This window comes from Salvelinus alpinus, chromosome 4 (assembly GCF_045679555.1).
Source record: "Salvelinus alpinus chromosome 4, SLU_Salpinus.1, whole genome shotgun sequence".
Taxonomy (NCBI): Eukaryota; Metazoa; Chordata; class Actinopteri; order Salmoniformes; family Salmonidae; genus Salvelinus; species Salvelinus alpinus.
The window spans coordinates 62,808,011-62,950,894 of record NC_092089.1 but is presented as its reverse complement, the minus strand read 5'-3'; the positions used below and the strand labels follow the sequence as shown (position 1 = coordinate 62,950,894).

At 44.7% G+C, this 142,884-nt stretch overlaps 6 protein-coding genes and 1 long non-coding RNA gene across 15 annotated transcripts in view; 6 read left to right on the top strand and 1 right to left on the bottom strand.

Annotated features, from left to right (window-relative positions):
* Positions 1 to 8,407, bottom strand: part of phykpl (5-phosphohydroxy-L-lysine phospho-lyase) — a 16,838-nt gene extending 8,431 nt beyond the window's left edge. Inside the window, exons 1-8 of one of the 2 annotated variants that reach the window (XM_071398277.1) lie at positions 8,242 to 8,407; positions 8,012 to 8,130; positions 1,021 to 1,180; positions 840 to 914; positions 652 to 739; positions 445 to 561; positions 188 to 270; positions 1 to 2 (exon numbers count right to left, since the gene is read on the bottom strand). The exon at positions 1 to 2 is cut by the window's left edge and continues 224 nt beyond it. In XM_071398277.1, coding sequence (XP_071254378.1) covers positions 1 to 2; positions 188 to 270; positions 445 to 561; positions 652 to 739; positions 840 to 914; positions 1,021 to 1,180; positions 8,012 to 8,130; positions 8,242 to 8,300 — 703 coding nt within the window. In that variant the 5' untranslated portion in view covers positions 8,301 to 8,407. The remainder of the gene's footprint in view (positions 3 to 187; positions 271 to 444; positions 562 to 651; positions 740 to 839; positions 915 to 1,020; positions 1,181 to 8,011; positions 8,131 to 8,241) is intronic. The other variant, XM_071398276.1, reaches the window with a different exon arrangement.
* LOC139574101 (uncharacterized) lies at positions 3,464 to 7,845 on the top strand. The gene is made up of 5 exons (XR_011674720.1): positions 3,464 to 4,018; positions 4,173 to 4,295; positions 4,822 to 4,860; positions 6,900 to 7,004; positions 7,200 to 7,845. It is a non-coding gene; the product is annotated as an uncharacterized lncRNA (long non-coding RNA).
* A 3,081-nt stretch (positions 8,408 to 11,488) lies between the features above and the next one.
* On the top strand, positions 11,489 to 15,387 carry LOC139574097 (protein FAM53C-like). The gene is made up of 4 exons (XM_071398275.1): positions 11,489 to 11,721; positions 11,821 to 11,881; positions 11,992 to 12,788; positions 13,975 to 15,387. Exons 1-4 carry the CDS (start codon positions 11,641 to 11,643, stop codon positions 14,215 to 14,217), a joined length of 1,182 nt encoding a protein of 393 aa, XP_071254376.1. The 5' UTR covers positions 11,489 to 11,640; the 3' UTR covers positions 14,218 to 15,387.
* An 8,560-nt stretch (positions 15,388 to 23,947) lies between these two features.
* On the top strand, positions 23,948 to 43,997 carry LOC139574095 (C-terminal-binding protein 2). Of its 5 annotated transcripts, none has more exons than XM_071398270.1 (11): positions 23,948 to 24,107; positions 25,524 to 25,564; positions 26,339 to 26,505; positions 31,841 to 31,995; positions 32,844 to 32,988; positions 33,202 to 33,408; positions 33,619 to 33,833; positions 38,010 to 38,140; positions 38,951 to 39,078; positions 39,475 to 39,595; positions 39,807 to 43,997. In XM_071398270.1, exons 3-11 carry the CDS (start codon positions 26,448 to 26,450, stop codon positions 39,973 to 39,975), a joined length of 1,329 nt encoding a protein of 442 aa, XP_071254371.1. In that variant the 5' UTR covers positions 23,948 to 24,107; positions 25,524 to 25,564; positions 26,339 to 26,447; the 3' UTR covers positions 39,976 to 43,997. The 5 variants fall into 5 exon arrangements, with proteins under 5 accessions (XP_071254371.1, XP_071254375.1, XP_071254372.1 ...); XM_071398274.1 differs by having other exon boundaries at positions 39,475 to 39,616; positions 39,807 to 39,945; XM_071398271.1 differs by lacking the exon at positions 23,948 to 24,107 and adding an exon at positions 24,333 to 24,351.
* Positions 43,998 to 52,362: 8,365 nt separating this feature from the next.
* Positions 52,363 to 64,490, top strand: LOC139574093 (spondin-2-like). 2 transcript variants are annotated; one of them, XM_071398268.1, is made up of 6 exons: positions 52,363 to 52,596; positions 57,521 to 57,740; positions 59,766 to 59,986; positions 62,594 to 62,785; positions 63,153 to 63,324; positions 63,466 to 64,490. In XM_071398268.1, the coding sequence occupies exons 2-6, from the start codon at positions 57,521 to 57,523 to the stop codon at positions 63,651 to 63,653; spliced, it is 993 nt and encodes a 330-aa protein (XP_071254369.1). In that variant the 5' UTR covers positions 52,363 to 52,596; the 3' UTR covers positions 63,654 to 64,490. The 2 variants fall into 2 exon arrangements, with proteins under 2 accessions (XP_071254369.1, XP_071254368.1); XM_071398267.1 differs by having other exon boundaries at positions 57,516 to 57,740.
* Positions 64,491 to 65,800: 1,310 nt separating this feature from the next.
* LOC139574092 (lysine-specific demethylase 3B-like) lies at positions 65,801 to 90,592 on the top strand. 3 transcript variants are annotated; one of them, XM_071398263.1, is made up of 24 exons: positions 65,801 to 66,416; positions 73,724 to 73,900; positions 76,659 to 76,772; positions 76,870 to 76,975; positions 77,244 to 77,368; positions 77,485 to 77,553; positions 77,666 to 78,382; positions 78,489 to 79,845; positions 80,137 to 80,344; positions 80,559 to 80,773; positions 80,866 to 81,018; positions 81,558 to 81,665; positions 82,115 to 82,242; positions 82,390 to 82,705; positions 82,850 to 83,115; positions 83,386 to 83,652; positions 83,901 to 84,072; positions 84,162 to 84,383; positions 84,608 to 84,727; positions 87,099 to 87,122; positions 88,518 to 88,657; positions 88,951 to 89,127; positions 89,347 to 89,481; positions 89,714 to 90,592. In XM_071398263.1, exons 1-24 carry the CDS (start codon positions 66,204 to 66,206, stop codon positions 89,792 to 89,794), a joined length of 5,610 nt encoding a protein of 1,869 aa, XP_071254364.1. In that variant the 5' UTR covers positions 65,801 to 66,203; the 3' UTR covers positions 89,795 to 90,592. The 3 variants fall into 3 exon arrangements, with proteins under 3 accessions (XP_071254364.1, XP_071254363.1, XP_071254367.1); XM_071398262.1 differs by having other exon boundaries at positions 82,387 to 82,705; XM_071398266.1 differs by lacking the exon at positions 87,099 to 87,122 and having other exon boundaries at positions 82,387 to 82,705.
* Positions 90,593 to 93,565: 2,973 nt separating this feature from the next.
* LOC139574094 (receptor expression-enhancing protein 2-like) lies at positions 93,566 to 123,787 on the top strand. Its single transcript, XM_071398269.1, has 8 exons — positions 93,566 to 94,015; positions 100,645 to 100,717; positions 111,470 to 111,546; positions 111,870 to 111,990; positions 112,235 to 112,348; positions 112,590 to 112,776; positions 117,973 to 118,145; positions 119,519 to 123,787. The coding sequence occupies exons 1-8, from the start codon at positions 93,984 to 93,986 to the stop codon at positions 119,606 to 119,608; spliced, it is 867 nt and encodes a 288-aa protein (XP_071254370.1). The 5' UTR covers positions 93,566 to 93,983; the 3' UTR covers positions 119,609 to 123,787.
* The last annotated feature ends 19,097 nt before the right edge of the window (positions 123,788 to 142,884 follow it).

Here is a 142,884-nt window from a genome sequence, read left to right as displayed (position 1 = left end):
ATCTGTCGAGACAGAGAGATACCAACACTCACTGTCACGTCAAAGATACAAGCAATAGCTTTTACTATCGTAATGGCCTCAATCCTAACTCAAATGAGGATTTGGCTCTTCGTCCTTTTCTTCACAGATGAGAAAATGGTAAAGTATAATAGTGCAATAATATTTTATGCTCAGAGGCAGTACCTACTCTGCTACTTTAGTTGAGTATCCCTTGGGCAAGAGGATTTGGCCTCCAACACTGGGCAATGACTCAGCAAAAAATGCAGAAACCTGTCGGTCGCAAGTCAGTTTTGAGTTATTAGATCCATAGAATTAGTACAATACTTATGAACATTGTTATTACACTGTTAATACACTAATCAGCATTACACCCTGCTCGGTGTCCAAATTGAGACTATTTTCAAACTTTCCTTCTCCATGCAAAACCTATTGTATTTACCGTACCTTGCGACCTTTTTGGTGCACCTTGTCTATCACATCCTTCACAGTATCTGCATATGCCTGGGCTGGGTTGGGATGGTCCTCTCTGAATATACCTCTATAGGTGTCTGGTATGGGTGCCTGTAAGGAATAAACAGGAAAATTACCATTTTAGCTTTTTGTAGCACACGCCAAAAAATAGAGGCATGCAATATGTATCCTCTTACACACCACGTGAACCCACTCTTTCTGTCCTGTCAGCTTCTGGAACTTGTATGGGCTGATATCGATGAGCGAAGTCAGGTGCCCATGATATGCGCTAGTATGGAGGAAGAGGGGGAAAAGAGGAAGAAGTACATTTAGAGAAGAAATCTACTGAGATTAGTAGTAGTTTTTGGGTGATATGTGAGAAACCTTACTGGTCAAGCACAATGACGTCTTCATGTTTGGTGTACTGGTGGGCCAAGCGTAGTGCCAGATCATTGGCCTCTGAACTGTTGGGAGACATATATATTAAATTATTCTTCCTATATCTTACGCGGAGGTCATTGGAGCTGTGTTTCAGGAGGAAGTTATAGGTTGTAGGACATGGTGTCTTACCCTGAGTTGACAAAATAGAAGACACACAGCTTGTCGGGCAGAGTGGCAGCGAGGCGGTCGGCATACTGAACTATGTTGTCGTGAAGGAAGCGCGAATTGGCATTCAGAAGCTCCATCTGCGTTGTGGCTGCTTGTGTGATGCTGGGATGACAGTGACCCACTGTAGGTGCATAGGTGCAACAACAATCCAACTTTTCGTTACATACAATTAACACTAGGAGGTACTGTCATGTTGATTATGTTGTGGTACTGTTGTAGTACTACTGTAATGTTCAAAGGGCTTTGGACTGTGACCTTTGCTCTCACAAAGTATTATTCACCAAATACAACAGAATATTTATCAATTCAGATGCATTAAAATAATGTCACCAATAGAGAGCAACAGTAATGGCATCTTTTTGTAGACACTAACTCCGCCATGGTTTGTTGAACAAAGCCTATGGGAAAATGTATGGAGTTTTTGGATAAATTCCTGAAAATAAGGTCTGTGGTAAATACAGGCTTAGGAGATCTTAAACGTTTTGTTCTATTAGATCATCTTCATCAGGTCACTTTTGTTGAATTTTGAAGCATTTACCCAGAGGGCATACGACGTGATAAAGACGGCTTTTACTAGTTGAAATCTGGTCGGGACGTCTTATAACCAGATCACAACCAGATTAAGACGCATTTTTGACGTATGGGAAAAAATACATCTTATGTTGGTTGATATCTGGTTTTTGGTTGAAATCTGACTGAAATACTGACCAGTTATCAAAATGCTACTCAATGAAAAGACATCAATCTATATAAACATGGGCATAGTGTTTGTGGGCCATGCACCCATTGAATACAAGACACTAGAAGCATTACAATTATTACAGTTGGAGTAATGTTCTTTTTCAGCAGGGTTTGCATGATTCAGACCGGGGCAGAATAATATTTCTCTGGGCTCCGGATATTGCTACCCGGGCCGAGTCCAATTCAGCTTATCCGGCCCGATTAACTTTTTCAGGAGTAGGGCCATTTAAGGTTTTTATTCGGCAGGTGTTGAAATGGCAATTTTACAAAAAACTAAGAAATGTGATCTATTTCACCCCCAAGTCATGGAATTTGGTAGGTCATTAAAGCAAACATTTGTGACAGTCTCTGCGGTCCTATAGCTATTCGAGATGGTCCCTAATTTAGAGAATCTATAAATGCTTTTGGTTTTACTACAGGCTATGGCAGTGATTTTCGTAGTTACAGTCCACCCAATTGAAAAGTGTATATGCACTTCCATAATATTTGGTCTAGGCAATAAACATGCACAATAATACAAGATACCCATACAAAAATGCACTGCCGTCAAAATGCAGTACAGTGAAATAATGGTTGTTTAATTAATGATATCTGGTAGCTTGTTGTGTGTGTTGGCTTCTAATGGTAATTTTTATTTGTGTTAGCTAATTGTGCTGCACATTTTCTTCTGTTCTCTGAATTCTATTTGGAAGTTCTATTATGACTAACTATTTATTTAAGAAATAAAACATAGGCCTATCTTTTATTTCAAAAGCATACTACAATCCACCAGGATTTATAAAACCCTACTTTTAATCGCAATTATTTCCACAACTAATTAGTCAAAAATTATTGCACCTGAATTTGACCCTGAAAATATGGCTATTATATTTTTCCTTAAAGGCTTTAAGCAATTCACATAATGCGTGCAGTAATTAAATTTTAATTTCAGTAGCTAAATAAGGAGGCAGGCATATCAGTTCTAGTTAAAAGTTGGATGGGAATCTATGCCTCGCGCGCAGTAATAGATCTCTGCGTGCAGGCAGCCTGCTTGCGCGAGCACATCAGTCAACAACAACAGTTTCTAAAAATGTACACAAAAAACTTCTAAAATATTTTACTGCTAAGTGGTAGTCCCTGTTCTCCTGCATTATTGTTTTACTTTTGTAGGTAAAGGGGCATTTTGTTGGGGAGAAGAACATCAAGGAATAATTAGCTAGCTTGCTAACTAACTTACTCAGCTGGCTAATTTTAATTAGCTAACATTAGCTCTCTGGCTAATCCTCCATGGATATGGTAAATTTTCATTTTTACCTGTTGTAGGTGTTGGTTGTAGCTAGCTTGCAAACAGATTGACATTTTAATATCTGTTCAGTTAATAATAGCAAATATGTGTGTGTATTCTCTGCGCATGTGTGTGAGAGAGATGATCACAATAACTTTCGAAAACATTGCCATGTCAAAGTTGTCATGCTAGCAATGTGTGTGTGTTCTGTATGAGAGAGGGGGGGAGAGATGATTGCGATCACAATCACGTATAGAAAAGATTGTCATCATGTCAACATTTTGTCATGCTAGCTGTGTGAGTGTGTGTGAGAGAGAGAGAGAGAGAGAGAGAGAGAGAGAGAGAGAGAGAGAGAGAGAGAGAGAGAGAGAGAGAGAGAGAGAGAGAGAGAGAGAGAGAGAGAGAGAGAGAGAGAGAGAGAGAGAGAGAGAGAGAGAGAGAGAGAGATGGTACATGAATATACATATAGGAAACATTGATTGTGTGTGGGACAGTAAGGTAGCTTAATTCTTGAAATGTGTACCCCCAATATGGATGTGAAGATTTTCTTGATTCATTTTTATTCAACCTTTATTTAACTAGGCAAGTCAGTTAAGAACAAATTCTTATTTTACCTACCCCGGCCAAACCCTCCCATAAACCGGACGACGCTGAGCCAATTGTGCGCCGCCCTAATGGACTCCCGATCACGGCAGGTTATGATACAGCCCAGGCTCGAACCAGGGTCACTCGGGAGCCCATTCATCAGAGATCCTTCTATTTTTGTGTATTTTGTAATTGACAATACAATTGATTTTGCCTATCCCTGCTCCCCCTCAACACTCATTCTAATGTTACACCTCTCAACTGCCTTTTCAATTTTATTTTATTTTTTTCAGGAATCTTCTAGCTTGGATGGAGGAGTGAACAAAGGGAAGGAGTACTGAAAGTTATACAGCCTGCTGACTAAGAAATGTAATTAGCCTATGTTTTGTTGTCTATCACTCTCTCCATCTGCCTCACTGCCAGATTGCTGAGGGGCAACATAGTCAATGTACTTGCTAGGCTAAGTCTAACTTAGTGAAGAGCCTAGGCAATGGCTAATCATGATTCGTCTTTGTCTTTACAGCTCCTGAAACATGTCAATGACCTGATGTATGGGGTCTACAACAGTTACCAGTGACCTATTCTGCCACATCCCAGTGAAAGGAGAGAGCAGAACCACCCCTCCTTAAACCCATAGTCATTGACAGTAAATTGTGTGCTAGATGTTATTTTGTCTTCTGTTTGATATATTTTGTCTTGTTTGATACTTTTTTTCTCTGGATTAGGTCTCACTGAGACTGGATTATCCAAGAGACATGCTATTCAGCTTCCCATGATTGCCTAATCTTACACTTTTGAAAAAATAGGTGGTATCTAGAACCTAAAAGGGTTCATCGTCTGTCCCTATAGGAAAACCTTTTGAAGAACACTTTTTGGTTCCAGGTAGAACCCCTTGTTTCCAGGAAGAACTATGTTGGATTCCATGTAGAACCCTTTCCTCAGAGGGTTCTACATGGAACGCAAAAGGGTTATACCTGAAACGCAAAATGGTTCTACCTGGAACCAAAAAGGGTTCTACCAAAGAACCCTTTAGAAAGCCGAAGAACCCTTTTGGAACCTTTTTTTTCTAAGAGTGTACTGTAAGTAAATCCAATTGAAATAGCACTGCTTCTAATAACATATGTTTGTAAAGCAAATAAAATACAATTTTAACTCCCCCTTCTTTTTTTCAGTTGCAAAACCTGTGTCCTGATCAACAGACACCTCCCATGGTGAGTCATGTATTGTTTCTCACATTTCTCTCTTGCTCATTCTCCTCGCTCACTCAAACATGTGCGCAGTTGCAGAGAAGAGGAAGAGATTTGCCAATTACAGTGCATTCGGAAAGTATTCAGACACCTTGACTTGTTCCACATTTTGTTACAGCCTTATTCTAAAATGGATTAAACCATTTTTCCCTCCCTCAATCTACACACAATAGCCCATAACGACAAAGCAAACACTGGTTTTTAGAATTTTTTGCATTTTATTAAAATTAAGAAAAAAACGGAAATAGCAGATTTACATAAGTATTCAGACCCTTTACTCAGTAAAGGCAGTGATTACAGCCTCAAGTCTTCTTGGGTGTGATGCTACAAGCTTGGCACACCTGTATTTGCGGAGTTTCTCACATTCTTCTCTGCAGATCCTCTCATGCTCTGTCAGGTTAGATGGGGAGATTTGCTGCACAGCTATTTTCAGGTCTCTCCAGAGATGTTCTATTGGGTTCAAGTTCGGGCTCTGATTGGGCCACTCAAGGACATTCAGAGACTTGTTCTGAAGCCACTGCTGCATTGTCTTGGCTGTGTGCTTAGGGTCATTGTCTTGTTGGAAGTTGAACCTTTGCCCCAGTCTGAGGTCCTGAGCACTTTAGAGCAGGTTTTCATCAAGGATCTCTTTGTACTTTGTTCCGTTCATCTTTCCCTCGATTCTGACTAGTCTCCCAGTCCCATAAAGGCTGATTGGTAGAGTGCTGCAGAGATGGTTGTCCTTCTGGAAGGTTCTCCCATCTCCTCAGAGGAACTCTGGAGCTCTGTCAGAGTGACCATCGGGTTCTTGGTCACCTCCCTGACCAAGGCCCTTTTCCCCCGATTGCTCAGGTTGGCCGGGCGGCCAGCTATAGGAAGAGTATTGGTGGTTCCAAACTTCTTCCATTTAAGAATGATGGAGGCCACTGTGTTCTTGGGAACCTTCAATGCTGTAGAATTTTTTTGCCACCCTTCCCCAGATCTGTGCCTCGACACAATTCTGTCTCTGAGTTCTACATACAATTCCTTTGACCCCATGGCTTGGTTTTTGCTCTGACATACACTGTCAACTGTGGGACCTTATATAAACAGGTGTGTGCCTTTCCAAATCATGTCCAATCAATTGAATTTACCACAGGTGGACTCCCAATAAAGTTGTAGAAACATCAAGGATGATCAATGGAAACAGGATGCATCTGAGCTCAATGTTGAGTCTCATAGCAAAGGGTCTGAATACTTATGTAAATAAGGTATTTCTGTTTTTTACTTGCAAAAAATTCTACAAACCTGTTTTCACTTTGTCGTTTTTGGGTATTTGTGTGTAGATTGATGAGGGAAAATTTTTATTTAATCAATTTTAGAATAAGGCTGTAACGTAACAAAATGTGGAAAAAGTCAAGGGGTCTGAATACTTTCTGAATGCACTGTACACCCATTTCTAACAATGTTATAATGGCGATTCTGATCCAACCATAAATTCATACATTGTGCCCCTGGCCTGATAGGATGTAGCTAGATTTGCCAATTACACCCATTTCTAACAATGTTTGTTACAGGAATTATATGACAGACATAACTTTTGAACAAGATAATATTTGATTGTCTCTTTACACATACTTTAATTGTTGCATTTAGCATTCTTTTTTTAAGACTGCCAAACTGTCTTCAATTGGGGGAACCTTTGTCCGAGACAATGTCCTCAGGATTATGGAGCGGTGTGTTTATATAAAGTTGTTTGAATATTAAACATGTATTAGGATTAAGCATAACTTTATCATTTGGAGATGAGTTAAAAATTGTAATTATACAACTACTGTGTCAATCCTCTTAAAATGTTTCGGATTGATGACCAATTAAGTAATGTCCCACTTCAATATGAAGGAACAGAGGAGCAAACATGCCTTTGCTACCACTTTTAGTAGATTCAGACTGTTAAATATATTTTACTGTGTGTTATTGTTGTGTACTGTCCTGCATGCCCACATTATGACAATTATTAATTTATTTTATTTTTATGCTTACAGTAAGTGTCATGAACAGCCAGGAGAATCAGGAGCTTGGTGTGTTGCAAGGCCCTCTGGAAAGGCTTTAAATATGCCCCTGAACGCCATGGTGGAGAAGGACGCAAAGTATGTACGTGAGCAAGTTGCTCTTTTTTGAAGACATCTCTAAGCTATAAATGCCACAAAATCGTTTAACTAGTACCATGGAAATATTTTTAGCCAGCTGAGTCCACAAAGTTACATCAAGAATGTCCTTTTCTAGTTGTCTTTTAAAATCTCAAAATGTATAAAGTTGTAATGCACTGATTCTCTTCACTGCAGATTTGACCCATCGCACGACTCTTGAAGAGGGCCACTACGCTCCAGATCGCGGTCTGTGCTCAGAGGTCCTTGATGACGACCTACCCCATCACACCACTCGTATGAATCACTAATCAAATAAAACAATGGGCCTTTATATAGTCTGTGTCCCAGTCTTTCTATGCATGTAATTAATGTCTGTGGGTGAATTATGAAACAATTACTGTATGCAGATGTGCAAAAAAAAAATGATAATAGATTTGTTTTTGCCATTGCTTGATCTATTTTAAAATGTAAGAATATGTTGCAGATTAACTTTAATTGGTGACTATGGAAACAAATAGAAATGTAATAAACAATGTTTTCAATATCCTACTTTATCCTCTGCAATACTTTTTACAGTAAACTTAGAAACAAAGGTGCTATCTAGAACCTAAAAGGGTTATTCGGCTGTCCCCATAGGATAACCTTTTTGGTTTCAGGTAGAACCCTTTTGAGTTCTAAGTAGGACCCTTTCCACGGTTCTACATGGAACCCAAAAGGGTTATACGTGGAACCAACAAGCCTTCTCCCTAAAACCAAAAAGAGTACAGCCGAAGAACCCTTTAGGAACCTATTTTTCTAAGAGTATAGGTAATAAACTGTAGTCAGGTGGTCATTACCAGGTTATGATGAGGTGTTAACCTCAGACCTTATTTTCGGCGTTTAACTTTATTCCAAAACTATTCATTTCCCATTAATTTTGCACATTGGAATGGCTGAACGATCCTGAGGTATATCATTTCCGATTTGTTGTACTACAAGTTGGCGAGCTCTATAGATGTGTCTCTTACCGTGCTGAACGTTGCTGATACAGTCCAAGTACCGCTGGCCATTTTCGTCATACAAATACTGTCCTCTGGCTCTGACTATCTTCACGGGATCGTCTGAATAGAAGAGTCTGCAAGACTGCCTAGGAGAGACATAATTTAAACCATTTTATATGTCAGTGCATAATTTCATACGAGGGCCAAGCGTTGTTGCTGCCAGCTTAAGTTTCTTCAAGTCATGCACAGTTACATACCCAATCAGTTTATTTCGCATTGCAAGAGTCTCTTTTTTCCTGAACATTTCCAACGCCATTTTCACTGCGTTTCTCTTAGTTTGTATTACTAAATTAAACTCCAGATTCTAGTTGTCTTTTCCGTCATTTCAACTTTCTGAAGAAATCACGTGGATTTTCATAACTGCGCATGCGTCTGTCTGAATGACGTGGACGCATTCTGGATTATAATATTATATATATATTAAAAAAAACGAATGATGTGTCTGTCTTTTTGTGTGAAAACTATCATTTTAGTTTTCTTTCCCATGCAAAAACTTGTACTTAATTCACAGCACCTCATCGTCACGAAAATTTGACAAACTACACTACCCAGAGTTCAAAACATGTTTTTGTAGAGCTCTGGGATCTCGCCGGGCACATTCATTTCCAAAAGGACTAATAAAAACTGTGGTAGTGGCAAAAGACCAACCCAACCGACACAATGCTGACTTATTATCACAGAAAAATGCTGTACAGTACTCAATGCGTTTTTCTTTAGAATACTTTCTGTCTACTGTTTTTTTTCTATTTTCAGAAGAATGGGGGGGGGGGTGATTTTCAAGAATCAAAAAGCAAAACGTTTTCCATGTTTAAGATTTACATTTAATTTTGGAGACGATATATAGTTAATTCCTAGATGGATTGTGATGTAAATAGATTTTGTGTAATAAAGATACAAGCATGTTAGACGTTTCAACCACCCCTTTTTAATGGTTTCTTCCGATGGCTATATATTCAGTGCAAGGCCATCAACTACCCCGTGCTGCTTTCGGTTGCTAAGGAGACAAGGTGGGCAGGTAAATTAATCATCGAGCTAGCTACGAAGCAGTCTTGTGTTGCTGTCAATAATCAACGTCATTTTAAGCTACATTTCTTATACCGATATGTAAATTAATTCAGATACGTTGACAATTAGATGAGTAAGCATGACAACATAGCAAACTAGCTAATTGCTAGCGGAGTGATAAGCTGGACTGTCAGTTCCCACGGGCTGAATGTTCATGCTAGCTAAAGTTAGCTAGACTTGAGTTGGCTTGCTAGCTAACTAGGTGGCTGTCAAGTTAACGTTATCTGACCTAGACAGCTACTGTAGGCCAAATGAATAACCGCTAGCTTAGCTAGACATGCTTGTGGTGATACTGCAATTTGTTAGCCAACACTGACCGGCTAGTTTGTCAGAACTTGCAAACTGTTACGTTTAATTACTAGCCAGCTGCCTGGTTGGCCCACCACACAGACCGTATTGCTGCTGGCTAACGGTAACTACCTAATTGCTTTCGTAGCCATCATTAGCCTCTAAGCTTCGTATTTGGGATGATGACCAAATCTAACGTAAAAAATTTGCAAACTGGCACCATGCCATATTGCTACTAGTTAGCCTATTCATATTAGCAAGCAACAATCCAATTGGTCAGATCACATAATTTGTTGTAGCGTTAGTAGGCTAGCTTGCCTACTACTAGGTAAGTAGTTACTGGCTACTAACTAACTAGCTAGATCAGAAGATGGAGACCTCAGAGCTGACCACAAGTATGTCGGTTTACCAAGCACTCCTATTATTGATTTGAAACTTTCTTTGCTTTGTTAACTTCCAAAAAGAGTTGCCTGCTGCGTTGCAAGCAAGCTTTAACGTCTTTCTAAACATGTTGAAGTTCTGTTAGGTTAACTGTATGGGTTTGTCAGTGAGTGGAACACATGTGCCATTTAAACCAAACTTCTTATGATTAAAATGACCATGCACGTTTTAGTCATTACTATTTGTAACTGTTTGATAGGTTTGACATGTAAAGTGTATTAGTGATGATTCTCCCACAAACTAAGTCCAGTCATGAACTTATTAAGTTAGCTTATCTGTCAAATGGCTTGTCCATGGCACTAGCTTTTGAGTTGTGTTTAGTGTTGCGTTTTTCATGTGCTGTAGAATTAACTTGCCACATGGAAACCAAGTCCCTGTAGGCCACATAGCCCCCTAAGCCTAAGCACTTAAAGCAACAGTGGCTAGTAGGTGGGGGAACTCCCCATAGTTCCCAAAACCAGAAAGAGACCTCTGTCACCCACATTGGGATATCTACATTGGCAGTTGGAAGTGGTTTATCAATTGTTGGTTTTATAACTTTTGGTTTCGTTGTGCACAATAAATATACAGAGGAGTGCAAAGGTTGCAATGACTAGTCAAGTGTTGTATCTGGGCCGGTCTTATTTGGTGTGAGACTTTGTATAGTAGAGAATCCGTGTGTTCCCGTAGGGTGTGTCTAGTTTCAATAACTGTTACGTTTGTTTTAAAGCTGACTGACTCTGGCATTTGCATGGTGGGGGGGGGGGGTGCATGGTGTGGAATGTGTCGGCGAACAACACTAACTGGCACCTTGTTTTGCTTGTCACTGCATGGTGCTTAGTTGTGCTCGGGTCCTTTTATGCATATTTTGTTTTCTCTGTTCCTTGGTCATTTTAAGGTCCTTCTAGTCCCATTTTCCACTTTCTCTTCCCCCTTTTGTCTGTCTCAGAGTGGGCATGGTATGCCTATGGCCCCAATCCCCCTCCATTTCACACATTTCCCCCATCCTCCCCCTCTTTTCCTCTCGCTCTCCCTCCCCCTCCATTCTCCTCACAGCCCTCTACAAGGGCCACACTATTAGCACTCACTTTGAATTGGACCCACTTGACTATAATGTGCCTTGGTATTGCCCAGAACTCTACATCTGTGCAGCTAATAAATTATTTTGTTTGTATTCTCACAAAGAAAATTAATGTTTTCTGCAATGTATCGGATTGGTGTTCTTAACATCATCGCTTTTTGACGTTGCACTTCTGCTGTTACTTTGCATAGCTTTCATCTGAGGCAGGAGCTAGCCTATGTCCTAGTCTGTCTCCTATAACTCTTGTCTGGTAAGGCAGAACACTCATTAGGGCGGTGGTCACTCTTCCTCCTTTTGGTCTGCTCACAAAATGGTGTCAAAATAGCTGCACACGAGTGTTGCATGCTTGTAAGAGGGAGAACAGAGTAAGTAAGTATCCTGACACTTTGTTTTGTGCACAAACACACACATTCCTGGTATTACCCAATGAAAGGTGTGGGATGAACAGGAAATTGACTTGCACACCCAATCATTCTGTATCCATGATGCTCAGATTGATGTGCTAATCCAATCCCTGGTAAAATAAATCGAGTATGGTCTACTACTCGGCATTAAAATGTAGATGCTCTGCTTACTCTTTCCCTGTTCAGGTGAGATGATGAAGCTGTTGATGACATTGTCTCAGTGAGGTTGGAAGGGTCAGTCTGGCCGGTTGAGGTGGGGAGGGGACACCACTAACCTCCCCAGCAGTCTGACGGACTGACAAACGCCATCCTTTCCTCATTGGCATCAGCGTGTCACCATGGTGACGCTCATCACAGAGCAGCTCCGCAGACAGAATCTGGAGGAGCCCCCTTACCGCAGGGCTTTCTCTCTTAATGTGGTGAGCATGCCATGTGATACAGACCGGCTGTTTTGTAGCGTTTCCTGTATGAGGAATTACCATTGCTATAAATCCCGTATCTTCGTTGCTTTGTTTCAGTCGTTGCCTGAAGTGGGTTCTAGCCCCACGGTCTGTTGGCGCGGGTATGGGTTGACTCCAGGTAAGGATCCATTAATTCCTGAAACTTTTTTATAAAGTCTCCCGCTAAATCATTAACTTGGGGGAAGGGTCAACATTGAGTCATGTTTTTGGTTTGTTTCACTTCCACAGAGAGCAGTTGGTCTATGTTCCCATCCTCCAAGACCCATCTGCAGGATTCTGTCCTGTCCTCCCTGGACCCCCTAGGAACCCCTCTCCCCAGCACCTCTGTGACAAACATGTCCCTACAGAGCTCCCCGCCGCTGCCCCCTCCTCCCCCCAAACGCCACTGTCGCTCCCTGTCCGTGCCTGAGGACCTGTCCCGCTGCCGCACCCCCTGGCGCCCCAGCGCCTCCAAGATCTGGACCCCTGTCAAACGCCGCTGCCACAGTGGTGGGGGGGTGGCCGGCATGGGGGTTGGCTCCTTGGTGGGCTCCGTACCCCTCCGAGGCCCCAGCTCCTCCCTCACCTCCTCCCTCCACTCATCCTCCAGTCCCACGTTCTTCAGCCTGGCCCTGTCCCCTGACTCCACTCTCCCTTGGAGTGTTTCCTGGGACCACAATGACCCGCCCAGGGAGAGCTGCACAGGCTTATTCCCCTCTTCCTGCTCCTCCTCCCCGGCCACGCTGGGTTCCTGTCGGCCCCTGCAGCAGCGCCGCTTCTCCCTGTCCCCTGTGCACATCCTGCCCCCCCAGCCCTCTCCAGCTCTAGCCAGTCGCTACATTGGGATGGAGGCCCCGGCTCTCTCCCCCGCTCCCTCCTCGGCCTGTAGTACCCCATCGTCCTCAAGGCGTGTCTTGCCCCTCCGTCTCCCACGCTGCCACTCTCAGCCCTGTGATCTACGTAAGCCCGGCCTGAAGCGACGCCATGACCCAGACACGCTCCCCAACTACACCAGGCCCGGCCTTGACTTCAGCAAGATGACTCAGGTGAGCTGGATGGGATGTACATCAGTTTTAAGGCCTATTAAATAAGATAAATGCTATATATATATATATATATATATATATATAGCATTTATCTTATTTAATAGGCCTTAAAACTGATGTACATCCCATATATATATATATATATATATATATATATATATATATATATATATATATATATATATATATATATATATATATATATATATATATATATATATATATATATATATATATATATATATATATATATAGAGCCAAAAATACACAGCATGCACCATTTTAGTAGAAACTGCTCATAGTTCTCCTTTAGTCAGAGCAAACTTAATTTGCCTGTGAGTGGCAGGAGGCCTAAAGCGGCTCTCCTGCCTCTCCCCACAGACCAGAGTGTTTATGTTGGGATCATTAGCGAGGAGAAATGGGCCTCTGGCTCGCTGGTTCTCTGAATCGCTCTCCCCTCATGAGACAGAACTACTGCTCTCACATTCCTGTCCCAGCCAGACCAGTCTGGATTTGGGTTCAGGGTGTGGTGTTGGGACTGTGCTGCCTGGCTGGCGATGTAGCCTCACTGCCCTGACCCGGTGTGTATGTGTGTTTTTGGGCTGACCCTTGCATTCCTGTGTCCGGTTGTTGATGCATGCCCATGACCAATTGCTTGCCCCTATGGACATCCACCACCACCCAGCCATCTATATTTAACCACTGGATTTTGGCAATGCTACTGACTTCTTGTTCTGAGGAGTGATGTCATCACTTTCTCTTTTGCAGTTTTCTCTCACCCCCAGTTGATTTCTATGGCCTTCTGGGCGTTGGACCTGGGGGTGTGACTGAAGCTGCTGCTGGGTTTTGCAGCTGGCTGTGTGTGTCCTTGTCATGTTTTAAGATGGTGGGTTGTAGTTTATGAAATGGCTGCCTTTCTGGTGTAAAAAGATAAAGGGACTGCACAAAGTTAGCTCTGGCTGGGGTCTTGGTGCAGGATGAGGAAATAGCCAGAACATTTGTCTAGACAGTGATACATTTGCATATGATTTGCGTAGACCGTCCTTAGGTGGACATTGAGTTTCTCACATGGTATTTTGAATAACCACGGAAAATACATATAAAGCTGAGTTTTTTTGGGGGGGGGGGGTTTGTACAATGAAGACGTTGATGTATTTATTGTTTTCTTCTATGTCCTGTGTTTTAGATTCGCAGTGGGGAGCCCCTGGTGTGTGGAGCGGCTGTTTGCATGGGTCTGGAGCCCGTTTTAGGGGACTTCAGAGGAACCTTTTCACCTGCAGACCTCCTGGGAAGAACCAGCATTGGACCGCTGAGTGAAAGTGAGGAGGAGGAAGAGAAAATAAATATGGGTGTGCTGGAGGCTGGACAGCAGAGTGTGTTTGAAAGAGACTGCACAGAACTGGACTTGAACCTCATTGAGGAGAACTGAAAGAGGTCCCTGGTGCTCTCTGTGTGATTGCTATTCATAATCATATCCACAACACACACACTTTATATAAATGTTTTCAATGAAGGTAAAATAAACAAATGCACACACCTGGCTGAGCCCTCGGGAACCTGCTGCCTTCCTAGGGGCCACACCAGGGGCCCTTCATATCACTGGCTGACTGTAGACTAATAAGAATCAATATTACCATTATTGTAATGCTAGAGCAACTTTGACAACCTCATGTTATTCAGCATTTTGGGACAATGTAATTCTGCGTGACCATACTCTATGGGTAAATGTGTATACCCAGAAACCCAATGGAGCTAAAGGCTAAGAAATTATTAATTCTGAAGGTACAAAATAGGCACTTTTTAATAATCTGCGTAGTGTGTGTGTACGACTGATAATACCATATATTTTTTTTAAATGATGCCGTTTGGTTTCTATGGACACGTCGCCCTTGTACACTTCTGAAAGTAGGTTCAGTTGCGTTGCTGATCGAAGGCCTCTGAAAATGTTGCAGAAGCCTGCACACACATCTGTTTTCATGGGTGTATTACTACTACTTTCTGATGTGTTTGATTTGGCCCTGTGGAATACCCACACCAGTAAAGGGAAACATAGAGGGAAAACGTGCTTTCCTCAGCTGGCGAATGGATCTTTACTGCTTCCTTTCCCCATACTTCTTGGACAATAATGCATTCATTCGTTCTCCAAACCAATTATCCACCATTGGAAGAAATCAACATTGTACATGCATCATGCCTTAAGCTCACTATAAAAATAAGCTGTTGCTGTTTTTTGTTCATAACATCCAGATGTTTTCTTCTTGGTCGCCCATAGAAATGGAACCTAGATTCTACGTTCTATTTCTTTGGTCTTCATTCTGTTTCCCACTAATGAACAGATCACACTTGCACTGTAATAGGATTTGAATAATTGACTCGATGCTGCAGTTGGATTCTATAGGGCACAATGTAATAATGTACTGTACAGTGGTCACGTGGAAACCATTTTGTGTGAGTGTATGTGTGTGAGAAGAAACCAGTAGCGATGCAAAGGATTGGTGGCCTTTCGGAGAGAATTTTTATTGTATGTTTTCAGATGGAAGTGTCCTCTTACACAATTTGTGTACAAATAAAGTTTATTAGAGAATCATTTTGCAAGAAACCCCCCTTGTCCTGTGTTTCTTTCAATGGGAGATTTTTTTTTCAATGAATAGTTCACCCAAATTACAAAATTACATATTGGTTTCATTACCCTCTAAGCAGTCTATGGACAAGGTATGATGGGAATCCATGCTTTGGTTTAGCTAGCAAATGATAACGGGCTAATGTGATGCTCCATTAGCCGTTACTGGATAGGTACTGTTAGGCGTAGCAGCATAAAGAATTTTCGACCAGCCTTAATTTGGTGATACTATCTTCATTCTTGATTTGGCCATACATGTACATTCTAAAATGGCTGTCCAGTTGCAGGGGGTTTGTTTGAATTTATTAAAATCATTTGTTTCTCCATTAAGTAATCTAACAGTGTGTATGCTGCCATATTGTCTATTTCAAATCTTATCTCACTGATCAAGACAGGTGAGTGTCTTCATGACATGCGGCACTTGGGAGTGAACCCACCTGTCTTAATCAATGATTGAAGATTTGAAATAGAAATGGTCTACTTATTGACCCCACATAAACTACAATATCTTATTTATCCACCATATTTAGTTTAGCTTCCAAATGATATTATTTTAGAATTTCTGGCACAAATCCCATTCTAGTCATAGGACCGATATTAGCATATTTCACGCATTATGTCCAAATCATCCGAAAGTATCTAAAAATGTATTTTGAAGCTCAAAAAAAGTAACCTATAGATGATTTGAACATAAGCAGTGCTTGACTTGGGATGGAATAAGTGCAGGAGCTGTCTTTTTCCAAGTCGGTCCATTAGACTAGTTCACCAAAATTCACAAATGACATTATGCTATAGCTATAGAGACCTCTGATTATTCCCTGTTAATGGTTAATACACATGTTCCACGACTTCTCCGTGACATTTAACCAAATTGTCATGACTTATAGTCTACATGAACAAGAAAGCATTATTGACACTGGAAAGCTGCTGTGTCTGATCCCATACCATTGTGCCCTTGATCAAGGCATTTAGCCCCCCCCACCACATAGAACTGCACTGTTTGTCACATGTTGTTAACATGTGCTCAACCTTCCGTCTGGAGAGCTTCTGGGTGTGCATGCTTGGCTTTTGATCCAGCCCTGAAACACCCAAGTCTGCTTATCAAGGTCCTGTTGAGGAGCTGATTTTTAGGCTACAATGTGGTTAATACTATTGTCTTCATAAAATTATTCCCTCATTCAATAAATCACGGATGAAATGGATAAGGTAGGCTACTTCAATGCACTGTATCCAACTAGACATGTTTATATATAAGGCTCAAATATGGATGTTTCAGGGGAGATCTATGCACATGCTTCGTTAGCTATAGTTAACTAGCGAGCTAACTGCTACAAGTTATATTTTGAATTGACGATCTAGTTAGTCTGTCTGGCATTATTGTATACCTGCTGCTGAAATGTCGCGCTCTCTCTCCTCGGGCAACGGCCCACTCGCACTGGCACACAAGGCAGTTTCACAGACATGCACTGAAGAGTCATTCCGATAATGGCTGATATGTAGTTATTTTTATTGGTTGATCATATTTAAAATCAATCAATCAATCAAGTTTATTTTATATAGCCCTTCGTACATCAGCTAATATCTCGAAGTGCTGTACAGAAACCCAACCTAAAACCCCAAACAGCAAGCAATGCAGGTGTAGAAGCACGTAAAAGTGTGCTTTCATGAATTACATTAAAAACTAATTCATATGACTTTTCATGACCATACAAACCCAAATTTGACATTTTGGAACAGTGCATATTCAATCTGCGCAATCTCGAACAGCCTACTGTCACGCACAGATTCCCAGACCAACAGAGCAGAATCAAGAAAAGAATGCACACTCCCCACTGCTAACCAAAACATGGATTGCTGTCACACCTTGTCCATAATGCTTACAGGGTAAGGAAACCAATTTGTATACTGGACAAAAATATAAACGCAACATGTAAACATGTTGATCCCATGTTTCACAACACATTGCCACAGATGTCTCAAGTTTTGAGGGAGTGTGCAATTAGCATTCTGACTGCAGGAATATCCACCAAAGCTGTTGCCAGATAATTTTATGTTAATTTGTCTACCATAATAAACCTCCAGAATTTGGCAGTATGTCCAACCGGCCTCACAACCGCAGACCATGTGTAACCACGCTGGTCCCCAGGACCTCCGCATGTGGCTTCTTCGCCTGCTGGATCGTCTGAGAACAGCCACCAAGACAGCTGATGAAACTGAGGAGTATTTCTGTCTGTAATAAAGCCCTTTTGTGGGGGAAAACTTGTTCTTATAATTTGGGTGAACTATCCCTTTAAGATGGGTTGGGTTTGCATATTGATATATGCAAATGGGATGACCAAAAAAGATTGATGTATATGTTATAAGATTTCTTTATGCAACATGTTTGATCGCGAGATTATAATGTCAACATGAAAACATCCAAAATGTTGCCTTAGTCCTGAGAGGATAGGGGACATTATTGACTATATACTGTCACCTGGCGGTCAACACTGAGTTACCTAAACGTTCTAAAGGTTGGACAAATCATTGAGATATAAAGTTATTTAATTCCTGTAAGATATGTAGGAAGGTAAAACACAAACAATATAACAATGCATTGCTCTATATTTTATAACTTTACAGAGATCAGTGACCCAGTAAAAAATATAGAATTAGCTGCAAAGAACATTGCATGATGAATCGTAATAGTTTCTTCAATATATCATCAACTTGAACACATAATATGGAGAAAGTCATTGGGTGCAGTGTTGCTATGTCCGCAGTTTTCCAACAATTAGGCTACTTTGAAAACGATGTCGCGGATGAAAATGTATTGGTCGCGGGTGTCGGTTTTTTGGGCTACTTCTAATATATTTCACTGTGAACTGCTGCTGCTGACTTATCAGGCAGTGTGCAGGCTGTTACTGAGTGAGTGAAAGGTAGAGAAGGTTGAGAGGCGAAGGGGTGTGTGTGCCATTCCGCCGCCATACGCGAGACCAAAAAATGCTGCCCCTCACAAAACGAGAATAGTCCCAGTAAGCAAAATGACATTGAAAAGACGTCTAAAATACGTATTTTCCAGAAGTTGATGTTAGGTTCAATTTAGATTCTGAATGGAAGGTGTAAAGGTATTTTCCGTGTGTTTAAAATACATATTTTCGAGAACATTGAAAAGGCATATTTTCCGTAACTTGAAAAAAAAAAAAATTCTGGATGTTAAAATCAGGTTCATTTTGGGCTCCCGAATGGCGCAGCGGTACAAGGAACTGCATCTCAATGCTAGAGGCATCACTATAGACCCTGGTTCGATTCCAGGTTGTATCACAACTGGCTGTGATTGGGAGTCCCATAGGGTGGTGTACAATTGGCCCAGGGTTGTTAGGGTTTGGCCGGGGTAGGCCGTCATTGTAAATAAGAATCTGTTCTTAACTGACTTGCCTAGTTAAATAAAGGTTAAATCAAAAATATAAATACATTTGGTTCTAAATGTTGAAAATACAGTTAAAGTCAGAAGTTTACATACACCTTAGCCAAATACATTTAAACTCAGTTTTTCACAATTCCTGACATTTAATCCTAGTAAAAATTCCCTGTCTTAGGTCAGTTAGGATCACCACTTTATTTTAAGAATGTGAAATATCGGGATAATAGTAGAAATAATTATTTATTTCAGCTTTAATTTCTTTCATCACATTCCCAGTGGGTCAAAAGTTTACATACACTCAATTAGTATTTGGTAGCGTTGCCTTTAAATTGTTAAACTTGGGTCAAGCTTCCCACGATAAGTTGGGTGAATTTTGGCACATTCCTCCTGACAGAGCTGGTGTAACTTTTTCAGTTCTGCCCACAAATTTTCTATAGGATTTAGGTCAGGGCTTTGGGATGGCCACTCCAATACCTTGACTTTGTTGTCCTTAAGCCATTTTGCCACAACTGTGGAAGTATGCTTGGGGTCATTGTCCATTTGGAAGACCCATTTGCGACCAAGCTTTAACTTCTTGACTGATATCTTGAGATGTTGCTTCAATATATCCACATAATTTTCCATCCTCATGATGCCATCTATTTTGTGAAGTGCACCAGTCCCTCCTGCAGCAAAGCACCTCCACAACATGATGCTGCCACCCCCGTGCTTCACGGTTGGGATGGTGTTCTTCGGCTTGCAAACCTCCCCCCTTTTCCTCCAAACATAACAATGGTCTTTATGGCCAAACAGTTATATTTTTGTTTCATCAGACCAGAGGACATTTCTCCAAAAAGTACGATCTTTCTCCCCATGTGCAGTTGCAAACCGTAGTCTGGCTTTTTTATGGGAGTTTTGGAGCAGTGGCTTCTTCCTTGCTGAGCGGCCTTTCAGGTTATGTCGATATAGGACTCGTTTTACTGTGGATATAGATACTTTTGCACCTGTTTCATCCAGCATCTTCACAAGGTCCTTTGCTGTTGTTCTGGGATTGATTTGCACATTTCGACACAAAGTACGTACATCTCTAGGAGACAGAACGTGTCTTCTTCCTGAGCGGTATGACGGCTGCGTGGTCCCATGGTGTTTATACTTGCGTATTATTGTTTGTACAAATGAACGTGGTACCTACAATTTTTTTTCTGAGGTCTTGGCTGATTTCTTTAGATTTTCCCACGATGTCAAGCAAAAAAGCACTGATTTTGAAGGTAGGCCTTGAAATACATCCACAGGTGCACCTCCAATTGACTCAGATAATGTCAATTAGCCTAACAGAAGCTTTTAAAGCCATGACATTATTTTCTGGAATTTTCCAAGCTGTTTAAAGGCTCAGTCAACTTAGTGTATGTAAACTTCTGACCCACTGGAATTGGGATACAGTGAATTATAAATTAAATAATCTGTCTAAACAATTGTTGGACAAATGACTTGTGTCATGCGCAAAGTAGATGTCCTAACCCACTTGCCCAACTATAGTTTGTTAACAAGAAATTTGTGGAGAGGTTGAAAAACAAGTTTTAATGACTCCAACCAAAATGTATGTAAACTTCCGACTTCAACTGTATTTTACAGAGGTTGGAAATATGTATTTTCCGGATGTTGAAATCAGGCAGATTTTTGTTTCTGAATGAAAGTTGAAAATAAGTAATTTATAGACATCCATCTTTGGGCCAAATCAAGGTTGGTCCAGACCAGACAAAATCTGACCAAAAACCAATGTCTGTGCATGTGGAAATCAAGGCCGGTCCGGAACTGCACCAAAAAAAGAAGTCCAAAAGGCGTCAGAGTTGGTCCGTGCTTACTGAGGTGTAGCCTACAGTGTTGACAGAAATATAATTTTATGAATGCCAATCTATGTGGTAAACCTACCATTTTTAAAACAGGCCATTGCATTGGCTTTACTTGTCCTGATTCCTGTGACTAATCAATTTAGCTATTTAAGCTATGAATATCAGCTACCCAATTTTATCAGGAGTTATCGTGATCAGCTTATGATCAGCTTGTTAAAACATTGACGATACAAACTTGAAATCACTGATCAGGACAACCGTATGAAACTCCTGGACAACAGTTGTGATTTCCCATTGCATATTGTCCATTTTACTTTGCATTTCTTCTCTGCCAAGATAAATCATCTACCTGACAGGTGTGGCATATCAAGAAGATAATTAAACGTCATAATCATTACACAGGTGCACCTTGTGCTGGGTACAATAAAATGCCACTCTAAAATGTACTGTTTTGTCACACAACACAATGCCACAGATGTCTCAAGTTTTGAGGGAGCGTGCAATTGGCATGCTGACTGCAGAAATGTTCACCAGAGCTGTTACCCGATAATTTAATGTGAATTTATCTACCATAATCCGCCTCCGGTCTTTTTAGAAAATTTGGCAGTACGTCCAACCGGCCTCACAACCGCAGACCCCGTGTATGGTGTAGTGTGGGCGAGCGGTATACTGATGTTGGTGGTGGGGTTATGCCCCATGATGGTGGTGGGGTTCTGGTATGGGCAGGCATAAGCTACAGACAACGAACACAATTTAATTTTATCGATCGCAATTTGAATGCACAGAGATACCGTGATGAGATCCTGAGGCCCATTGTGATTTATTTCAATTGACGGATTTCCTTATATGACCTGTAACTCAGTAAAATCTTTGAAATTGTTGCACGTTGCGTTCATATTTTCATTCCTATGGAGTCACCCTTTTTCCATAAAACATATTAATGCGCTAGAACTGATATAATGGCGACATAGCATTGGACAATGACTTTAGGTGCACTGGAGCTCTTTAGATAAATTCGCTCAGAGGTGGTTTAATGTAAACTGCATTCTAATGTCGACTTTTCTTATGGATAACAGTATCAAGCGAAGGGTTATACTCAAGCTCAGTTTTAGGATCTGGAGTGCTGCACAAGTGGAAATTTGAAACGTAAGTTAAGGAACTCCCTCGCGTGCTTGTGTTGTGGGAAAAAGTCCACAATTAAAATTACATTAAATGTGGAGAATGATAGGCTACATTTGCATCTGTTGGCCATCAAGTAGGCTATTAATTTCTATGCCATTGCAGGCTACTGTAACCTACCATTTGATACAATAAATATATATTGAAAGTGTTTCTTGCACAGATCCTCTGTCCAACATTCATCACTCAAACTCTCCTGTAGGATTTATCTATAGTTATGCACATGCGCAAACAGGATTTATTTACAATTATAAACTGGGTGATTTGAGCCTTGAATGCTGATTGGTTGAAAGCCATCATATATCAGACGTGTACCACGGGAATGACAAAAACATACTTTTTACTGTCCTAATTACATTGTTAACCAGTTTATGATAGCAACCCCCCAGGGGGTTGTGGTATATGACCAATATACCGCGGCTAAGGGCTGTTCTTTGTGGTATATGGCCAATATACCATGGCTAAGGGCTATGTCCTGAGAACAGCCCTTAGCCGTGGTATATTGGCCATGTACCACACCTCCTTGGGCCTTATTGCTTAATCATAGCAGTCAAAATGAGCTAAATTGACATCCATTGATGGAAAATGATCTGGAGAGTTTAATAAGGGTGATTTATCTTTTCTCTTGCAACATATTCATAAACTTACAAGAATTATTATTTTGATGGTAAACAGAATTTAGCTTCTTAGCCTAGGTTGTTAAAAATGATATTCCTTCTTAATTTGCTCGCTAACATTATGGAAAAGGGGTTTATTGGATAATTATAAACAGGGTGGTTCGAGCCCTGAATGCTGATTGGCTGACCATGGGTATGACAAAACATTTATTTTTACTGCTCTAATTACGTTGGTAACCAGTTTATAATATCAATAATGCACCTCGGGGTTTTGTGATATATGGCTAATATACCACGGCTAAGGGCTGTGTCCTAGCACTCTGCGTTGCATCGTAAGAACAGACATTACCCGTGGTATATTGGCCATATACCACACCCCCTCAGGCCTTATTGCTTAACTATACAATGGGTGGGTCCAATCCTGAATGCTGATTTTTTTAAACCAAATCCCAGTCGATGTCTATTCCACAAGTTACCACCGGCTAAATATGTGACTTTAAAATGCCCATTTACCCTGTTCCTATCTGACTGTGCAATCCATTGTCTCGTCAGCCCAGCCAGGCACTTTATAAACTTGATCTCCACTATAAATACAACAGCGGTCATTTGTATAAACCTTGCTGTTTGTCTGTCCGACATTTGCAACATTGTTTCAATATTCAACTTTGATCTTCATCTGTCCCATAGAAATTAATGTGTAGGGAGTCGGGATGAGACAAACAGGCAGGCAGCGTTTTTCAGCCAGTCAACATCATGAATCAGTTAGCATCATTTGTATGGATATATACAAATAAATGTCAATTGAAAAAAGTTAATACAAAACAAAGTGCAGCTAGTTTGCAGTCATTCCAGCCTTTGTTTGAAGTGATTGTGTTAGCTGTGTGGTTGGCTAGCTCCTCTGACCAGGCGATATTGCGCCTCTAGCTCATAATTACGGATATCCAAATGTCACTAGAAAACAGTTTAAACAAATGCTAATCCGGCTACTTTGCTGTTATTCTGGCTGCACTTTTTTAATCTGACTAAATTAGCCGTAGTTGGCTAGCTAGCAAGCAAGGGATAAAAACGTTGCCAGCCAGTATGACAATGGAACATTTAGAACGAACGACTGGGTCGCGTCCACAGAACAACTGATCGACTGGGTCGTGTTTCTGGCAACTGAACGACCGACCAGAGGGCTTGGGTAGCAACCTTAAAATTTGTGTCGGGTCAAGATCTTGTGGAAGGATGAAATAGTATGAATAACAAAAAAATATGTAAATCATTATTTGAATATGTTGGTAACCCATTGTATAAAAGTGATAATGCCCTCGAAGCAGGGCCAAATGTGTCAACTCCTCTTGCTGCAAAAAAAAAAATTCGGCTAGTTTTCAGGCCTTGTGTCAGGTTTTCAAAGGTCATTGGATATACATTTTAGCTGGACCTGGCAACCCTGATTTGGGTGCACTGTTTGACCACCGCCGTGGAAATTGAGGGCGCTCTGCCTTCCCCTCCTACCAGTGCCTCTCACTCTGCCTGTCCGTCACACGTTGTGTACACTGGTACGGCGGGAGGCCTGACCCCCCATGAACCGGCGACTTCCTCTTTTTCAGATTTCATGGCGATCGGGAGAGAGGGAAGACCACCGAAGCACGCACACTGTCTCAATCCAACCGAAATACAATTATTTAGGTAAATAATCAGCTGCTCGTGCATTACTCAGTTACCGGGGTAGCGAATGATGCACGCCTAACGTGCACGTTGGGGATATCCACGTTTCCTCCGTGATCTTTCGTTTCTGAATTTCAGATATTCACATTGTAGCGCAATTCGCTAATAACGAATCGGACGAAATGGGCTCCACCAGTACGCATCTCCTACACGTAGTAACGTTAGGCTAGCAAGCAAGCTAACTTGCTATGCTAACTATCCAACGGTAGTTTGAAATGTTTGTTAAAATATAACGTTAAACTAGCCACCATTAGGTCGAACTTTTCGTGTATTTTTGGGATGCTTACAATGCGTTTTCTTTAATTCAAATATGGTTCCGATAATAAGTAACGATGTGTTTTATCTGGCACGGTTAACTGACCAACTAACCTTAGCTAATGTTAGCTTACTGGCTATCTAGCTAGCCAGATGCGATAATAAACGGTCGTTATTAGTAGCCATACAGTTCATTTAATTGCTAATGTTAACTAGCTAGCAAACATGGCGGCTTCTGCAGAGTTTTGAAACTTGTAGCTAACTGTTCGATAGTGAAATGTACTTTATCAGCCATATGTTGTAATGGGTTTGGCTTGCAAACAACGGTATTGGATACTTTGTATCAACCTTGCTCTTGTTAAATTATTAACTGCAATTGTTTCCATAACCCAGTCACTGTTGATTACATTGTGATGGGTTTCAAGTTTGGAATGCATAACGTTAATCATCGCTACTTTTAGCATTTATACGTTTTGGAACGTTATCACAACCTCTCAAATGATGTGATTCTATCTAAGTGTCATAGTTAGAGGTTTGAATGGATATTTTTAATTAGGGAAAGTTAGGCTGGCTAATTCTTCCTCACATTATGCCAGTGTACGTCATCAAATGGTAGCCAACTAGTGTTAACTGTTCTCTCTAAATTGGAGTCCAGTTTGTAAGCATAACTTGTACACATTATAATACGGCAGACACCCCTGTCCAAACTGTTAGACACTAGTCTTCATCTAACAGTGATCAAGGCTTAACTACTGTCCCACAAGCACTTTTTGTTATAAGTCCTTTTGTCATTCTGCCAAAGTACTCCATGTTTAGCACGCACCTTTTTTTATGGGTTAGGCCTAGAAGTGACTGATGTTATTGTTATGAGTGGGCCCTGGGCATGTGAGAGGTGGTTCGGTAGTTATGAGAATACATCGTACATAATCACACACTATTTCTTCTTTATATTGGGTCGTTTGGAGGATGATTTGGGTCACCGGAGGACAGTCAACTTCTAATTTGCGTCTTGAGATGAAGAAGTTTAAGAACCCCTGTCAGTTATCTAATCAAAGTGTTTGTGTGAGAGAGCGAGTGAAGAAGGCCCTCGGATAATAAGACAATTTTGTTTTTGCTTGACAGTGAGATCTAAGCAGACAGACACTGAACGGATTCTCCTGCTGGTAAGTCAGCCACTCCTCCATATGGGCACTAGTCTTTCCGTTTAGAAAAATGGAAAGTGCACCATCTCTTTGTCCCTCCTGTTTAGGTAATTTATCTCACACCATTGGATAGGTGAAAGCAAGGGTTATCAACTACATGGCTTTCACCAATCCAGTCAAGTCAGAGTACGTATAATCTTTAGGGAGAGAAGAATGGATGCATTTTCAAAATACTGAAACAAACCCTAGTCTTAAATTTACCACAGAGAAAGCAGAAGTCAGAATACACACTCACCAATACCACACTACGTGGGAATGTGTTTATTTGGGTGTAAGTTCCGATTTAGTTTGATGCAATATTGTACAATGCAAGTGTAACAACTTGGGTTGCTTATTTTGTACCAATAAAGTTTGAGAGAATTTGGGAGGGAGAGAGAAGACACACTTTTTTTTTCTGTGTAAGAACATAGGATTATAATTTGTTCAGTAGACGCCTAAACCTTAGTGCCCTTTGTTATTGTAACTTCTTAAGGCTGCTAAACTTGAAACCACATTTGCATCAACTAACCTCTGAAGATCCTGCAGCAGTTACTGCACCCTACACTAACTGTGATAGTGTGGTTTTTCCCTCTCTCAAATTGTCAAACTGTATTTGTACGAAATAAGCAATCCATATTGCAGAAGCAGTACAACAGAAATTACTAATAAAACCTTTCAAGTTCTAACCAGTCACAACTCTGTCTCTCTTGTGCTCTCTCCCCCTCTCAATTGCTATATCTCTCTCTCTCTGTGCAGGTGTTGCTCAGTGGGCAGTAGTGGTTTCTAGTGCTGGTGTTCTGTTGAAGGGGCTCCTTAGCGCTCTGTGCTGTTGTCTTGCTGTGTCCTGGATTAGGACTGCCAGCCTATGGCTCTAATGGACAAACACAAAGTAAAGCGACAAAGACTTGACCGCATTTGTGAGGGTAAGGAGCCATGTTTTGCGACACACTCAAACACGCGCACACAGACACTGACCTCATACAGACACGCACGCACTCACACACTGACCATACACACACTGCGCATCTTACATTTTTCTATAATAGCCATTTGAATATTAAGATTTCACAATTCATTTGATCAGGTTATGGTCATATGGTAATGAGTATTCTCACATGATATTCTCACACCTCCATCACAAATTCATAATTCAAAATGGTTTCTACAGGTCTGATTTGGTGTATCAGAACATCCTCCAGAGAGAATGTGCAGTTTTCTTCAAATTTATTGAATGTGTGATTATCACATGCCTATGTCTATAATATTTTGCACTTCCAGTGCATTCGGAATGTACCACCTGACTTTTCACATTTGTTACGTTACACCCTTATTCTAAAATTGATGGGGGGAAAATTCCCCTCATCAATCTACACACAATACCCCATAATGACAAAGCGAAAACAGGGTTTTAGAAAATTGTGCAAATGTATTAAAAATGAAAAACAGAAACCTTATTTAGTTAAGTATTCTGACCCTTTGCTATGAGACTTGAAATTGAGCTCAGGTGCACCCTGTTTCCGATCATCCTTGAGATGTTTCTATAACTTGATTGGAGTTCACCTGTGGTAAATTAAATTGATTGGACATGATTTGGAAAGGCACACACCTGTCTATATAAGGTCCCACAGTTGACAATGCATGTCAGAGCAAAAACCAAGCCATGAGATTGAATGATTGTGTCGAGGCTCAGAACTGTGGAAGGGTACCAAACAATTTCTGCAGTGTTAAAGGTCCCCAAGAACAGTTGCCTCCATCATTCTCAAATGGAACAAGTTTGGAACCACCAAGACTCTTCCTGTAGCTGGCCGCCCGGCCAAACTGCGCAGTCGGAGGAGAAGGGCCCTATGGTCACTCTAACAGAGCTCCAGAGTTCCTCTGTGGAGATGTGACAACCTTCCAGAAGGACAATCATCTCTGCAGCACTCCACCAATCAGGCATTTTTTAAGGGGGTAAAAAGGCACATGACAGCCCGCTTGGAGTTTGCCAAAAGGCACCTAAAGGACTCTCACACCATGAGAAATAAGATTCTCTGGTCTGAAATCAAGATGGAACTATTTGGCCTGAATGCCAAACGTCACAAAGATGAACGGAGCAAAGTACAGAGAGATCCTTGATGAAAACCTTCTCCAGAGCGCTCAGGACGTCGGACTTGGGCGAAGGTTCACCTTCCAACAGGACAACAACCCTAAGCACACAGTCAAGACAACGCAGGAATGGCTTCGGGACAAGTCTCTGAATAAATGTCCTTGAGTGGCCCAGCCAGAGCCTGACTTGAACCCGATCGAACATATCTGGAAAGACCTGAAAATAGCTGTGCAGCGATGCTCCCCATCCAACCTGACAGTTTGAGAGGATCTGCAGAGTAGAATGGGAGTAACTCCCCAAATACAGGTGTGCCAAGCTTATAACGTCCTACCCAAGAAGACTCCAGGCTGTAATCGCTGCCAAAGGTGCTTCAACAAAGTACAGAGTAAAGGGTCTGAATACTTTTGTAAATATATATATATATTTTTTGCATTGCTTTGTCATTATGTGGTATTGTGTGTAGATTGACGAGGGGAAAAAAACTATTAAATCCATTTTAGAATAAGGCTCTAACGTAACAAAATGTGGAAAAAGTCAAGGGGTCTGAATACTTTCCGAATGCCCTGTACATCAGCTGCTGATATGGATTATCTTTTATTAATGATCAGCCTATTGGTTTGTGGAGTGGCAGATGGGATATAGGGCTGGGAATTATTACAATGCTTTGGTGGCGATACGATATGTATTGCTGTTATATATGTTTTGTGATTCAGTGTTCCAAACATATTGTTCACCATATGTCTGCTGCAGAGAGACGAGAGAGCATGAAAATTAGTTTTCATCAGTCATGGAAATAAAAGTGCTGAAAATAAATGTCTCCCCCTATTTCAAAAGAAGATGCAGAACAAGCTATTAAGGAAAAATACTGGACTTTTGGTGCCGGTACAGCCAACTAGCTCAAAAATAATATTGCAATATTGTGAAAATATAGTCCAAAAATAATATCCTGATATGTAACTGTATTGATCCCCCCCATCGCTAGTAGAATAGTGTAGTGATGTGTTGGGGATAGTCATAGAGAGCGCAAAATGCCCTTATCTCACTTCCTGTTACTGTCTGTGGGGATTTCAAGAGGGGTTAGTGGGTGGCCAAGCTGGTGTGCCTGAGCTATGAGCCGTGAGGAAGAATGTCAAGGCAAGGTACAAATGATGAGGATGACTGAGTACATGACAGGCTAGGATAATAGACCAGTTAGATTACAACACGATCAGTGTTATTTTTATTTTTTTTTTACAAATGAAATTAACTGAAAAGGTAGAATGGTGTTGCTTTGGCCTAGATGTAAAACAAATAAATTGGTATTGCAAGTTATGCCAAGCCTCAATTTGTAGTGTATACAAATGTCATAAAAAGGTAATGAAATCATATAAAATATCTTATTCAATTCTGGACATATAAGACAAAATTCTGGTCTGTACTACTCCAGTCCAAACTAAATATATTGGTGCGAAATGCAGCCCTTGGGTGATGTTGAGATAAAATGGAGGGAGTTGTCTGGGAGAGTCAGGTCCCCTGAGATGAGTGAGAGGAGCAGGGTGAGGGGTCGCGGCCGTGGCTACAGGGAAACGGGCCAGCTGTCTCTTTAAAAAACAACAACAGCCAAACCAGACCCTAGCCACTGCCTGGCTATGCTAATTAGGTTAGTGCTGGTTGGCTGGCCCTCAATGGAGCCGCCCGTGATTGGAGCCGGGCCGCGGGGGAGGGGCTGGGTGTGGATGACAGCAGGGACCTAGCCAGCCGAGAACAGTCTGACAGAACGAGAGAGAGAAAAGAAAGAACGATAGAGGGAGAGAGCGAGGCGAGAGAGAGAGAGGAAGACAGGCTGGCAAACTTCATAATGCAAGGTTAGGTGTGTGTGTGTCGTTAAATGTGTTTGTGAAGGAGAGCTTGAAGATGGAAGGGGGTGATATGGGCTTGGGTGTGGTGTTGCCGACGAGTGTGTGTGTCGTTTCCTTTTTGCTCAGCGTGTCCTTGTAGCGAATTGAGCAACTGTGTGTGTGTGTGTGTGTACGGCGCCTGCGTGTATGTGTGTTATTGTGTGTCTGGCTGGAGGTTGGGTGGAGTAGTGCTGCATTATCATCCTACCCTGCCCCTCCCCCTCTCCCTGCTCTCTCTCTCACACACTCCTTAAACCGAGGGAAAGAGAAAGGAGGAGGAGGAAGGGAAAGAAAAGGAGGGAGGGAGAATGAATGAAGCACTGAATGAATTGCATTGTGTGCGCGGCCATGCTTGTGCTCCATAAGCCTTGTACGCAAGCGTCCTTTACTCTAAATATTTGCGTGTTTGCGCTTCTGAGGCTGCCTTTTGTTAACCAGTAATTGTGAATCCATTGTGATCTCTGGCATGTGGAGATTAAGATAAAGGAAAATGCTTTATGTGTTTTTTTAATGAGATGTAGATTCACTTTCTTAAGCCTTCTCGGCTAGGCCCATTTGGGAAATGCTTTGACGTCACAGGAAGCGTCCACAAATATTTGTCTTCCACCGCCTGCCTGCCACCAGTTCCTATCCTACTCCCCCCCCTCTTTCTCCCTCCCCCACACTCCCACTATGACACAGGACATAGTGTTTGTGCATGTGGATGTCTGTCTGTGTTGTGTGTCTGTCCCTGCATGCGTCCTGCCCTCTGTCCAAGTGAATGTTCCAGCGAGACACATGCACCCCTTCCCCCCTTCTTGTCCCTCTCCCCCACCCCAGACCATACACCTGTCACGCAGAGACTGTGTGTGCTTCTGGTCTAGGGGCCAGTGGTGTGGTCTGGTGTGTGTTACGTGTGTGTGTGTGTGTGTGTGAGAAGGGCAGTGCGTTCCGATTCAGAAGGCCAGTTCATGATTAGTTCAGTGTGAAGGAGAGGCAGAGGGCTAAGACACACAGACACACACGAATATGTCCTATGGTGCTGGTATCAGTGGTGGTGTTAGCTTTTGTTGCAGTTGGCCACATTTCTCTAGTGACCTTTGGCACAGATGTTAGCCTTGTGCTTTGTCTCGCATTCTGGCAACTTGGTGCTCAGTGATGATTGAGGATTTCGATGCAGACGCAGGACCACGGTGGACAAGTGTAGCCATGCACCAGTGGCGTGTGTTTACGGATGTGTGTACAGAACGTGCGTGTTTGGGGGGGCTCCAGAGGAGGGAATTTAGGTCATGACTCAGTCTCTCTCTCTCTACCCCCTCCCCCCTTCTTCCCTGCACCCCGCATCTCAACCCCTCGACTGCCCCTCCCCCAACCGTCACACTCGACCTCCCCTGGCACTGCAGCCAGCTAGTGTTTTCATCCTCCACACTGGCTGGAGTCAGGGACGTGGGTGGTGTGTCATTCAATGTGTCTTACACGTGTCGTCATAGCATGTGCGTCTGACTGCCGTGAGGTTGCGTGTATTGACGTTGTAGTTTAGTTATTGTGTTGGACCCCCCCCCTCCTGTCTCTTTGTCATCTCAGATGTGCTCTTTGAGCAGCAGATCCAGTTACATATTACCATTGCGTAACCATCACACGCAGCCACTGATCCCTCAGGGTGCCAGTGTTGACAAGGCCCTGGCTGTTTGTGTGGACGGAGAAGAGAGCATCATGGGACTCACTTTGGGAGAGTTTGCTTTGGTAGTAGTACTCATGTTAGTGGTCACTGGTCAGACTCACTATTCAGGTTGAGCCTGCTCTGACCCCAGCACTGATGATGCCAGTGGCTATTGTCATGCCTGGTCAAGTTCAGAGGGACTTTAATGGTGTGCACGTGTGTGTTGTAATGGTCAAGGCAATGGTGCGTGTAGAAGGTTTAGGGCAGTGACTCATTTTGCCCTGGTCCAGAGACTCCAGAAAGATTGTTGAATCACTAACCTCGGTGAACAGTCCCATCTGGAAAAACATGGTGCGCCGTACGCGGTGTTTTTGACTTTATCACACATTCCCAGAGGAAGCCATTTTGTCTGGGCAAACGATCAACTCAAAATGGACTGTAAACGCCAGGTGAACACTTTTATAGTTTGATGGTTATAATATGGACATAAAAATTAAAAAAAAATCCACAACCATTAGTGTGTCAAGCACCATGCTCCAACCTAGCCAGCCATTGGAACCAAAGCAGCACATACGATTTTAGAATGCAACTAATTTAGTGACCTTTCATAATATGCCAAATCATGTCTTAACTGTCCCCCTCTCCCCTGTGTGCAGGCATCCGCCCACCTATCCTGAACGGACCCATGCACCCTCGGCCCCTGGTGGCCCTGCTGGACGGGCGTGACTGCACCATAGAGATGCCCATCCTCAAGGACGTGGCCACTGTGGCCTTCTGTGATGCCCAGTCCACCCAGGAGATACACGAGAAGGTAGAGTGAGACACACACACTTTAGGAACACCTGCTCTTTCCATGACAGACTGACCAGGTGAATCCAGGTGAAAGCTATGATCCCTTATTGATGTAACCTGTTAAATCCACTTCAGTCAGTGTAGATGAAGGGGAGGAGACAGGTTAAATAATGATTTTTAAGCCTTGAAACATGGATTGTGTATGTGTGCCATTCAGAGAGTGAATGGGCAAGACAAAATATTTTTTTAAAGACTGCCTTTGAATGGGATATGGTAGTAGGTGTCAGGTGCACCGGTTTTAGTCTGTCAAGAACAGCAAACCTGCTGGGTTTTTCACACTCAGTTTCCTGTGTATATCGAGAATGGTCCACCACCCAAAAGACATCCAGCTAACTTGACACAACTGTGGGAAGCATTGGAGTCAACATGGGCCAGCATCCCTGTGGAACACTTTTGACACCTTGTAGAGTCCATGCCCCAATAAATCGAGGCTTTTCTGAGGGCAAAAGAGGGTGCAACTCAATATTAGGGAGATGCTCCTAATATTTTGTACCCTCAGTGTTTAAAAGTCAACATGCACTGTCTGGTTGTAAGCTTCCTGTTAATTTGGCTATAAGCGGCACTTCCTGATTTTCTAAAATATTTTAAAAAGTTATTCAAGACTACCTCCTGACTGCCAGCCATATGTTTATTTGAGTATTTATGCACTGTCCCTTAAGCGCACTGTCGAACCAGCAGTATGATGGTGTGTTAACCCTGTAGGTTGCTGAACGAGGCTGTATTAATTTGTGTGATGGCCTTGTCTGACGGTGTGTGTAAACCCTGTGTTACCAACTGTATAACGGTGTCTGTGTCTTAACCTCGTAGGTGCTGAACGAGGCAGTGGGGGCTCTGCTCTACCACACCATCACTCTCTCCAGAGACGACCTGGATAAGTTCAAAGGCCTCCGAGTCATTGTCAGGATCGGCAGTGGCTTCGACAACGTCGACATCAAAGCTGCAGCTGAGCTGGGTGAGTCATGCCCGAATACACACACGCAGTATGCCGATGAACAGGTATATACACACACACACGCACACACACACACACACACACACACACACACACGGATGCATATTACACATAATCATATACACAGCCTTTCCAAGCTCTGCCCCATCACTCCTCTCTTTCCTTCATCTCACCATCTCCCTCTCTCCCCTCCTCCTCATCTCCCTCCCCCAGGCATCGCAGTGTGTAACGTGCCAGCGTGCTCGGTGGAGGAGACGGCCGACACGTCCATGTGTCTGATCCTGAACCTGTACCGCCGCGTCACCTGGATGCATCAGGCCCTGAGGGAGGGCACCAGGGCCTCCAGCGTGGAGCAGATCAGGGAGGTGGCCGGGGGAGCCGCCCGCATCCGGGGGGAGACGCTGGGCATCATCGGCCTGGGTGAGTGGGGGTAATCTGGGCTAGGTTAGGGAGGTTGATGGAGTTACTGGGTAGTGGCTGATTTTGAATTTAGACTAGTGGCCCCTAGTCTGGCCTGTTTTCAATTGACAATTGGGGCTGCCAGAGGCCCGGGAATTTGCTTTGGGTGCCTATGTGCCCCACCATGGAAATACAAACACTAGTTACCCCTGTGCGTTCCTCTCTCTGCAGGTCGTGTGGGCCAGGCGGTGGCTCTGCGGGCCAAGGCGTTTGGTTTCGGGGTGATCTTCTACGACCCCTACCTGCCTGACGGAGTGGAGCGCTCCCTGGGCCTGCAGAGAATGGCTACGCTCCAGGACCTGCTCATCCACTCTGACTGTGTCTCTCTACACTGCAGCCTCAACGAACACAACCACCACCTCATCAACGACTTCACCATCAAACAGGTACACAATGTCATAGACACACATCGCACACACACGTACACACACATTTGATGTATGTTTTAGGGCCGTCAAACGATTTAAATAATCACAATTCATCTAAATGTTTTAATTTGCTCAAATTTGTCCCTTAAGTAAAAATAACCCTATTAAAAAGCTGTTTGTCGAGTTACAGGCGTACTATGCTTTTATTGTAAGGGACGGAAACACAATCTGTATAAGAAATAAAATACTCAATGTTTAAATTAGCTACATGTAATATTTTTTGCATTGTAATTTCAGAAAATGTCATTATATCTGAAGTAATAGTGGAATGATAGTGTTTCACAATATTTTTTTCCTCCCAAAAAATTATTGGGCCCACACAAAATTGCATTCTAATGGTGCAGCCTTCTTATTGGTCAACAAAAGACGGACTGGCTCTTGTTGTTAAATTGACTGGGCCTGAGCCGCATGCTAACCGAATCCGTTAGTGAGCGATACTTTATACAAATCGTTTAGCCCCAGTCAATTTGACAAGAGATTTGCTGGGCCCCAAAATATTACATGTAGCTCTTTTAAACATACTTATTCCCTCTTATTAATGTTCTTGAAGTTTAACATTTGCGGACACACACACACAAACAAACAGTTAAAGCTTCAGGCATTCTCAATTAGTGTTCTCCCAATTTCTGATTTGGAGGGTTAAGTACAGGAAAACAGAACTGGCTCTATGGACACAAGGAGTATTTACACCTGTTCAACAATTATATAAATTCCACAGAAGACAATAGCTCAGCCAGGTCTGAGTTCATGTAATAACAGCTATTCGATGTAGCCTAGGCTACTTCAACATGAACTAGTCACGTGCTGTTTCTACAAAAATTGAGATTATTTTCTTAAATCTTTTGACCTGGGAAATGCAACAAAAACAGTACCTAAATGGAATGGATGTCCTGTTCTGGTTTAAACTCATTGTGGGTAGATAGTTATGTCAAGAGGCATTCAACCATGACATTGTAAACAATGTTTTGGTTAGCTAGCTAACTTTAGCATAACTAGCTAGCTCCTTTTGTCCAAAATATGTTTTTGCTGTTATCTAAAGAAACACCTGAGAACGTGTACATGGTTGAGCTTTCTGTCTGTTTTCCTTCAACATTGTTGCTCAAAGCTGCGCACAAAGTGGAGATTTTAAGGGTGTTTTCACATATAACTCCCCTTTTTAAAATAAATGATGTCAGTCCTATTTAAAGTGAACCAATTTTTTTTTTAAAGAACTCAGTTCTCTTTGTATTCACACTGCCCTTGCCTTTGAATGAGGACTCAACTCTTTTGCCAGTTCACTTCACCTTTTTTGAGGTCCGAGTCCTCTTTGCATTCGCATTTCTAGAAAGGAACCAAAGATATTTGTCCAACATTCACTCAATGCACTCTAGTAAAAGTACAGGACAAGCCTTTCCATCAGAACGTGCTATCGGACAGCTAGATATTCCTACTTACATTTTGGAAGTTAATAGATTGCATTTTGGTAAAGGATGAGACATAATAATTGTCATCAGAAGATAATATTAACATGTAAATATTATTGGTAACAGATTAACTACCAGTAAATTAATTGCAGATTAAATAATGCTGTAGGCTACTGACCCTTCAACAGCTAGAATGGATTTTGTACCCATGTTGTGATTCTCACCAAATATGTTGCCTTTTTACACTATTCAAACCCCACATTCGGAATAAACAGTTTATGAACCTCTCTTAGCCTGTAGGTCAACATATTGCAAACAGAGAATCTGAACATCGTGTCAGTACAAAACTCACACAAACACACATTTGATCATTTCTCTGCGTCCTTAACAATCGCTAATCGGCACACATTTATTTATGTGAACCGGCACATCTTCTTCTCTCTCCAATGTGAAGGGGTTATTGCAGAGGAAACGGTGTTACAGTAGTCCCGTGTGTGGTGTGGTAAAAATGACAAGCAAACCCGGGGAGCTTTGTGTTTACGTTGTCCCCCCCCCCCCCCCCCAAAAAAAAAGGGAACCGGACTTCCGAATTCAAGCGAACCATACTCAAACCCCCTCTCGAGATGGTCTCAGTTCGGTTCGCTTACGGCGCTCTTTTGAGGGCTCTGAGTTCCTATGGAGTGTTCACACTCCACTGTGTTCCTTTTGGAGTCTTCACACGCCACAAAAAAAATGAGGGGAACCGCGCTGAATTCACCAAAATTGTTCGAAAGGGACCAAGTGTGAAAACACCCTAAGAGACAACCGAGTGCAGGGTCCGTGCGGAATAGTGTCTGTGCGGAAACACGTGCGCTTGAAAGGGGTCCGTGCGGTTAAAAAAATGAAAATGCGATTTAATGGCGTCAAAAAATCGAACACCTTATTAACTCGTTAACAGCCCTAGTATGTTTGTAAATTCACGTTTTTACATGCGTGTACAGGTAACTTCCAAAATAATGGAAACACTTGACTAAATGAGGGATACAAAGTATATTAAAAGCAGGTGCTTCCACATACAGTGGGGAGAACAAGTATTTGATACACTGCCGATTTTGCAGGTTTTCCTACTTACAAAGCATGTAGAGGTCTGTAATTTTTATCATAGGTACACTTCAACTATGAGAGACGGAATCTAAAACAAAAATCCAGAAAATCACATTGTATGATTTTTAAGTAATTAATTTGCATTTTATTGCATGACATAAGTATTTGATACATCAGAAAAGCAGAACTTAATATTTGGTACAGAAACCTTTGTTTGCAATTACAGAGATCATACGTTTCCTGTAGTTCTTGACTAGGTTTGCACACACTGCAGCAGGGATTTTGGCCCACTCCTCCCTACAGATCTTCTCCAGATCCTTCAGGTTTCGGGGCTGTCGCTGGGCAATACGGACTTTCGGCCCCCTCCAATGATTTTCTATTGGGTTCAGGTCTGGAGACTGGCTAGGCCACTCCAGGACCTTGAGATGCTTCTTACGGAGCCACTCCTTAGTTGCCCTGGCTGTGTGTTTCGGGTCGTTGTCATGCTGGAAGACCCAGCCACGACCCATCTTCAATGCTCTTACTGAGGGAAGGAGGTTGTTGGCCAAGATCTCGCGATACATGGCCCCATCCATCCTCCCCTCAATACGGTGCAGTCGTCCTGTCCCCTTTGCAGAAAAGCATCCCCAAAGAATTATGTTTCCACCTCCATGCTTCACGGTTGGGATGGTGTTCTTGGGGTTGTACTCATCCTTCTATTCCTCCAAACACGGCGAGTGGAGTTTAGAGCAAAAAGCTCTATTTTTGTCTCATCAGACCACATGACCTTCTCCCATTCCTCCTCTGGATCATCCAGATGGTCATTGGCAAACTTCAGACGGGCCTGGACATGCGCTGGCTTGAGCAGGGGGACCTTGCGTGCGCTGCAGGATTTTAATCCATGACGGCGTAGTGTGTTACTAATGGTTTTCTTTGAGACTGTGGTCCCAGCTCTCTTCAGGTCATTGACCAGGTCCTGCCGTGTAGTTCTGGGCTGATCTCTCACCTTCCTCATGATCATTGATGCCCCACGAGGTGAAATCTTGCATGGAGCCCCAGACCGAGGGTGATTGACCGTCATCTTGAACTTCTTCCATTTTCTAATAATTGCGCCAACAGTTGTTTCCTTCTCACCAAGCTGCTTGCCTATTGTCCTGTAGCCCATCCCAGCCTTGTGCAGGTCTACAATTTTATCCCTGATGTCCTTACACAGCTCTCTGGTCTTGGCCATTGTGGAGAGGTTGGAATCTGTTTGATTGAGTGTGTGGACAGGTGTCTTTTATACAGGTAACGAGTTCAAACAGGTGCAGTTAATACAGGTAATGAGTGGAGAACAGGAGGGCTTCTTAAAGAAAAACTAACAAGTCTGTGAGAGCCGGAATTCTTACTGGTTGGTAGGTTTTTAAATACTTATGTCATGCAATAAAATGCAAATTAATTATTTAAAAATCATACAATGTGATTTTCTGGATTTTTGTTTTAGATTCCGTCTCTCACAGTTGAAGTGTACCTATGATAAAAATTACAGACCTCTACATGCTTTGTAAGTAGGAAAACCTGCAAAATCGGCAGTGTATCAAATACTTGTTCTCCCCACTGTAGGTGTGGTTCCTGAGTTAATTATGGGAGTGCGTGTGTATATAAAGTTAACCCTGTGTTTTGTGTGTAGATGCGCCAGGGAGCGTTCCTGGTGAACTCTGCGCGGGGAGGCCTGGTGGATGAGAAGGCTCTGGCTCAGGCCCTGAAGGAAGGACGGATACGAGGAGCCGCACTAGACGTCCACGAGACAGAGCCCTTCAGGTACACACACACACACTGGACGTTCAGTCGTCCACGAGACAGAGCCCTTCAGGTACACACACACACACTGGACGTTCAGTCGTCCACGAGACAGAGCCCTTCAGGTACACACACACACACTGGACGTTCAGTCGTCCACGAGACAGAGCCCTTCAGGTACACACACACACACTGGACGTTCAGTCGTCCACGAGACAGCCCTTCAGGTACACACACACACACTGGACGTTCAGTCGTCCACGAGACAGAGCCCTTCAGGTACACACACACACACACACTGGACGTTCAGTCGTCCACGAGACAGAGCCCTTCAGGTACACACACACACACACACACTGGACGTTCAGTCGTCCACGAGACAGAGCCCTTCAGGTACACACACACACACTGGACGTTCAGTCGTCCACGAGACAGAGCCCTTCAGGTACACACACACACACTGGACGTTCAGTCGTCCACGAGACAGAGCCCTTCAGGTACACACACACACACTGGACGTTCAGTCGTCCACGAGACAGAGCTCTTCAGGTACACACACACACACTGGACGTTCAGTCGTCCACGAGACAGAGCCCTTCAGGTACACACACACACACTGGACGTTCAGTCGTCCACGAGACAGAGCCCTTCAGGTACACACACACACACACACTGGGCGTTCAGTCGTCCACGAGACCGAGCCTTACTGACACACAGCCCACTAAAGGATCCTAGCCTGATTTCGAACCCCCACATGTCTGTTTGACTGTGCAACCCCCCCCCCCCCCTCTCTTTCCTCCTCTAACCCTAACCCTCTCTCTGTTGTTGTAGTTTCTCCCAGGGCCCTCTGAAGGATGCTCCCAACCTCATCTGTACCCCCCACACGTCCTGGTACAGTGAGCAGGCCTCCATCGAGGCCAGAGAGGAGGCTGCCAGGGAGGTGCGCCGTGCCATCACTGGTAAGACCCCTAACACTCAGCTTCAGCTAGTTAACACCGCCTGGGCTTCCATCGCCATCCTAACTTTGTATTATTAGTTATTACGTAGTGATGAATTGATTATTTCAGTGGCTTTATGTAGCCTGAGTATGGCTGCATGTTTTGAGGTTCTGGAGTGGTCTGGTGTTATATCTTACCTACACTCTTATAAATTTTTTTGCACACAAGAAAAATGCAAATCATTATGGTGAGAGTTTAAAATGGGCAAAACAAATACAAATAGATGCATATGCAGGAGAGCTAAAACACCCTGAGTGGCTTGTACGGCACCTGTCCCGAAAATGGTATCCTGGTTATTAAAACAGAGATTGGGGGATTTACACGCTAACCCCTTGTCTCCTGTCTGTCCTCTGTTAGGGCGTATCCCAGACAGTCTGAAGAACTGTGTGAATAAGGAATATCTGATGGCAGCGTCCCAGTGGCCCAGTATGGAGGCTGCAACAGTCCACCCTGAACTCAACGGAGGCGGTGCATACAGGTGAGACCCTCAGCGGTTAAGGTGAGCACAGGAGGACAACCAAGTCAGGAAGTGTATCATGATTATTATTATTATACTTCATTTTATGCAAAATACGATATCTGTTCTTGACAGTAGATTTGGTTGTTGATGAATTTGCTGCAATGTTGTTCCCTCCCGAACAAGGCCCTGATATACATTCTTTCTCTCTCTCGCTCTCTCTACACGTCAGGTTTCCTGTGGGTCTGATCAGCGTAGCAGCAGGGGTACTGACGGGGGCGGGAGCAGGGGTAGAGGCCCTGGCTCACGCCATCGCCCCTGTGTCCCATCCCCCCCACACCTCATCGCCAGGGCAACTCAGCAAGGCAGAGGCAGACAGAGACATCCCCTCTGACCAATAGCACCCCAACATTCCTCCGTCACCCCTGGAAACCAACAACCCCACCCTCTCCTCCCACCATCATCATCACCACCAACCCTCCTCTCCGACCTCAGGCAGATTGACACTGGGGTTCCGGTTTGATCCGGTTCGATCTGGATCTGTTCAAGCGCCGGTCCTTCAGAACACAGTACCAGCCCAGGAGTGACCTGCCGTCCACAAAATCCCCCCCCTCCGTAACCCTTCCTCGGACCCACTCAACCCCCCACCATGGACCCCTATCTCCCCCTCTATCCATATTCCCCCCACAACAACAAACCTACAGCAATAACTTTCTTCTGAAGTATTCAATTGGATTGGTATTTTCATTTTTTTTTTTTATTCTTTTGAGGAAAAACAAAACATTTAGTTATTGTTTTGAGTAGCATTTCTCCAGCTAAGCTGGACCGAGAGTCTGGCTGTTATGATCCGTGAGAGAGGCGTGAAGGGTTGGCCCGGCGTACATTAGTGGCTTTCTGATGTTACTGCAATCCTTTCTCTTATGCCTCTCTCTCTTTCTCTCTCTCTCTCTCTCTCTCTCTCTCTCTCTCTCTCTCTCTCTCTCTCTCTCTCATTTTAGAAAATATGGAAAATGTGTACAAAAGTAAGACACACAACACATCGGGCTTCTATTGTCCCGATAATTCCTAGCCTGATCCTAGATCTGTATCTAGCTAGCTTTAGCCAAGTCAACTAAAGCACATACAGATCTGGGACCAGGCTACCTGATTCCCTGTCTGTTGGCTAGTGTAGGGATGAATAATGTCAGTGAAGAGCTGAAACCTTAGCAAAGCGTGTTACGCCGCTACAGGGCTGTGTTAAACCCTGTGAGTCTTGTCTCTTCTCCTCAAGATGGTGAACCCTCTCCTTTGGCAGGCGACAATTCTCTTCCCTGCTTTTATATCCCCTTTTGTTCCAGCGCCAGTCACTTCCTGTTGAAAGGTCAGATGGATGGCGTTCTATGTTGTGCTCTGTGTCGTCACTCATCAGGCCCTTGCCCACGACGTGGTCTTATACTCAGCAACAGTTATGTGAAGTGTTTATTCTGTAAAGGCTGTCCCCTGAACCGGTGTGTAGCTTCAAGATCACGTGAGAACAGTTTCATATCAGTTGGATTGTGGCTTTTAACAACCCCCCCCCCCCCCCCCACAAAAAAGGTTGAACTATTGTTCAAGGGCCTTTTTGTTTCTGAGGCACTTAGCACCAAGTACACACAGACACACACAGCGAGCTTGCAACATTGTTAGCTTGAGCCCAGTGGGCAGCACAGGTCAGCTGTGTAGGACTGAGGTTTGGCCAGCAGGGGGTGCCATTGCCATCTGAATGCTCAGTCTGTGGCTGTGCTCAGAGAGAGGGGCAGTGATTTGGCTGCAGCGTTGCGTATAACCAGCCTAGCAGCTACCCCTGGGTTTTCTTAACACGTCCACACGAAGCAGTCAGCCATAGGGAAGGTGAGGTACAACTCTTTTTGCCGTGACGTCATTAATTACTTGCTGACTTCCAAAGACAACCAGGACGCGTGACAAGGCAAGGACTCGCTGTCTTTCTCTCTCCCAGACCTCAGATCTATATCTCAGTCCATCCACCCAACCTCTCTCTCACCCCATCCAGCCCTTGAAGAACTCTGCTCTCCACTAGTGCTTTTATCAGCAAGTGTGGATCCACCTATCCCTTTAAGATTGGGCAGTGTAGCCGGCGAGTTGGTTCAACCATCCCTTTAAGAAGACAGAGATTCACCGTTCCCGTTAAGACCAAAGGGAGACTGTGTGGAGTCTTTATTCTTACATAATCATAGTGGCTTTTCAAAGGCGACCGTGTTGTCTGCGTGTGGACCCCTCCCATCCCCCATTGGTTGTATTGACAAGTTGTTGTCTTTCTGAAAGAGTAGTCCCTACGAGAAACTCTTAACGCCGTCGTCTCTCGTTGTTTCAAGGGAATACCTTTTTATAGTACCTCAGTAACAGATATTGAATGTACGTTCAAACCCGTTTCTTTTTTGTACAGCTTTTGTAGAGACCCCTTTGCTATTCCTGACCAGAAGGGTTGTAAAAATGGTAACAATGACGATGATAAATAAACACCCCACTCAATAACCGAATTGACCAAACAACTTTTTAGGATTTCTCTGCGTTTTTTTTTTATTTTTTCTTCCCACTGTCAAAAATCTCAGGCACCGAGACCAGTTACTTATCTCTCGTCTTCACCTTAAATGTTATACTTCATTTGTTTCTCTGTGGGGAAAAAATGAGCACAACGCTTTCCCGCGATTCTACATTTCGACATCAGATTCCAGTTGATCTGACAAGCTTCTTCGACCTCCTGTTCTACAGCACAATGAAACTTGGATTCGATTTCAAAGTGTCAGCATGAACCGTTTTTATTTTCTGGAATGTAGAACTATATACGCCTTTCTACTCCCCCTAATGTCATGCTGCTCTAGCTATTGTGCATGTGGGGTATTTTTGGAGGGCAACCGCTATTGGCCTAAAGCTTGTCATCTTGTTGTCCACCCTTTGCTCCCCAGTGCTTAACCCTTAACCCAAGTTGCCATTTTGTGGTGGTCAGTAACCAGTGATGTACAGTTTTTCCCCTTCCTACCAGAGTCTATGAGGACATGGACATGAGGACATTATAGGCTCCTGTGTCATGTGATGAGTATATATTTTTTTAAATATCCCCCATAGTTTGAATTATGAGCTTAAATAGTGACCTTAAATTGCCATTGATGATATTGATGACATTTTTTGGGTTGTTTTCAGTTCATCAATGTGTTCAAATCCATTTTAATTTGTTGACTCTTCATCTGTAATCGCGCTCACTCTCTGTGTTCTACATGTTGTACTGAAACATTTCAGAAACAAACGTTTGAGTTTAAAAAAAAAATTTTTTTTGTCTTAGCCGCCCTGCTGTATTTAGCCTCTCCCTGTATAGTAGCTGTAACTGTTAACTCTCCCTGTATAGTAGCCGTAGAGTTGCCATGGAAACACTCACTGCCTTAAACACAGTTGACCACAGTAGGTGGGGTAGGAGAGACACACAGTCAGACGAAACCCCGCTAACAACTCACACCGTAAGGACGTTATTCAATCAAACACTGGTGACACGGTTTCCCGGATAAGTCAAAAATAACATTCTCTCCACAGAGCTAAAAAGGGTATTTTGATTTGACATGCAGTTGAGTGTCTTAAGTTTCACACTGCAAATGTTTTGTTGAGTACATCAATCAAAATATGCATTCTCTCAGTCCAGAAAGAACATTTCTGGGTTAACCAGGTGAGCCATTTTGATTGAATTTCCCCTACATGTAGGTCACTGTCAGTGCTACAGACTGAAGGAAAGTCCATCTGATATTTCACTCTGAGGTGTGAGAATGTTCCCCCCCCCCCCTGCTCCGGCGCTCTGAAAGTCTTTCATGGCCAGCCCCGAGTCTCAGGGGGCAACAGCGGACACTGATGTTGTCTGTCAGACCAGCTGAAAATGATGAATAGAATTGGTCACTTTTCTCTCTCAGGGTTGAAATGCACACATATCCTCCCGCAGCCTCTTTCTCTCCTCCCTGTCTGTTCTGTGTTCCCGCGCTCCTCAGAATGTTGAGCAGTCTCCTGACTTCCAGAAGGCCCTCACCATTCTCTCCCTTCATTTGTACACCGTGAGTTCTTGTGTTTGGTTTTACCTTCTGTTCTTTGGCACTGACATCTAACCTTCATCTAGCAATGAATGAATAAATGTTTTAAATGAGCTGTGTGTAATGTTGAAATTTGGGAAATGTATTTTTACAACATGTGAACATGAGTTTTTATTTTTGGGGGGGGGGTGTCTTTCACTCATCCGTTGTCGTGAATTCATTGATTTACTTTCACCAGACTCCTGTAACGTCTCCTGTAACTAGGCTCTTAAGCTTTATTTTTTGTTTTGTTTACTTTTTTTATTAGAAACAATCATGTTTGTGATGGTAATTTCCGATGGTAAACTCCACACCGTATTTTAATAAAATCCAAAAATGTACCCTTTGCTTTCTCGCCCTGCTTTCTTCTGTGTTCTCGCTCTGTGTGAAACGCATGTCAAACCTTTAACTCATTTGACTGACCGTTGCTCTCGTGTGTGTGCAATGTTCATGCGTGCATAGTGCAAGGTTTGCTATATAGCCGTGTTGATTCAGGTGTGCTGCCTGCCTTCGTCTTCTCCTGTTTATAAAGTGCAGCCCTTGGGATAGGAGCAAGTTTTACAAACTTCCGGCTCCCTAACCAACTCTGTTTACAATCCCTGCTTGTCTGTCTATACGGGCACAGGGGTGATGCAGTGCCAAGCGATCCAGAGCTCACAGCAGCTTTATGAGTAGGCAGGCAGGTGAGATGGGTACAGTCATTGCACCACAGAGATTGGGAGGGGGGAATGGCAACCGCCAAATTGCCACCACATGTACCATCCCTAGCCCCTGATGAGACTGTTCTTCATAAAAAGCAGTCTAAACCTTTTGGTCCCATTGCTGGAGGAAAGCCCCCGCCCCCATGGAGGTACTCTGCCCATCTAAGCTGAGCTAAGGCACCCTTAAGAGTACGCTATCGTGGGTGCACACTTGCATGGAGGCTACTTTATAGGATGCAATGCCACCTTAGATTAACATGATACACTTTATGACTAGCTGTTTTTAATTTGTACTCCCTACTACCTTTTGAATAATTTTTCCTCAGTCCTCACTTAAGAGTAGAGAGTTTGTTTTCCTACAGTTGTATTGTTTTCCTTCCTCACGAGGAACTGCATTTTCCATAGACCGGTAGACAAAAACAATTTCAGGAACTCAAGTCAGTTACTGTTAGGCACATGTACAGCATATTTAAATATACAGCATATTGCAGATTCTAGAAGGGAAAATACTTTTACTCAACAGAAACCAGCTTTTTACCAGGCTGATTCACTTGTCTCTGTGTTTCACTGTTTCCTACTCGGGGCTGGTTGTTGTGCAACAGGCTGCGCTGCTGTGCTGCATTCCCCTGTCAGACCCCACACTGGCCCTGGATGGAGATATTTATCTGTCCCTCGTTTATGTTAGACGGGGAAGGGGGATCAATACAACCTGGGAATACACAGGTGGACCTGTAAAAATTGAGTTTAGAGGGAAGCTTGTTGGTTACTGTCATGGTGGGTTGAGGTCATACGATGGGAAATGGGGTATTTGTTTTGGGGTCATCGCTGAAGACCGCACTAGATCCTGCTGGCTAAAAACGTCTGTTTTGGTGACTAAGCTTTACTTGTAAAAAGCTTGCAAGCTTAGTTCCTCGCATAACCCATAGGTAGGTCAGAGTAATAGACTTTTTGGGATTCGCGGGTGTAGTGTGGTGACGGGAGTTTTTCCTGGTCAGGAAAACTCCAGGCCCCGTGGATGAGGTAACTAGGGAAGGTTGTATGGTCTCAAGCGGTGTTTCCCCATCTCCGGTCCTGGAGTACCCTCCCAACGGTACACATTTCTGTTGTAGCTCCGGACAAACATACCTGGTTCAACTCATCGAGAGCAAGTTGAATCAGGTTTGCTTGTCCATGGCTATAATAAAACATTCGTACAATGAAGGGATACTCGAGGACTGGAGTTGGGGAAACGCTGGTCTAGGCCCGGACACACCAATAGCGTTTGCCAGCCGAGAGTACTTAGCACCTCTGAACAGAGTTCCGGCTGTAATTTTCCAACCGAGTGCAAACCGATTTTACATGTAGAATCACTTGAAAATGTTGGGAGTCAGACATCCACCAGCGAGGCCGTACCCTGAAACCCAGTGCGCCAAATGATCGGCAGACAAGCGGCAGATCAACATTCAGTGTGGTGTGGTCCTTAAGTGGGATTAAAAGTGTTCCTTGTTGACACGACAGAAGACGAGCTCACGTAATCTCTGTGCATGTCTATGTGGAATTAATTAACCACGACAAGAGACTCCACAGGCCCTCATGCTCAATCAAAGGATTGTGTTAGCAACCCAAAGACAAGCGAACAAATATTTACCCATGCTCTCATTCCCATCTAAATATTAGTCTTTACAATGAATGGATGACTTGGAGATTGCATCATAAGGGGTGATATTGGTAGAGTTCCCTGTTTATTTCCGATAGTCCTGAGTACGGTACGTACTGTATGTTCACTCTGTGCCGTGTGTGTGTAGCCTATTAGATCAATGGATCAACTTGACACATTACAAGTAGATGGTCAATATATTTTGTAAACAGTGTCTGAATAGAGATAGAACAGTATTTATTGGGCCTACTTTTTCCATCCCTGGTGTCCCTTATGAGGGTGTCTCAATAATGGAGTTATAAACCCTAAACTCCAGCTGGGGCTAGTATGGCACAAACCCAGCTGCTGTGGTTATGGTACCCGCCGTTGTTCTTCAATATTATTCTCGCAATTGGCTTCTGCCACTGTTTACTTGGCGAGTGTGAGTGGGTGTTTGACGAGGGGACTGTGTGTGTGTGCTTATCTGTGTGTGGTTGACTCCTACCGACTAGTGTGAGCTGCTCTGCAGATGTGTGCCCTCCGCAGTGACTCAAATTCAGAGGCAGGCCAGTGTGACGTTCCACTCTGCTCGTGGTCTGTATGTCTCAGTATTATGTGTATGTGTCTCAATGTGTAAATCTAAGTGTGTGTGTGTGAGAGAGTGTGAGACGTTCTCCTCTATGCCAATGCGAGCCAGCCAGTGTTGACGCCCAGCTCTCTGTCATTAATCAGCAGGCAGGGGAAGTCTAGGTTCTCCCTGTAACCTCCCAGCAAACAACAAAAGCTCCCACAACTTTAGAGAACGCCCCCCCCCCCCCCCCCTAGAGTTGATGTTCACGGTCAAATCTAATTATCATAATAACACATCCCCATCAAAATCCGTCAGTTTAAACTAGAGATATCTGTTTTTTTTTGCATGGGTTGCGTCTTAATAAATCTCCACAGCTGTGTTTGTCAGACCAGCAGGCATTCCGAAAATCGGTCTCATCACGAAAACATCTGTAGCGTCTGAATGGTTTGGGCTACACAGTAATATGACCCCTATATGGAAAGATGAGAGTCTCACAAACACATTGTGTTCTCCGTTCTCCGATGGTGTTCTCTGTTTTGCTCTACGACCCCCACAAGTGTCACAGGACTCGTCTGAAGGTAATCCGGTACAGGGCCGAAAAATGAATGGAAGTGAATGGGGCATGTCCATGTCAAAGGTATACGGGTCATTCCACTGTAATAAAAAGAGAAAAAAAGAAATCCTGAACTTTCTTATATCTCTCAGATATAGAACAGACACTTCAAAACATACTTCCTTTTGATGTATTTTCATGTATGAATCTTTTATTCAATGTGTTTCTTTGGGCTAATAGCAGTAAGGCTATATATATATACACTGCTCAAAAAAATAAAGGGAACACTAAAATAACACATCCTAGATCTGAATGAATGAAATATTCTTATTAAATAGTTTTTTCTTTACATAGTTGAATGTGTTGACAACAAAATCACACAAAAATGATCAATGGAAATCAAATTTATCAACCCATGGAGGTCTGGATTTGGAGTCACACTCAAAATTAAAGTGGAAAACCACACTACAGGCTGATCCAACTTTGATGTAATGTCCTTAGAACAAGTCAAAATGAGGCTCAGTAGTGTGTGTGGCCTCCACGTGCCTGTATGACCTCCCTACAACGCCTGGGCATGCTCCTGATGAGGTGGCGGATGGTCTCCTGAGGCATCTCCTCCCAGACCTGGACTAAAGCATCCGCCAACTCCTGGACAGTCTGTGGTGCAACGTGGCGTTGGTGGATGGAGCGAGACATGATGTCCCAGATGTGCTCAATTGGATTCAGGTCTGGGGAACGGGCGGGCCAGTCCATAGCATCAATGCCTTCCTCTTGCAGGAACTGCTGACACACTCCAGCCACATGAGGTCTAGCATTGTCTTGCATTAGGAGGAACCCAGGGCCAACCGCGCCAGCATATGGTCTCACAAGGGGTCTGAGGATCTCATCTCGGTACCTAATGGCAGTCAGGCTACCTCTGGCGAGCACATGGAGGGCTGTGCGGCCCCCCAAAGAAATGCCACCCCACACCATGACTGACCCACCACCAAACCGGTCATGCTGGAGGATGTTGCAGGCAACAGAACGTTCTCCACGGCGTCTCCAGACTCTGTCACGTCTGACACGTGCTCAGTGTGAACCTGCTTTCATCTGTGAAGAGCACAGGGCGCCAGTGGCGAATTTGCCAATCTTGGTATTCTCTGGCTAATGCCAAACGTCCTGCACGGTGTTGGGCTGTAAGCACAACCCCCACCTGTGGACGTCGGGCCCTCATACCACCCTCATGGAGTCTGTTTCTGACCATTTGACCAGACACATGCACATTTGTGGCCTGCTGGAGGTCATTTTGCAGGGCACTGGCAGTGCTCATCCTGCTCAAAGGCGGAGGTAGCGGTCCTGCTGCTGGGTTGTTGCCCTCCTACGGCCTCCTCCACGTCTCCTGATGTACTGGCCTGTCTCCTGGTAGCGCCTCCATGCTCTGGACACTACGCTGACAGACACAGCAAACCTTCTTGCCACAGCTCGCATTGATGTGCCATCCTGGATGAGCTGCACTACCTGAGCCACTTGTGTGGGTTGTAGACTCCGTCTCATGCTACCACTAGAGTGAAAGCACCGCCAGCATTCAAAAGTGACCAAAACATCAGCCAGGAAGCATAGGAACTGAGAAGTGGTCTGTGGTCACCACCTGCAGAACCACTCCTTTATTGGGGGTGTCTTGCTAGTTGCCTATAATTTCCACCTGTTGTCTATTCCATTTGCACAACAGCATGTGACATTTATTGTCAATCAGTGTTGCTTCCTAAGTGGACAGTTTGATTTCACAGAAGTGTGATTGACTTGGAGTTACATTGTGTTTAAGTGTTCCCTTTATTTTTTTGAGCAGTGTATATACACAGTATATATATATTTTATACCTACAGGAGTCATACAATTCCAAATCAAATAGCTAAATGATCCTTGCTATGGCCATCTTCAAACAATGCCATATGTTAGCTTAGTAGAAACCCAGCCCCGGCCCCAGCCCCCCGTATTTTCAGCGGGAACCCCATTTTTTCCCGCCACAATTTCTGCGGACCTCATTTTTTCGTGAGAACTTCATCCCACACAAAATCTTATGACACAAAGTTAAAATCGGTACATAAAATATTTTACATCATCAAATAACCTTAAATTCACTACATTTTCATCTCTTATCAAAATGAAAGGAACCAATAAATACATTTACTTCCCCAAGGTTTTTACAAAAAAATATATATTTTTTAAAGCGTTTGTATATTGTACTATACAAAAATCTGTACTCTTAATTTTTTGTTCCTAAAAAATATACTGAACAGAAATATAAATGCAACATGTAAAGTGTTGGTCCCATGTTTCATGAGGTGAAATAAAAGATCCCAGAAATGTTCCATATGCACAAAAATCGTATTTCTCTCAAATCTGTTTAGATCGCTGTTTGTGGGCATTTCTCCTTTGCCAAGATAATCCATCCACTTGACAGGTGTGGCATATCAAGAAGCTGATTAAACAGCATGGTCATTACACAGGTGCACTTTGTCCTGGGGACCACTCTAAAATGTGCAGTTTTGTCACAACACAATGCCACAGATGTCTGAAGTTTTGAGGGCGTGTGCAATTGGCATGCTGACTGCAGGAATGTCCACCAGAGCTGTTGCCAGATAATTGAATGTTAAGTTCTCTACCATAAGCCTCCAACGTCATTTTTAGAGAATTTGGCAGTACCTCCAACCGGTCTCACATCCGCAGTCCATATGTAACCACGCCAGCCCAGGACCTCCTCTTGCAGCTTCTTCATCTGAGGGATCATCTGAGACCAGCCACCCGGACAGCTGATGAAACAGGAGTATTTCTGTCTGTAATAAAGGCCTTTTGTGCGGAAAAACTCATTCTGTTTGGCTGGGCCTGGCTCCCCAGTGGGTGGGCCTATGCCCTCCCAGGCCCACCCATGGCTGCGCCCCTGCCCAGTCATGTGAAATCCATAGATTAGGGCCTAATGAATTTCTTTCAATTGACTGATTTCCTTATATGAACTGTAACTCAGTAAAATCGTTGACATTGTTGCATGTTGCATTTATATTTTTGTTCATTATATATAAAAAAAATATATACATATATATATATTTTTGCGACCGCACTGCAGTGCAACCCCGACTTTGAATACCACTGCTCTAGGGGTTAAGAGTCTCATTAGGTCATTACCTTATGTTTCCATATGAATGTTCCAGTGATGTGCAAGAACTGATTCCAAGAGAACATGTCTTGTCAAACAGAACACGGCAAACAATTCTAGGGAGAGAACGTTTTTGTAATGTTACCCGTAATGTTTCCGGGATGCTTATAATATAATAATATATAATATTCCTTGTATGTTAGCAAAAACCTCTTCATTACTATTTAGCATGTTCTGGCGTTAGTTAGGAGAACATTCCCTTAATGCCAAACAGAACTTGGTTACCGTGTACTCAGAATAACCAATATTAATGTTAGAGACACGTTTCATGGGAACATTGCAAGAACATTCCTGTGTACAGTTCACGATAATATTCCATCACCGTCACACCAAACATACACAGAACATGGTTGCCGTGTTCTCGGAATAGAAGATATTAATGTTCCAGACACATTTCATGGAAACGCTACAAGACCCGAGACCGGGTGAGAGAAGGCTAGATAGTGAATGATGGAAAGAGGGGATAAAGAGAGAGAGAGAGAGAGGGAAGGAGTGAAGGGAGCAGAAATTGAAATAGAGAGGGAGAGAAACAAGGAGGTAAGCAAGATAAGGGGCAAGAAGCTTTTGGAACTAAGTCATTGACCATCTTTCTTCTCCCTTCTCCTTTTTTCCCTTCCAGTTAGTTATTTATTTATGTTCACCTTTATTTAGGCAGGGAGTCCCATTGAGACCAAGGTCTCTTTTCCAAGGGAGCTCTGCATGACAAGACCAGCAGCAAATGACACAATAAAATGCTACAACAGATACTGCAGTCAAGGCAGGAGCACACCCCAAAAAATATATCTGAAAAAACAAGCTCATTCCTCTGTGAAGAGGTCCTCTACCAACAATCTGAATTGCCTGAAAGGTTTCTAGAGGGTTTACGGTGAGGCCATAGTGGCCAGGTAACCCAGGCTGCTTCTCCATGCTACCTCGTTCTTCTTGTCATCCCTTCACAGAACAGCTTAAGGGAAGGAACGTCCTTAGCTTTGGGATAAACCTAGTCTGAGACCCTGGTCTTTGTGGTAGCCTACATGATTGTTCAGAGATGCTTCTGAGTGGGTGAGCTTGTTTGTGTGTGTGTGTGTGTGTGTGTGTGTGTGTGTGTGTGTGTGTGTGTGTGTGTGTGTGTGTGTGTGTGTGTGTGTGTGTGTGTGTGTGTGTGTGTGTGTGTGTGTGTGTGTGTGTGTGTGTGTGTGTGTGTGTGTGTGTGTGTGTGTGTGTGTGTGTGTGTGTGTGTGAACCCTAATTTTAACCCTAAACCTAACCCCTAAGCCTAAAATAGCCTTTTTCCTTGTGGGGACCAGCGAAATGTCCCCACTTCGTTGTTTTACTATCCTTGTGAGGACTTCTGGTCCCAACAAGGATAGTAAAACCAAACACACACACACACTCATTCACACTGCGCCCCAACACGTGGATCAATAGCCAGCTCGGTAATGGAGCCCCTCCTAAATTGCCCATGTGTTTACCAGCTGTGGCTGTGGGGGAATAGTTATGTCAAGACACAGACAGACAGGGCTTTAATACACCCTCCTTCCTTCACTTCACTGACCAGAGGAAGTTTGTCCAGTGGAATCACTAGCTGGATTGACCACTAAGGCTCAGCCCTGTTCTATTCATTATTGGATGGAAGCACTTCCCTTTTCCAGAGCCAGACTGCTGATCTGTCATTATTCAACAACCAGACTTTTGGGATTTCTCCGCCCCAAATGTAATAATTAAAATAGTTCAGAGAAAACGTAAACACTGTACAATCGGAATGCACTGACTGCCAAGTAAGATCTATTAAGTTGTGGGTAACATGGTGTTGATTACCTTGTCAACAATATGAGGTTAGGGGTAACTGAATTTTCAGAGCAACACGGAGACAGTGGGAGAAGTTGTGTGTGTACACACAGAGAGAGAATGAGAAAAAGGGCGGAAGAAAGAGGGAGAGATACTATAGAGGAGAAGGGGGGTGCTGTGCACTGCCTTCCCATACAAGGAGAGGTAAGGGGAGAAAAGAAGGGGAGGGAGAGAGAAAGCTAGAGAGAGGGGGGGGGGGTAGAAGGGGATACAATGAGGGAGGAGGGTGGAAGAAAGGGAGATTTGGAGAGAGATAGAGTGGAGTGAGGAAGGAAGACTGTGATAAGGCACCCTGCCTCCCGCAACCAGACGGACTGTGCCAGTAGAGAGAGAGAGAGAGAGAGAGAGAGAGAGAGAGAGAGAGAGAGGAAGAGAAAAAAAAGGAAAGAGAGCGAGTGACTGGAGCTGAGTATTCCTTGCTGTCGTGCTGTCTTTCTGTCCTGCTGATATATCCTCTGTCATTTACTGAGTCGTCCTTCCCAGGTAAGAAACTCAATCTACAACCCTGAGGGTTCGATTAAGACACTCTGAGTATGTGCATGAGTATTAGTGTGCATGAGTGTGTGGTTCTGTCAGACCCGGGTTCAAAGAAATGTGTATTTGGTATTTCAAATACTTTTTCTTTGACAGTATATTCAAATACTTATTTCAAATACTATTTTCAAGTACCTGGGTTAAATGCCTGGGAGTGTATTTGAGTCAGTGTATTAGAATTTTTCAAAACCTTTCTAAGTGTATTTCCAAATACATGAAAATATTCAACTACTTGTCTTTTCAAAGAATATATATCTAAATATTTACTTTGAATGTATGTGAAAGTAATTGAGATATTTGAAATAGTATTTCAACCCAGGTCTGGGTTTGGTATATGTGTATGTACTGGTCCCTACTGTACATCTCTATTTGTGCATCCCTTAGTGTGTAAGTTTGTTTTTACATGATGTGTGAGTTGGTATGTATTTGTGTGTATGCTCCTGTTACCAAAAAGGCAAAGGTGATAGTGCTGTCTGCCTCTTTCTCTTCTCTCCCTCCTCTCTACTCTTTCTCTTTCTGCTGAGGGTTTAGAATAAAAGAATAAAGCCGGGTATCTGGTGAATGCTTCAGCATATGTCCCTCTCTCAAACCCTGCATTCATCTTCATGTTTCTCTCCTTCTCGTAACTCCCGCCTACACTGGCATCACTGTGGTTTGTCTTCAGCTTGCATTTGGAAGAGAGGAATCATCTGACCTCCTTTCATGGTGTGTGTGTGTGTGTGTGTGTGTGTGTGTGTGTGTGTGTGTGTGTGTGTGTGTGTGTGTGTGTGTGTGTGTGTGTGTGTGTGTGTGTGTGTGTGTGTGTGTGTGTGTGTGTGTGTGTGTGTGTGTGTGTGTGTGTGTGTGTGCGTATGCGTATGCGTATGCGTATGCGTGCGCGTGTGTGAGCCTTGCACTGAATGAGGTTGGTGTAATTACACAGCGTAGGTTCACAGGCAATATGTTTGGCATCACTCCACATCCCCTTGTTTTATTGTGTCTCGTGCACCAGAGAAATCCAGAAAAACTGCTGTGTTTAAGTCTGCTAGTGGGTCGACTGATGAATCCTAACATGTGCATTTAGCTGTATGTCTATGCATGAGGCTGTGTCTGGGCTATGTCTGTGTCGACTGATGAATCCTAACGTGTATTTAGCTGTGTGTCTATGCATGAGGCTGTGTCTGGGCTATGTCTGTGTCAGCTGATGAATCCTAACATGTGTATTTAGCTGTGTGTCTATGCATGAGGCTGTGTCTGGGCTATGTCTGTGTCGACTGATGAATCCTAACGTGTGTATTTAGCTGTGTGTCTATGCATGAGGCTGTGTCTGGGCTATGTCTGTGTCAGCTGATGAATCCTAACATGTGTATTTAGCTGTGTGTCTATGCATGAGGCTGTGTCTGGGCTATGTCTGTGTCAGCTGATGAATCCTAACATGTGTATTTAGCTGTGTGTCTATGCATGAGGCTGTGTCTGGGCTATGTCTGTGTCAGCTGATGAATCCTAACGTGTATTTAGCTGTGTGTCTATGCATGAGGCTGTGTCTGGGCTATGTCTGTGTCAGCTGATGAATCCTAACGTGTGTATTTAGCTGTGTGTCTATGCATGAGGCTGTGTCTGGGCTATGTCTGTGTCGACTGATGAATCCTAACGTGTATTTAGCTGTGTGTCTATGCATGAGGCTGTGTCTGGGCTATGTCTGTGTCAGCTGATGAATCCTAACGTGTGTATTTAGCTGTGTGTCTATGCATGAGGCTGTGTCTGGGCTATGTCTGTGTCAGCTGATGAATCCTAACGTGTGTATTTAGCTGTGTGTCTATGCATGAGGCTGTGTCTGGGCTATGTCTGTGTCAGCTGATGAATCCTAACGTGTATTTAGCTGTGTGTCTATGCATGAGGCTGTGTCTGGGCTATGTCTGTGTCAGCTGATGAATCCTAACGTGTGTATTTAGCTGTGTGTCTATGCATGAGGCTGTGTCTGGGCTATGTCTGTGTCGACTGATGAATCCTAACGTGTATTTAGCTGTGTGTCTATGCATGAGGCTGTGTCTGGGCTATGTCTGTGTCAGCTGATGAATCCTAACGTGTGTATTTAGCTGTGTGTCTATGCATGAGGCTGTGTCTGGGCTATGTCTGTGTCAGCTGATGAATCCTAACGTGTGTATTTAGCTGTGTGTCTATGTATGAGGCTGTGTCCGGGCTATGTCTGTGTCGACTGATGATAATTAACGTGCTGTGTGTTTCCAGCCTGTGCTGTCTCTACGCTGATGAGAATGAACGTGCCTACAATATGCTGTGCCTGTGTTTCTCTCTGTCTATGTGACTGATGGAGATTGACAGTGAGTAGTCAGTGCCATGTTAATCTCGGCGTGTCAGTCAGTGGTGTTGTTCATCCTCTCCGCTGTGTACTGACTGTACCCCACTGCCCTGACGCACTTCCAGCCCTTATATGTCTAACCTTAGTTTAAAAGAGATTCATTATGTTTTTTTTATTTAACCAGGCAAGTTAGTTCAGAATACATTCTTATTTACAATTTTGGCCTACCAGGGAACAGTGGGTTAACTGCCTTGTTCAGGGGCAGAACGACAGATTTCTACCCTGTCAGCTCGGTTACTGGCCCAACGCTCTAACCACTAGGCTACCTGCCGCCCCATACCTTGACATACTGGCTACGTTTACACAGGCAGCCCAATTGTCATGTTTTTTTACACTAATTGGTCTTTTGACCAATCACGTCAGATCTTTCCAAGTCAACTCTTTTTCAGAGCTGATCTGATTGGTCAAAAGACCAATTAGTGAAATAAAAACCAGAATTGGGCAGCCAAAGATTGTCGAGAGATGAGCACCAAACAGCTTTCCATTGACACTGTCTGTCTAGATTCTAGAGGGAAAGGGGCGAGTGATGTTGAGAGGTTGTTGCATGGTATATGATGTTTCTATAGGTTAACATACAGTATCTGTGCCCCTATGCGGCCGGCAGGCACAGACAGGGCCAGTCGAACAGCACACGCACGCACGAACACACGAACACACACATACACACACACACACATATCACACAACACATTGTCCCTGAAGCCTATTTTCAGTTGTGGATACTGTTACCTCTCTAATATAGGCTGCTCCAAAACTCTACTCAAAGTTTTTTCTCATGGCGTACTGTGGTGTAGTGGAGGGTAAACGCAAGTAAACCGAGTTTACTCACTTTTTTTTTGCTTGACAGTTATCCACCTTTTGCGGAGAAATGCATTTAAAGTAAAGGGAGCATTGCTTTTTTTTAACCCCGATCGGCGATCACACCTATTCTTTTTTCTTTACCACTACATCGCTGGTGGCATATCACGAGTAGGCTGCAGCGATAGTTTACTGTCTGCAGCTGTATATGTCAGTGTGCATGTTACCCATTTACTTTCTCCTCTAAACTTATATTTACAACCGCAAAGTTTAACAGGCATGTTAAAAATACCATGAGTATGGAGGCAGAGAGGAGCCAGCTCTGTCATCTGATCATCTCAGCGGCTGCAGCTCTGCTGTACCAATATTGCAGGAAGAAGGGACTGGTCACATTGGCGACACACACACCTACACACACACCCGCACATTCTGAGGGCAGTCTGAGAATGAGCTGCAAAACCACTGTACCCTCTTAGTCCCTTTTTGGTCCAGGACGTTCATTGTTCAGACTATAACAGAGAAAAGGAAGCGCCAATGCAGTCATAGTCTATTCCCTCTTTGTACAGAGCAGAAACCATGTTGTCTGCACACACACACCTTAATGTGGACAGAAGGCATATGCACACACGCACACACACACACACACACACACACACACACACACACACACACACACACACACACACACACACACACACACACACACACACACACACACACACACACACACACACACACACACACACACACACACACACACACACACACACACACACTGAAAATAGCCTTGCCAGGCTGTTGTTCTGTTATTTTAATTCTACCAGCCTCATAAACAGGGCGGTAAATCAGGATAGGGGGCTAGGGGGTGAGGAGGGGTGAGGTAGGGGTGAGGGCAGAGGACTGAGGGGAGTGGGACACAGAACAGGCAGCGTGGCTCTGGCAGTACGGCTGATTTACACTCATCTCCGGGAGCATTGTAAATCCCCCTTAAGCCCTGATGTACAGTGGCAGAGTACAGGGAACTGGGGCTCACGCACGCACACACGCTCACACACACACACGCACGCACACACACACACACACACACACACACACACACACACACACACACACACACACACACACACACACACACACACACACACACACACACACACACACACACACACACACACACACACACACACACACACACACACACACACACACACACACACACACACACACACACACACACCCATGTACACCTGCAGATACACAGATGTCTTTATAGACAATCAACATGTGCATATACGGTATGGATGGTCCACTCTCCCATTAGCACATCCAGTCTGAATCAGCAGTGGTCAGGTCAGGGTCAGGATGTTTTGAGGATGGTCAGTCAGTGAGGTCAGTCAGCACTCAGCAGGCTTTATGTCTATCCTTAGAATGTCGGCCATGTTTATTTTGGACCAGGGTCTTATCCAGACATTACAGTGACATTGATGAATGCTAACAGTTCGATGGCCTCTACCCTCTACCCTGCCCTCTGACTGCCCCTGCCCTGACCGACGTACTGGGATGATACAGTATAAAGAAGAGTACAAGGAAACTAGTTTAACTAACTGTCACACATCCTGACCTGGACACTTAGAGTCAGCGTCTTGATGAAACTCCATCCTACTCTGTTGACAACACTTTTAATTGACATTTCTTCTCTTCCCTCTGTGTCCAGTTTAGATGATGTCATCGAAGCTCCTGTCCTGCGGTTGGCTGCAGCAGCTGGTGGTGGTGCTTCTGAAGCTCACCCTATCCTTTGCCGGACCGACCAATGGGACAGAGTGTACGGCCAGAGGTCCTGCCTCCTACATCCTGGTATTTACGGGTCACTGGAGCCCCCAGACTTTCCCTAAACAGTACCCACTGTTCCGACCTCCTGCACAGTGGTCCAAACTCATAGGTGAGATGAACCACCAGCTCAGTCCAAAATCAGGCCCTAACCACTACCTCTAGACATGATGATGATCAGAACACAGACACAGCGTATACTCCTTATAGTAGTCTCAATGACCTATAATGGCCTCCTCTCTTTGCCTTTTCCCCTCATGACAACTGGTTGGTGAATGGAAAGGACACTCGTCACTTTTCACCCATAAAGCCCTTTCACATCAGGGCTCACAAGGGAAAAAGGGTGAACGAGCGAGGCTATTTTAAACAACAGAGACACAGACATTGATCGATAGAAAGCGCGCGCGCGCGAGAGAGAGAGAGAGAGAGAGAGAGAGAGAGAGAGAGTAGACCACCCACAGTTCTCCATACTCTCTAGAGAAAACCATGTTACAGAGAGAGATGGGGAGAGAGAGATGCTCAAGGAACTCTTGTGGTGAGTTGACAGACCAGGTAAAATACAAAGGCTGCCTTGTACTCAGCAGTCTTAAGAGTGGCATGTCTCTATTTGTGGTCACCTCCCTTCTCCTGCTGGCTTTCTCTCTCATCCTCTCCCCCCTGCGGTCAGGGAGTAGATCAGGGATAGTAGGCCTGACAGGGATACTGGCTCGGCCTCCTTTCTTCACCTGATCATGTGCTGGAGGTTTGAGGGCTCACAGCTGGCCAGTTAACCTGTTCCGGGCCTCCCCTTCCCCCCATGGCCCGGCCCTGCGCTCCCAGTCCATCTCCACACACACAACGGGGAGAGAGAGAGGCTAAACGCTACCAGATGTTACAGGGCGGGTACCCCACAGGTTCTCTCTCTTACTTACTCTCTCTCCTTCACTCTATCTCACTCTCCCTCGCCTCCTCTCAATTTTGTGGCTGCTGGGGTCCTGGAGGCAAATAGGGGCTATGGTGGTTTTTAGAGTGTGGTGTGGTCAGATGTCTTCCCTCACTAAAGGAGGGAGGAAAGAGGCATCAGGCTCTACTTGGCTCTGCCCTGCCTTGCCAGCGTGGATGGATGGCAGAGGTGTGCGTGTGCCAGACCTGATCTCTGCATCACTGTCTGTGGCCGCTGTGGGTTTGTCTGGCTTCCAGAACTTCCAGCCATGCCCTGTCAGCCTGCCAGTGGGCGATGGCCTGTTGCTGCATATAGAGACAGTAACGTTGCACATAGGCCCTGGGGACATGGACACGCCTGTGATGACTTAGACTGTAGGGGGCCAGGAACAATGAGCCCAGGGAAGACAGTTATATAAGTGCGTTATTAGTCACTGAAGAAGAAAAACATGACTCATTTTGGGTCTGGGAGTTGAGGAGGGCGGTCGTTCATTTGCGGGAAGAAATTGAAACGTTACGTGAATCTGAATCTTAATCTGTATTATTGGGTTTCAGGAACTTGACGCTTGTGGGAAACCTGCTAGTATGGAAATTCAATTAAGTGCATAAGTGATGGCGGTTGAGGAGAAACAGGATAGTGTGTGAAGTGTGTTTTTTTTTTGGGTGCGCCGGGAGTGTGCGTGTGTATGCACGTGCCCGTGTGTGTGTGTGTGTGTGCGCATAGATCCTGAGGTTAGCTAAGGCAGAGATGTTATAAAAGAGACTGAGACTGTGTGGTTGTTAGTTTGTCTGACTGACCCTCTGCTAGCCTTATAACCACTGATCCGGGGCCAAGTGTGGCTTATAATGAGAGTGACAGGACAAAGAACAGACATCTGACTCAGAATCAGTTCTTAATCAGGACAAAGCGAGAACAAAGGCAACAATCCCTCGTAAAGAAAACAGCGGGAGGTAAAGGAGGTAAACGGTATGAGGAGTGAAAAAGCAGAGACAAAAAGAGAAAGAAAATGAATTTGTCGTTTTTTAAAATATTTTTTTATATTTAACCTTTATTTAACTAGGCAAGTCATATGTGTGTGTAAAGAGATCATGAATGCAGTGAGATGAACTCATTCTAGATTAGAGTGATGGCATCAAGGCAAGGAGAAAGGAAGAACACATGCATTTTCAGAGCATTGGAAACGTACCTCACTGCCTCCCTGTCTTCTCCCAACAGCTATCACTCACAACGGGCAGCATCGGCTGTTTCAGGAGGGGGCGCTGGCGAGTATAGGGGTGCAGAACTTTGCTGAGGTGGGGGTAACTGTGGAGCTGGTGAAGGGGGCGAAGGATGCCAGGAAGAGACGGGAGGTCGGTGCCATGTACAGAACAGCGGGCATCCCCACTGGCATCGGGCACAGCTCCACAGAACTGCTGCTGCAACCACGGAGCCCACTGGTAGGCATCACACACACCCACGCAGGCATGCAATGGTAGGCATCACACACACACACACACACACACACACACACACACACACACACACACACACACACACACACACACACACACACACACACACACACACACACACACACACACACACACACACACACACACACACACACACACACACACACTTCGTTGCTTTACATAAACCTCTTCACAACCTTTCCACCATCCGTTCTGCTCTCCGCTTACAACCACAAATCCTTACCAACAAACACACTCCTTAACTCAATCCATTGTCAACTCATGACCCGGTCCCACCACAGGCAAACCCCTTGACTCACTCCACCCTCCCTGGCCAAACACATAATCACTCTTTTACAGTGCTCCAATCAGGCTAAGTTTAGCATCCAGCCCTATGGCCACAAACGCCCACATCCGTCCTGCCTGGTCTGGACTATGTCTGCTGTCTTCCCTGCTGAACTCAGTGCCCGGGCGGGGGCTTCATGGGGCTGGGGCTGATGCTGGAGCTGGGAGTGAGGCTGTAACAATAGGCAAGGGCTGGGGCTTTGGCTGTGGATTGGGGTTGGGCTGGGGTTGGGGCAGGAGCTGGATATGGGAGTGAGGCTGGAACGATAGGCTGGGGCTGGAGCTTGTGGCTTAGGCTGGGGCTGGGTTTGGGGCTGAGGCTGGGCAGGAGGCTAGCCAGGCTAGGTGGGTTCTAGGCTGCCTGGGGCCTGTGTCTGTTTGTTTATCTTTGCCCTCGCACTTAGTTGATGACTGAAGTGGAGAGAGGGGGAGAAAGGGTTAGAGAGAGAGAGGGACGGAGGGTAGCTCCTGGGGGTTTGGAAATAGAAGGGCCACAGAGTGGAGCTGGTGATCTACATTTTGTTTATTAGTAATTCCACTGCCTGCCTGCACCTGGAGTGGGTTGTGCAAACAACCCCCATGAAAAGCATCTCTCTCCACTGCTGCCTGCCCCATACTGAAGGCTGGCGTTTGTCTGGCATTCTCTGATCTAAATGTGAGGTATGTGGTGTGTGTGTTTGTGCTGGCCTGGCCAATCTGTTTTTAGATCAGTGGGTAGCAAGGCGGAGAATGGGGGCATGGAGGTGTGTGTGTCTTTGTGTGGAACGTGACAATGATGGCTCAAATTGTCCTTCTCTGGAAATGCACAAAGAGATACACATGTAGGCTTATGCTTATTACGCATGCACGCACACACACACACACACATTCTCTTTTCCACAAAGCAAACACATTTGCAATGCTCCAAACATCCCCACATGATTCTCATCTCCATATTCATAAAACCCCATTCTATTTCTGTCAAGCACATAATTGGAACCAGACAGAAATCAAACAATTCACCAACTACCAGAACCAATCGAGTCTACTCTGCACTAGGAAACCACCGCATTTCGACAGATTAGTGTGACCAGTTATGCATATTTCTTTAAGCTTCTGGTACTGCCAGGTTTGGGCGGGTTGCGGTTGGGGATTTTTCATTCTCTGGGCCTGGGACTCCTCCGTGGGCCCTGGGGAGAGCATGCCTAAATGGAGTGTGAGTGTGATTATGGGACTATAAGTGGGTATCAGTGTGTGTCAGCGAGTGTCTCTGGCCTTCAAGTAAAAACCGCTGCCCCGGTGGACAGATCAAGCCAGAACGTGTTAAGATAGATACGCCGCCTTCCCACTCGCTGCACAGGCCAATGAAATGGATATAGCAGGAGGGATTTCTGGAAAAACCACCGTTTGAGAGAAGGTTTAGAAAGATGAGAGGAAGGATGGAGGGAGGGAGTGAGGGAGGGAGGGAAGGAAGGAGAGATGTGAGCGAAGGAAGGGCTGGGGCTTTGACTGGGGCTTTGGCTGTGGATTGGGGTTTGGCCTGGGGTTGGGGCAGGGGTCAGTGAAGGATAATTCTCGAAGCGGATGGAATAGTAGAGATGCCCCTGGGCTAGTCGGTAGTCTCTCTAGTCTCTCTGTTTAATCCTCATCCCTCACTGTGTGTCACAGGATAGAAACACACCACTGATGTCATCCTCATTTGCTTGATGCTGCTGCTTCCCAGAGGCCAAACTCTCCACGCCACTCCACCCTAATGCACCTAGTGCACGTTGATGTCTGCCCCATCCCACCCCATACAAGCCTGTCCACTCTACCCCATCGTGTCCTGTCCACAAATAGTAGGCGTCCTGTCCCGAGGGAGGCTGTGCTCCCTTCCTGGTCTTTAATGTGCTGTTTTCTGGGCGCCTGCCACCCCGGAGCCGGTTCCCAGGACGCTTCCTGCATGAGGTCACTGCCTTTCAGGAAACATCCATCACAGAGGAGAGAGGGGAGTAGAGGAGCATAGAGTTTAACCCCACACAGGAAACAGCGGGTGTGCTGGAATGGGTGGACGCACACGTCAGGCTATTACACAACCAGGATGTGTAAAGCCAATGACCGATTTTGTCCACGCATGTGTTAGCTTCAGCTACAATCCTGTCTTATTACCACAGCCAATATTACACACACATGATCTGAATACTGTACTGTAACTAAACTCTCTCATTTCCTCTCTCCACCTCATTTCATTCCTCCCCTTTCCTCTCCTCCCCCACTCTATGGACATAGCTCTCTCTGATGGTGAAGGTGATCCCTAGCCCTGATTGGTTTGTGGGGGTGGACAGTCTTAACCTCTGTGAGGGCGGCCAGTGGAAACAGGAAATGACCCTTGACCTCCAACCCTTGGACTCTGGGACGGACAGCGGCTTCACTTTCTCTTCACCCAACTATCCCACCGTCCCTCAGGAAAACATCACACGGGTGAGACAGACGACTTCTCCCCTCGTTTCACTTTCACCTAAGGGGGAAAGAGGGCCACGGAGGTTGCCCCTTGCTCTATAATGACTAGGCTTTAAATAAGCCTATTCTAGCCTATATAGGGGAAACTGGACACCTCTTAAAGCCCCCTATGGTGTAGGCATGCTACTAACATTCCCCTAACATGGAAGACTTGAAAGTGTAATTGAACTTTTTCCACTAACATAAAGTCACAGTTAAAGCACACTGCTTTGAAATGTTAAGAAGTACCGGTAATAATCTGTGATTAGTGTATGTTTTATTGTGTGTGTTTTAGTGTGTCTTAGGGTTTGTTGTTGACCGTTTTCTATATGTTGTTGTCCCCCTCCAGATAACTTCCCAGATGCCCAACCACCCAGCCAACTCCTTCTTCTACCCCCGTCTCACAGAGCTCCCGCCCATAGCCTCCATACGGCTGACCAGACAGAGCCGTTCATCTGCCCGTCAAACTCCCATGTCCAATCACATTCTGCCTCACCCTATCCACCCTCAACGCTTCTCAGGTAGGTTTACATGCACACATCCCCCGTCTCTTTCCCTCACTTTCTCTTTCTTTCTCCCTCTCTCTCTGTCATTATCTCGATTCACTGCATTTCTGTGTTATTCATTCACCACATTTCTTCCCCTCTCCCTCCCTATCTCAGAGACACCATTAGACTGTGAGGTGTCTATGTGGTCGTCCTGGGGTCTGTGTTTGGGGCCCTGCTCCAGGGGAGGGGTCCGCCATCGTACCCGCTACATCCTCCTGCGGCCGGCTAACGCCGGAACCCCCTGTCCCGAGCTGGAAGAACAGACCGAGTGCACACCACACAACTGTCTGAAGCGCCAGTGACCCCCGACAGAATAGGGTGAAGTTGCCCCAAGACACTGATTTAAAGTCAGTTTTAGGTTTAGGCCAGTAAGGTTAGGATTCGGGACGGTAAGCTGATCATAGGTCTGTGCTTAGGGGGAACTTCTAATTGGAGCCACACCCCTGGCGGTCTCCATGGTAACACTGGGACTCAAACATACACAGACCACAATAATGTAAGCAATGGACTCTTTCACTGCAGAACGCACAATCTCTAGACCCAGTTAAGCCTTAAGTGGCGGTGACTTTTTGGTGTGGTCTTTATGGAGTACTCTGGCAATCTAAAGACCAACTAGTCCTGACTTGTATTGAGAAACACTGTTGTTGACTGATTGACAAGTACCCACATGACAAAAGAGCACAATGACATTATCAGTGGACATGAGAGACAGACAACTATGTAGAGTATCTTCACTGGCACACACACACACATGCCCTTGTACACAAATAATACACTCTTACTTTGTGTAAACTGGGGCATTGATTTACATGGGAATCCTATACGATGCTCAGCTCAGTGCACAGCCATCATTCAACATAACCACACAGACAGATTTATAAATACCCCTTTCACAAGACACAACTGATGATGGCTCACTATAGCCCGGTACCCCATGTCAGAAAAACCTAGCCAATATGGAGCGAGGCGGTTTCATAAACGAAAAAAGGGATACAGGTTTAAAAAAACAAGAGCAGTTATATCTGTTTTCTCTCTTTTAATATGTAGGACATATTTTGTATATACTGTATGTTCTGTTGTATCCGTCGTATCTTGTGTAACTCATGAAATAAATATGGAGGTGATTTCTGTAAATAGAACCTTCTGTATTATTTGGCTTCTGCCAAAGGAGCCGAACAGTCTTAACATGCTAGTTATGTAAAAGCCTTGTCCAAATGTGAAACTGCTGTCACACTGAAGAACGCCCTTGAATTACGTCTATTAGGAGTTCCAGTAATCCACAATGACATGAACTTATTTGTGTCTTGTATGCCAGAGTGTAATTTTAACAATAATGAAACCTCTTCATTGGTCTGGCCAAGGCCTTTGGCTACTAAATAAAGACATGGAGTCACTCATAAATATCATTAAACAACATGGACATTGATACCATGAAGGCTATGTCATATCAACAGAAATACAAGAGGGCAAATCACTACACTCTTAATGTTTAATGAAATAAAATGCATTTGTAGCACTATTCAAGTAAGTAGGCCTAAGCCTTGTCCAAGCCAGAATGATGTACAAATACACCCACTGGACAGGATGCTAGTCTGTAGCGCTATTCAAAGCTCAATAATCGACCCTAATAGAGCTGGCTGTAAACGTTTGAAAAAGTTTGAAAAACCTTGTACATAATAAACACTCTTCATAGTCCAATAATTAATTCTCAACCATCTATTCCTGAATTATGCAATAATATCTTGCTTTTATTATTTCCATCCTGCTATGCTGTTGTGTGGTGTTTGGACATACAGTGCGTTTTGAAATGCTGTGGCACCCCCTTGTGGTTAACATAGGGACACGTGAATTTGCGAGTAGACGACAATCTCAATCTTTTTTCAATCAATGTAGTCAAGATCAATCAATGTAATGCAAGAGCCAAAGTGTGCAAAGTAATCACTGTCAAACAGGACATGGAAATAAAATATAAAAGGCGAAGGAAGAAAATGTATGCTTTACCAGAGTGCACACAAGCGGTGCTTCACGGTAGTACTAGAACTAGTTCTATGGTTTGTTCTGGTCTCACAGATTTATGGGGGCCCTAAATTATGACGTCGGCAGATTTGGAGGTCCATTCTGCTCAGTGAATTAATACAGAGTTTCAAAGTCATATAATCTCCAACCGGTATGATTAAAATCTAACACTAAAATGCATGCGGTAGACTGTGAACAGAATTGTTAGATACTGTTTGTGGGCGAAGGAGAGCATATGGGGAAGAATTGGCTACTGCTACTAAATGATGTGTGTATCTGCATTGTGCTGAGTATACAGCATATCTGTGGTGTCCGAGCAAAAGTAGTTTTGCGCAACCCCTCCCAAAAATTGATTTCCATTTAGGCCAACTGTATTTTTTTCAGATATCCAGACACTGTTATATGGCATTCCAGATTGAACGGGTTCTGTGTAGTACACCGGTGATCCAGCATAAGTCGCTGTAGCAATTCACACGCCCGCTAGCTATCTCCGCAGTGGAGCCTTGTAGCTAGTACGAGGAGGAGTGTGTTTGATTTTTGCAATTGCAGCCTCAATGGCGGATAGAGCAGGATAGCGGCTTTGCGGACAATAACATCTCGGTACTTCTCTATTTGTGGCGTGACTTGGTCCGCCGTATTTTCCCGTGCATCCTACGGAAGAGGGGACTCCGGTGCATGCAGCAAAGTTGCGGTAGTTGAGGTTTCAATCTGTTACTTATTTTAGGCCGATTTAACCTGGCTAACTGGCTAGCTAACGTTAGCTAAGTGCATCGGAGTTCCCAACAGAAATATAGGCGAAGGAAGTTGCTCCTGCAATTCACAGTGGCTAGCTAAATATGGGAGACTCTCTTGAACTGATTGGGAAGCGACTTCTACTGCTCCTCAACGATGGCAGGTCCGCAGCCGGATCCGAAGCGGAACAGGCCGCCTGGACTCGTGACTGGCTTCGGGGGACTGTCCGGGCGGTCAGCGTCATAGGGTTGGCCAGCCCAGGGGTAGAGGTGAGCGGAGGAGAGGCGACGACAACAACAGCAGCTGCGGGGCTGACGGTCAGTGTTTTCATGTGAATAAAAACAACTAACGTTAGTTAGCTAACAAGCTAAACGCATGATTTAACTAGCTAGCTACGTATTTAACTCAACTGAAAAGAGAAAACATACAAATAATGAATGGTCCGTTTATGTTTAAATTATATTATCCAACTAACACATTATGAATAGCGAAAGCTAGCCAATCGTGTCGCTGTGTTGCGCTTGCCAGATAGCCATTGTCCCCATAATTTAGCCCGGGGATTTTGGGCCTTCGACAGATTTGAACTTAGTTAGCTTGCTAGCCAACTTTACCGTAGTCTCCAGAATGAAATTCATGTGCAATACGCATAGCCTCATTAAAATGTGAACGTCGGTGTATTAGATTTGCTTGCCTCAAATGACCGAATGTAGATATTGATGGTGATACAGCTAACGTTAGGCCTACATAGTTAGGTGTAATTTGTTGCGTGTATTATCTTCAACGTCATGATACCAAGTGCATTTTTCATTCTTAAGTAATTTTTCGTAATTGCGTGACCCCTTATGTGTTCCTATCATTTCATTGATTAATGGGGAGGATGTAGTTAGAAGATTCTGCAGTTGAGAATATAAATACATCTGAAAAAGCTGTCTGACTTGATGATGCAGCCTGTGATTGATTACAAGGCATGCCAACATCCAGAACTAGAATTACAGAGGATAAATAATGTCAGGTGTCTTTTTTGTTGTTGTACCAAAGCAAATGCCAAATCCAGATTTTTAGAAAGGGAAAGGTGTTGGTTGGAGTAGTTTATTAAGATTATTCAGCTTTCAAGGAAGTCTCCAGGACCATTTTTGGGAAATAGGCTTTTTAACTAGTGCAGATAGTAACTACAGATACCGCTCTCCACTCCTGTTCTTGTTTCTATTGGGAGGAGATATGTTACTGTGTGTAAATATGTCTGTATGTTTTTGCTTTTGCATGGACTATGTGTTGATCATCATAATGTCTTCTGTGCAGGTTATCTGGTCTTGGTAGGAGGGCATTTTTCAAATCACAGCACTTGTTTCACCTCTCACAGAACCATACAGTTCAAATTCACAAGGCTGTCCATGTTGGGCTTGTATGCTGAGTGAGTCAGCAAGTTTCACATTTAAAATGGACTTCTGCTGACATATCTTGCCCCTGTCTTGAGACCTAGAGTAGAGCATTAGCCCATATAAATGCAATCCATTGTTACACTGAGTATGTTTACATGCACACTAATAATTTGATATTAAACTGATTATGGCTGTAGGCCGAGTATGGCATTAGTCATGTTAACACCTTACTCTGCTTATCTTAATCGGTGTACTAAGGTCATAATCGAAGTAAGCATACGCCGATTAAACCACCTGGTGTTCGGCGCAATCTTTAGAATAATTCGGGCATTTAAATGCCTTAATCCAAGTTACCGTGGAGTATTTGCTCAGCACGTGCTAGCACAAGCAGCGCAAGCTTCCTTCTTTTGCACGAGTTCGGATAAACTCAAAGTATTTATCTTAGAAATAGTTTTGACATACAAACTATGTTTTTGAACTCAATCAAATAGACCTCACAAAAATAACATGGTCTGTGTTGGAAAGTTTATTTGGATGGCGATTTTCTGCATTTATCAAAGTCAGATCAAGTAGCCTGATAACCTCTCCCTCAATATCAACAAAACGAAAGAGCTTATTGTGGACTACAGGAGACCGAAGAGGGAGCGTGCCCCCATCCTCATCGACCATGGCTGCAGTGGATAGGGTCAAAAGCTTCAAGTTCCACACCCCTCAGGACCTGAAATGGTCTTGCCACACCGACATTGTGGTGAAGAAGGTGCAACAGAGTTTCTACAACCTTAAATGGCTGAAAAAATTCGCCATGCTTCCCATCCGTAACAGTTCATGGATATATTATGCCAAGGTTTTTGGTCTTAGGCAAGGTTTTTTTGTGGCTGTTCTTGCTCAACATTTTTCTCTCGAGGAAAGCTGAAGTCGGAAGCCGACATATTTTTTACATTTTTATTTCACCTTTATTTAACCAGGTAGGCCAGTTGAGAGCAAGTTCTCATTTACAACTGCGACCTGGGCAAGATAAAGAAAAGCAGTGCGACACAAACAACAACACAGAGTTACACATGGAATAAAACATTTACAGTCAATAACACAATAGACAAAATCTGTATACAGTTTGTGCAAATGAGGTAAGATTAGGGAGGTAAGGCAATAAATAGGCCGTGGTGGCGAAGTAATTACAATTTAGCAATTAAACACTGGAGTGATAGATGTGCTGAAGATGAATGTGCCAGTAGAGATACTGGGGTGCAAAGGAGCAAAAATTGTTTATTTGCAATATGGGGATGAGGTAGTTGGATGGGTTATGTACAGGTGCAATGATCTGTGAGCTGCTCTGATTTAAAGTTAGTGAGGGAGATATGAGTCTCCAGCTTCAGTGATTTTTGCAATTCGTTCCAGTCATTGGCAGCAGAGAACTGGAAGGAAAGGCGGCCAAAGTAGGAATTGGCTTTGGGGGTGACCAGTGAAATATACCTGCTGGAGGGTGGGTGCTGCTATGGTGACCACTGAGCTGAGATAAGGCTTTACCTAGCAAAGACTTATAGATGACCTGGAGCCAGTGGGTTTGGCGACGAATATGAAGCGAGGGCCAGCCAACGAGAGCATACATAGGTGGGTAGTATATGGGGCTACGCCCCTTTCGTCTGGGATTGGTCGACAGTAGGGCTTCTTCAATGAGGTGTTTGTTCTCATTCAATGAGAGACGACTCGTTTTCATGCATATTTTTTTAACTTGAGAAATACTGCACCAAACATCTTAGTTAGATGTAAAATTGCGTGACTAAGTTCTCCCCTGGAAAAACATCAAAATTAATGGCAAATTTCTTGCGTTGTCTTAGATGAATTCTGACTTTTGAAGAAGTGTATTCTGGCTATATCGTCTCAAGTTGGACAAAGTACTATTACTACTATTGCTGCTTGTCTTTTAAGGGAGTATGCGAGCACACTCGTTCGGGTTTGCCTAGCCAAGTTCAGCTTGGCGCCAGCCGAACCAAAGTATGCTGACGCCTTAAGACCCTCGCAGAGTTCAACAGATGCAACATTGAGAGCATTCTGTTGGGCTGCATCACCGCCAGGTATGGCAACTGCTCCGCCCTCAACCACATGGCTCTCCAGAGGGTGTTGTAGACAACCCAGCACATCACCGGGGCCACGCTGCCTGCCCTCAAGGACATTGACTGCACCCGGTGTCTAAGGCCAAGAAGATCATCAAGGACCTCTGTCACCCGAGCCCCCAACTGTTCACTCGGCTGCCGTCCAACAGACGGAGACAGTACGGGTGCATCAAAGCCAAGATCGAGAGACTAAACAGCTTCTATTACCAGGCCATCAGACAGTTGAACAGCCATCACTAGCTGTCTACCAGGCAACGCACACTCACTCACACAACACACACACACCTTATGAACACACACACGCAGCCAACGCTGCTGTTCCATGTTATAGAGACATTGAACCACTGGTCACTTAATGTTTCACATGGTGTATTTTAAATAATGTATCCCTGACAGTTTATTCTAATATTTCTGTTACTGTACATTTGTATTTTAGTTACCGTTTCTACACACCGCTTATTTATTTATACTGGATTCGTGATATAGCTCACTAATATATCTACTGGTGTACATATCATTTTTAGTTTGTCTTGTGTAAATTTGTCCGGTGTACATACACAGTTAATTCGGAAAGTATTCAGACCCCTTGACTTTTTTCACATTTTGTTACTTTACAACGTTATTATAACATTTATTTAATAAAATGATTTGCTCATCAATCTACACACAATACCCCATAATGACAAAGTGAAAACAGGTTTTTAGAAATAAAACAAAAACAGAAATACCTTATTTGCCTAACTATTCAGACACTTTGCTATGAGACTCGAAATTGAGCTCAGGTGCATCCTGTTTCCATTGATCATCCTTGAGATGTTTCTACAACTTCATTGGAGTCTACCTGTGGTAAATTCAATTGATTGGACATGATTTGGAAAGGCACACACCTGTCTATATAAGGTCCCACAGTTGACAGTGCATGTCAGAGCAAAAACCAAGCCATGAGGTTGAAGGAATTGTCCGTAGAGCTCCGAGACAGGATTGTGTCGAGGCACAGATCTGGGGAAGTGTACCAAAACATTCTGCCACATTGAATGTTCCCAAGAACATTGTGGCCTCCATCATTTTAAATGGAAGAAGTTTGGAACCACTAGACTCTTCCAAGAGCTGGCTGCCCAGCCAAACTGGGCAATCGGGGGAGAAGGGCCTTGGTCAGGGAGGTGACCAAGAACCCGATGGGCACTCTGACAGAGTTCCTCTGTGGAGATGGGAGAACCTTCCAGAAGGACAACCATCTCTGCAGCACTCCACCAATCAGGACTTTATGGTAGAGTGGCCATATGGAAGCCACTCCTCAGTAAAAGGCACATGACAGCACATAAAGGACAAGATTCTCTGGTCTGATAAAACCTAGATTGAACTCTCTGGCCTGAATTCCATGTGGCAGCATCATGCTGTGGAGATGTTTTTCGGCTGCAGGGACTGGGAGACTAGTCGGGATAGAGGTTAAGGTGAACGGAGCAAAGTACAGAGATCCTTGATGAAAACATGCTCCAGAGCGCTCAGGACCTCCGACTGGGTTGAAGGTTCACCTTCCAACAGGACAACGACCCTAAGCACATAGCCACTCCTGCGTTGTCTTGGCTTCGGGACAAGTCTCTGAGTGGCCCAGCCAAAGCCCGGACGGGAACCTGATCGAACATCTCTGGAGAGACCTGAAAATAGCTGTGCAGCGACTCTCCCCATCCAACCTGACAGAGCTTGAGAGCATCTGCAGAGATACAGTACCAGTCACAAGTTTGGACACCTACTCATTCCAGGGTTTTTATTTTGACTATTTTCTACATTTGTAGAATACTAGTGTAGACATCAACTATGAAATAACACGTACGGAATCATGTAGTAACCAAGAAAGTGTTAAACAAATCAAAATGTATTTGAGATTCTTCTAAGTAGCCACCCTTTGCCTTGATGACAGCTTTGCACACTCTTGGCGTTCTCTCAACCTGCTTTGAGGTAGTCACCTGAAATCTCAATTAACAGGTGTGCCTTGTTAATTTCTGGAATTTCTTTCCTCAATGCGTTTGATCCAATCAGTTGTTGTGACAAGGTAGGGGTGGTATACAGAATATAGCCCTATTTGGTAAAAGACCAAGTCCATATTATGGCAAGAACAGCTTAAATAAGCAAAGAGAAATGACAGTCCATCATTACTTTACGATATGAAGGTCAGTCAATCTGGAAAATATCAAGAACTTTCAACGTTTCTTCAAGTGCTGTCGCAAAAACCATCAAGGGCTATGATGTACCTGGTTCTCATGAGAACCGCCACAGGAAAGGAAGACCCAGAGTTACCTCTGCTGCAGAGGATAAATTCATTAGTTAACTGTACCTCATATTGCAGCCCAAATAAATGCTTCACAGAGTTCAAGTAACAGATACATCTCAACATCAACTGTTCAGAGGAGACTGCGTGAATCAGGCCTTTATGGTCGAATTGCTGTAAAGAAACCACTACTAAAGGGCAGCAATAAGAAGAGACTTGCTTGGGCCAAGAAACACGAGCAATGGACGTTAGACCAGTGGAAATCTGTCCTTTGGTCTGTGTCCAAATTTGAGATTTTTGATTCCAACCGCTGTGTCTTTGTGAGATGCAGAGTAGGTGAACGGATGATCTCCGCATGTGTGGTTCCCACCGTGAAGCATGGAGGTGTGATGGTGCTTTGCTGGTGACACTGTCAGTAATTTATTTAGAATTCAAGGCACACTTAACCAGCATGGCTACCACAGCATTCTGCAGCGATACACCATCCCATCTGGTTTGGGCTTAGTGGAACTATCATTTGTTTTTTAACAGAACAATGACCCTAAACCAACCACCAGGCTGTGTAAGGCCTATTTGACCAAGAAGGAGAGTGATGGATTGCTATATCAGATGGCCTGGGCTCCACAATCACCTGACCTCAACCCAAGATGGTTTGGGATGAGTTGGACCGCAGAGTGAAGGAAAAGCAGCCAACAAGTGCTCAGCATATGTGGGAACTCCTTCAAGACTGTTGGAAAAGCATTCCTCTTGAAGCTGGTTGAGAGAATGCAAGTTGTGTGCAAAGCTGTCATCGAGGCAAAGGGTGGCTACTTTTGAAGATTCTAAAATGTATTTTAATTTGTTAAGCTTTTTTTGTTGTTGTTTACTACATGATTCCATATGTGTTATTTCATAGTTTTGATGTCTTCACTATTCTGCACTGTAGAAAATATAGAAACTCCTTTGAATGACTTGCTGTGTCAACTTTTGACTGGTACTGTATAAATTAGCAAAAATGTCGAAACCCCTGTTATTGCTTTGTCATTATGGGATATTGTGTGTAGATGAGGCGGGAAAAACAATTGAATCCATTTTAGAATAAGGCTGTAACGTTACAAAATGTGGAAAAAGTCGGTCTGAATACTTTCCAAATGCACTATATATAGATTGCGTTTTGATACTGCTACAGTGCTATTTGGGTTGTTCATTCTTGATTTACTTGCTGTTTTTGTTTAAAAAATATATTTTTCTTTACATTTTAATTGTTTGACTCGACTGCATTGTTAGGAGCTAGTAACATAAGCATTTCGTTGCACTGCTATAACGCCGCTATACGCAACCAATAAACTTTGATTTGATTTCAGATGTGTCCATGTAAACAGGATTATTAGAGAATTGTTCTCGCAAAGCATCTAAATGTTTAAATCAAACTCTTCTATTAGTCTGACTATTCACAATCGCATTGTGTGCATTCAACCGTACTCGCTGTAATCCTCTCATCAATAATGTCGCACTAGGCTACCTATTGACAATGAGGGGTAAGTGAGAAAGTGAGACCGGTTTTGAATTGTCTTGCCTATTTCTAATAATTGACTGCTCTTCCCGAGAGAGATGGCGCCTTGCCCAGACTTTGAGGAGTAGACATGCTGTGTTTGAGTCACTAGTGCTGCCCGGGCTCTGCTGACTGTATGATCCTACCAAGGCCTGTCCTGCTGACTTTGTCTGTAGCCTGTCTGTGGCTGCTCTTCTCCCATCAGTCCAACGTTGTCAGTGTTTTGTCTTACCTCTGTTCTTTTGAAAATATACTCCTAACATGGCACTGAGCCTACGTTAATATAGCTAGTCTTACAGAAATGGCACCACTTCCCCCCCCCCCCCCTGTCCTGTAGGTGTTTGTGGAGTTTGAGGACTGTGCGTGGCGCAGGCGGTCCTGGGTACAGGTGTACGGGGAGGAGGTGAGAGCTGTACTGGTCGAGTCCTCCATCGTCTGGGCTAACCGCAGCAGCGACCCCAACCAGAACCACCCTGCGGCTGGAGGAGCCCCTGGGACAGCCTGGCCTGCCCTGGTGAGTAGCCACCTCCTCTGGCTTAGGGTTTACCAAATCATGTTTGGACTGTAACACTGAGCCACGCCAGTGGTTTTCAATCCTCTCCTCTCTGACCCTGCAGAAGTTTCACAATTTTGTTGTAGCCCTGAACTACCTCACCTGATTCATCAATTGACGGACTTGATGATTTGTTGACAAATGTAATCAGGTGTGCTAGCGCTGGGATAGTTAAAATACATGGAACCACAGCTAATCTGATCTGGACCGGTTGCCAACAGCATGATGGGAGGTCACCTACAAACACATCTATTGGGGGAGACTATTAGGTCATGGGCTGTAAAATGGGGTTAAAGTCCTGGTAGCAGATAATGGACCATAACAGATATGTATGTAGTTGGTGCTGTATATGAACTAATATACAGTATATCACAAAAGTGAGTACACCCCTCACATTTTTGTAAATATTTGAGTATATCTTTTCATGTGACAACACTGAAGAAATGACACTTTGCTACAATGTAAAGAAGTGAGTGTACAGCTTGTATAACAGTATAAATTTGCTGTCCCCTCAAAATAACTCAACACACAGCCATTAATGTATAAACCGCTGGCAACAAAAGTGAGTACACCCCTAAGTGAAAATGTCCAAATTGGGCCCAAAGTGTCAATATTTTGTGTGGCCACCATCATTTTCCAGCACTGCCTTAACACTCTTGGGCATGGAGTTCACCAGAGCTTCACAGGGTGCCACTGGAGTCCTCTTCCACTCCTCCATGACGACATCACGGAGCTGGTGGATGTTAGAGACCTTGCACTCCTCCACCTTCCGTTTGAGGATGCCCCACAGATGCTCAATAGGGTTTAGCTCTGGAGACATGCTTGGCCAGTCCATCACCTTTACCCTCAGCTTCTTTAGCAAGGTAGTGGTCGTCTTGGAGGTGTGTTTGGGGTCGTTATCATGTTGGAATACTGCCCTGCGGCCCAGTCTCCGAAGGGAGGGTATCATGCTCTGCTTCAGTATGTCACAGTACATGTTGGCATTCATGGTTCCCTCAATGAACTGTAGCTCCCCAGTGCCGGCAGCACTCATGCAGCCCCAGACCATGACACTCCCAATACCATGCTTGACTGTAGGCAAGACACACTTGTCTTTGTACTCCTCACCTGGTTGCCGCCACACACGCTTGACACAAACTTATTTGGTTCAGATAATCTTGGTCTCATCAGACCACAGGACATGGTTCCAGTAATCCATGTCCTTAGTCTGCTTGTCTTCAGCAAACTGTTTGCGGGCTTTCTTGTGCATCATCTTTAGAAGAGGCTTCCTTCTGGGACGACAGCCATGCAGACCAATTTGATGCGGTGTATGGTCTGAGCACTGACAGGCTGACCCCCCACCCCTTCAACCTCTGCAGCAATGCTGGCAGCACTCATACGTCTATTTCCCAAAGACAACCTCTGGATGTGACGCTGAGCACGTGCACTCAACTTCTTTGGTCGACCATGGCGAGGCCTGTTCTGAGTGGAAGCTGTCCAGTTAAACCGCTGTATGGTCTTGGCCACCGTGCTGCAGCTCAGTTTCAGGGTCTTGGCAATCTTCTTATAGCCCAGGCCATCTTTATGTAGAGCAACACATTTTTTTTTCAGATCTTCAGAGGAGTTCTTTGCCATGAGGTGCCATGTTGAACTTCCAGTGACCAGTCAGTACACGATGAACAGCAAATTGAACACACCTGCTCCCCATTCACACCTGAGACCTTGTAACACTAACGAGTCACATGACACCGGGGAGGGAAAATGGCTAATTGGGCCCAATTTGGACATTTTCACTTAGGGGTGTACTCACTTTTGTTGCCAGCGGTTTAGACATTAATGGCTGTGTGTTGAGTTATTTTGAGGGGTCAGCAAATTTACACTGTTATACAAGCTGTACACTCACTACTTTACATTGTAGCAAAGTGTCATTTCTTCAGTGTTGTCACATGAAAAGATATACTCAAATATTTACAAAAATGTGAGGGGTGTACTCACTTTTGTGATATACTGTACATTGGTTGCGAAGTGGGATTGTTTGCCGAAGTAAGAGCTGATTTGGAGAACCTCAAACCTAACTTTTAGAACAACATAATATAATAACGATTGATTTTAGCATTTGTAATCTGGGAATGTTTTCTTGGGGTGCTCTAAGCTACTATTATATGCGTGTCTGGCATGGAGAAATAGGTACTACACTCTCCTTTTAAGGTTAGTTCAGAGGGTGCATGTATGATGTATGCACTCTCCTCTCACACTCCCTGGCTGACTCCCTGAGGCACACCTGCATCTTGAAGTGAGGCCAGGCCAGCTTGTGGAAATGCAATTGTCCCAGCAAGGGATGTCTGGAGGACCTGTTACCATTACATAAGAAGCACACACGCAGCAACCTGCTGCTGCTCTCTGCTCTCCCTCATGCTTTGCCAGAGGATAAGATTAGAGATCGTTCTCCAGCCACTCCACCAATTAACAGAGGCGGCAGGTAGCCTAGTGGTTAGAGCGTTGGATTAGTAAACGAAAGGTTGCAAGATCGAATCCCCGAGCTAACAAGGTAAAAATCTGTCGTTCTGCCCCCGAACAGTTAACCCGCTGTTCCTAGGGCGTCGATGAAAATAAGAATTTGTTCTTAACTGACTTGCCTAGTTAAATAAAGGTGTGGGAAAAAAGATAGGAACGCTAGCCTACATAATATCGTTCAGAGTTAGTGGTTATTTTCCTAACGATGTTCCTCTTCGTCCGCTAGGCGTTCCGGTCTCTAGTGGACCGTGTGGGTTTGGGTTCCCTGGTCCCTGTGGAGTTCTTCGGGAACAGAACCCTCAACTTCCTCCCTGACGGGAATTCACTCCAGAGGTTTGAGGTGGGTTTACTCAAGGCTGTGTGTGTGTCAACTTTTATTTGAAGTGTGTGTGTGTGGTATCACTCTGTGAATGTCTGTATTTTGTCTTGCTCTGTAGGTAGAGAAAGACGTGGGGCACTCTCTCCTGCTGGCGCAGCCATCTCTGCAGGCTGCGGTGTCCAGCTGGCACAGTGACTTTGAGCTGCAGGAGATCCTCAGGAAGGGTGAGTCTTTGTTAGACTTATCTCTGGAACGAATGGAAACCTATTGTGCTGTGTACGGCGCGCTTTGACTTTCGACCTGCCTTTTCATTGCTCACCCATGTTTTCCTACACTGCCGTTCTCAATCCTGGCCTTTTTCTAGCATCTACTTCTCAAACCTCTTCTCTTACTGTCATCTCTTCTCACTTTTCACTCCCTCCATAATATCCTTCTGGCTCGCCACTCCACGGGTCTTTGAGCCTTGTCCTGTTGGTTGTGTTGTCTCTCCAGGCTCCTACACAATCCAGGGCAGGAGGGTTCAGGTTTACCAGTGTGAGTTTGACGAGCACTGGGCCCCGGGCCTGGTCTCTCGGCACGACCCCAACTCGCACATCATGGAGATCACCATGGACCAGGTACACACACACACACAACCGCTGCCTGGATGTGCCTTTCGTAGTACCTTTTTGATGTTAGGTAATATGGCGGAGGTGTTGACAGCTGTTAGCTAAGTGTTATTGTTGTGTTCTAGGCAGAGGAGACCCAGGTGGTGGATCCTCGGGTAATGCACGTAATACTAGCTGAAGATCACTTTGATGAGGTAAGTTGGATAAAGTATACAGTCCTACTCCTCCCTTCTTGCTTTTTCCCCCAAAATACTTATGAGTTTGTTGGTCGACTTGTTTGAGTTTGCATTTTCCTCATCCTTTCAGAACGGGAGGAATGCTCGGCGGAGGAAGGAGAGCGATGGCGTGAAGGGCGAGAGCGGCCGTAGACGGAGGACATCGTCGGAAGGCGAGGAGGACGTGACTCTGAAGCGTTTTAAGGGGGCGGGAGAGGGAGCAGCGGAGGGACAGAACGGGAGCGGCTCCACCAAGGGGATGGTGACGTGGGGTGAGGAGGTAGCAACCGGAGGAGAAGACGGAGTGGGTGGAGGAGGCAGAGTGAACAGCACTACCAACAATAACAGCAGTTCCTCTGAAGCCACACAAGGTCACGCCACTCCGAACAGCATTTCCTCCCACATGGACCAATCAAAAGCTCCGCCGCGGTACCCCAAGGAAAACGGACGCTCCCTCTCCACACAGGACAGACAGGGGTCTGCTGACTCCACCACTACAGTCACACCCACCCCACCCCCCCTCAAACCAGCCCCCTCCCCATTCTCCAACACTTCCTTCCCCTCTCTGGGCCAGATGCCCAGCCTTGTCCCTGGAGCTCCGGCCGCCAAGCCTTCCCCAGCAGCCCCGACCCCAGAGAGCGAGGAGCCATCCCAGTCTACCTACCCCAAGACGGCTGCCCTGGTGTCCCCCGGCCCGGTGACCATCTCGTCCCCATCGCAGGGCAGTGCCCCCAGCGTGGCCCTCTCTGCCCCCCTGTGCTTCAGCCCCAAACCCACCGCCTGGACAGGACCACTCAACCAGACGGAGGTGAATTAGTAACACTTAACTTAGCTCTTAACCTGTGTAGTAACACTGTAACTACTAACTATAATTGTTTTCACTAATATGCTATTTCCTTATCCTGCTTCTTTAGGGCTCTAAGCCCATCTTGGCTGCTGCTGGGTTCCGGCTGCCCCAGTCCAAGCCTGCTGGTGCTTCTGTGTTCGGAGAGGTAAGCTCCCAGACCAACGGTTCCTCCAACACAGCGTCAGTCTCCCAGGACACCCCCGGACCCTTCGGCTTTTCCTTCAGAGGCGCCAAGAACAACGAAGCCCAACCGCAGCAGCAAGACCAGAACTTATTCTTCCAGTGTATGAGTCAGAAGACTGGCCAGAACCCTGGTGGTTCTAATCAGAACCAGACTTCAGGCCTGGGTCAGAGCCAGGCTAAAGACACCAACTACTTCACAGCAGTGTCAGAGAGCTTGAGTAAGGAGCCTCCTAGCCTGTTCAAGCCCTCCGCCTCCACAGAGGGACTCAAAAAGACTGTTCTGGCCCCCGCTTCAACTGGCCTGTTTGACTCAGCTACAGCTCATCTCAAAGAGCAGTCCAAAGTGCCTGAGACCCAGCCGGCAGGCAACGGAGTGCTCAACAAGCCTTTCGGAGGGGACAAACTCTCGTCTTCCTTCAGCGGCGGCTCTGGGGGGATGAGGAGCTCTGTTCTGGGAATGGCTGCGATCGGCACCCCCCTGGCTCCGGCCTCTGGATCTCTGGGTGGTGCTAACAGGAGTGGCACTAACGGTGGCGCGGTGGGTGGCTTCAGCACCAAGACAGACAGCCACCAGAACCTGTTCCTCCAGGGCTCCAAGGAGCCTTCCAACCCCTTCCTGGCCTATGGGGAGAAGCTCTCCCACAGCCCTTTTAGCGGCAAACCATCCCCTCTGGAGCCTGAGACCCTGGGCCCTGCCTCCGCCTCGGAGAGCAAACCCAACCTATTTACAATGGCCGAGCCGCCCAAGGGCATCCTGTCTTCCCCCTTCGCCTCCCTTGCAGGCGCCGCTGCCTCCAGTTCTTCCTCCCCAGCCCCAGGACCTGACTTCATACAGAGGCCCCAGTCTGATGCCCCCTCCAAGCCCAGGGAGGGTGCCTCCACAGGGGAACAAGGCTCCTCAGCTGAGGGTGGGTCTCTGGATGACCGGCCCAGCTCCACCTCGGGCTACCCCATGTTTGGGAGCGCTGTCCCTGGGGGGAGTGGTGAGGATGCGGCCATGCCATTTGACCAGGGCCAGGCCCAGAAGTTTGCCCTGGAGGAGCGAGGCCAGGTATCTAAACGTGACTCTGACTCCAGCGATAACAGCGACCTGTCAGACCTGAGTGAGACTGAGGAGGGGCTGGAGAGAGGGCAGGCCCCTGGGGGCCTCCCGGGGCCCGTCAAGGAGGGAGCCATGCTGCTGCAGAAGGGTAAAGGCCCCGGGGTAGCCAAGAGCCGGCCACGCAACAAGCCCTTCAAAGGTAAGATCTGGAGCCTCGGGATAGGGCTTTGATAATAAAGTTTTCCTACTGTACGTCAATGCGTTTCTCAATCATTCGTAACATTTCATTCGTCAATGTTGAGGCAAGTTAGATTGTGGTCAGGGTCATGAAACGTTAGCAAGATTGATGGTAAAGAAAAGTTGCTGACCAACTCTTCCCTAATGAATCCATTACCCTTTCCTACACTCTTTGATGAATAGGTTGTCATTGCGTTGTTTTGTATCGCTTCATATTCTAATTAAAACTCTCCGGTCTTTCCTTTTTCTCCAGTGGGCCAGTCGGTGCTGAAGGACGTGACTAAGGTGCGTCGTCTGAAGCAGTCAGGAGAGTCGTTCCTGCAGGACGGCTCCTGTATCAACGTGGCGCCCCACCTCCACAAGTGTCGCGAGTGTCGCATGGAGCGCTACAGGAAGTACCGGGAGCAGGAGCCTGACGACGACGACCCCAACGTGGCCTGCCGCTTCTTCCACTTTCGCAGGTACCGTCTGTTTACCAAAGACTGTGTGTGCGTGTCCACGCACTGTGTGTGTGTGTGTGTGTGAGGAATGGCTGGGGTGTGTATCCTCTTACAAGGAATGCGACAACGAATATTGGTCATTTCATCAACCTCAATTATAATCCAACATGTTCTACTCGTCTACGCGTCCTGCACTACTCTGTCCTCCAACCTCTGACCTTTGCCTCCTAACCAGGCTGGCGTTCACGCGTAAGGGCATCCTGCGTGTGGAGGGCTTCCTGAGCCCCCAGCAGAGCGATGCCATGGCCATGGGGCTGTGGCTACCCTCGCCGTCCGTACAGGAGGGCCTGGACCTGGATACCTCAAAGTACATCCTGGCCAACGTGGGAGACCAGTTCTGTCAGCTCGTCATGTCTGAGAAGGAGGCCATGATGATGGTCGAGCCTCACCGTGAGTGCTTTTAGGCTGCGTCCAAAATGGCACCCTATTCCCTTAATAGTGCAATACTTTTGACCCGGGCCCAATCTGTCTGTGTCCTACAGAGAAAGTGGCGTGGAAGCGGGCGGTGCGCGGCGTCAGGGAGATGTGTGATGTGTGTGAGACCACTCTCTTCAACATCCACTGGGTCTGCAGGAAGTGTGGCTTCGGGGTGTGTCTGGACTGCTACCGGCAACGGAGGAACCGCCCTCTGGAAGGTGAGAGTCATAGAATTCCATATAGAATCTAGAGAACATACAGAATGTGTGAGATTCAACTAGGTTGGCAAAATCCGGTCACTTTCCCGAAATTCTCCGGTTTTCCAGAAGTCCTGGTTGGAAGATTCCTGGAATTCCAAGGGCATAAGCAGCAAATCTGAGAATATTCCAACTATGATTTCTGAAATACTGGGGAATGTTGGGAAAGTTACCGGAATTTTGCCACCTTAGACTCAACACACAGGGACGGGCTGGGGTAACACTGAGGGGGCCCTGTCCATTTCACCAGCAGTGTTTGCTTGTAATGGTCTTTCAGTAATGTTTGTTTTTGTTTTGAAGTAGTAAAGATTTAGCTGCTACTAATTGTTAATAAAGAATCGGTATATGATGTACTTTATTGTCCATTAACTTACAGGGAATGGACATTTTGTATTTATGAACAACCCAACCCCCCCTGTATACCCAGAGTGGCTGGAAGCAATGGGTCAGCTGCAGTGCAGAGCCCCTTACAAATGACCCTTCCTGTTTTTGTGTCTCAGAGGTGGACGAGGGGCCTGATGACGAGGTGTTCTCCTGGTTGAAGTGTGTCAAAGGCCAGAGACACGAGCCCCAGAGCCTCATGCCCACACAGATCATACCTGGAACAGGTAACATGGAGCAGGATACCTATAGAAGCCTAGGGCCCAAATGGACCCCTAAGCACTTGAGGATTTGACAGTTGTAAGCAATATGGTAAAAGCTCCACCTTGCCCTCTAATAGGCTAAGTAGAAGTTTCACCACATTCCTTATACCAATCAAATCCTCAAATAGGATTGGGCATAGAACTGGGGCCTGGAGTCTTTCCTGCTCATGTCACATGGTCCGTACAAACTCCCAGCCCTAACTATAACATAAATGAGTTAGATGCACTATTGTAAAGTGGTTGTTCCACTGGATATCATAAGGTGAATGCACCAATTTGTAAGTCGCTCTGGATAAGAGCGTCTGCTAAATGACTTAAATGTAAATGTAAATGTAAATAACATCCAATTATTATGTTGTGTATCTCCATAAGAGTTGTCCCATATTGACATTTCTCTCTCCTCTCTCCCTCAGCTCTCTATAACATAGGGGATATGGTGCACTCAGCCCGGGGAAAATGGGGCATCAAGGCAAACTGCCCCTGCACCAGCCGGCACCACAGGCCCCTAGTGCGCCATAGCGCCCCCAACGGCATCTCACAGGTAATGCACCACCCCTTTAAAAAAAAAGTCAAACCAAGATCAATATTTTACATTTTTACTATCCACGCATGGTTTTCACTTGTTTTACATATTGCTTGTCAAGGGCTTCATTAGAATGCAGTAAAATGTTCCTTGTTGTCCCAGCAGTCTGCAGTGTCCTCCAGCATGGGGAGCAGTGGTAGTGGACCAATCACAGGTGGTGGGGGGCCAGCGGGTTCAACCACTCCTAAACCTGAGGGGGGGGAGACAACAGTGGTCAAATTACAGCCTATATCCAACACGTCATCTGAGGCGGCAGGAGGGGTTGATACTAACTCCACCAACAGTACCAGTGCCCCCCCTAACTCTGCCCAGACAGCCACCCCCAAGGACCCCCGCCCTACCACGGGTGAGGGCAACTCCACTGCCCTGCACTGGCTGGCAGACCTGGCCACTCAGAAAGCCAAGGTGGAGGACACTAAAGGTGAGGGCCAGGAGAATATCATCTCTTTCACTTCATCTTCTTGTCTCAATCCTAACTCATATGCTCAATGATACTCTCTAAATGTATCGTACATGTGTTTAGATTAGACCATCTCTAACCATCGTCTCCTCCCCACCCCTCTAGACTCTGGGTCGCTGCGCTCGGCGATGGGCCGGGACACGCGTTCTCCCTTCGGCCTTGACTCGTTCAGCGCCCTGTCCAAGCCTTCGTCCTCCTCCTCCTCCAGTCCTAAACTGTTCAACAGCCTGCTGCTGGGCTCCAGCAACACCCAGCCCAAACCAGAGGGCTCCAGCCTCCGAGACCTGCTCAACTCTGGCCCCGGGAGGCTCCCCCAGGCCCCCGGAGACACTGGAATACCCTTCCCCTCAGTCTTCTCCACCTCAGCCGCTGTGAGTGTCTTTCAGCTTTCCTCAGTTAGCTAGGAGAATTCAGATAATTTCAGAATGACATTCTACATTTGAGCAGAGTGCCCAGATATGGATCCTTCCATAATGCCTACATATAGGGACATTACAGGGGACCATTCCAGAATTCTTAGATTCTACACAGTTCTAGGTTGTGTCCCAAATGGCACCCTGTTCCCTATATAGTGCACTGCTTTTGACCAGAGCCCTATGGGATCCCTAGACTGCAGGTCTAACCCCTCCTCCCTCTCTCAGGGGGACAAGATGAAGGGCAGCCTGCCTAACTTCCTGGACCATATCATCGCCTCGGTGGTGGAGACCAAGAAGGCGGAGGGCCGTCGTACGGGCGAGGGGGGCAGCGAGCTGGGCGGGGTGGGCCGCAGGGACGGGGTGATGGGCCTCAGCGTGCTGGACCCCCACACCTCCCACTCCTGGCTCTGTGACGGACGCCTGCTCTGCCTGCAGGATCCCTCCAACACCAACAACTGGAAGATCTTCAGAGAGTGCTGGAAACAGGGCCAGGTGAGAGAGACCTCTCTGTGGGGTATAACGGCGATAAATACTTTTTTAAAATACGGATTTTTAATAAAAAAATATGTGCTCACCGAGAGTAGTACTAAGGCGGTGTGAGTAATATGTAGTAATATGGTGGTGTGGAAGATGGAAATGGACTGAGAGTAGTTGGGGATGAAGTTTGGAAGAGGGAGATGTGTACTGTGAGAGATGAGGTGATGATGATTCTGTTTGAACTCTTTCCCTCCTCTCTCCAGCCGGTGCTGGTGTCTGGTATCCATAAGCGTCTGAAGGCGGGTCTGTGGCGACCTGAGGCCTTCAGTGAGGAGTTTGGGGACCAGGATGTTGACCTGGTCAACTGTCGGAACTGTGCCATCATTTCTGACGTCAAGGTCCGTGACTTCTGGGACGGCTTCCAGGTCATCTCCAGTAAGTAACGGGATCGTTCATTCAGCCATTCATTCGTCCGTTTATTTGTTCTTCCATTCGTTCATCTCGCCTTATCTCGCTCTCCCCAGAGCGTCTGAAGGGTAGTGATGGTCAGCCCATGGTTCTGAAGCTGAAGGACTGGCCTCCCGGAGAAGACTTCAGAGACATGATGCCTACACGGTTTGATGATCTGATGGAGAACCTACCCCTCCCAGAGTACACTAAGCGAGACGGTCGTCTGAACCTGGCCTCCCGCCTGCCCAACTTCTTTGTCAGGCCAGACCTGGGGCCTAAGATGTACAATGCCTACGGTGAGAGAGACAGCAGAGATGGAGAATATGCAAGATTAGTAATGAGCCCATTTACTCTTTTAATGGGATATCAGTCTCTGATCTCTGTTTCTATCTCCTCATTTTATATTCTCTTTTTACACCTCTTCCCTCTTGATACTTTCCATGCTTCCTTCTATTACACCTTTTTCACCCCCCCTTTCTCTCACACCTTCCATCTCTCTCTCCGTCCCTCCCACTCTCAGGTCTGATCGAGACAGAAGACCGGAGTGTTGGCACTACCAACCTGCATCTGGATGTGTCTGATGCCGTCAACGTCATGGTGTACGTGGGCATTCCTGAGGGAGAGGGGGAACACGTCAAGGGTGAGTAGGACCAACACACACTCTCGCACAGTGAAGCGGAACTTAATACACTCACACACACACTCACAGCAACACTGACTCGCACAGCTGACTCATTCCAGCGTTGACGTACACCACACTAAACCACACGAGGCCCGTGACACATTTCTGTCCGGCACGCGCAATGATTTGGGTTTTTAATTCATTTTGGCCCGTTTCCATTCCGCCCGCGCTGCACTACAATTCACAGCAAGCACTGCCATTGTCCTGCGCGCCAATGGCAGTGCATTGCCACACACACCCACCCACGAGCCAGCCAGTGCGCTGTATCATATTACATTTGCAGCAGCCCAACTGTTTTCCTTAATGGCACTGACTGAAAATTCAAAAATGTTGGAGGCTAAATGTTGATGCCAAGTTTCGGTTCCAACTGGTCATTGCTGTACTACAGGAAATGTCATATTTGTTGTCAAAATTATTAGGTAAAGGATTTAAATGCTAATATAAATTTGTACTAAAGGACACTGACTATAAATGAATCAACAGTTGAGTCATCTACATTATGAAATTACACAGCCTGACTTGATCGCATCGGTGTGTTCAATGTCAATTGCGCTGCTTTACATGTCTCATTTATAGCGTGTAGGGGAGGGAAAGTACACAGACACATACATGCCACAAGTCCCAGGCTACTAAAATGTTGTGGCCCGGCTTTGTTTTTTAAAGCTTGACAATGAATAACCAACAAACTTGCAACAAAACACCACGCAAAGGGGAAACATGTAGGCCTATTACAGCAACATTTGAGCAGTAACCTAACTGCAATACATTTCATGCGCACCATACAGCAATGCCGCGTTCAACCGCACTGGTGATCCATGCAGAGCGAAACATTTAAAACGTGTTTTAAGTCTAAATGTTACAACAACCTAGTGAAACGACTTACTTTGTTATTTGCAGTTTAAAAAAAATACTTTTTGGTTAGGGTCGCAGCATATTTTGCATAGCAGCAAAGGTTGGACAAATAATATTTCTTTAGTTTTATTTGTTAAAATGTTATACAGCATCCTATGTAAGTTAAGTGGACATTATAAAAGGGCATATTTAAAAATAAATAAAACGATTGCCAGTTTGGGTCGCAGTTGTATGCACGTTTTTTTGTTGGTCTGACCCGCGAATTCGTTGTCTTTTTCAATATGGCCCGTGCGGTAATTGAGTTTGACACCCCTGCACTAAACAATGTAACCTTTAGCATGGCTAGCAATTAGCACAAGTGTGTATTGGCATGGTAGAAATTACACGTGTCCATTTAGCACTGAGTGGTATGTTTCAGTAATGCACTACTCACACTGACATTACCACTTTCCTCCAGCAACCCTCATAAAAGATTCATAGTTTTTTTGTGAGGTAAATAAAAGATGGTCCTTGGATCTTTGTCCTTGAACATACATGTTTTCAATTCCATTGACTGCTGCACTGTATTTTTCATAGTTTTATTATGACAGGTTAAAACACCTTACATCTAAAGCAGCATTTCCCAAACTCTGACTTCGGGACCCAAAGAGGTACATGTTTAGGTTTTTGCCCTAACACTATACAGCTGATTTTAAATTATCAAAGCTTGATGATTACCAATTTGTAAGTCGCTCTGGATAAGAGCGTCTGCTAAATGACTTAAATGTAAATGTAAATGTAGTTGATTATTTGAATTGGCTATGTAGTGCTAGGGCAAAAACCAAAAACATGCACCTCTTTGCGTCCCGAGGACGGAAATTGGGGAAACCTGGTCTAAAGAGTATATAAAATAAAAAAACATTGCAAAATCTTCCAAAAATATGTTAACTGTTAAAACCACATGGGCTCCCAAATGACCCACTCATGTATAATTGGATTTGAAAGGCGCTCCAAAGTTTTCTATAGGAAAGTCGATAGGATTTCAGCATTCCAGTTTCTGGAAACTACGGACAGGAAGCCATTCCTCAGCATTGAGACAGAATAATGGTGTAAATGTTAAATTTAAGCCTGTTTTCAGTCAGTCCTATAGACTTTCCTAAGTTTCCCACATGAGTGTATAATAATATAGGCCTCTGACTAGATTATAATGTTATTCATCCCAACTTGGGACATTGTTATATCAACACTAGCATCATCAATGATTAGAAGGACTAGATGAGGATCAATGACATACACATCATAAATGCATATTAAGGCACCTGCACCTTAGTAGAGACCCATTTTTTGTTTAAAGGTAAGAAATGCTGTTTTCTATCCTACTCTGGTGAAACAAGCCCAATGAGGCTAACCCCCCCCCCCATGCATCAATGGACAGGACCCTGGAAAGGCCCTTTAATGGGTCTCACATGTTGATTGTGGTAAAATTTCTCGTTCACAGAGACGGATATCGCTGGATGTAAAGGTCTGTGCATTTTTATAACATCACCTCCTTAGCATGGCTTTTTTTCTTGACTAACTTCTCCCTTCTCTCTCTCTCTCCCACTCCCCCATCCTCATGTCCTCTCCCTGTGCGGTTGGGGCCAGAACACTACGGTGGCTCATCTGTTTGTGGTTTATTTGTGGTCTGAGTGGGGTCTGCCTGCGGTCTTCCCTCCAGTGTAGAGCTGACCTTCAGTAATGCTCTGATAGTCAGTCAGCCAAACTCTGTTTTAAACCCTTTTAACACAACAACTTTGTTTTTATTTTCATGCTGTTAGATGTTAGTAAGTCTTTCCTTGCATTACATCTTCTGTTATCTGGGACAACTGGTGTTCTGGCCTTGACTGGCAAGGCTAGACTGGGAAGGCTAGATGTATGAAGGTGTAGGTACTGTCTGTATCCCTGCACAGGTTCACTGACTCTCAAGGAGAGAAAAGAGCAGCAACTTGCTAGCTGCCCATCTTTGGAGTCACATTCCCCCCTGACTGATATCTCTTCCTAGAGGAGAGATGCGGGGGGAGAGATTATAAAATAAACATACATTACCATGACAGGCATATGTAGCTGTACCGGACTCTATGCCTAACCGAGGTCAGAGCAAATGAGCACACACACACTCTACCCCCCACACACAGTCTCTTCCACACACACATGCAGGCAACTTGATCTATGAACAATCTCGGGATAATTTGTCCAATTGACCGGAATTTGAATAAAACATGTAGCTCCGTTAGTGTTGTTTAGTCCTGTTCCTCACTAGCCACCTAAATGTTTACTTGATTAGTAAATGATGAGCAACTCTGAATGCGTCCCAAATGGTACCCATTTTGACAAAAGTAGTGTATTGCAGAAGGAATAGGGTGCCATTTGGAACCTATGTGTTGTGGTTGAACCCAGAGCTGCCACCGGCCAACAATGATGTCATAGCAGGGAGATTCCATTTCCCCCTGCCAGCCGAGCGCCCCTCTGGTTGTGGATGACTGATGATGAATCAGCACTTCACAGAGGCTTGTGTCTCAAATGACACCCTATTCCTCCTGTTCCACCTGTAGTGTGCTACTTTTGACTAGGGGCCACAAGGTTATGTTCAGAAGATGGTGTACTGCATAGGGGAATAGGTAACGGGTGTCGTTTGAGATGGCGCCTCGTGATCCTGACGTAGTGAATGAGCACTTGTATAGATTAGAAGGATTGTAGTGTTTTCCCTCCTGTGTCTACAACTGTAGGATGTGAAGGTGTGCGGTACTTCTGTGCTTTGTGATGTTTCGTGTTGCACTTCTTCTTTCCTACGTCATTCCCTTTGAACATGGACTCTGTCAGTGACTGACCGGTGCTGGAGTTTGCTCATCCCTCTCTCTCTCTGTGTGTGGTCCCGCAGAGGTGATGAGCACCATCGAGGAGGGTGACGTAGACGAGATGACCAAGAGGAGGGTGTACGAGGCCAAGGAGAAGCCCGGGGCGCTGTGGCACATCTATGCCGCCAAGGACGCCGAGAAGATCCGGGAGCTGCTTCGCAAGGTCAGGGTTTATCACCACATTCCTTGAAATGTCAATATGCACATTCATTTTCTTACAATGCATTATATCAGGAAAGAATCTAAAATGGTGGCTGGACTTCTTTAGTTCTACTGTTCCCACGATAAAATCAGTCTCAAATGGCACCCTATTACCTATATAGGTGTGCTATGTTTGGGCCCATAGGGCTCTGATGAAAAGTAGTGCACTATATAGGTATTAGCGTGCCATTTTGGACGTAGACATTGTCTCTCTGATATACCTTACCATATCTTCTTATCCTTTGACTGTGGTAGGTGGGTGAGGAGCAGGGCCAGGAGAACCCTCCGGACCACGACCCTATCCACGACCAGAGCTGGTACCTGGACGGGGTGCTGCGCAGGAGGCTATACGAGGAGTACGGCGTGCAGGGCTGGGCCATCGTACAGTTCCTGGGAGATGCTGTCTTCATCCCCGCCGGGGCTCCCCACCAGGTACTAGGGGAAACACTGGACGTACCAGTCGAGGTTTAGACTGAGGCTTTTTTGTGTTGAATGGTTACATAGGGGCATAGCGTACCCTTATGTTATCCCTTTTTAGCTATATGATGTCTATACTCTTGCTTTTCTTTTCATTCACACATTCTCTCTCTCGCCCTCTCAAAATGACAAATCACACGCTCACCTCTTTCTCCTCTCTCATGTGCCCCCAAGGTGCATAACCTGTACAGCTGTATCAAGGTGGCGGAGGACTTTGTGTCTCCTGAGCACGTGAAGCACTGTTTCAGACTGACCCAGGAGTTCAGACACCTGTCCACCACACACTCCAACCACGAAGACAAGCTGCAGGTACACTTCGGCCGCCTCCTAAATGGCACCCTATTCACTATGTAGTCCACTAGTTTTGACCCTGGTCAAAAGTAGAGCACTTATAACTATGACTCCACTATAGTATAGGCCAATTATTTGAGAGAACGAATAAAGGATTGAATCGATCAGTCAGCTAAACAATCAGTAACATATTGTGGTACAATTGTGATTCTGACGGGATTTGATGGTAATTTTGATCTCTGTTCTCTAGGTGAAGAACATCATCTACCATGCCGTAAAGGACGCTGTGGGGACACTGAGGGCCCACGAACCCAAGCTAGCACGCTCTTAGTGCCCGCTAAACACACACACACACACAAGCTGCAGTTATAGAGTAGAGGTCTCAGTGTGCAGAGAGAAGCACGGTGATGTGCTCACAACTCTCTTATTTTGTGGGGGGGGGGGGGGGTCTATAGTCAGCGCTTGGATGAAGGCAGTACTACATCATCGCTGTTACACGACATGCTCTACACGTCTTAGTAGTTTTCCAATTCACTTCTGATTAACTCTGTATTTAAGGTCAGTGTGTCCTGTTTGTGTGTGTGGAAGAGAAGGAGAGCATGTGACGTGAGGCGGTTCAGCTGTGTAGCGTCTGACTAGATGTGAGCACTGGGCTATGTTTCCTTTTGCGACAACCATTGATATTATTATTCTTCCTTAGAAGAGAGGGTTCACTTGTTTTTAGATATTTTTTGTTGTTGAAGTTTTAATCTTTAGTGGTGGAATTGAGACTTGTGCAAGTAACAAGCATCGAAGTGAACTAGACCAAAGTTTTGTATTTTTAGTTGTCTTATTTTTAATTAAAAGCAAGGACTTCTTAAACATGTTTTCTTTTATACGCCGGAGGGTATTTCAGAGTAATGGCTTTTTGAATGCTTGACAGAGAGTGGCTTAGAGAAATGTCTCCATTTATTTGGTCATCTTTGTTGTCCCAAGGTTTGCATGGATGAACTGCAGACTTCAAAACGTTGTAAAAGAATCACAATTCCAACTGAACAGAAACTACTGGCCGTTAACAGTGTATCAATATATGTTGATGATCTTAGCAGTCTGTTTGATTTTTCAAAATAAAGTTCACAAATTAAATGTACTGGTCATTTCAGGTGATTTTATACAACTTTATTGTTGTGTGTCATTGGACTCAATTGTTGAACAACTGTGACATGTCTTCACATTGTATGTATCAGGTGCTAAAGATACATTTACGTCATTTAGCAGACGCTCTTATCCAGAGCGACTTACAAATTGGTGCATTCACCTTATGATATCCAGTGGAACAACCACTTTACAATAGTGCATCTAACTCTTTTAAGGGGGAGGGGGGGTTAGAAGGATTACTTTATCCTATCCTAGGTATTCCTTAAAGAGGTGGGGTTTCAGGTGTCTCCGGAAGGTGGTGATTGACTCCGCTGACCTGGCGTCGTGAGGGAGTTTGTTCCACCATTGGGGTGCCAGAGCAGCGAACAGTTTTGACTGGGCTGAGCGGGAACTGTACTTCCTCAGAGGTAGGGAGGCGAGCAGGCCAGAGGTGGATGAACGCAGTGCCCTTGTTTGGGTGTAGGGCCTGATCAGAGCCTGAAGGTACGGAGGTGCCGTTCCCCTCACAGCTCCGTAGGCAAGCACCATGGTCTTGTAGCGGATGCGAGCTTCAACTGGAAGCCAGTGGAGAGAGCGGAGGAGCGGGTGACGTGAGAGAACTTGGGAAAGTTGAACACCAGACGGGCTGCGGCGTTCTGGATGAGTTGTAGGGGTTTAATGGCACAGGCAGGGAGCCCAGCCAACAGCGAGTTGCAGTAATCCAGACGGGAGATGACAAGTGCCTGGATTAGGACCTGCGCCGCTTCCTGCGTGAGGCAGGGTCGTACTCTGCGAATGTTGTAGAGCATGAACCTACAGGAACGGGTCACCGCCTTGATGTTAGTTGAGAACGACAGGGTGTTGTCCAGGATCACGCCAAGGTTCTTAGCACTCTGGGAGGAGGACACAATGGAGTTGTCAACCGTGATGGCGAGATCATGGAACGGGCAGTCCTTCCCCGGGAGGAAGAGCAGCTCCGTCTTGCCGAGGTTCAGCTTGAGGTGGTGATCCGTCATCCACACTGATATGTCTGCCAGACATGCAGAGATGCGATTCACCACCTGGTTATCAGAGGGGGGAAAGGAGAAGATTAATTGTGTGTCGTCTGCATAGCAATGATAGGAGAGACCATGTGAGGATATGACAGAGCCAAGTGACTTGGTGTATAGCGAGAATAGGAGAGGGCCTAGAACAGAGCCCTGGGGGACACCAGTGGTGAGAGCACGTGGTGCGGAGACAGATTCTCGCCACGCCACCTGGTAGGAGCGACCTGTCAGGTAGGACGCAATCCAAGCGTGGGCCGCGCCGGAGATGCCCAGCTCGGAGAGGCTGGAGAGGAGGATCTGATGGTTCACAGTATCAAAGGCAGCCGATAGGTCTAGAAGGATGAGAGCAGAGGAGAGAGAGTTAGCTTTAGCAGTGCGGAGCGCCTCCGTGACACAGAGAAGAGCAGTCTCAGTTGAATGACTAGTCTTGAAACCTGACTGATTTGGATCAAGAAGGTCATTCTGAGAGAGATAGCAGGAGAGCTGGCCAAGGACGGCACGTTCAAGAGTTTTGGAGAGAAAAGAAAGAAGGGATACTGGTCTGTAGTTGTTGACATCGGAGGGATCGAGTGTAGGTTTTTTCAGAAGGGGTGCAACTCTCGCTCTCTTGAAGACGGAAGGGACGTAGCCAGCGGTCAAGGATGAGTTGATGAGCGAGGTGAGGTAAGGGAGAAGGTCTCCGGAAATGGTCTGGAGAAGAGAGGGGATAGGGTCAAGCGGGCAGGTTGTTGGGCGGCCGGCCGTCACAAGACGCGAGATTTCATCTGGAGAGAGAGGGGAGAAAGAGGTCAAAGCACAGGGTAGGGCAGTGTGAGCAGAACCAGCGGTGTCGTTTGACTTAGCAAACGAGGATCGGATGTCGTCGACCTTCTTTTCAAAATGGTTGACGAAGTCATCAGCAGAGAGGGAGGAGGGGGAGGAGGATTCAGGAGGGAGGCGAAGGTGGCAAAGAGCTTCCTAGGGTTAGAGGCAGATGCTTGGAATTTAGAGTGGTAGAAATTGGCTTTAGCAGCAGAGACAGAAGAGGAGAATGTAGAGAGGAGGGAGTGAAAGGATGCCAGGTCCGCAGGGAGGCGAGTTTTCCTCCATTTCCGCTCGGCTGCCCGGAGCCCTGTTCTGTGAGCTCGCAATGAGTCGTCGAGCCACGGAGCAGGAGGGGAGGACCGAGCCGGCCTGGAGGATAGGGGACATAGAGAGTCAAAGGATGCAGAAAGGGAGGAGAGGAGGGTTGAGGAGGCAGAATCAGGAGATAGGTTGGAGAAGGTTTGAGCAGAGGGAAGAGATGATAGGATGGAAGAGGAAAAGATGATGTAAACAATATGTCCATATAACGCATCAGCATGATTTAGCTCATTTAAAAAAAAAGTTCCACTCCACATATGTTTTGGATGGATTTTTACCCATGCTGCAGCAGTATATGTTATCCGGAGGCAGCGGCTTAGATCGCTAGACCACCCTAGGCCACTACCCAGTGTTCTTATGCCTCCTGACTCACCTGCATGAGTCTAAATTTGAAAGTGATAACAGCAATAAGGCAGGCAGTCTCTTATTATATCCTTCCACTGAAGTCTATTCCCAGAGAACCAGCCACTACTTGATGGCAAATCTTGTGTATTCACATGCTAGTTATAGGTTAATGGTCATAATTCAATTAACAAACCCCAAACAGCTGTTGTATTACATAGAATATTAACAGATAATCAATTACATAATGCCATAGAACTATCGTGTGCAATAATCTTTGCACAAATACCCTGCCATATTTTTATGAGGGAATGAAGGAAGACAGACTTGTTGTGGCAGCTGCCTAGCACCTACAGCAGGGCTCACCAACCCTGTTCCTGGAGAGCTACCCACCCCTGTAGGTTTTTGCTCCAACCCCAGTCATAACTAATCTAATTCAGTTTATCAACCAGCTAATTATTGGAATCGGATGTGCTAGATTAGGATGGAGTGAAAACACACGACCGTAGCTCTCCAGGACGTTTCACTGTACAGAGCTTTTTGGTATTGTCTATCTATCTAGGCCTACGTAATTCAGCTAATTGGGTCAGTGGCAGCCTTCATAGGACCTATTTCATTGTGGCAGTAACCAGTTGTTTTTGCCGTCTCTACGGACTAGACAAACCAGTGTGGACCTGCCCCTTTAAGAGAAGAGGAGTTCCAGCGATTTGAATGCTGCAGATTCAGAATCCACAGTAGCCTACCTGCCAGTAAAATAGAGCATTCAAGAGCGGGAGCAGGCAACTAACTGCACTTGCATCACAACCACACGGTCGTGGACGGAGGAATGGGGGGGTATCCAGCTAGTTAGATTTCCGAGAATAAGGAAAAGCTCACTACAATCAACCAATTAAGATGGTGTCGTGGATTATCTCCAGGATGGTAGTGTGAGTATGCATTCTGCAGCGTCTGTTTGTTGTAGCTATCGGCTCTTGTCAGCCCACATCGTGTTCTATAGCTACATACGCTAACTCGCGCTGTCATCTGTTCGATGCCATGGCTTGTGCCCAGAGCGCAGGCGAACAGTTATCTTGATAGCAAGATTGCTAGCGAGCGAGTTAATTTTCTAGCAAATAAATTGTCGTTGGTTTATAAATAGCCCATGGTGTCTAAATGTGCGTTTTGACCACTGGTGTTTCATAAAGCCAGGATGGTAGGCAAACAGCAACACCGTTAGCCAGTGCAAAATTGGCAAGGTAACGTTAGCTAGCTAATGTGGTTAGTTGAAATGACAACGCTGCTAGCCAATTGAAGTGAAGGTGGGATACATTAAATGGCTAACAAGATTGCTAATGCCATCTACTGAAGTAAATTTACGAAGTCATATATCGGTTGTGTAACTAAATCAGTAATGCAAAAATGCTTTATTCTTGGATATCGCTAATCGTGCATAATCTTGAATAATGCAGGCCCGGCTGCTACGATCATCAAAACATGGCAGCAACTGCACTGCTAGCATGACGCTGACAGCCAGACAAATAATTTTGATTTTGATTTGTCTGGCTGTCGTGTGTCATGTTAGCAGTGCAGTTGCGGTCATATGTTTTGATGATCATAGAAGTCAGGCCTGCACTATTCAGGATTATGCACTATCCCAATGTTACCTCAACCAAGATCAAGTCAATAATTTTTACATGATTGATCTTTGTCATTCATGAGTTGTCTTAAATGTGCAATATGCAGAAATGGCTCGTAAATTCCTGGTTGCTAAAATTCGAATAGTTCGCCTAATTTCAGTTTTTGACAAAACAAGCATTGTGTCACGAGTCCATGTACCATGTAAACAGCTGTTAAATATCTTTTCAATAGCCAACAATATTGTATTTTCAGCTTTTTGAAGCTGGTATACAAAACCGAAACTTAACAGGAAGCATAGAAATAATGTACATAGTTTAAATCTAACTCTTCTTAGACTTGCTTTCGTTGAGAACGACAGGTCTAGAACTAATTTCTGTGATTTTGGTCCGTCGCTCAAAAAAGTTACACATTGAAGCTTTAACGCCTCATGTCCACCAGATGCTTCACTATTTGCATTCCGGCGGAATTCGTTCATTGTCAATGGAGCAGTCCACAACAGTAGGCTGTTGTGCACTGCATGCGTTCAAAATTTTCAACTCGTGCGGTGTTACAAACCGAAGTATATAGACTCCAACCAGCTCGCTTTTAGGTAGTTGAAAAGCGAAGCACATGCGTCAAGTGCCGAAGAATGCGGGCTAGACATCAGTAGGCTGGACACATGACATTTTTAACAATGCTTTTTTCTAATAAAAAGTAGGTAATTGCATCCGCTGTGGAGCCCAGTTTCATAATATTACCATATACCCCAGCTGCCTGCCGTAGTTTGAGTAATCACGAAAAACAGGCGTTATTTTAAGGAAATGTTTCACCCTGCCAGCGCCTATTAGTTCTATTGAGCACTGTGGCACCAACTCGCCTTCCGAACGTTCTAATCCCATTTTGTTGTACTGTCACAATGGTTGCTTCGCTATAGTTGGCAATGGAGACCTGCTCAGGTTGTTTATAGTAAAAATGCAAACAACAAAAAATGACTCGTTACTCTGAGGTCGTCCCATTGTTTACTATAGGGAAATATAGATATGTCTGTCTATTTTGCCAAATCTCGCAATGTGTATATTTAGATTAAAAAAAATAAATACAAATTGGACACCATTTTAATCATGAGAATCTCCTCTTTCGAATTATGTAAGGCTGGGTAGTGTATCTCGTTGTCATCAAACGCTAGCCCCGAAATACCTTTTGCCCTTGGAACGCTGCTGGTATATTTCGCCAAATATCTCGCAATGTGTATCTCGTTGTTATCAAACGCGAGACCAGAAATAGTCAGAAGTTGCCATTTTTCCCCTACTTCCTCGTTATGCAGACATAAGCACACTTGGCACCATTGAGGTGTGGATGTTTACTTTCTACACGAGTTGTTATTTTTCAGTTTCGTCCTAAGAACAGATTGTAGTAGTAAAATTGAAAAGGGATACATTTTTAAGCTTCACTTCAGTCAAAACTGTCTCTGCGAACGTTTGATTCCATTAATTTGCTATGCGCTCGCGCTAGTGTTCCAGCTTAGCCAACGTTCTAAAGCCGTTTTTCAGCCTTGGGTGAATTTTGACTCGTTCTATTGTCCAGCCTAACATCAGGCAAAACAAAAAGCACTTGCATCGGGTGTAATGTGTTATCATGGAGCTGTCACTGTGACAGTGGTGCTGTTTCATAAGGGGTGAGACCAATTATGTTTTGGTGAGATGTAGAGGGAGGCGAACCATGAAAAACAGCCCCAAACCGTTATTACTCCTCCAACCAACTTTACAGTTGGCATTATGCATTGGGGTAGGTAGCATTCTCTTGGCATCCGCCAAACCTAGTCATACTGCCAGATTGTGAAGCATGATTAATCAATTCAGCTTTACTCCACTCCAGCTGACGTTTGGCATTGCGTATGGTGAGCTTAGGCTTTTGTGCGGCTGCTAGGCCATGAAAACCCATTTCATGAAGCTCCCGACGTTTGCATTGAACAGTTATTGTGCTGAAGTTGCTTCCAGAGGCAGTTTCGAACTCGGTAGTGAGTGTTGCAACCGAAGACAGACGACTTTTATGCGCTTCAGCACTCAGTGGAACCATTCTGTGAGCTTGTGTGGCCTACCACTTCCTGGCTGAGACATTGTTGCTCCTAGACGTTTCCACTTGCAGCACTTGCAGTTGACCAGAGCAACTGACTTGTTAGAAAGGTGGACCCCTATGACGGTGCCACGTTGAAAGTCACTGAGATCTTCAGTAAGGCCATTCTACTACCAATGTGTGTCTATGGACACTGCATGGCTGTCTGCTCGATTTTATACACCTGGCAGCAATGGGTCTTGCTGAAGTAGCCAAATCCACTAATTTGAAGGCCCCTCCGAATCGTCCTCTGGAATAACGGATATTCTGGGTTAATAATTTCATAACCAACAATCTGTAGTAATACTAGTCCCATGCAAATAGGGCTAATGATGTAGCCTACTGTCTGACTTTTCATTGTATTACATAACCAATAATAACATCTAAGGCAACTATTACCTTTAGTGTGTAGAGCGATTAATGCCATATGTCCACCAGCTGCACATGCGTTTTACCATATGTTGTTTTTGTCAGATGTCTAGCCTGCATTTTCAGTACTTGATGTGCTTCGCAAGGCTGCAGAACGGTTTGCAGCATGGAGAAGACCGTTTTCGCCCTGTTCGACTAAAGCTAATGTTGGCAGAGGTCATTCAAAAAGTACATTTTATGCCCTGAGGACACGTCTCCCGGGTGGGAGGCACCTCCCCCTTGCACCAGCCACACGCACTCTGGTTTACTACTTTTTTGGCTTTGATGTAATTTTTGGGAGATTTTATTTAACCATGATGTATCTAGCACAGTTAAGCATTTTACATCGGGTTAAATGGTTAGAAAAGATAACTATTTTTAAAGGTTGGGATAGGAGGTGTAACCGGTGTCTTGGGCCCAGCTGGGGGTGGTTGAGGAGGCAGCACTAGTGGCCTCATCTGAAAACAAGCATATGTTAGCAAGCAATTTTTTGTTCAGGCATGTTGTATAAATTCTAATGGGATATGTTATGCAGTAATATAATCTTCCATTATAAAAAGACAACTAATTCCACAAAAAGGGTGAGTGAAATATCCATTGTTTGTTTACAAAAAGTTTCTCTGAGCTTTCCCCATAGCAAACAACGTCATGGAGCAACATGGCAATGTTAGACCCTTTTCCTGATCCGTAGCACTTTGACGACACACTAAATCCCTTCGCCGACACACTAAATCCCTTCGCCAGCTTGCAAATAGAGACTATCTCAGAAATGTAATGAATGTCCGCTCTGAGCTTTCAGAGCGCCGAAAGACGGCTCATTGTTTCAAGAGAAATCATCGCCCAAGGTCAGTTTCTCCTACAACAAACTCATTCTGGGCATGTTAAAACCCGATTGTCTTAACTAAATATATTTGTATCGATGTGAAAATTGGCATATAGACAGTAAGTCCCGAGACTTTATACATGATGAACTGTCTTTGATGTTGCCGCGAAATGGGAAGAAGCTGCGTTAGTTGTAACGTAGGTAACTACTCTCAAGATTTAGTACAAACCAGGCCTGAGACAAAATGTTGAAATAGTAGCCTACTTTGACAACTATTCAGTGAATGCAACAAGTATTAGATACACAATATTTGTAGGACAAATTCATATTTCACACTATCACTTTAGTGTTTGCATTTAGCCTACATGTCATGGAACTTCTGGAAGCACGGCCCCATCCTGCAAAGTGGCACAGAACACATAGGACGTTTCTACACATCTCCCACTCTTTGCCCTACTGTATGTCCACTCCGGATGCACACCACACACCTTCTTTTGTGCCCTTCAAACTTCACCTGCTTTCAAATGAGTTACAACTCGGTCAACATGCCCTGGTGCCACATTCTTGTCTCCCCTCTTCCTGCCACTGTAGCCATATCACAAAGTGAATACACAAGCTGCGTTTTGAAAGAGATTTCCAGAAAGAGATTTCTGGAAAGAGGCCTTTGCAGGGTCCCCCACACAATGTACGCATTTGAGGGCTATGTTGAGCACCCCTAATAAGGTGTTTCCATAATAAATTGTGATAGTTACACGCCTCTCATTTCTCACTAACTACAGAGTTTGCCAATGTTAGCTGATTAGTTACGAAGCTGGAACAGTTTCCAAATTAATTGCATCGGGAGAAACAAAAAACTTGTTAGCTTGCTATGTAAACAAATATCCAACTCCTCATATGCGTTCCACTGCGCAGGCATCTTCTACCCTAATACGACAACTAAGCTGTCAAATAATAGACAAACGAGGCAATGTATAGCCTATGAATATCTGCACCTAGCAAACATGACAAACCATAACCTAAGCCCAACAGATAAACACCAATTACTCTAGCCTTCGTTTCGGTGGCTAGTAAGCTGTTTTTCTGTATGGCTAGCTAGTAAAAGTGATAGCTGAGGTTGACACTTCGTGAGCGCTGCCCAAATGTATCACTACACGCAACTTTTCTTGCCTGACAGACTAGCTAGCTAGCTATAGAAAGCAGCTTGGGCCGTTTTCATATAAATGACATCGGTAGAAACAAAACAACCAACTAACATTAGTTAGCTGGTTATATACAGCTAAACACTGCGACTATTTCCATGAGACGGCACGCAATCATAAAAATGTGATAACAGCCACACGAATACGACAACAGGTGGTTAGCAAGTTAATTTAGCGATATTGACACAGATATTTTTGATAGATAAACAAGGTCGTTCGCGGCCGCAATATTAATTTAAATAAAGGCCGTCGATGGCCACTGGTTTCTAATAAATTTTTGCCATTGGGACTGGGCCTCAGACTCCAGAGCCCTTTATTGCGGAGTTGTCAATGAGGTGGTTGGTTTGACCCAACTGTAGTTTGTGACTACTATAATTTCCCATTGTAGACCAGAGTAAAGTAGATATGTACATTCTAGTGTTCTCTACTCTACTGTGCCGTCCAAACTTGTGACACATGGGTGTCCTCCGGCCTGCCCTGCCCAACGTCTCCTCTTACTGCAATGTAAAGCTAACAACACAGTGCAGCCCTGGCCCAACATGTATGACTGGGCAAATCACTCAGACACACACACAGACCTAGATGGATGCATGGACCCAGTGTACACGACATACACCAATGGAACAAGAAAATCCCATAGCAGGACGAGTTCCACAGGCAGCCTAAGAGAGAGTTTGGAATACACAAAGTATCACTCTGACCGAAAGGTGGTACACCTTATCACAATTTTACCTACAGTGGTAGAAATGCACATAACGTACATACACTGGTAGCAGTCAGCCTCTGATGGCTGTGTGTGGCAGGCAGACAGACAGACAGTAAGGCGTGGTCCTCCTAGATCTCCCCTCGCTCAGCATTCAGTTCCTGTCACATCAGCAGTAATTGCCGCGCCGACAGGACAGAGTACTGTGTGTGTGTGACTGGATTTATTTTTCCTTTTTGTGTGTGTTGCAGGCAGGTTCACATACGGTGGGTGACCTGTCGTTAGCCCTTTTTGTGTTTTGTCCCTCTTGTCCCTCTATCAGTACAGTAGCAGAACCGCTCTCCATGGTTTTCCAATCTTCTGTTTCCTGGAGAGAGAATTTGTTCCAACAAACCACTGCCTGTTTTTTTATGTCTAAATGTCACCATGTATTATCGCAATACAGCTGGTAGGCTAACAGTGTTTTTATTTTTTTGAGTGCACATTTTTAGAGCCTGTTCAGAATATGGCCTACTTTCTTTGAACGCAACCTATTTATGTTGACACTGAGATCATGGGTTTTAGACTCGAGTCATGTGTTAAGCAACATTTGACTGGATAAATATTGAAACAGAGGGAAACATTTTGTTCAGTGTTGGCATCCTGAGGTCATGTTGCCCGGGTGATGTTGTTTACTGTACCGTAACCTCTGACCCATGTCTCCTCGTCCTTCAGCCTGGCCTTCGGGACCCTCTACCCGGCCTACTCCTCATACAAGGCTGTCAAGACGAAGAATGTGAAGGAATATGTGAGTACTGTACCTATTTTTTTAAATTAATTTTTATTATTATTCCAGTATATTAGTGTAGGATAAACATTTTAAAGTGTCTTTTGTAGCCAGCTCATATGCTTATTGGAAAAAGTGACTGTTTTTTAAAATGGGGTGTGGGATTTTTCTCTCTCCAATGGGATGCTGCAAGTTTCCATTGTCTCTGAGGATGCGAGAGCAGTTCAACTGTATCCGCTTAAAAGAGGAACCTCCCAGCTTACCTCATCCCTGTCAGCGAGCAGAGGGATGAGAAGGAAGAGGGGTCCTCTGCCAAGCTCTCTCCTTAGTCTCCGCCCTCTGGTTGCTATAGAAACCCCACTCTCAATATCTGAGCGGGGGCACATGCAGACTGACAGAGGGAGAGATACAGAGGAGGATGCCATTTTTAGCGTTGTTGGTTTTATTTCTCACCCCCCCCACCCCAAAATGTGACTCAACCTCTCAGGCTATTCACTGCATTCCCTAGCTGGGTTTAGTACTTTGAATTGTTTATATGTCGATAGACATACAGTGCATTCGGAAAGTATTCAGACACCTTGACTTTTTCTACATTTTGTTACGTTACAGCCTTATTCTAAAATGGATTCAATTGGTCCCCCCCTCAATCTACACACAATACCCCTTAATGATAGAACTGGTTTTTAGACATTTTTGCGAATGTAAATGTGTTTTATTATTATTATTTTTTTTTTTCACCTTTATTTAACCAGGTAGGCTAGTTGAGAACAAGTTCTCATTTGCAACTGCGACCTGGCCAAGATAAAGCATAGCAGTGTGAACAGACAACACAGAGTTACACATGGAGTAAACAATAAACAAGTCAATAACAATGGTAGAAAAAAGAGAATCTATATACAATGTGTGCAAAAGGCATGAGGTAGGCAATAAAGCGAATAATTACAATTTAGCAGATTAACACTGGAGTGATAAATCATCAGATGATCATGTGCAAGAAGAGATACTGGTGTGCAAAAGAGCAGAAAAGTAAATAAATAAAAGCAGTATGGGGGGTGAGGTAGGTAAATTGGGTGGGTAGTTTACAGATGGACTATGTACAGCTGCAGCGATCGGTTAGCTGCTCGGATAGCAGATTTTTAAAGTTGTTGAGGGAGATAAAAGTCTCCAACTTCAGAGATTTTTGCAATTCGTTCCAGTCGCAGGCAGCAGAGAACTGGAAGGAAAGGCGTCCAAATGAGGTTTTGGCTTTAGGGATGATCAGTGAGATACACCTGCTGGAGCGCGTGTTGCGGGTGGGTGTAGCCATCGTGACCAGTGAACTGAGATAAGGCGGCACTTCACCTAGCATAGCCTTGTAGATGATCTGGAGCCAGTGGGTCTGACGACGAACATGTAGCGAGGGCCAGCCGACTAGGGCATACAGGTCGCAGTGGTGGGTCGTATAAGGTGCTTTAGTAACAAAACGAATGGCACTGTGATAAACTGCATCCAGTTTGCTGAGTAGAGTATTGGAAGCTATTTTGTAGATGACATCGCCGAAGTCGAGGATCGGTAGGATAGTCAGTTTTACTAGGGTAAGTTTGGCGGCGTGAGTGAAGGAGGCTTTGTTGCGGAATAGAAAGCCGATTCTTGCTTTGATTTTGGATTGGAGATGTTTGATATGAGTCTGGAAGGAGAGTTTGCAGTCTAGCCAGACACCTAGGTACTTATAGATGTCCACATATTCTAGGTCGGAACCGTCCAGGGTGGTGATGCTAGTCGGGCGTGCGGGTGCAGGCAGCGAACGGTTGAAAAGCATGCATTTGGTTTTACTAGCGTTTAAGAGCAGTTGGAGGCCACGGAAGGAGTGTTGTATGGCATTGAAGCTCGTTTGGAGGTTAGATAGCACAGTGTCCAAGGAAGGGCCGGAAGTATATAGAATGGTGTCGTCTGCGTAGAGGTGGATCAGGGAATCGCCCGCAGCAAGAGCAACATCATTGATGTATACAGAGAAAAGAGTCGGCCCGAGAATTGAACCCTGTGGTACCCCCATAGAGACTGCCAGAGGACCGGACAACATGCCCTCCGATTTGACACACTGAACTCTGTCTGCAAAGTAGTTGGTGAACCAGGCAAGGCAGTCATTAGAAAAACCGAGGCTACTGAGTCTGCCGATAAGAATATGGTGATTGACAGAGTCGAAAGCCTTGGCCAGGTCGATGAAGACGGCTGCACAGTAATGTCTTTTATCGATGGCGGTTATGATATCGTTTAGTACCTTGAGCGTGGCTGAGGTGCACCCATGACCGGCTCGGAAACCGGATTGCACAGCGGAGAAGGTACGGTGGGATTCGAGGTGGTCAGTGATCTGTTTGTTGACTTGGCTTTCGAAGACCTTAGATAGGCAGGGCAGGATGGATATAGGTCTGTAACAGTTTGGGTCCAGGGTGTCTCCCCCTTTGAAGAGGGGGATGACCGCGGCAGCTTTCCAATCCTTGGGGATCTCAGATGATACGAAGGAGAGGTTGAACAGGCTGGTGATAGGGGGTGCGACAATGGCGGCGGACAGTTTCAGAAATAGGGGGTCCAGATTGTCAAGCCCAGCTGATTTGTATGGGTCCAGGTTTTCCAGCTCTTTCAGAACATCTGCTATCTGGATTTGGGTAAAGGAGAAGCTGGGGAGGCTTGGGCGAGTAGCAGCGGGGGGGGCGGGGCTGTTGGCCAAGGTTGGAGTCGCCAGGAGGAAGGCATGGCCAGCCATTGAGAAATGCTTGTTGAAGTCTTCGATTATCACGGATTTATCGGTGGTGACCGTGTTACCTAGCCTCAGTGCAGTGGGCAGCTGGGAGGAGGTGCTCTTGTTCTCCATGGACTTTACAGTATCCCAGAACTTTTTGGAGTTAGAGCTACAGGTTGCAAATTTCTGCTTGAAAAAGCTGGCCTTTGCTTTCCTGACTGACTGCGTGTATTGGTTCCTGACTTCCCTGAACAGTTGCATATCGCGGGGGCTCTTCGATGCTATTGCAGTTCGCCACAGGATGTTTTTGTGCTGGTCGAGGGCAGTCAGGTCTGGAGTGAACCAAGGGCTATATCTGTTCTTGGTTCTGCATTTTTTGAACGGAGCATGCTTGTCTAATATGGTGAGGAAGTAACATTTAAAGAATGACCAGGCATCCTCAACTGACGGGATGAGGTCAATATCCTTCCAGGGTACCCGGGCCAGGTCGATTAGAAAGGCCTGCTCGCAGAAGTGTTTTAGGGAGCGTTTGACAGTGATGAGGGGTGGTCGTTTGACCGCGGACCCGTGGCGGATACAGGCAATGAGGCAGTGATCGCTGAGATCTTGATTGAAGACAGCAGAGGTGTATTTGGAGGGCAGGTTGGTCAGGATAATGTCTATTAGGGTGCCCATGTTTACGGATTTAGGGTTGTACCTGGTGGGTTCCTTGATGATTTGTGTGAGATTGAGGGCATCAAGCTTGGATTGTAGGACTGCCGGGGTGTTAAGCATATCCCAGTTTAGGTCACCTAACAGAACAAACTCTGAAGCTAGATGGGGAGCGATCAATTCACAGATGGTGTCCAGGGCACAGCTGGGAGCTGAGGGGGGTCGGTAGCAGGCGGCAACAGTGAGAGACTTATTTCTGGAGAGATTAATTTTTAAAATTAGAAGTTCGAACTGTTTGGGCATAGACCTGGAAAGTATGACAGAACTTTGCAGGCTATCTCTGCAGTAGATTGCAACTCCTCCCCCTTTGGCAGTTCTATCTTGACGGAAAGTGTTATAGTTGGGTATGGAAATCTCAGAATTTTTGGTGGCCTTCCTAAGCCAGGATTCGGACACGGCAAGGACATCAGGGTTGGCAGAGTGTGCTAAAGCGGTGAGTAAGGCAAACTTAGGGAGGAGGCTTCTGATGTTGACATGCATGAGGCCAAGGCTTTTTCGATCACAGAAGTCAACAAATGAGGGTGACTGGGGACATGCAGGGCCTGGGTTTACCTCCACATCACCCGAGGAACAGAGGAGTAGTAGGATGAGGGTGCGGCTAAAGGCTATCAAAACTGGTCGCCTAGAGCGTTGGGGACAAAGAATAAAAGGAGCAGATTTATGGGCGTGGTAGAATAGATTCTGGGCATAATGTGCAGACAGGGGTATGGTGGGGCGTGGGTACAGCGGAGGCAAGCCCAGGCACTGGGTGATGATAAGAGAGGTTGTATCTCTGGACATGCTGGTCTCAATGGGTGAGGTCACCGCATGTGTGGGGGGTGGGACCAAGGAGGTATCAGAGGTACGGAGAGTGGAACTACAGGGTCCATTGCAAACCAAAACAATGATAATGATAACTAGCCTGAACAACAGTATGCAAGGCATATTGATATTTGAGAGAGACATACAATAAGGCATAAAGTGATTGCAGGTCTTGATTGGGAGAGCTAGCTAAAACAACAGGTAAGATAACAGCAGCAATAACAGGGTGCTAGTCTAACACAGCAACAACAGGTAAAAATGGCGACGACTAGGCAGAGAGGGTCGGATTAACTACACACAGATCCTGAGTTAAAGCACAGAGCCGACAGATAAAACACAAATAAACAGAATGGAGTACCGTGAATTAATGGACAGTCAAGCATGCATCAGCTATGTAGCCAAGTGATCATAGTGTCCAGGGGGCAGCCGTAGATGGAGCAGGGAGGCCTCCACTAAGCTAGCACGCGGCGTTTAAAGTTAGTAGCCCGGGGGGTGGTCTGCTCAGACGGAGGGGGTCTGCTCAGACGTGGTCGTGTCGACAGAGAATCCAAGCCAGATGGCGATGGCGAAAGAGAGGTTGTGAATTGTAGAATTGTGTTTGCTAACTGGTGCTAGCTTCGTGGCAGTGGCGCTAGCTGCGCTAGCCGCAAGCTAGCTGTGAGGATCAGAAGCAGTGGCTCAGGGATTATGGCAGGAATCCGGCGTTGTTGTCGAGAGACAGTCCGATGCTGGTAAATTGGTGAGTAATATCCAGGCTAATAACAGGGCTGGTGTCTGTGCAGAAGGTAAAAGCTACTAGCAGCGGCAAAAAAAATGGCTAAATTAGCTTGTAGCTGGTATTGTAGCCCAAGAATTCGCTGGTAGACCTCTTCAGCTAGCCGGCAGATGGGCCTAGCTCGAGGCTAGCTCAAGGCTAACTGGTGCTTGCTTCGGGACAGAGGTGTTAGCCAGTAGTAGCCACTCGGTTGCAGCTAGCTAGCTGTGATGATACGGTGTAATTGTCCAGAGCTTGCGTCAGGAATCCGGTGATGTGGTAGAGAAAAAGCAGTCCTATATGCTCTGGGTTGATATCGCGCTTGCAGACTGGCAGGTATTGGCCCGGTATTGAAGCTGGCTGTGTCCGAGTTGAGGGTGAAGACCGCAGCAGTGGCTAACTGACTACTAGCTAGTAGCTAGTTATCTGGCTAGCTTCTGATTGCGGTTACGGTTCTAAAGTATAAAAAAAATAGCAGGTCCGTACCACATTGGGTGAGGCGGAATGTAGGAATGTATATTCAGTTCCTAGATGGAAAGTGAAATTAAAATATATACGAAATGTATACGAAAAATACGAAGACTATTTACACGGGACAGGACAAGGACAAAGACACGTCCGACTGCTACGCCATCTTGGATTGAAAACGTTTTTATTATCCTTAAGTATTCAGACCCTTTACTCTGAAGCACCTTTTGGTGCAAGTCTTCTTGGGTATGATGCTACAAGCTTAGCACACCTGCATTTGGGGAGTTTCTCCCATTCTTCTCTGCAGATCCTCTCAAGCTCTGTCAGGTTGGATGGGGAGCTTCGCTGCACAGCTATTTTCAGGTCTCTCCGGAGATGTTAGATCGGGTTCAAGTCCGGGCTCTGGCCGTGCCGCTCAAGGACATTCAGAGACTTGTCCCGACAGCACTCCTGCATTAGGGTCGTTGTGCTGTTGGAAGGTGAACCCCCCCCCCCCCCCCATCTGAGGTCCTGAGTACCCTGGAGCTGGTTTTCATCAATGATCTCTCTGTACTTTGCTCTGTTTATCTTTCCCTCAATCCTCCCAGTCCCTGCCATTTTAAAACACCCCCACAGCATGATGCTGCCACCACCATGCTTCACCGTAGGGATGGTGCAGGCAGGGACGAACTGAGAACGAAAAATGTACCTGGACTTTTTGACTCAGACCGGCCCACCAAAAATCCCTCCAGTGATACACCACCACCCACGCCACACTTTATGTAAACAAGATTACTGAACAATAGAACAAATAGGGATAAAGTATTTGCTTAGTTCTAGAAGGGCTGTCTGTGTAAAGCCGCTGGCACTGGATGTTAGCTGACTAAAGATTTTAGGGTCTATAAGAGCAATGTCGGCATACAAAGTGCCATTACTCAGAAATCACCGATGGATGCTATCTATAACTGTATCCAGAATTTGATTATGGACCCCACTCTTGTATGCACTCTACCCCAGTAAAAGTCTCATCTTGTGCCATCTCTCCAGGCACGGTTTTCTTCTTTCGAGCCCTTTTCGTTGGCCGAGGGGTCTCTAACTCCAGCTCTGTTTCCTCATCCCGTTCCTGCAACTTCCTGTTGGCCCACTGAACAAATGTGTCTGCAGCTGCCTTGACTTTTTCAAAATCTCTTGCCATTCCTTTCAGCTGCTCCTCTGTAGACACAATCATACGGTGCGCAGACAGAATGTCCATTCCACTTGTTTTGAAGATATTTTGAGACTGGTGAGGTGACCTGAAATATTCTGAGGAATATCTGAGTTTTAAGTATTGTTCCATACTTCAGCAACCCCCTCAATGTATCCTTGTGCCTTGACCCGTGCAGTAGTGTTGTTTTTCTGATCTTGTATGGTTGAAAGAGTGAGAAGGACATCAACATACAGACCCTCATCTGGATTTCCAAAAGCTCCAAAGACCTTTAAGGCACCGTCTTTAGCCCACCAGCGTGTCTCTCCAATTGGAGCAAGATGTCTGTCTTGGGTCCTTGCTCTCCTTCTCCAAAATGTTCGTCCTCTAGTAGGATTCACTGAAGAAAACAGCTATGTTGTTATTAAGAGAAAAAAAGTGACCCGCTTGCCAAGATACACTGTGTGTCTGCCAAAACAAGGTTCAAGATGTGTACATAGCACCGCCCATGCACTTGATTGGTGGTGTCAAGCTTCATGTTTTCCACTACTTCACTCAGTACCTGGACAAAGTGGTATCCAGTGGATGCCTCGCATTTCACCACAGCCACAAGCCTCTCATGACGTTCGTCACACATTTGACTATGACAGAGCATTGATCTTGTGTTGTAGTGTCAATCTGGACTGAACATACGAGCTTCCTGCATTTCACTTGTTATGGTGGCCTGCTTCGGATGGTGGTAATGACGTTATCGGTGGTAGTCTTTGATAAGAGTGATTAGAGAGCCTCTTCCCCCTCTTGACCCAGGCTCAGAGTTTATTTTTTTGCTTTTCTCTATGCAGGCAGTGAGATGCTCCTTCATACATTCATAAGTCTTTGCTAGGTAAAGCCCCGCCTTATCTCAGCTCACTGATCACCATAGCAACACACGCTCCAGCAGGTATATTTCACTGGTCATCCCCAAAGCCAACACCTCCCTTTGGCTGCCTTTCCTTCCAGTTCTCTGCTGCCAATGACTGGAACGAATTGCAAAAATCACTGAAGCTGGAGACTCATATCTCCCTCTCTAACTTTACGCATCAGCTGTCGGAGCAGCTTACCGATCACTGTACCTGTACACAGCCCATCTGTAAATAGCACACCCAACTACCTCATCCCCATATTGTTTTTACTTTTTTTATTCTTTGCACCCCAGTATATCTACTTGCACGTTATCATCTGCACATCTATCACTCCAGTGTTAATGCTAAATTGTAAGTACTTCGCCACCACGGCCTATTTATTGCCTTACCCCCCCAATCCTACTACATTTGCACACACTGTACATAGCTTTTTCTATTGTGTTGTTGACTACGTTTGTTTATCCCATGTGTAACTCTGTTGTTTTTGTTGCACTGCTTTGCTTTATCTTGGCCAGGTCGCAGTTGCAAATGAGAACTTGTTCTCAACTGGCCTACCTGGTTAAATAAATAAAAAATACACAGGTCGTACTCAGCAGAATGATCATCTCTAAAAAGTTGCCATGGGCAATGCTGCTGTCATCTAGCGTACAAGCTGCTTCAGACTGCAAGCCTCTGTAGCTCAGACCCCTCTTCCCTATGACTTTAACATCTATAATGCGCTCTAGCACTTGCCTTCTACTGTGCACTTGCTCTCTATGAGCAGACATCTGACTGCCGATGAACAGGCTCTCAATGTTACCTTTTGGAGGACCTTAGAAAGTAGGCCTCGGCATAACCTCTATGCATAATGCTCTTCCACTCTGTGATGGATATGCTTCCCGTCTGCCATTCCATTAATGAAAGGGCTGTTCTCCGGGCTTTGCAAATGCCATACACATGAAGCTGAATAAAGCATGGTTCTCGTCACTGTATGACAGCCACTTCCTGTTGGTCCCATCTTTACAAAAGAGCACCTTCTGCACCACACTTTTCCCACTTTTGTTGGGGGTGGAAACTGAAAAACATATCTAGGTCCCTTGACTTCGGCCCCTTTAAAATAATCAAAAATTGGTGTGGCATCCTGGCTCTGGCTCAATCTACGTCTGTCCACTGCAGATGCAGTATCCTCAACCTGGATGAGTAATTTAGTATAATATTATAACATTAAATAAAAAGTAATGTGAATATAATAATAGTATACTAAATACAGCTAGTATAATATTAATTCCAATTGGACAATACATCAGTTTAAGCAATACACAACTAACATTTATAATTTTTGTACGTTTTGTTCCATCATTAAATCCTTGTGCAAGAAAAATGGTCTACATTGGTTGTTAGTACTTAGCATTAACAAAGAGACTAACTTGTCAATAATCAACAATTCATGCATAACAATGAGTTCAACATTTCTAAAGTTTGCTGTAGCACGTCAACCTTTAATGTCCCGCCCCATCCAGGCTGTGATTGGTCGGTTCACGAAAAGTGACATTGACAAGCGCTTGTTTCAACAGAAGGCCACCTAGCCAAACCCAAACATTGCTTATCTTATCCCTATTGTCTTACCACTTCAGCTGCAAAACCTTGACTAACATTTGAACTGGTATCGCTGGACTCAATGGGCTGCTCTCTCTCCTGCCAGGGCCTTCAGGCTCACTAGGCTGAGATTGACTGAACGGCGGCAAATTAATAATTTGTTATTTTAAAACGTTTGGCTGCATCAGTCCCAAGGGACTTCAATCTCTTCGCTTTTCAGCACCACCTTTTTTACGTTTTTCTTTTTGTTTGTCCATCTTGCTCCACTCCGCTATTTATCCAAATGTCACCACTTAACAGAGATGGGAAAGGGGCGGGACCCAGGTAAAGTTAGAATGGACTGGACCAGAATGGACTGGACCACAAGTAATTGGCTGGGGGAGAGAGGCTGACAGATGTAATACCCAACTGCAGTGGGGCCAGTCAGAAACACAGCACTTGGTTATTTTTATTTAAGCGGGGGCCGGGGTTATTTATATTTTGCGTTGCATCGGCCACAATTGTCAAGCGACTCACCGGGAAAACTCTCGGTGCTCCAGATGGCCAGTCCGTCATTGGTGCCAGGTTTCCTCCAGACTTATCTCTTGGCATTCAGGCCAAAGAGTTCAATCCATGGTTTTGTCAGACCAGAGTCTTGTTTCTCATGTTCTGAGAGTCCTGTAGGTGCCTTTTGGCAAACTCCAACCTGGCTGTCATGTGCTTTTTACTGAGGAGTGGCTTCCGTCTGGCCACTCTACCAAACTGAGCAATCGGAGGAGAAGGGCCTTGGTCACCTCCCTGACCAAGGCCCTTCTCCTCCGATTGCTCAGTTTGGCCGGGCGGCCAGCTCTAGGAAGAGTCTTGGTGGTTCCAAACTTCTTCCATTTAAGAATGATAGAGGCCACTGTGTTCTTGGGGACCTTCAATGCTGCAGACATTTTTTGGTACCCTTCCCTAGATCTGTGCCTCGACACAATCCTGTCTCGGATCTCTACGGACAATTACTTTGACCTCATGGCTTGATTTTTGCTCTGACATGCACTGTCATCTGTGGGACCTTTTATATAGACAGGTGTTTGTGCCTTTCCATATCATGTCCAATCAATTGAATTTACCACAAATGGACTCCAAGTAGAAATGTCTCAAGGGTGATGGATGTAAACAGGATGAATTTTGAGTCTCATAGCAAAGGGTCTGAATACTTATGTAAAAAGGTATTTTAATTATATATTTTTTTAATACATTTGCAAACCATTTCAAAACCTGTTTTCACACTCATTATGGGGTATTGTGTGTAGATTGAGGGGGAAAACATTAATTTAATCCGTTTTAGAATAATGCTGTAACGTATCAAAATGTGGAAAAAGGGAAGGGGTCTGAATACGTCCTGAAGGGCACTGTATTAACATGTTTGCACTCTGTCAGTGTGTCTTTTAGGATTCATCCATACCGTCTTGCTATTTATATTGCAGTAATTGATGGTACACTTCACACACTGACTGGATTTTATTCCTTGCCCATCCTTTGGCAGTGATAAACCATGCATAGTGATTCGGTCTATAAGGGCTGTAACGTGCATGCTTGTGTGTGCGGGAGACGGCGAATGCTGTACATGCGTCTTGTCACATTTTTACGGCCGATTACTGTAGGCTGCGCTTTCCTGTGCTACATTTTGTGACGCTCTCTCCATCGTTTGTGTGTCCAGGTGAAATGGATGATGTACTGGATAGTGTTTGCGTTATTCACCACAGTGGAGACCCTCACCGACTTGTTCATGTCCTGGTGAGTCTTGGTGGGTCGTCTCTGACCACTGCCCTACAGCCACGATACAACACCAGTCCCTAGGACTACCCCCTAGGATCAAAATACTTTGACAATACGTATTCATGGTTGAAAAGATGTGCTCACTAGGATTGCTATATTTAAATCAACTTCGATTTTGTTTGTCTACATTTGCCATGGTGTAGGTAGGCTATTGCCTTCTGAAAAGTACCAAGATATCGGAGCAAACGCTTGGTACACCCTTTGTTCCCTGAAAGAGGCCTAGATCCATTCTCCTTTCCTGCCTATTAAGTATCTCCTGTTGGGTGTGGTTGTCCATGCAGGTTTCCTTTCTACTTTGAGTTGAAGATAGCCTTTGTGATCTGGCTCCTGTCTCCGTACACTAAGGGCTCCAGCGTGCTCTACCGCAAGTTCGTCCACCCCACCTTGTCCAACAAGGAGAAGGTAATGTGTAACTCTTAACCATGAACTCTAACCCGGTCCAACAAGGAGAGGGTTAGAGGTCACAATGAGATCCAGCTCTCTGTCTGCCTGTCAATTTTCTACTAGTTAGATGCGTTGACTCAGATTTCTTTGTTTTGCGTGACTGTCACCTGCTTTTGCTCTGTCTTTCTATTTCTGTTTCTCTCCTGCTCTTTCCTTTTAATAATTTTTTATTATGTCTTTTTCCCCATCTTCTGACCTGTAGGAAATAGACGAGTACATCACCCAGGCCAAAGACCGTAGTTATGAGACTATGATGAGGTTTGGAAAGAGGGGGCTGAACTTGGCTGCTACGGCCGCCGTCACTGCAGCTAGCAAGGTAAGCAAGGCGCCGGGCCTCGACCAGGGGTGTGTCTGTGTGCACATGGTGTTTCCGTGTGCGAGAGAGGACGGAACTTCCAATGTGCATATGTGTCTTTGTCACCCCAAGGCGTGTTGAGGTGTGTGCTCTTACTGTATGCTCACTTCATGTGCCTTAGCACTGGAATGCTGTAGGGCGTCTGTCTGTATATGCGTACATCTAGAGCCGGCAGTGTTTGAGCGATGTGTGTGCTGTGCAGGGCCAGGGCGTGTTGTCGGAGAAGCTGCGTAGTTTCAGCATGCAGGACCTGACTCTGATCAACGATGGGGAGGAGCTGGGCCTGCGTTCCTCTGACCCGCGCATGAGGAGAGACGCCATGGACGACATGGTTACTGGAAGTAGCACGCTATCTAACACACTGCCCCGCGCCAAAGCCACACGCCAGAGTGGGTAACACACACCCACACACAAATGCTGGCTTGCGCCATCAAATCAAACGTATTTATATAGCCCTTAGATCAGCTGATATCTCAAAGTGCTGTACAGAAACCCAGCCTAAAACAGCAAGCAATGCAGGTGTAGAAGCACGGTGGCTAGGAAAAACTCCCTAGAAAGGCCAAAACCTAGGTAGAAACCTAGAGGAACCAGACTGAGGGGTGGCCAGTCCTCTTGCTGCTTCCATACGGCAGAGTATTTAATGCGTGCGTACAGATCACTGTGAATATTGGGGTATGTGGACCTGATCACCGGTCAAAAAGGTTGTCGAGAAATGACAGCCATTTTAGTCATAGACAAGTCAGCGTACTGTAATACTGTCTGTACTCTGTGCCCGTTGTCGAACAGCTCTTATCGGTACTGGGAGGGAGGTGGTGAAGTCATGTGATTTAAAAAAAACTGCAGGATGCCAGGGAGGAAACGCTCCAGAAGGGGAGGAGATGGGGAGAGGGAGCATGTGATGTCAGTGGGGGGTCTTTGTGTCTGACTGCACAGCGCTGTCTCTGTGGGGCTGGCAGTTTGTGAATACAGGGGGAAACACTGAGGTAGAAAAGGAGAGTGAGGATGGAGAAAGGGAATACATTTAGTTCATGGGCAGTATGGCATGAAAGCCAGGAAAGAGGAGAACTAGTGTAGCGACGAGACAGACCATATAAAAGAGACAGAACAGGAAACGGTAAAAACAAAAAAATCAAATCAAATTTTATTGGTCACATACACATATTTAGCAGATGTTATTGCGGGTGTAGCGAAATGCTTGTGTTCCAAGCTCCAACAGTGCAGTAGCATCTAACAATACACACATCTAAAAGTAAAATAATGGAAATATTAGGACGAGCAATATCGAAGTGACATTGAATAGAATTTAGTGGGAAGAAAAAGTATGTGAACCTTTTTAGAATTACCTGGATTTCTGAATAAATTGGTCATAAAATGCATAAAACGTCTGCTTAAAATAATAACACACAATTATAATTGTTCATGTCTTTATTGAGCACACTGTGTAAACATTCACAGTGCAGGCTGGGGAAAGTATGTGAACCCTTGGATTTAATAACAGGTTGACCCTCCTTTGGCAGCAATAACCTCAACCAAACATTTTCTGTAGTTACGGATCAGACCTGCACAATGGTCAGGAGGAATTTTGGACCATTCCTCTTTACAAAACTGTTGAAGTCCATAATATCCTTGGGATGTCTGGTGTAAACTGCTCTCTTGAGGTCATGCCACTGCATCTCAATCGGGTTGAGGTCAGGACTCTGACTGGGCCACTCCAGAAGGCGTATTTTCTTCTGTTGAAGCAATTCTGTTGTTGATTTACTTCTGTGTTTTGGGTCGTTGTCCTGTTGCATCACCTAACTTCTGTTGAGCTCCAATTGCCGGACAGATAGCCTTAAATTCTCCTGCAAAATGTCTTGATAAACTTGGGAATTCATTTTTCTGTCGATGATGGCAAGCTGTCCATGCGCTGAGGCAGCAAAGCAGCCCCAAACCATGGTGCTCTCTCCACCAAAGTTTACAGTTGGGATGAGGTTTTGATGTTGGTGTGCTGTGCCTTTTTTTTCTCCACACATAGTGTTGTGTGTTCCTTACAAACAGCTAGGGTTGCAAAGGGTCGGGAAATATCCTGCATTTTTCAGGAAATTTTCCATTTGGAAGTTAAGCCAGGGAATTTGGGAAATTTTGCTTAAATACATCAAACAAGTTAGCTTATAAGTGTGACTTTTTTTTGCGGGATACACAAGGCAATTCTAGGTCTTGTGGCATATTTTGGTTAAACTATCCCCAATTCAATGGAATTGCAACCCTCTGCATGCACAGTGCAATCTTCCATCGAATGTACAGCTGATTCTAAAGATCTTACACACTAATAAGATGCTATTGAGCCCACACTACTACACTGTCTGAGCCAAGGACTACATGCTTTCTGGTAAGCTTTGATTACATACTGGTTGGGGTGAAAATATTTTATGACATATGTTTTTTTTAACTAGTAAATAGTAGCCTACAGCAAAGTGTGTTTTAAAATAATTTCCGCTAGTTAGTTTTTGCTACCATGTGGGTTTTAGCTTGCTTGAGCCTGCTAACTGAGTGTTAATACACCTGTTTCCATATGTTTCATTTTAAAACATTTATCTTACAAAAGAGTTGTTTAATCTGTACATGGAATTGTATTTTTTATTTTTTTTACTCCATTTTCCCCCCTGATCTTTACAAGAAAATGCCACGGGCACTATCTGATGTGTGGAGACATTTCACTGCAGCTAATGTAGAAGGAGAAGCTATGTACATTTGCAAATACTCTGTAGAATGCAACAAAGATGCAGAATCATCTGGCCAAGTGCATAAAGTTCCCTCCGTGCTTACAACAAGCAACCTCTGACAAAAGTCCCTCTACTTCTATTCGAGGTGAAAATGATGAATCCGACACCTCATCGATTGCAACAGCTCATGGTCCTCCTGGAATCAGTTTTTTTTACTCAAAGGAGGAACGTAGTCAGGGAAAAGCTGATGAATGTCTTGCTCGAGCTGTGTATACAACTGGTTCACGTCTGATGCTCACAGGCAATGTGTATTGGAAGAGATTTCTGAATGTTCTTCACCCAGCATACACCCCTCCAACCAGACATGCTTTATCTACTCATTTGCTGGATGCAGAGTTCAACAGAGTTCAAGTGAAGGTCAAGCAGACTGTATTATGGTCATCTCTGATGGGTGGTCGAATGTTCGTGGGCAAGGAATACGTAACTACATAATTTCCACCCCTCAACCAGTATTCTACAAGAGCACAGACACAAGGGACAACAGATTGCAGATGAGCTGAAGGCAGTCATCAGTGACCTTGGACCACAGAAGGTATTTGCACTGGTGACAGACAATACTGCGAACATGAAGGCTGCTTGGTCTAAAGTGGAGGAGTCCTTCCCTCACATCACACCCATTGGCTGTGCTGCTCATGCGTTGAATCTGCTCAAGACATCATCGCACTGAAAGCAATGGATACATTATACAACAGAGCCAAGGAAGTGGTTAGGTATGTGAAGGGTCCTCAAGTTATCGCAGCAATCTACCTCACCAAGCAAAATAAGAAGACGAATAGGAACACAACAACAAATCAAATCTAATTTTATTAGTCACATTCACATAATACAACCGGTGTAGACCTTACAGTGAAATGCTTACTTTGTAAGCCCCCAACCAACAATTCAGTAAAAAAAAAATGCAGACAAGAATAAGAAGTAATTAAAGAGCAGCAGTAAAAAAAAAAATACGAGACCATATACAGGGGGCTAGTGGTACAGAGTCAATGTGCGGGGGCACTGGTTAGTTGAGGTAGTATGTACATGTAGGTAGAGTTATTGAAGTGACTATGCATAGATGATGACAACAGAGTAGCAGCGGTGTAAAGAGGCGGGGGCACAATGCAAATATTCTGGATAGCCATTTGATTAGATGTTCAGGAGTCTTAAGGCTTGGGGGTAGAAGCTGTTGAGAAGCATCTTGGACCTAGACTTTGCGCAGAGAGAACAGTCTATGAGTAGGGTGGCTGGAGTCTTTGACAATTTTTAGGGCCTTCCTCTGTCACCGCTAGGTATAGAGGTCCTGGATGGCAGGAAGCTTGGCCCCAGTGATATACTGGGCCGTTCGCACTACCCTTTGTAGTGCCTTGCGGTCAGAGGCCGAGCTGTTGCCATACCAGGTGGTGATGCAACCAGTCAGGATGCTCTCAATGGTGCAGCTGAAGAACCTTTTGAGGACCCTTGCCAAATCTTTCCCGTCTCCTGAGGGGGAATAGGTTTTGTCATGAGGGCACAACTGTCTTGGTGTGCTTGGACCATGTTAGTTTGTTGGTGATGTGGACACCAAGGAATTTGAAGCTCTCAACATGCTCCACTGCAGCCCCGTTGAAGAGAATGGGGGTGTGCTCGGTCCTTTTTTTCCTGTAGTCCACAATCATCTCCTTTGTCTTGATCACGTTGAGGGAGAGGTTGTTGTCCTGGCACCACACGGCCAGGTCTCTGACCTCCTCCCTATAGGCTGTCTCGTCGGTGATTCTTTCTCCATATATGGTAAATATATCCAATGCAAAAAACATATACATTTTAATGTTCATTCCCACGGAAAGTTTACACCTGAATATTCCCCAAAAATGTGCAACCCTACAAACAACAGAATATTTTGCCAGTAGCGCTGTGGAACATCCATGTGCACTTTTGCAAATTTCAGATGTGCAGCAATGTTTGTTTTTTTTTTGGACAGCAGTGGCTTCTTCCGTGGTGTACGTATTGTAGACTTGTCAACAGAGATGTTAGCATCTTCCAGAGATTTCTGTAAAGTCTGACACTTTAGGATTCTTCTTAATCCCATTGAGCATTTTGTGCTGTGCTCTTACAGTCATCGTTGTAGGACGGCCTCTCCTAGGGAGAGTAGTAACAGTGCTTAAATTTCTCTGTATAGACAATTTGTCTTACGGTGAACTGACTTTTAGAGATACCTTTGTCACCCTTTCCAGCTTTATGCAAGGCAACAATTCTTAATATTCTGAGATCTCTTTTGTTCGGGGCATGGTTCACATTAGGCAATGCTTCTTGTGAATAGCAAACTCAAATTTTGTGAGTTAATGGGGCAGGGCAGCTCTAAGTGGTTCTAAGGTGTAAGGTAGAGGTGATATGATCCTTAACTAGCCTCTCAAAGCACTTCATGATGACAGAAGTGAGTGCTACGGGTCCATAGTCATTTAGTTCAGTCACCTTTGCTTGATTGGGTGGGATCAATGGTGGACATCTTGAAGCAAGTGGGGACAGCAGACTGGGATAGGGAGAGATTGAATATGTCCGTAACCAAAACTGGAGTGTTTAACGCGTGAGCTCCTGTTAGTGGCTATAGGCATGTACTCTCGTCTCATTCACCAACTACATGTCTGATAGGAGAGCCTAGAAACCTGCCATGTATTCTCTATGAAGCAAACAGCATGAAACTGGGAGGGACCTACCTGAACTTGTTTTCATTGCAAAACTTTCTGTTTTGGAGTAAAAGGTTTCTGCGGTGTGCAACTAATGAATACACCCCTGGCACACTAGTGGGAATGTGACGATGATGATAATTTCACTCATGACAGCCCACAATCCCTCTGTCCAATCCCACAGCTCGTTCCTCCATGGTTCCTCATCTTGACGAATCATCGCAGCACAGCTCGGACCAATCAGACACCAGGAGCATCACCACGGAGCATTCTGACGAGGACGTCGTGGAGAAGGCCCCCGTGAAACGCACGGCCAGCGTCAGGGCAACCAAAAAACCTGCCGCTGCCAAGACCGAGGTAGGGGATCACACACAGAGTGGAGTGGGACTTCGGCTTATGCATTATTTGTGACAGGAGAGTGACTGCTTCTTCTGCACTGAGGAGAGTCAGAAAAGTGATGGTTTTAAGTGCACTGGGTGTGCGTGCCAGTATTGTGAGTGTAAATGTGGAAATCAATGAGGAAAAGTGCACATACCACTCTGTTTTGAGGAGTCACAGCGCAACCCTTAATGAAGGATGACGCCAATGCAGTCTCGCCCCACTCTTGACTCCTAATATGTTTAAGTGTGTGCAAGTCACAAGGTCACCCACAGTATAACTGTATAATCCTCCAATAGAAATACTCTCATATATTATCATGTATGAATGAATATCGCCTTCTCCAGCAGCTGTGTAGAAGCTGCCCTGGACACAGTGCTACGATCAGCTGAGTCTTTAATCTTAGTGGAGGGAAATGCTAAACTTGCCTTAGATCAGTGTAAGGGGAAACCTCATCCTACTCTACTCCAGCACTAGCCGATTTAAAACCTTTTTAAAATTTTTATTCACCTCCACGATTTACGATGGAGTTTAGCAGCGACTAATGTGGACGTACTGGAGCTCCGACGTCACATAAAATGACGTTTCAAAAACGACAGATTTCAGCACCCGGAAGAATAGCCCGCAATTACACACGACATTGTTCTGTGTAATTTCGAGCTGTTCTCTGGGTGCTGAAATAAATGTGATGTCGCTGTCCAACAATAATCCCCAACCAAATTTACTGAGCATGAGCAATTTGGACAAAAACGATGGATATACTGGGTTGGCCTGAGTTGTGCGAAGTTGGTAAAACAATTTTTTTTAATGAAAAATGATTCACAGCTGTAATTGCTTCCACCAAGTATTAACTCCGGGGGGGGGGGGGGGTGAAGACTTATTCAATTATGATATTTCAGTTGATTTGTAAAAATGTATTTAGCAAATCTTTAACTTCCGTTCACTTTGAAAAAGTGGAGTTGGTTGTGTAGGAATAATCTAATTGAATCCCTTAAAAAAAAAAAATGTTTAATGTAAAAAAAAATATTTTTTTACATTAAACATTTTAAGGTAGCGAAATGTGGAAAGTTCAAGGGAGTGGAGACTTTCTATAGGCACTGTATATACGGCTCAATAGTACATGGTTGTGTATAGGAAGATTTGTGTGCGCGCCGTGGACTAATTCAGGAATGCGGTGTGTCGGTTGTTAGACGGCTCTTGTGCGAGGCGTCTACCCACTTAGGACGCTAAGCCCTTGTCCAAGTTCTCTGAATACCTACTTCTCTCATTTTTCTTTTTCATCTCTGTTGTCATATCTTTATTTTTCAAATTTTCTCTTCGGTAAACTCCTTGCCTCTCTTCCCTCCTGTCAGACTACTACTACTACTAAGACGGTGAAAAAGATGCCAAAAAAGAAGACTACCACTACAGCTATAGCCAGCAACAACGGCGAGTCACAATGAGACCTGTATCTGCTGTCCCGATCTACACCCTACTGTACGCTACTACTACACACACACACACACACACACACAGCCAAGGACCTCTGGACAGTCACTCTTGCCTGTTAAGCGCCACTCACAGGTTTAGTTCTACTATATATGCCCAGCTTCATTTCAACTCACAGGTTTAGTTCTAATATATATATATATGGTCAGCTTCATGTCAACAGCACTTTTTATTTAACCTGCTGCTTACATTTTAGGCTGTATAGTCATTGACATCAGTGTATGTAAGTGCATGTTTTGTTTGAGGTAATGGCAGTGATGGCCTGTTAACTGAACTGAAAATGTGTTGCTTCCTTCCTCCTGTACTGTTTACAGCCTTCTCTGTGTTGTCTATCCAAAGCCTCACACGGGATTGACTTGACTTAATCCTCTTGGGGCCTTTGGGAGCATAGGGCATCCACCCTGGCTCTTCCACTCACCCACTGTGCGAGGGCTTTTGCGTCTTGCCAGGAGATTCCTGCTGGATTATTGGAGACACATTTTTTCTCAGGATCAGCTTAACCTGCCTGAGTCCTTATGTTATCCAGAGTGAAGGGAAATGCTAAACTGGTCTTAGATCAGTGTTTTAAGGGCAGCATTCCAATTAGTATGTTATCTACTCTCTATTGGAAGGTAGTTTGAGGCTGCCATGTAGGGGAAGGTACTATAGCGGACTAGGCATGTCTGGAAGAGAAAGCAAGGAGGCCAGGGAAGAGAGGAGAGCGGGAGGAGTGCTAAAGAGTTGTGGACCGGACAGACTAGCTCTGCTCAACATGTCCCTACTACAGAGATCAGTCTCACCTCTGTCTGTAGAAGTCTATAGGGCCAGGACCCTATCCCCTTTGGGAAGTCTGTCTGTACATGGAGGCGGTGTTGTCGTCTCTGGAAAACGGAGGACATTCTGGGAGCACTTAGGTCTCTAACTGTGTTAAGCCCATGCCAAGGTTTCTCATATCATTCACTCTGCTGTTGTGGAGCAGTAGTGCCCATCGACTGATAAACACTCGGTCACGCGCTGGCAGAGCGATGAACAGATCGGTGTGTGTGTACCCCCCTCTCCGTTCCTCTCCCTCTGAACAACTCCACCCATCCTCACTCTGTGCAGAACAGAAAGTCCAGCAGAAAGACCCACAGATTCAGGCTTCGTTACCTTTTTTGTGTGTGTTGTGTCTCTGCATTGGTGTGTGTGTGTGTATTTTTGGAACGTGACCACACTTCTGTTTTCCCCCTCTTTGTTGACCCAACTGCATAGAGCCAGAATGACATTTAGCATTCACTTATCACATAAACATATATTTGATTTCATTTAACTCAGTACAACCACGTGTTGATAATGCGTTTAAAATCATTGAGGATGACAGTTAATGGTCCTATTAAATGACTCAAATGTACAGACAGGACATAGTAGGCCTATGCTACACAGTAGACCTAGCCTACTAGGCATACTTGGGTTAAAGATAAAATGTATTCTTTTTTTTATTACTTGTATAGCGCTTTTCAAAGCGCATAAAAAGTGAAACATTGAAATGATGGAGATTGAAAATCTGCTGTTTTTGGGGTGAAGTTGAGGCAATTTGAGCTGGAAAGTCATTGTAGGTTTAGAGGAGAGGGCATCGACGGGACAGCCAAGGGGAAACAAAGAGAGTCTGAAAAAACGGGCTCAGAGCTCTACAACAGCGTACCACCTGCTTTTCTGAATGGTCAGTCACTCTATTGGAGTCAGGAATTTAGCGCCCACCTGGGTGAGGCCATGGCTGCTGAAAAGCCACTACATCTTGACAGTGGTTAGGAGCGTTCCCTGAACAGTCCCTGAATTTCCTCTGCTACCTCTGGCTACAGAATGCAGTTCTTGCTGTAATACTTCCAAACGGATTAAACAAAAAGCCGGATTATTTTGAATCCAGACAAACCGCTAGCAATTAAGCCAAAAGATAGACTTTTCATCACAATCCTGCAACTCTCAGAGTCAAGACCACATGATATAGTGCAGTCAAAACCCACAAAATAAATACAAATATTTAGAGCTCTTTGCCTCGGCTACGTTATGATGCCATGGCAACCACAGAACCAATAAGCATAATCATCATAATATTATAACCATCAATAACATCAATGTCTTACACTGCAGCGCTTAGCCTAGCTATACTGTACTCTCCTGTGTCTGATAACCAAACATTTTAATTGAATTGTGTTAGACTTGTGCTTTAGGGTTATTTTTGTTTACTCTAAATTGTCGGACACACGGGACGTGGTGGGGTTGTACCCTATTAGGAAGACCTTCAGGCTGTCTGGCTCTTACCTGGGTGAGCACCCCAGTCTGACTAGTGAAATGTCTGAGGGATCAACTACTATCATAGTCCTAAATGGTCACACTAGGTGTTGTCAACTATTGTAGACTATATGACTTATGTCACACACTACGTATATTCCCGACCTAGGTTAGTTATCCATGACTGATATCTCTACTTCAGGGCCCGTATCCACAAAGCGTCTCCGAGTAGGAGTGCTGATCTAGGATCGGGCCCCTACCTGTCCGTATAATCTTATCAAGGAATCAAATCTGAAGGGCCTAGATCAGCACTCCCACACTGAGACGCTGACGCTTTAAGGACACGGGGCCCAGATGTCTGTTAATCTAGGGTCTCGATCATATATCATTGTTTCTCTGAACCATAAGGAGAGCAGCTAAACTAGCATATCCTCGTCACCTGTCCTCTGACAGTAGCCACCTCAAACATGGTGGAAACTGGCTTACCCTGTTAGATAGATGGAAGGATACTGTGGATAAATGATCTTCCAATTGTGTCTAAAGCTGTTAAAACGATGTGCCCTGCTAGTGTTTTATTTAAGAGATATATATATATATATACACACATAGCATACAAGGTGGGTTTTTGGACAAGTGTTCTTTAGGGCATCTAATCAATGCCTTTTAAACTATTGCCTTGTCTGAAATCTGTCCCTACCCTCAGACACCTCTTGTCAATCTCCCCTAGATACTGGGATAGAGTGTAAAGGATTGCATGGGATTAGCTAAAAAAAAATGTGCTAAGAGCGCCACCTAGCTTCCTTGTAGGTTAGGTTGAGTTTCCACCATGTTGTGCTTTTGTCTTACACCTACCTGATCCTCTCATAATCTAGGAGTGTGTTGGGTTAATTGGAACATAAAGGAGTTGATTTTTGGACTGGGTGTGCTTTAAGGGGTCCTTTTTGCTTTGGGCAGGTTTTATTTGGAGTTCCCTTTTAATGAGTCTAAATTGAAAGCATGAGACTACTGCACTTGTGTGTTGCTGCTGTCTGCAGTGTGACACTGATTTGAACCAGTAGTGGGAGACGTACTCCAACTGTTTTAGAGATACTGTTTGAAGTTACCTACATGTACACACTATGTAAAAGTAATTTTCTGATTGTATAAAATAGCTTGCTTGCCTTACTCTTCATGAATACATAGGTTTTTCTTCTTTTGTTGCTTTTTAAGACTTGATTTGTATTCTTTTTGGGTTTTAAAATTAAATCATATTGGATTTCCTTAAGAGGAGGCACCTCAACCTCTCTGTAAAGCCTTATGCTGTGAAGAGTGCTACTTGTGTTTTTTTTAAATCTCTTATCAATTTTTCTGTCTCAAGAAGAGGCATTTTAATTAATCAGTGAACGACCAATAACAGTGTCATAGTCCTGTAGGAATTTGCTCAGAGAATGGGAATTTCTCAGTCTGGTATTCTGAAAATGTTGTGTTTTGGTAACGTCCAAACTGAAGTCATGTAGCCCCAAGCTTTCTTTTACAGTGTCTGCTCCCCCCTTTCTGTCAGGCTGGCTGCATATTCCACGAAGGCAATTCGATTGTGTACTTTTTTTCCTATTGTTTTAATTTGCTACAGTTTGCACTGAAGAAAAGATGGCACACCCTATTGAACGCTTTCTAGTTGTCATGACAACATTACTTGACATTTTAATGTTCATTTCATTTTTTTGATATTTATTTTTGGAATCCGTAATCAATAATCAGTATTATTGTGTACAGGAAGTCTCATTGTGAGAATATTCTGGATATTAATATTGTTTGTGCCAACTATCAATACTATCAATACTGTAATTAAGGATGACAGTCATGTACCAATAACTGCTACTAATAAAGAAAACATATTACACTCCTTATCTATCTTGTGTTTTTGATTATTTTACCTTATTGCCAATAACTTGTAACTAATAATTTTTTAAAAGTGATTCTATTTAAAAAGGTATTTATATGTAACCTTTTGGGTAACTACCACATTCATAAATGAGTTCTAGATCTGTCACTCATTGAAAGCAAGTCTACGAAGCGGTAGATCTGTTCTATGGGTGCTTTTTCTATGCTTCCCATTAAGTTTTGTTTTTACGTGTTTTACTTTCAGTTTTGTACACCAGCTGAAAATATATTTTTGGTTATAATTTGCATTAGTTTAGATGGTACAATGATTCTCTACAATGTCACAAACTGATTTCTGCATATTGCACCTTGTTTAATGTTACTTTCATCCCTCTTTAAAGATTACCTCGTCATGCATTCCAAGATTAAAGGTGAACTGCACTCACGAATGCGCGATTCTAAATAAATCACTGACAGTGTCACCAGCAATGCACCATCACACCTCTTCCTCCATGCTTCACGGTGGGAACCACACATGCAGAGATCATCCGTTCCCCTACTCTGCATCTCACAAGGACACTGCGGTTTGACTCAGACCAAAGGACAGATTTCCTTTTAGTAGTGGTTTCTATGCAGCAATTTGACCATGAAGGCCTGCTTCACGCAGTCTCCTCTGAACAGTTGATGTTGAGATGTGTCTGTTACTTGAACACTGTGAAGCATTTATTTGGGCTGTTATCTGAGGCTGGTAACTCTAATGAAGTAATCCTCTGCAACAGAGGTAACTCTGGGTCTTCCTTTCCTGTGGCGGTCCTCATGAGAGCCAGTTTCATTATAGCAATTGATGGTTTTTGCAACTGCACTTGAAGAAACTTTGAAAGTTCTTGATATTTTAGAGTTACCTCTGCTGCAGAGGATACGTTCATTAGAGTTAACTGTACCTCAGATTGCAGCCCAAATAAATCCTTCACAGAGTTCAAGTAACAGACACATCTCAACATCAACTGTTCGAGGAGACTGCGTGAATCAGGCCTTTATGGTCAAATTGCTGCATAGAAACCACTACTAAAGGACACCAGTAAGAAGAAGAGACTTGCTTGGGCCAAGAAACATGAGCAATGGACATTAGACCGGTGAAAATCTGTCCTTTGGTCTGATGAGTCCAAATTTATGATTTTTGGTTCCAACCGCTGTGTATTTGTGAGACGCACAGAAGGTGAACGGATGATCTCTGCATGTGTGGTTCTCACCGTGAAGCATGGAGGAGGAGGTGTGATGGTTTGGGGGTGCTGTACTGGTGACACTGTCAGTGATTTATTTAGAATTCAAGGCACACTTCACCAGCATGGCTACCACAGCATTCTGCAGTGATACACCATCCCATCTGGGTTGCCCTTTGTGGGACTATCATTTGTTTTTCAACAGGACAATGACCCAAAACACACTTCCAGGCTGTGTAAGGGCTATTTGACCAAGTAGAGTGATGGAGTTCTGCATCAGATGACCTGGCCTCCACAATCACCCGACCTCAACCCAATTTGAGATGGTTTGGGATGAGTTAGACCGCAGAGTGAAGGAAAAGCAGCCAACAAGTGCTCAGCATATGTGGGAACTCCCTCAAGACTGTTGGAAAACCATTCCTCTTGAAGCATGTTGAGAGAATGACAAGAGTGTGCAAAGCTGTCATCAAGGCAAAGGGTATTTTGATTTGTTTAACACTTTTTTTGGTTACTATTTTATTCCATATGTGTTATTTCATAGTTTTGATGTCTTCACTATTATTCTACAATGTAGAAAATAGTAAAATGAAAGAAAAACCCTTGAATGAGTAGTTGTGTCCAAACTTTTGACTGGTACTTTATTTACATACATGGATTATCCACTTGGGTAAATTTGATCCAAAAAAAAAACTATTAGAAAAAGCAACTATAATAGTAAAATATCAACCTAGTTCTTATCAAAACAACATCATTTGACATTAATATAATGTTATCAAAAAAATTCTGAGTGTAAATTCAGAGTTCTGTATTGCAGTTCTATCATTGGCAGACGTTTTATACCATTGGCAGATTGTACAAAAATAAGGAAATTTTGGTTTTGTACACAGTCATACAAAATGGTATAGATAATCTTAGGCGAGTAACTCAGGAGCTATATATGTGCAGATGATCTGTCTATCTGGTCCAAATCACCGATACAGATCGTCTTTGACCCTCTGATGGTATGTTTAGCTTGTTATTATGTCTCCAGAGAAACCTAGATTCAGGTAAAGGTCCTATCTATTAAATGACCCCGAAGGTCTTGAATTTTGTCAAAGTCTTTATTGGTACAGAAACACTAAACAGTGATTTAGATTAAGAACTAGTTGGCAAAGTCATGAAAATATTGAGGAATTTTATATTCCACATTTGGGCTGTGATCAAAAATATACCTCTGGGGTCAAAATAACCCCCAGTCAATAGTATGTGGATTATTAAACCTACCCGTTGGAATGACTTCGATAATAACAGTGAATCTATTTAGTTTTTAAGCAGAGGTCTCGCGACAATCGTTCTCATGATAGCACATTGGTAATAGTCAGTGACAAATATTATTGCTAAGCAGGGCTGGGCTTGGTTAAAACTCTGTATGAGAGACCAAAGGGTAGCTGTAGATGGATGAGTTCTCCAGTAGGGGTTGCTGCCCAGCCTATATTTATTCATATTTTTTAATAGTGGATATAACGTTGAAGATCTGACATTGTTTTAAAGGTACAAATTGAACATGTTTTACACAAGGTTTGTCTATGTTGAAATTTGGTTACTATGAGGACTGAATTACGTGGTTGAAAACAACAGATTACATTGATTACTTTTTTCAGAACCAATTTTCCACGTAGATTCCAAGGTAAAATACATTGACAAATTACGCTTACACGGTTCAACCAGTTTGTGCCCAGTGGGCTATTTGTGTGAGTATGAAAGAGAATTACAGTTGAAGTCAGAAGTTTACATACATGGAGTCTTTAAAACTCGTTTTTCAACCACTCCACAAATGTCTTGTTAACAAACTATAGTTTTGGCAAGTCGGTTAGGACACTACTTTGTGCATGACACAAGTAATTTTTCCAACAATTGTTTACAGACAGATTATTTCACTTATAATTCACTGTATCAATATTCCAGTGGGTCAGAAGTTTACATACACTAAGTTGACTGTGCCTTTAAACAGCTTGGAAAATTCCAGAAAATGATGTCATGGCTTTAGAAGCTTCTGATAGGCTAATTGACATCATTTGAGTCAATTGGAGGTGTACCTGTGGATGTATTTCAAGGCCTACCTTCATACTCAGTGCCTCTTGCTTGACATCATGGGGAAAATCAAAAGAACTCAGCCAAGACCTCAGAAAGAAATTGTAGCCCTCCACAAGTCTGGTTTATCATAGGGAGCATTTTCCAAATGCCTGACGGTACCACGCTCATCTGTACAAACAATAGTACACAAGTATAAACACCATGGGACCACGCAGCTGTCATATCGCTCAGGAAGGAGACGTGTTCTGTCTCCTAGAGATGAACGTACTTTGGTGCAAAAAGTGCAAATCAATCCCAGAACAACAGCAAAGGACCTTGTGAAGATGCTGGAGGAAACCGGTACAAAAGTATCTATATCCACAGTAAAACGAGTCCTATATCGACATAACCTGAAAGGCTGCTCAGCAAGGAAGAAGCCACTGCTCCAAAACCTCCATAAAAAAAAAGTCTGACTATGGTTTGCAACTGCACATGGGGAGAAAGATCGTACTTGTTGGAGAAATGTCCTCTGGTCTGATGAAACAAAAATAGAGCTGTTTGGCCATAATGACCATCGTTATGTTTGGAGGAAAAAGGGGGATGCTTGCAAGCCGAAGAACACCATCCCAACCGTGAAGCACGGGAGTGGCAGCATCATGTTGTGGGGGTGCTTTTCTGCAGGAGGGACTGTTGCACTTCACAAAATAGATGGCATCATGAGACTGGAAAATTATGTGAATATATTGAAGCAACATCTCAAGATATCAGTCAGGAAGTTAAAGCGTGGTCGCAAATGGGTCTTCCAAATGGACAATGGACAAAGCTGAAATAAATCATTCTCTACTATTATTCGGACATTTCACATTCTTACAATGAAGTGGTGATCCTAACTGACCTAAGACAATTTTTACTTGGATTAATTGTCAGGATTTGTGAAAAACTGAGTTCAAATGTATTTGGCTAAGGTGCATGTACACTTCCGACTTCAACTGTACATATCAGCTCTACGGTACAGTGGTTCTGCTCAAAATCATCTAGGACCATTGGTAGTAGTGCAAACTCCATTGGTAGTCCATTATTACTAGTGCAAACTCTTATAATAACATAAAGGAGTGAATGAGCGAAAATACAGTTCTGTACTGACTGAATCACCCAAGCCTCAGTTCCGGTGCACATCACTCAGTTTGTGGAGTGAACGCTGGGTGGCGTTCTTTGCTTACGGGAGAGAAAATGGAGACGAGTTGGAAGGGAAGTGATGTAGACTCTAGGTGGCGGTATATACCCTGGCATGTGCTATCCCCACATCCAGTATGTTGGACAAAGTCCCTAACAAGTGTCTGCTCTGGAATGATGAAACGAGTCCCCTCAAACAGTCTACTCTCTGTATTACCAGGAAGTTTGGATCAAGAACAGGGTAAATGGGAACTTTGTATGTTGCACCATCTTTTGTTTCTTAGTCTAACTAACCTTTACCTAAAAGATTTCTACCCCCAAAACATTGTCCACAACCTACCAACTAAGATCTAAGCCAAGTTTTGTGTTTCTTATACCTTAAAAATACCCCACAAGCATCACATGGCAAAGCCATGTTTAGTAGGCCATAGACTTCCTAGAACTGCACCTCAATGCCTGTTCAGTGCGGTGTGGTGGTACTGTTACCATTACACTACAGATTGGAGAGAGATGCTCAGTGACGGCTTATGTAACGTGTCAAGCTCCATACCGTGTGTGCGTTCACTAGTGTTTAAGGGTGTTGGCAATGGGCTAAGGAGATGGGTCAGAGTGTCAAGACCTATTTGTCTGAAGTTCAGAGGTGTTTGTGTGTGTATATGTGCGCTGGGTGTTTGTAGTGATGTTTGCAGGGTAAGGTCAATGTGCCAGGGTGTATCTGGTTGAATAGTTTTGCTCTGGAAACTTCGAGACAAGTCCTTCTGGTTGCTCTTGGCATCATGTAGTGGAGTTACGGTAGTGTAGTCTGCTCTGTCCTATCCCATCAACCACTGGGCTCTGCTGTGGAGGGCCGCGCAACACCTACTGCCAACTAACATCAGTCAGTGTGTCAGAGAGAGAGAGAGAGGGCTGTGAGAGGAAAGGGACAGAGAACAATAGGGGTAATGAAAAGTGTTTAAAGGTCCTGATTTGGCAAACAGAGTTCTCTTTGGGGTTTCATTTAATGTGGGTGTTTCTTGGGTGTGTCTGTCATTCAATCACAACAAACAAGTGCAGTAGTGAGTACAGCGAGGTAAGCGGAGCTATCTTTTCCATGGAGAGAACAAAGTTTTGAAGTGGAGGACTTCTCCCCCCCTGACTCGCCATCTCAGGATGGTCAGCTAATTCAGTTCTATGTGTAGGCTAAAGCCTGTTAGCAGTTAGCAGTTAGCTAGCATAGCTTGGTGATAGCTGAAGCTGGCTATCCAATCTATCTGATATTTCTCTGTCAAATCAGTTATGGCAAGTTAGCAAGAGCCAGTGTCTGGAATGTGTTTCATAAAACTCTCGGTCTACAACACCTTGCTATGAAAGTAGCTTGCAAATTAGTTTCAACATTTCACGTCATGTAAATACGTGTTACCGTGGAAACGATATCAACTACTGCAAGTTGAATGCCCGTGGTCTTCAGTCAGCTCAGCTGTTCTACAACGCAATATTCTATAACTGGCTAGTTTTGTCTCGCCTTATGTCCGCTGTTAGATCTTTCCCGGGAGACAAATCTCAGAACGAATATACCTACTGGTGTAGGCTACATGTGGACATTGCACAAACAGCACCCAGCTTGAGTGTAGATACATCAGCAAAAAAATGTATGGACATGTTTGTGTTGCAAAGACACAACTTTTTTGCTGTAAATATGATATTGATGTGCTTATAAAGACAGTGTGCCTACAGGTTTACCTAACAAATCAACATCAGTTGTGTGTATGTAGAGTACAACTTCAGCTGTCGAGCCAGAACTAGACTGGCATTTCGAATTTCTATGGTCTATTTGCCCAAATCTAAGGATTTGGCTGTCTAACACACTGACATGCACAGCCTTCTGGGTGAAGTGCTGTCTTCAAGTCTCCAGCGGGTAATGTTTTACAGGTTATGGACATGTGCAGTTGGGTGGCAGGAGGGGTGGAGTGCATGACACTCCATCCTGGATATGACAAAGTTTGTCTCATGGATCCAGCAGGCAGGGTACAATAACTTCAGGCAGATATGAGAGGCAGGGGGATGGCACTCTTCTCGTTCTGTGTTCTCATACCGAGTAGCAATTGCTGAACCAATGTAGATGTTCTAAAGAAAGTCTTTCGAATAACTTTCAAGTGTAACAGTTCCGTGTAGAATACACCGTCCTTCACAGAATACTGTGGAAGCAGTGTGTTCTGCTAATATAACAATGTGAAAATATGACACTCGTCTTTCAACTTCTGCCATTCACAGTCGATACAGATACTGCACCATTCAACCATTGATAATACCATTTGATTCAATAATAACAAAACACGCTCATAATTGTTGAGCGCACGGTCTCTCTCCATTCAGAGCCATCAGCAACAAGTCCGTCTGTCAGTCTGGACTCCATCATATCATCTTGAAAGTCTCCCAAGTGCTGGTTCCATACAGGTGTCTGTGAACACATACACACATAGTCACTGTTCTTTTACCAATGACAGTTAGAACAGGTGACGTCTGGCACAAAAACAGATACTATGTTGAAGTTTGAACAGGTCAGACTAAACCTACCTAATTCTGTTCTCCCCATCAACGACCGTTGGTGAGCAGGCAAGAGGTGAAGTCTTTGTCAGAGCCCCATAGCAGCGTTGATCAGCGTCTGGCCCTTCATCAAAGATACTGATCAGTCAGTCAGATACAAACACACACACACGCGCACCCACACACAAGCATACACACAGCGCACTGATTACATTATCAATGGTGGTTATGATCAGCCTGGCTGAACCAACCTGATCGATGCTTTCACCTTTTTTATTTCACTTTCACTTCAGATATAAAATGTGAAGTGAAATAGAATGGTGAACACAGTGTCCAGGTTGGTTCCACCTGGCTACGTTATGCCCGGTATTTTATACAGATGTCGGATCTTAATTTGACTCCTTTTCGCTCAGGAGGATTCGAATATCTGAAGAAATATTTTGAATCGCCGCCAGGGGCAGCTTGAAGCGGTATTTGTATACAATGCAGTACCGTACCTACATTGTAGGCTACCTTATGTAAGCTACGTGCAGGCTACAGCGCTTCTCGTGTCAATTCTTATGTGAATTACAATAAATTGACATAGTTGTAGATGTATTTTTCGAAAATCTGTGAATTGTTTTATTTTATGTGGAAGGCAAGCAATAGGCAGAATACATTATTTTGGTTGCCTCAGTGCCTGTGTGGTCCTGCGCTTACAGCCACTGACCCCAGCACGCATATGTCAGAGACGGCATGGGTTGAATCCGGCCCACTGCCCTTTGACTCATGGATGAATGTCTATTAATTCCTTGTGGTGACAAGGTTAAGACAGAAACAACTCAAAAGGTTAACAGCTTAGGCATTCATTCCGAGTGCTTAAGGTTTGGGGAAGGCTTAAAAAAATGTATCCTAGTATTTTTAGTGCTCGCGGTGGTCTAAGCAGTGCGCTCCGAACCTCATGAGTGCTGGGTGATCTAGTGACCAGCCTGAACCTACATTAGGCCCAATGGTTAATTGCGTTTATTTAAACGCTTTCAAGAAGTGAAACGAATAGTCTGATCATTTACATGTCAAAGAAGTGTCTTAGCTCGACGAAATTGTCTTTGGATAGGCTCCAAGGCATAAACATCTTGACAGCTTTATGAAGTAAAATATTAAAGTCACACAATACACGCTTTCAATTGCGACTAAAGACCATAACTATATTGACAAATTATACATAGCTTTAACTATAAAACCTTTGGCGAGCATCCACACTGGAGGAAAGTTGATCGTTCTACAGTAGGCCTACATCTGTCAATCTGATGGGCCAAATCAGCTCATCAACTCAGCCAGGGAAACACAAACAGTGACAATGGATAGGCTAACGGATTGGAATCTAATCAAATAACAAAGGTGAAGCCTATTGCAAACATCGATGGCACTTGATTATCTCCAGCTGGTCTTGTTAAACCATCGATACATGCTAAATTCACCCGCACAGCTGATCTCAATAGCAACCCTTATTGGTCACCTCATTACCGTTCCCTAAAAGATGATATTGGTGTTACCTTAACTTTAGTCCTGCTTGCAACCAAAGTCTTTCAAGATATGTTCGCCGTCTGGTTGGTATCGTAATTGGAACAAACAAATCAAATCAAAGTTTATTTGTCACGTGCGCCGAATACAACAGGTGTAGACCTTACAGTGAAATGCTAACTTACAGGCCCTTAACCAACAGTGCAGTTTTTTGTAAAAAAAAAAAAAGGTATTAGGTAAACAATAGATAAGTAAAGAAATAAAAAACTGTAAAAAATAACAGTAGTGAGGCTATATACAGGTGGTACAGAGTCAATGTGCGGGTGCACCGGTTTGTCGGGCTATTTAAGGTAATATGTACATGTAGGTCTAATTAGTGACTATGCATAGATGATCAAACAGAGAGTAGCAACAGCGTAAAAGAGGGGTTGAGGGGAAATTGTCCTTTTTGAAAAGACTAAGGGTGATTTATCTATTTGACAATCAATTCGTGCAATATAAATAAAGTATACTGTGGCATCTTACCTGGCAATTTATATGAATGGAAACTAATGTTGGTGTAGCCTATTGTTATTATTTTATTCATTTACTATTTATGCTATCTAAAAGTGTCTGGTATGGTCATTTCTTATCAAGATCAGGGGTAAAATATCCCTGGACTGTCAACATGAGAAAAATGTGTAATTAATCTTGTCAATCGGGGGAATTGAGTTATTTGTGCCAGAAGGGCGTGGGGCGGAATGAAACTCACGCCAACGTGTTAGGCCTATATGTTCACGCTGAATATAGTGGCCCTAACTGCTAGACGACCCCAGGCCACAATTGAACTCAATGTTGACCTTACCATACCCTTGACACTTGTATGTCATAGCCTAGTGGAAACCAATATCTATCTTGTATTATTAAACTATACTACATGACCAAAAGTATGTGGACACCTGCTTGTCAAACATCTGGTTCCAAAATCATGGGCTTTAATATGGAGTTGGTCCCCCCTTTACTGCTATAACAGCCTCCACTCTTCTGGGAAGGCTTTCATTAGATGTTGGAAGATTTCTGCGGGGACTTGCTTCCATTCAGCCAAAAGAGCATTAGTGAGGTCAGGCACTGATGTTGGGCGATTAGGCCTGGCTAGCAGTCGGCGGTCCAATTCAACCCAAAGGTATTCGATGGGGTTGAGGTTAGGGCTCTGTGCAGGTCAGTCAAGTTCTTCCACACCGATCTCGACAAACCGTTTCTGTTTGGTCCTCGCTTTGTGCATGGTGGCAAAATGAACTTCCCCAAACTGTTGCCACAAATTTGGAAACACAGAATCGTCTAGAATGTCATTGTATCCTGTAGTGTTAAGATTTCCCTTCACTGGGACTAAGGGGCCTAGCCCGAACCATGAAAAACAGCCCCAGACCATTATTCCTCCTCCACTAAACTTTACAGTTTGCACTATGCATTGAGGCAGGTAGCGCTCTCCAGGCATCCGCCAAAACCAGAGTCGTCCGTCGGACTGCCAGGTGGTGAAGCGTGATTTTTTAACCACAGAGAACGCATTTCCCCTGCTTCAGAGTCCAATGGTGGCGAGCTTTACACTACTTAGACTGACGCTTGGCATTGCGTATGGTGATCTTAGGCTTGTGTGCGGCTGCTCGGCCATGGAGACCCATTTCATGAAACTCCCGACGAACAGTTATTGTGCTGGTGTTGCAACATGTGTCAGCAACGGGTGTGGCTGAAAGAGCTGAATCCACTAATTTCAAGGGGTGTCCACATATGTTTGTATATACAGTATAGTGTATAGAAAACAACGGTTGTTGATGTCTATGGCTGCATTTCAGATACATTTTTGTACATTTGAATGTTGCAGTAGTACGACCTAGAACATCATTTTGATAGCAAGCTCTGATCCCAATGACTCTACTGCCCCCGTAGGTACAGAAAGAGAACTGCTCATTTTCAGCCACTCACGAGGCTCATTTGAATTTCCTGATGCAGCAGTGAAATTCTCTGCGACAACGAAGGTATCAAGTTAAGATCCGACATCTGTATGCATCAAAAAAGTAGATTTTTTTTTAAAAAATATGTCAGTTTACATAAATTAATGGGTTACCTTCTGTATTTGGGGTGGCCTTCTGTATTTGGGGTGGCCTTCTGTATTTGGAGTGGCCTTCTGTATTTGGGGTGGCAGGTAGCCTAGTGGTTAAAGCGTCGGGCCAGTAACCGAAAGGTTGCTGTGTCGAATCCCTGAGCTGACGAGGTAAAAATCTGTCGTTCTGCCTCTGAACGAGGCAGTTAGCCCGCTGTTCCCTGGTAGGCCGTCATTGTAAATAAGAATTTGTTCTTAACTGACTTGCCTAGTTAAATAAAAGTTAAATAAAAAAAGTGTGTACAAGTTATGAGCCTGTGAAAGCTGTTGCTGCTGACACGTGAAGGTTGCTGGCTGGATGCTTGTGGCTGACTGTTCCGGAACAGTCAGCATGTGGCTGACTGTTCCGTTTATAGGAATGCTTACAGCGAGGGCATGTCTGCATGATGCTGATGAGGGCCCCCTTGCTGGTCTTCTCTATGCGGCATGTTCGGCTGCAAACTGGACATCTCTCGAACAACTGTAGCAGACAATCTTACGAGGTGGTGTTGACTGGAGGGGCCTGTGACAGGGTGATATAATAGATAGCCAAGTGGTCAATTGCATTTTGTTCTAAAGAAAGGACCAAGTTTTTGCTAATGCACTTCACAACCAAAATTACTCTACTAGTCGTATCTGCTTGGCTGGGGAATTAGCTTACTAGTCTATCAAGCTGGGTATTTTTTTTTTAGACAACTTTTCACATTTGACATAACATGTATTACCTGTTGTTGTTGATGAAGCCGTCTGTGTCAACCGGGCAGTAACTCGGGTCACTATCAGAGGCCTCATGATGGTGTGTCCTTTTCATAGGAGTCGAGTGGCGCTTGGTAAAAGGGGGCATGAATTGTTGACGTAATTGTAATCCAAACCCAACCTTCAATATAATGCAAATTATAGCTATGGATTACAGTTAAAAGCTGTTACAGCATACTGTTTTCATGTCTGATGGTTAGTTCACCGTGTTTTCTCCTAACCTTAGAGATGTTGTTTTTAGGGAGAGATTTTAAGTTTGTCTTCTGAAGTGTCTGAGACTATGTCCAAAGACACACCACGCCGCTAATGTAGGCTTATGTTGGTTGTTTCCATCGCCCTCGCCTTTGTACGCTCTGGTTTTGCTTTCCTCTCTCCTCTCATCTCTTTATCTTCTCCCCTCTCTCTCTCGCTTTCTGTCTTCCAGTGCCAACGCAGAGTGGATTGCAGGTATCCATAGCAACATGTGTGCGAGCTGCGAGTATGTGTGTGCGTGCATGTTCGCGTGCGTGTGTGTGACCTCTTGTCCGAGACACAATTCTGTAATTACTAGACCTTACCTCCATGCTAGTTAACCGTCACCGTGGTAATTGGACGGGTCAAGTGAGCGAGACGATTGGCTTCCCTCCTCTCCGCCTCCGCCTCCACCCTCTCCCTCTCCCCAGTTCCTCTCTCCCTCCTCATCCCTGCGCCTATACCTCCACCTCTACCCCTTACCCCACCCCCTCTCCCCTATCCATCTCTTACACCCTTCTTCAGCCTTCTACTTTCTCTATACTTACTTATATCTTATCTCTATGAATCCCTGACTGTAAAGAGAGAACACAACGTGGCCCATCCACCCACCTGATTGGCCAGATAGACAGCTGGCTGCCACCCAGTGGTGGAGCTTTGACCTTGACAGTCTCTAGGTGTTCTCAGCAGCATCTGGTCAGATGGATGGAGAGATAATCCTGACATAGAGAACCAGTCTTAGAATGCACTGTGTCCTTGTGCACTGTGTCCTTATCTACTGTGTCCTTACCTTCACATAACTGTAGAGAATAGTGCAGGGGTGCAACTTTCACTGGGGACCGTGGGGACAATTCCCCCCCACATTCTGAAATTGCATTTTTGTCCCCCCCAGTTTTATCATTGGAATATGATACAAAACGAGGCAACGGTGTGCTTTAGGACCATGCGGACACCTTTGAATGGCCTGGTAGGCTGTTTGGAGTGTTTATCCGACCGGATATTTTTTTTTATTAACAACAATTATGCCCCCACTTCTAATACCAAAGTTGCGCCTCTGGAATAGTGTATGTCCATTAATCTCGCTCTATATTTGTCTGTCAATCCAATTCTCAATCTGTCAATTCGTCTGTTGTCTATGTCTATCTGGCTCCCTTATTACCTCATCTCTGCATCCGTCTCTCCATCTTTCCCATCCCTCCACTATCTCTCCTCCTAACTCTGTCTCAGATTCTCTCTCCCTCTATCTCTCTGCCCTCCCCTCTCTCTCTGGTCTCATGAAAAGAGATATATTTGCCCTTTAGGAAGGAGAGGAGAAACAATGCTGCAGAGAGAGGGGTGGATGGATAGAAGACCAGGGGAAAGGAAAGGGAGGTGATGGAGAGAGACCGGTATTTCAGGAAAGGACAGAGTTGAGAGAGAAAATATAAGAACGTTTAGTAGAGAAGAGGATGGAGAGAGTGATGGAGTGCTACCGTTCATGGTATGGTTGAAGAGAAAAGGGGGAAAGAGTAACGAGGAAGTGGGATGGAAAGAGCAAGGGAGAGCGTGATGGAGGATGAGAGAGAAGGGAGGCATGAGAGAGGGTGGGGAATATGGATGGGGAGATTGTGAGGAAAAGTTCTCTGAAGGAGAGGATAGATCAAGTGAATGATGGAAGAGGGGATGGAAAGATAGAGGGAGAGGCAGATGGGATGGAGAGAACGAGAGAGTGTTTAGAGGAGATGAGGTCAGCTGTGGGTTTGACGTCCTTGCCGCCATCAGCCGCTGTGTTGACCGTTCTCACTATGTTGACTGTGGAACTCATACTAAGAGGACACCTGGCGTACTGCCATCACACACACGCGCGCGGGCGGCCGGGCGGGCGGGCGCACACGCACGTGTAAGCTTCTAGTTGGGCCGTGCTGTGCGGCTGCGCTCTACCCTCTCTCACCCCTTACACTGACGCTCTCCAGGGTGCTGAAGTGGCCTCTGCTTTCCATATGTGATGGAGAGGGAGGGGGCAAGATCTATTTTTAACAGCTCTTCATTGTTTATTAATGAGCGGTTGTTTAGTCAGACCCGGGGTGCTGTTTAATGTATGATGACAACGTCCGTCTCCAGGGACCATTCCCATACTCCTCACCGCTGCTTTTTACATAACTGACACAGATAAACAGGGAGGGGTGGGAGGGGGAGTGTGTGTGTGTGTGCGCATACTAGGGGAGGTTGGGAATGAGGGCAGACCTAGGTTTCCCCCATGTTGTGGCTAGGAGCTGAGCACTATGGGAACACGTGCAGGAGAACGGAAAAGCCTGGAAAGGGTAAAGGTTTCCGCTTGATCCTATAACAATAATTACACAGGCTAAATCAAAGCACAAACCTATACGATGTCAATAGCTGGTAGTAAAAAACCCTTTAGAGCGTCACATAAAGAGGCTAGATATAAGGTGTTGCAGAGAGAGGAAATCTGGAGGCTACTGTAGACTTTAACCTATTGTTCTGACTGGACACAGCCTCACAGATCTGGCCTCACTTATTTACTGAGAATGAAGGTGGGATTCCCAAATGTATCACCTTTTCCTATCAACTCTCCTCTCCCCATCACTCTCTTCCTCTCTCTGTAGGTCGTGTCAGACGTTCCTCATTGCCCGCTGTGGTCTGGGAGATTAATACTCTTAGTTAGAGTCCAGCATACCTCTCTCTCTCAAACACACACACACACACACACACACACACACACACACACACACACACACACACACACACACACACACACACACACACACACACACACACACACACACACACACACACACACACACACACACATGAGGGATGCTTACACACACACACACACACACACACACACACACACACACACACACACACACACACACACACACACACACACACACACACACACACACACACACACACACATGAGGGATGCTTGCTTAAGGGTGTGTGAGTGACACAGCTGCATTCTGACAGTTGCTTCGAAGATCTCACAGGGTACGGAGCGGAGGAGTGAAATCAAACCAATTTGTTTCCTCATTCCAGCGCAATGAACACACGTTGATCTTTACCCAGCCCCCAACACACACACACACACACACACACACACACACACACACACACACACACACACACACACACACACACACACACACACACACACACACACACACACACACACACACACACACACACACACACAGTGTTTTACCAGGAGTAGAGGAACCAGGGGCTGCAGTGTTCATCAATAATAAAGGAGAGCAAAGTTGGAGGAAGAGAGAACGAACTGAGAATGCCACCCCCAGCTGCAGGGCCCATAGAGACACAGCAAGCAAACACTGCTATTAACCCTGTGTTTGTGTGTGTGTGTGTGTGTGATTTATTTTTACTAGTTTCTACATTGTACAATAATAGTGAAGACATCAAAACTATGAAATGACACATATGGAATCATGTAGTAACCAAAAGAAGTGTTGAAGAAATCAAAATACATTTTATATTTGCGATTCTTCAAAGTAGCCACCCTTTGCCTTGATGACAGCTTTGCACGCTCATTCTCTCAACCAATATATTTTGATTTGTTTAACACTTTTTTGGTTACTAGATGATTCCATAGGTGTTATTTCATCGTTTTGATGTCTTCACTATTATTCTGCAATGTAGAAAATATTAAAAACAAAGAAAAACCGCTGAATGAGTAGGTGTGTCCAAACTTTTCACTGGTAGTGTGCATAAGTTACTGTATGCCTGTTTTGTGTTTATATAACGGTTCTCTATGTGGGTGTGCTTTAGATTCATCTTTTGTTATTTAGGTGTGTGTATCAGTGTGTAGGTGTGTGTATGAGTGAGTGTGATTGAGTATGTGTGTCTGTTTGTCAGTGTGTGGGTGTGTGAAACCCTAGTTTATGTAACGCGTGCACATTGTCAGTCGGGGAAGCCCTTCTCAACCCACCCCCAGCTCTACAGCAATCTATTATCACCAGAAGTGATTTACCTTCCCCCTCATCAGCCCTTGCCCTTTCCCTCCTCCATGCAACCCCCTTCCACCTGTAACTCATTTGACAAGAATCTCTTGATCAGACTTCATAAATAGTCCATGACCTTAATGGCCCCCCACCCCCTCTCTTATCCAACCTGGCGCTCCTATCCTCTCCTTTCTATGGGAGTTTTTCCTAGCCACCGTGCTTCTACACCTGCATTGCTTGCTGTTTAAGGTTTTAGGCTGGGTTTCCGTACAGCACTTTGAGATATCAGCTGATGTAAGAAGGGCTATATAAATTGATTTGATTCTACTCCTCCTCATCTTCGCCTCTCCATGACCACAAACACAAAAACATAGAGGTCTGCTATTGAGGTGTTTCTTCTGATAGCTTTGCGTGATAGCAGGTGCCCCCAGCTGTTACTGCTGGGGGAAGCCCTTTGTGTGTGTGTGTGTGTGTGTGTGTGTGTGTGTGTGTGTGTGTGTGTGTGTGTGTGTGTGTGTGTGTGTGTGTGTGTGTGTGTGTGTGTGTGTGTGTGTGTGTGTGTGTGTGTGTGTGTGTGTGTGTGTGTGTCCTCACTAGCACACTTCAGACGTAAGATCTGTTGATGTCTCTCTCTCTTTTCCCAGTCAATATCAGTTTTATGTTTCCTTATCTTCCTCTATGTATTGTGATCTTTAATCCAAGGGCAAAGGTAACACGTTGGAGTCTGTTGTCTGGCTACAGCGAGGTAATGTATCTCTGTTATGGCAGAAAGCCCAATTCACCAGTACCCAATGATGATAAACACTGAACTTGTAGCTGTCTATGAGTTAGAGGGTATGTCTAAGGGTTAAAAATGAGCATGCATCGTTGTGAAAAGTACAGTACTCATGCTATACCCGTCCCACCTTAAAACAAATGCCTGTATGAAGGAACCGTTATCTAATGTGGGTTAGTGTAGAAAGCAGAAAGTGTACTGTTTTGAAACTGTCTGTTGTGTTGAGATGCACAATTGAAAGCATCCTGTCAGGCTGTATCACCGCCTGGTACGGCAACTGCACCGCCCGCAACCGCAAGGCTCCAGAGGGTGGTGCGGTCTGCCCAACGCATTACCGGGGGCAAACTTCCCGCCCTCCAGGACACCTACAACACCCGATGTCACAGGAAGGCCAAAAAGATCATCAAGGACAACAATCACCCGAGCCGCTGCCTGTTCACCCCGCTATCATCCAGAAGGCGAGGTCAGTACAGGTGCATCAAAGCTGGGACCGAGAGACTGAAAAACAGCTTCTATCTCAAGGCCATCAGACTGTTAAACAGCCATCACTAGCACAGTAGAGGCATAGACTAGAAATCACTGGCCACTTTAAGGAATGGAACACTAGTCACATGAATAATGTTTACATATCTGGCATTATATACATATGAGATGAGTACTGTATTCTATACTATTCTACGGTATCTCATTCACTTAGTAATGTTTACATATCTGGCATTACTCATCTCATATGTATATACTGTATTCTATACTATTCTACTGTATCTTAGTCCTACAGTCCGTAGTGCCACACCTGCAATAACATCTGCTAATCACGTGTATGTGACCAATACAATTTGATTTGATTTGTTTGATTTGCTGTAGGAGGGATGGGATGGTGATGGTATTGGCAGCAGCAGAATGAGAGGATAGAAGCAGGGTTCTCCTGGTTACTGTTGCTCTGTGGGTGGCTAGTTACGCAGGCTCTCCTGCCCTGATGCTGTTCGCTGAGGGGGGGGCGGTACGTGGGCCTACCTCTCTCTCTTTTTGTGTCTTTCTCTCTCTCTCTTTCTCTCTCTCCCTCTGTCTTCTGAGGGGGCGATGGCGCTACCTCTCTCTCTCTCTCTCTCTTTCTCTCTTTCTCGCTGTCTCTGTCTGAGGGGGTGATGGCACTACCTCTCTCTCTCTCTCTCTCTCTATGTCTGTCTGAGGGGGCGATGGGGCTACCTCTTTCTCTCCGTCTCTCTTTTTCTCTCTTCCTGTCTCTCTCCTCTCTCTGACTGTTAGAGGGGGCGATGGGACTACCTCTTTTTATTTATTTCTCTCCCTCCCTCCCCCTCCCTTCTCTCTCACTTTCTCTCTCTCTCTCTCTGACGGAGGTTTCCGGTGACTCTCCTCGGTGGTTGAGGGAAAGGCCTTTCTTCTCCGCCGCCTCCACCCACCGGGCTGCTCAGAGCTCCCGTTCTCTCCCCAAACCTCAATGCCCACTCGCTTCCTCACCCCTCCTTAACGCCTTACACCGATCCCACACATAGCACAAGGAACACATACGAAGCGCTCTCGCTGTATCCATCCTCTTAGTCTTTCAGCTTTGATCTTCTCTGCTTCCCTCTGATTTTTCTTGCTGTTGCTTCTTTTCTTGTTTCTTCACTGTCTCCCTGTTCCAATGTGTTTTCCCTTTCTTTATTATTTTCTTCCTCAAACTTCCTGCTATTCTTTCTTTGCCACTTGTGCTCGATCTTTTGAACCAATTTATTGTTGCCTCTCAGGGAATGTGCTCTGTGTGTATGGGTGTAGGTGTGTTCCAGTACACTGTGTGTGGTAGGATTCTGTACTGTAGTGTGTGTGTGTGTGTTTATCCGTGTGCTTTAGAGGTATTCACGGGTGCCATAAGTTATACCCGTTTTGAAATGGACCCGGGGACAACTAGACCTGTTCAGTGTAGACTTGTTTAGTCCCAGACCCGGTCTGATCCGAGTGAGGGAAGCAGCAGAAAAGTAATTTGTTAAGCTACTTTATTAACCGGAGCTGATAAAGAGCGAGAGGATGGAGAGAGAGGTGCAGCTCTAGCAGGTGGGGGAGGGGTCGTACTGTGAGTATGCGACATTGGGAGGAGGGAGGGAGAGATGAGAGAACAGCAACCAACCAAGCCGACTCGTGCTATAGTAGACTAATAGCTGCCATAGCTAGGTTATTTATCATCAAATATGATTACGCAGTACCAGTCTTGACGCAGTACCAGTCTTGACATAAATTATGAGATGTACCTCTTTGCTCTCTGTCTAGAATTACACACACCTGATACTACTATTGGGTCTTGGGTATTCGGGTACAGGTTGATCCGTGAAGACATCCAGTATGCTTACGTGTGGGTCTGCGCTTGAGTGTCTGAATGTGTGTGTGTCTGTGTGTGTGTGTGTGTGTGTGTGTGTGTGTGTGTGTGTGTGTGTGTGTGTGTGTGTGTGTGTGTGTGTGTGTGTGTGTGTGTGTGTGTGTGTGTGAGTAGGGTCAGGCAATCTTATGGAAACACAGCTTATGTCAGAGAAGAGAGTCTCAGAGCAATAAGGAAGTAATCTCCTATAAGACTCCCACAGTCCCAAGCCTCTGAGGCCACTCTGTGTTCACTCATCTTCCGCTGTGCACTCTTACACCTAGCTCCCTTCTTCTGTCACCTCCCTCCCCTCTTCCTCTCTCTCTGGGGGGGGGGGGGGGGTGAGGGGGGTAGATCAAATTACATCTAAATGGCAGGAGAGCGCCTGAGTATCACAATGTACACAGTTTATGATGCTGAGAATACAATTAGAGTCTAAATAGACAGACATTACCTGCTGGAGCTGGG

What these genes read in the sequence shown, in the direction of transcription:
- LOC139574092 (XM_071398262.1), top strand. Translation starts at nt 66,204, where the DNA reads ATGGGAGACTCTCTTGAACTGATTGGGAAGCGACTTCTACTGCTCCTC. An exon ending in GATGATGGTCGAGCCTCACC is followed by an intron (nt 80,774 to 80,865) that starts GTGAGTGCTTTT and finishes TGTGTCCTACAG; the next exon opens with AGAAAGTGGCGTGGAAGCGG. An exon ending in TAAGATGTACAATGCCTACG is followed by an intron (nt 84,384 to 84,607) that starts GTGAGAGAGACA and finishes TCCCACTCTCAG; the next exon opens with GTCTGATCGAGACAGAAGAC.
- LOC139574095 (XM_071398270.1), top strand. Translation starts at nt 26,448, where the DNA reads ATGGCTCTAATGGACAAACACAAAGTAAAGCGACAAAGACTTGACCGC. An exon ending in ACTTGACCGCATTTGTGAGG is followed by an intron (nt 26,506 to 31,840) that starts GTAAGGAGCCAT and finishes CCCTGTGTGCAG; the next exon opens with GCATCCGCCCACCTATCCTG. An exon ending in AACGGAGGCGGTGCATACAG is followed by an intron (nt 39,596 to 39,806) that starts GTGAGACCCTCA and finishes TCTACACGTCAG; the next exon opens with GTTTCCTGTGGGTCTGATCA.
- LOC139574094 (XM_071398269.1), top strand. Translation starts at nt 93,984, where the DNA reads ATGGTGTCGTGGATTATCTCCAGGATGGTAGT. An exon ending in ACCGACTTGTTCATGTCCTG is followed by an intron (nt 111,547 to 111,869) that starts GTGAGTCTTGGT and finishes TTGTCCATGCAG; the next exon opens with GTTTCCTTTCTACTTTGAGT. An exon ending in CGCCAAAGCCACACGCCAGA is followed by an intron (nt 112,777 to 117,972) that starts GTGGGTAACACA and finishes CCAATCCCACAG; the next exon opens with CTCGTTCCTCCATGGTTCCT.
- LOC139574093 (XM_071398268.1), top strand. Translation starts at nt 57,521, where the DNA reads ATGATGTCATCGAAGCTCCTGTCCTGCGGTTGGCTGCAGCAGCTGGTG. An exon ending in CTCAGGAAAACATCACACGG is followed by an intron (nt 62,786 to 63,152) that starts GTGAGACAGACG and finishes GTCCCCCTCCAG; the next exon opens with ATAACTTCCCAGATGCCCAA. An exon ending in CCACCCTCAACGCTTCTCAG is followed by an intron (nt 63,325 to 63,465) that starts GTAGGTTTACAT and finishes TCCCTATCTCAG; the next exon opens with AGACACCATTAGACTGTGAG.
- LOC139574097 (XM_071398275.1), top strand. Translation starts at nt 11,641, where the DNA reads ATGGTGACGCTCATCACAGAGCAGCTCCGCAGACAGAATCTGGAGGAG. An exon ending in GGGCTTTCTCTCTTAATGTG is followed by an intron (nt 11,722 to 11,820) that starts GTGAGCATGCCA and finishes GCTTTGTTTCAG; the next exon opens with TCGTTGCCTGAAGTGGGTTC. An exon ending in ACTTCAGCAAGATGACTCAG is followed by an intron (nt 12,789 to 13,974) that starts GTGAGCTGGATG and finishes CCTGTGTTTTAG; the next exon opens with ATTCGCAGTGGGGAGCCCCT.